The sequence below is a fragment of the Mus musculus genome, chromosome 2 (genome assembly GCF_000001635.26).
Source record: "Mus musculus strain C57BL/6J chromosome 2, GRCm38.p6 C57BL/6J".
Taxonomy (NCBI): Eukaryota; Metazoa; Chordata; class Mammalia; order Rodentia; family Muridae; genus Mus; species Mus musculus.
The window spans coordinates 128786898-128907031 of NC_000068.7; the positions used below are offsets into that span (position 1 = coordinate 128786898).

At 44.3% G+C, this 120134-nt stretch overlaps 3 protein-coding genes across 9 annotated transcripts in view; all 3 read left to right on the forward strand.

Annotated features, from left to right (window-relative positions):
- The window catches only part of Mertk (MER proto-oncogene tyrosine kinase), a 104248-nt gene extending 87983 nt beyond the window's left edge, over nucleotides 1–16265 (forward strand). Inside the window, exons 16-19 of one of the 2 annotated variants that reach the window (NM_008587.2) lie at nucleotides 3320–3429; nucleotides 6049–6208; nucleotides 7545–7681; nucleotides 14257–16110. In NM_008587.2, the coding sequence (NP_032613.1) occupies nucleotides 3320–3429; nucleotides 6049–6208; nucleotides 7545–7681; nucleotides 14257–14770 (921 nt within the window). In that variant the 3' untranslated portion in view covers nucleotides 14771–16110. Of the gene's footprint in view, nucleotides 1–3319; nucleotides 3430–6048; nucleotides 6209–7544; nucleotides 7682–14256 lie in introns of both variants that reach the window. The other variant, XM_006498860.3, reaches the window with a different exon arrangement.
- Nucleotides 16266–31405: 15140 nt separating this feature from the next.
- Tmem87b (transmembrane protein 87B) lies at nucleotides 31406–67364 on the forward strand. Of its 5 annotated transcripts, none has more exons than XM_011239791.2 (20): nucleotides 31437–31494; nucleotides 31550–31606; nucleotides 36186–36246; nucleotides 37519–37613; nucleotides 39360–39491; nucleotides 41509–41559; nucleotides 43613–43703; nucleotides 44301–44362; nucleotides 44553–44736; nucleotides 47218–47317; nucleotides 50405–50498; nucleotides 52251–52322; nucleotides 54338–54446; nucleotides 54528–54586; nucleotides 55699–55802; nucleotides 58564–58637; nucleotides 59832–59902; nucleotides 62108–62160; nucleotides 63407–63437; nucleotides 64387–67361. In XM_011239791.2, exons 3-20 carry the CDS (start codon nucleotides 36216–36218, stop codon nucleotides 64444–64446), a joined length of 1473 nt encoding a protein of 490 aa, XP_011238093.1. In that variant the 5' UTR covers nucleotides 31437–31494; nucleotides 31550–31606; nucleotides 36186–36215; the 3' UTR covers nucleotides 64447–67361. The 5 variants fall into 5 exon arrangements, with proteins under 5 accessions (NP_001342557.1, NP_082524.2, NP_001342558.1 ...); XM_011239790.2 differs by lacking the exon at nucleotides 52251–52322 and adding an exon at nucleotides 53835–53906 and having other exon boundaries at nucleotides 31469–31494; NM_001355628.1 differs by having other exon boundaries at nucleotides 31406–31606; nucleotides 52251–52357; nucleotides 54349–54446; nucleotides 64387–67364.
- A 9603-nt stretch (nucleotides 67365–76967) lies between these two features.
- Fbln7 (fibulin 7) lies at nucleotides 76968–110137 on the forward strand. Of its 2 annotated transcripts, none has more exons than XM_006500157.4 (8): nucleotides 76968–77250; nucleotides 90463–90622; nucleotides 93359–93529; nucleotides 102804–102929; nucleotides 105546–105686; nucleotides 106870–107007; nucleotides 107869–108007; nucleotides 108414–110137. In XM_006500157.4, the coding sequence occupies exons 1-8, from the start codon at nucleotides 77176–77178 to the stop codon at nucleotides 108415–108417; spliced, it is 954 nt and encodes a 317-aa protein (XP_006500220.1). In that variant the 5' UTR covers nucleotides 76968–77175; the 3' UTR covers nucleotides 108418–110137. The 2 variants fall into 2 exon arrangements, with proteins under 2 accessions (XP_006500220.1, NP_077199.2); NM_024237.4 differs by having other exon boundaries at nucleotides 77035–77250; nucleotides 108320–110137.
- The last annotated feature ends 9997 nt before the right edge of the window (nucleotides 110138–120134 follow it).

Sequence of the window (120134 nt, forward strand, 5' to 3'; positions counted from 1 at the left end):
AGCTACAGCAGGGGAGGATGGACAGGGAGGAGCTACAGCAGGGGAGGATGGACAGGGAGGAGCTACAGCAGGGGAGGATGGATGGGGAGGAGCTACAGCGGGGAGGATGAACAGGGAGGAGCTGCAGCAGGGGAGGATGGACAGGGAGGAGCTACAGCAGGGAGGGAGACCATTTAGGAAGTCTGAGTCTTTTAGCCATGTTCATCTTCAAGCCTGTTGAGGATATTCTGAGTTCCCTGGATTTCCATGTGGAATTTTAGAATTAACTTGTTACATTTTACCAAAAAGCAGGATGACACTGGAACAAAGTTTATGTTGAATACAAAAGCTGAGCAGTATTGACATCATAATAACAAGTTTCCTAAGCCATATGTGGAAAATAAATTCTTCTTACATTTGGATTTTTAAAATTTTCGCCAACACAATATATATTTTTTTTCAGAACGTAAGTTGTACACATCTTGTGAAATTTGTTCCTGAATATTTTTATTTTGTCGTAGTTGAGACTGTGTCATTTGTCTCACCTTCAGATTGTTCTCACTAGGGCAGAAAACTCTGTCATGACACCTGTGGTCATCCCAACACATTTAAAAATTGTTCTTTGTAATTATCTTTTAAATAACTTTTAGTCACAGGTTCCAAGAATAATGTAATTATTACAGGAAAAAATATCACAAATTAGTAGTATCTTCTACTTACTAATGACAATAGGAGTTGCTATTTCCTGGACATTAGCACCTGGAAAACTAACTACACAGAGAAGAGACAAAACTTCCAGGTTTTACTTGCTGACCTTTTTCTGTAATTCTGTTACTTAAGGGTGAGGATAATTATGGCATCGTGGTTTTCATTCATAATTGGCAGGTCATAGTTGGGAAACATGTCATTACAGATGTAATGCTCAAGCTTATAGCTGACTGGTAGAGACCTTGTCTGACACAAAGCCCTGAGTTCCATCCCCAGTACCATACGGAAGAACCAAATCCAAATGTAGCCCCCTTGTGAACACCATTTTGCAAACCTCGGAGAATGAACCGTGGCAAATCCAGTGTCATGTGGAGGGGTGATAGTGAGAGAGTAGGTACCATGGACAGACCACTCATGAGTCATGATTGCCAGGAACTTTGTGGTCAGGCTTTCTTCAGTGCCACATCTGCAGTAAGGGATTCAATTATTACTTGAAGATTTCCATTATTCATCATCCCTATAACCAATTCTAAATGCCTGAAAGGCTCTCTCTCTCTGTCTCTCTCTCTCTGTCTGTCTCTCTCTCCCCCCCCCCACTTCCTTCCCTCCCTCCCTCCCTCTCTTCCTCCCTGCCTCTTTCTTATTGTTTTTGTTTGAAGACAGGGTCTTACTTACTTTGTCTCTATCTCTGTCTCTGTCTCTCTCTCCCTCCCTCTGTGTGTGTGTGTGGTGGGGATGATGATGCTGGGGATTAAACCCAGGGTTGCAGGGTTGTGTGTGCTACATGAGTCCTCTCCCATTGAGCTGCACCCCCATCCCACTGATGCTGTGTTTATTCTCTTAGAAGTTTTATCTGATTTTTACAGCACAGAGAAAATATTAAATGGCTGAAATTCTAGAAAGGCTCCAGAGGGGCGGGGATTAGAATTTCAGAGTGCATGCTTGTATTTTAGTTCAAAGATAAGGATGAATGCTAGCCTAATTGTTGCTGTCTAGAAGAAGAAAATTATCTTTCAAAATAGCTCAAAGTAAAATCAGCTGTCTTAGCATGTGTGAGGCCCAGAGATCAATCTGTGTCACACATACCAAAAAGGAGAAAGAGAAGGAGGAGGATAAGGGAAAGAAGAGGAGAGAGGGAGGGAAAGAGAAAAAGAAGGAGAATTAAAAAATGATAGCAAGAATACAGAATTAGGGCTGGAGAGATGGCTCAGCCAGTAAGAGCACTGACTAATCTTCTGAAGGTCCTGAGTTCAAATCCCAGCAACCACGTGGTGGCTCACAACCATCCATAATGAGATCTGATGCCCTCTTCGGGTGTGTCTAAAGACAGCTACAGTATATTTACATATAATAATAAATAAATCTTTAAAAAGAAAAAGAAGAATACAGAATTAAAAACATCTCCTATCGAGTTGGTTTTTTCCCCTCCCAACATCTGCCCCTTTCCTAGAGTATCTCCTCTTCCCTCATTAAAACCCTGGACCCCATGATAGAGAGAACTGACTGTCACAGGTTGACCTCTGACCTCCAAATGTGCATGGTGGCACAGGCAACCCCTCATTCCCTCCTTCCTACATATAAAACAAGTCGGCGGATGCAAAGAGAATGAAAAACAAACAATCATGCACCCTCCCTCATCCTCTCTGCCTGGCCTGGTCCTCTGGCCTAGGGGTCTTGGGATGTGAAGGCTCACCTTTGGCCTCATAAAATGTGGAAAGATACAAAATATTTTTCACCTGAAATAGTTTTAAAAGCAAAGAGAATGTGATATTTTCCAAGAGGTTTTTAGAGTTTCCGCTTATTCCTTTTTTTGAAGCTTTTTTTTTTTTTTTAATTTCTGAGCCCCGTGTGGTGTCTCATGTCTGTCATCCCAGCACTGGGGAAGCTGAGGCAGGAGGATCTTGAGTTGTAGTCTAGTCTGAGCTGTGCAGGAAGATATTGTTCCAAACAAAGTGTCTCTCTCTCTATGTGTGTGTGTGTGTGTGTATATATATATATATATATATATATATATATATATATATATATATATATGAAATAAAAAGGAAAGATCTGTCTCTCTGTGTCACCACTACTACTTAAGAAATAAGAAGGCGTGGTGGCTCACGCCTTTAATCCCAGCACTCGAGAGGCAGAGGCAGGCAGATTTCTGAGTTTGAGGCCAGCCTGGTCTACAAAGTGAGTTCCAGGACAGCCAGGGCTATACAGAGAAACCCTGTCTCAAAAAACGAGAGAGAGAGAGAGAGAGAGAGAGAGAGAGAGAGAGAGAGAGAGAGAGAGAGAGAGAGAGAGAGAGAGAGAGAGAGAGAGAGAGAGAGAGAGAGAGAAGAACACCATTTTCAGGGCTGCAGAGATGGCTCAGCAGTTAGGAGCACTGCCTGTTCTTGCAGAGGACCCAGGTTCGATTCCCACGTGGTGGCTTACAACCATCGGTAATTCTAGGTCCCAGGGTTCTGATACTCTCTTCTGGCCTCCTCAGATGCTAGGCACACACATGGTGTACATACATGCAGGCAAAATGCTTAGACACATAAAATAAAAATAGATATAGCACTGTTTCCCTCTTGGAGAGAGTAGCTTGCCAGCTTTTCCTTCTAAATGATTAATGTCTTTTCTTGTTTCCTCCCCTTAGTACATTCACCTGCAGACACTACTGAAGTTCATGATGGACATTGCCCAGGGAATGGAGTATCTGAGCAACAGGAATTTTCTTCATAGGGATTTGGCAGCTCGAAACTGCATGTAAGAACCTGGGCCATCCTGGGGCGGCAGGGTCATTAGACTTCATAGGGTGGGAAGTGACCTGCTATTAGGTTATGGAGGGCATCTGGCTTGGGAGGGGGCAGAGTACCTTGCTTTGTATGGGGTTTCTATCCCTCTGATTCTACCTTGGGGGTTTTCTGTTTCTGCCTCCAAGAGTCTGGCTAGCATCCAATGCTCTCTCTGTGATTAGTCTCTTTTCTCCTTGTCACTAGGCTAGGGGCACTAGGCGCTTGATCTTTGGGGTCTTTTGCCATCAGCTAGCTTTGGATCCATAATAATATGTAAGTCAGCTAACCATAGTATAACTTGAACAACAGTAATGAAAATTCTAAAGACTGTTTGCCCATGCCTTTGTTAGCACACAGCTCTCTCCTCAAGGAGGGTAAGAAATGGTGTGTTCTAGAGTCAAGTACAAGTGACCATGGCCTGAGAATACAGATTCAACAACCTCAAATGTCATATTCTAAAGTGGTGACTGTTTTCAGGTTTTTATACTAACATAACAAAGAAAATCATAAGTCAACACACTTGCAAATACATTGGTGGGAACATGGGGTAGGCAGGGGTCGGCAGCCTGGGAAAACTTCTGCTATAGGCTCAGGTGCCGGGTGATGACATTCTTGGCTTTGGTTGGTCTGCTAAATTAATACATCCAGAGCGGTTTCCTCTGATGATCACTGGACAGACACAGAGGTGGGCAGAGACTTGGCAGTTAAGTGAGCTAAATATAACTCAAGATAGATTGTAGTTAATCTCTGCCCTGCAACAATCCAACCGCTCCTCCTCGATCATTGAACTTCTAACCAGATAATCGGCCTTCTAGAAGGTTCAATGGGAGGTGTAGTTCCTTTCCAGGAACTTTTGTTCATATCTACCCAACCCTTGTGATAACATTTGGTAACCTTAAATATCTAGAAGCTTCTCTACCACAGCAAGTGATGAATTATAAGGATTTACGTGAGAACTTTGGACTAGAATTTTCTCCGTGTCTTTACCTGTTTTGACAGAACCTCCTGATGTAGATCTGCAAACACCTTAACTGTTCCTTGGTTTTAGCTTGCCGGTTGTGAGAAGAGGGAGTGGCCCCTGTGTGTTTGTCTTAGTCAGAGGTTTGACTATAGACTTGGCTACTCACTCTTATCAACCACAGCCCCTTCCCCCTTTAATTTAGTCTTTAAAACCCCGAGGGAATTGGACTTTATTACTGGTTTTTGAGTGTGGATACAGAGTCATGAAATTTTATTTTTCTTTTAACATTTCCTTCGTGTTTTTCCTACCAGGTAGGAGAACTGCCTGTCTAGTTTGTCCTGAACTAAGAACGTGGGTCTTTTGGGTGTGCATACCTGTATTCCCAGAACTCGAGAGACAGGCAGAAGGGTCCACAGTTCAAAATCATCCTCAGCTGCACAGCAAGTTCCTGGCCACCCTGGGCCACCCTGTCTTAAAAAAGAAAAAGAATGGAAGGAAGGAAGGAAGAAAGAAGGGTTAATGTCAGAAAGATAAGGATACCTCTGACACCTGCCTCTTCTCCCTTCTCCTTTCCTCTCTCCTTTCTCTCTTCTTTCTCTTCCCCTTCCTTCTTGTCTAGGACCCATTTTACCGGTGTGAACTATGATTACCATTTATTTCCCTTTAATTTTCCAGTTCCTTCCTCCACAGCTGCCCACATTAGCCAGCAGTCCTTCAGCACCATCTTTCCACGTGTGCTTCCCATTCCTCTCAGACTTTGCCTCCTCTTCTGCCTCCACACCGCCTTGCTTGGTCCACAGGTCCAGCGCTGCTTCCAGACAGAGGGTGATGGCTTGATGCAATCCATGAAAGGATCAGGAGGAGCGACTTGCTGTTCCTTCTACTCCTGCTCTGCCATATCTCTGTCCTACCCTACCTTCCTGCCTCCAGCCACTGTGCCTGGATGCCTTTGCTGGGCCAGCCCCACACAGGCCAGAGTGATGGAAATACAGTAATATCTTCTCCCGATTATTTGCTATGTCTTTGACCTCAAAGCTGCTTCCTACCCCAAGCTCATGGCTCATGGGGTCCATTTCTCCTGCTCCTCCTCCTGTTCCTCCTCTTCCTCCTCCTCTTCTTTTTCCTCTTCCTCCTTTTTCCTTCTTCCTTCTTCTCCGCTTCCTCCTCCTTCTTTCCCCTTCTCTTCTTCCTCCTCCTCTTCTTTTTCCTCTTCCTCCTTTTTCCTTCTTCCTTCTTCTTCTCCGCTTCCTCCTCCTTCTTTCCCCTTCTCTTCTTCCTCCTCCTTCTTCCTTTCCCTTCTCCTCTTCCTTCCTTTTTCTTCCTTACTCTTTCCCTTCCCCCTCCTCTTCCTATAAAGATGTCCTGTATCCCATGCTGCTCTTGAACTTGACCAGCAGCTGAGGATGACCCTGAACTTCTGCCCTACATGCCCCGCTATTTCCATTTGCGCTGTGCTCGGGAATCTAACCAAGGGCTTTGTGCATACTAGCCCAGCATTTTACCAACTGATTCACATCCAAAATCTCCTCATGTCGTCTTAGTCACGTTTCATCCATTTTGAACCACATCTGGTACAGGCCTGGGATTAAATGCCCTGTTCCGCTGAGGACCAGAATTTACCTTTCACAGGTTGCGGGATGACATGACTGTCTGCGTGGCAGACTTTGGCCTCTCAAAGAAGATTTACAGTGGTGATTATTACCGCCAAGGCCGCATTGCCAAAATGCCTGTGAAGTGGATCGCCATCGAGAGCCTGGCGGACCGAGTCTACACAAGCAAAAGTGACGTGGTATGTGCATAGCTTTGATTTGATAGACAGGGGCACACTGAGAGACATGACTGAGCCTGGGGATGTAGGGAGTTACGCTCTGACTAAACGAGGGTTGGGAGCATGCTCAGAGCACGCTTTTATCTCATTTATTCACTCATTCCTCTGCTTTTTCTTGTTCTGGGGTTGACTCTGGGACCTCACACATGCTATGAGAACACTAGCTACTTTCACAACCTCTTCTTTACTTTTAAGATTGAATTTTATTTTAATGATGTGTGTAGGTATGATATCTGTATGTGGATATGGAAGCAGGTGCTCTCAGAGGCTAGAGGCATCAGACCCCCTGCAGTCTGAGCCAATCACAGCCTGTGAGCCGAAATGGATGCTGGAAACCAAACTTGGGTCTTCTTCAAGAGCAGAAAGTGCCCTTACCCACTGAGCCATTGCTCCAGCCCCTTTTACTTTTTGTTTATTTTTATGTACATGATTGCTTTTCCCACATGTATGTATGTTCACCGTGATGTGCCAATGGAGGCCAGAAGACTGTCAGATCCCCTGGAACTGGAATTAGAGATGGTTGTGAGTGTCCATATGAATGTTAGGAATTGAGCCTGGGTCCTCTAGAAGATCAGTCAGTGTCTTAATCACTGAGCCATTTCTCCAGTCTTCTCTACCTTTTATTTTTGAGGCCAGGTCTATCTGTGTCACCTAGAAAGCCCTTGAGCTCTCAATCCTCCTGCTTTAGCCTCCCCAGTAGCTAGGATCACAAATGTATGCCATTATACCTGGCTTTCATTTTTTTTCCATTAATTAATTTATTTATTCACTTTACATAGCATCTTTAATTCAGGACAACTAGTACGATGTGGTAGCGTACTCACATTTGCTTTGCATGTGACCTTCAGAGATTCCCAGGTTTCTTTGCTACAAATGAGTGACTTATTGCCCATAACTAGGATATTCACATTAAAGTGAATGAGTTCACGCAGTAGCCTTTGGAACCCAGATGCTATATAACAGATGCTGTGTAATTATACCCTTGATCCAAGCTTGGGGAGAGAAAGCACACCACAGTAAGAGCAGAGCAGTGTGCTAAGTAAGCAGTGTTGATATGGGATGAGGCTCCCGTCTGCCTTTGGCCAGGTTTCCCAGAACAGCTTTAGTAAGAACGGTTAACTATGGGGCTTCAACCCCATGTATTGCTGTGTCAGGAGAACAGTGGGCCTCAGACATAATTACCAGCTCTGTGTGCTTCGTCATCGGGGCCTTAAGGAAATGACCTTTCCCCATGAAAAAGTCCATTCAGCCTTTGTGGAAAGACTTTTGTCCTAACTTCTTGTGCCTTTGTTCTCAGTGGGCTTTTGGCGTGACCATGTGGGAAATAACAACACGGGGAATGACTCCCTATCCCGGAGTTCAGAACCATGAGATGTACGACTACCTTCTCCACGGCCACAGGCTGAAGCAGCCTGAGGACTGCTTGGATGAACTGTAAGTGTGCATCCCGGGGTCATTGGGCTTTCTGCATGGGGCAGCTACCTGGCTATGAAACGACCTGAGAAACACAGTGCTGGCTGGTACAAGTGGGGCCTGCTGTTAGCCTAGAGAGCCTGTGCAGAGAATGCCTCTACCAGAAGCCTCAGGCCAGCAGACATTCCTAATGCAGATGGAGGTGTTTGTCCAGCTTCTGTAAGCCTGCTGTGGCTCACTCATCCAAAAGGTCTCAGTCTCCACCAGTGGGCACAGTCAAGGCAAGGTACCAGTGTGTGTTTACAAACAACATGAGCATCACTAGGAAGTAGATGGTGCCAATAAATAGGCTCCCTTTGTAGTATATTAGGTTCTGGGGTCCTTCATCCTTACTCACTTTGAACCCAGTAACCCTTTTTCTCGATAGCATTTCAAATGTTATATAAAAGGACTGATCACACTTATTGGGAAACTTAGGAATCTGCACCAGTGCCTTTGAGGACAAAATGGCTCTGGGGATTGCTTGGGAAGTATTCTGACAAGGCAGTTGCTTATTCCTGTGCCTAGAGGGTGTGGTGGTATTGGTACAAAGTTAGTCTAGAAATTGTGTGTTCCCTGGAAGACTTATGCCCGGCCAGCTGTGGATTCTCCTACCTCCCATCACATCGCACATCCAACCAACACAGCCCTCTCTCAGTCTTCAATGCCAGGCATCAAAGGGAAGAGACCCAGGACTTGTGGTTGATCAGGTCAGGCCCTGTCCAATAATTATCCACATGTGTGACCATGGCAGCTGGCTTGACATTTCTGTATCTCATATCACAAGCCACATTGTATGTGTTCTTGGGAGAACTGTGGTATCTTGACAAAAGCAACTGGAGTGGTGGAGGGTTTATTTCAGCTCCAAGTTCAAGGTGCTTTCCATCATGGCAGGGAAGTCAGGATCATGGGAGCGTGACACAACTGGTCACATCACATCCAAAGTAAAGAAGAAAGAGTAAGGAGTTCTTGCTACCCCTCAGCCCCCTTTCTCATACAGCCAAGGATCCCCTGCCTAGGGAATGGTCCCACACACGATTAACATGACTGTCCCATAGTGTTAAAGTAATCAAGATCATATTTCACACTCATGCTGATAGGCCCATCTCTCTTATGATTATAGATTTTGAGAAGTTGAAAATAGTAACTATCACTGTATATTTGTTGAGGGGCAGGATATGCATGTGTGTCATGTTATTTGTCATGTGTGTTTGTTTATCTGAAGGCTGGAGATTGGTGTCAAGTGTCCTCCTCAATAGATCTCCCTTTTCTGAGACAGGGTTTCTTGCTGAACCCGGACCTCATGGATTTGGCTTGTCTGGTTAGCTAGCTTGCCCCTGAATATCCCCTGTCTTCACATTCTGGTGGCTGGAAACATAGGCCAGCCACTGAAACTACTTGGCTTCTAGATGTCTGCTGAGGATCCAAATTCTGATTCTCACATAGGCAAATGCTTTATCTACTGGGGCATCACCACAGCTTCATCCTTAGTTTGGTCTCCCTAAGTACTTTGCTGAGCTTTTTGATACAATGTTGTGCAGTTCTGTCTTCAATGGTGACTTACACTCTCTTTGGTGAGTCTCCTCCAAGGTTTGGGATATTCTCATCATATTTAACAAGAACATTATAACAACGTAGGCCTGAGCTAGCCCTGTCATGGAACAGCATGAGGGATGCTGGTGTTCTGCAAGACCTTCAGCCCCATCCCAAGCTCTTTCTCTGCTGCCTCATTCAGCACACAGGCCAGGGCACTTTGTACACAACCTCCTAAGCACTTCTATGGCTCAGACTCCAAGCCAAACACAAGGAGGATTGTTTTGTTCCCTGCCACAGCCTGCTTTGTGGTTGAAGATATTCGATACCAAACAGAAACAAAGGCTGCAAATCTCTTGAAAAATATCTTAAGGCCTTGATTAAATTAGTCCTACTGTTTCACAGTCATTTTGAAGAGGGCTGTGTTAATGAAACGTTGGCTTCTGGAAATGAGGAAGCCTGGCTGTGCCGCCACACTGCCCAGGAAGTTTTGTGGTGATTTCTTTCTCCGCTGTTCCCCCTACAGCAGCAGAGACTGACATTTGCAATGGTCAGTGTGGGCCTGAGTGAGTTCCAAGCTGTGTCACATGGTGGTTTTTATGTTTCACGTCGAACTAAAACAAGCCACTGCTGAGCTGGTGTTGTCTGAGAACACTTTTAGCTGGTGGAGTCAGCTACCGCCCTGTGGCTGGGGGCCCAGGTGGTTATAGACAGACTGTCATTCCCCTGTTTCTGATTTCTGACAAACCCTGGGCTGACAGATGTGATGTGGTCAGCAGGCTGCTGGAGCAGGCTTTATTCCTCATGGGAATGCTGACAGGCAACAGCACCCCAAAAGAAACTTCTGTACTTGACACACAAACTCATACACATACTCATATTCATATACACAAACACACACACACAAACACATACTCACACATACTTATACACACAAACACACACTCACACACAGAGTAACACCCAGCACACACTCACAGACACATATACAGACACTAACACATACTTGCACCCACAAATCCACACACATTCAGACACACAAACACACTCACTCGCACACACATACTCTCACACACACAGACACAATCATGAACACAAAATCACAGACACATGCACACTGACTATTCTGAGTGTCTCGGAGTCCAAACATGGCTAGGAAGAGTGCACTCCTTATGGGTGATTCTTTTTGGCTGCTGTAAGCTAACTGTCTGAAATGTGGCAATGTCAGTTGGGAATGTAGCTCAGTAGTGGGAACTTGTCTAGCCTGCACAAAGTTGTATGTTCAGTCTCCACTACTGTAGAGCAAAGGGCTAAGGGAGTGAGGGAAGGACACAGGGAAGGAAGGAGAAACAGAGAAAAGGATACACATATATAAATCACGGAGTTCTACCATGGAGTGACCAGACTGTCAGTCTTGCTTCCTACTGCCCAGGATGCCACCTTCTGTGGTGTATGAATCAACATCTATGGGACATCTCCCTAGCTGAGCTCTTTAAAGTCTCCCTGGCACCCTCAGAATCTTCCCTACCAGCTGTCCACAGTGGTCCTCCATGGCATGAAGAGCCATCCTTCACCCTCTGATAGGGCAGTTTTATTCCCCCACAGGGCCCTGTTGGCCAGCAGGTACTCTCCAGCATTGAGAATTCTTCTCCTCACTGGGCATGATAGCACACACTTCTAATCCCAGCAGAGGCAAGCCAATCTCTGTGAATTTGAGAGATCAGTCTAGTCTATATAGTTAAGTTTTAAGGCAGGTAGGACTACATACCAAGAGTCTATCTAAACAAAACAGAACAAAACAGGGCTGGAGAGATGTCTCAGCAATTGACTGAACATTGACTGCTCTTCCAGGGAACCTGGGTTCAATTCCCAGTATCCACATGGCAGCTCACAACAGTCTATAACTCCAGTTCGGGGGCTCTGATGTCCTCTTCTGATTTATATGGGCAATGTAAACATTTGGCACGCAGGCATATATTCAGACAAAATATCTAATATATATATATATATATATATATATACACACACACACACATATATACACACACACACACATATATACATATACATATATGAAACCCAGAATTTCCATCTTCTTTTCTCATTGCTGATACTGACAGATCACAGAAACCCAGAACTGCATTACCATCATGATGACATCATGACATAAATACTATGTTCTGTGCAGAACCTTCATCTCCCTTCCCCAGGGGTCCTCCTTCATTGCTTAGACAGCAACAAAAATGATTTCTCAAATATTATGATCAGAGCTGAGGTACCTCAGTGGTGGAGAACTTGCCTACCATGCACATGGGCCCTGGTAACACCCTAAGTACCACAGACAGATGATTACCATCATAATCTGGTCATGGATTGTTTCTGGATATCATCTTCTGTGGTTTCCCAGGCTCTTGTGATATCTTTCAAGGCCATATTTAAGATGGGCATAGTGAGGTATGCTTACGCAGGAAGGTCAAAAGTTTGAGGGCAGCCCAGGCTATATAGCAAGGTCCTATCTTATAACACACACACACACACACACAACACACACACACATATTTATATTCTCATAAAGTATTAGAAATGAAAGGATGGTACTACCACTATTCTCTATAAAGATAAGTCACTTAGCACTTTCTTCTAGGATGTGAGGTAAATGAAAGAGAAGTAAACAGCCCGGTGTCTCAACATGAAAATGCGAAGGATGTTATGTTCTTAGGGACTGAATCTCTCAAAGCCCGTTCGAGCAAACAAGCAAGGCTCTGTGCAGAGTTGGAGTCTTGCAGATTGACTGATGTGAGGAAAACCTCTAAAACAGAACCTTTCGTTGTTTGCCCAGTCTAAGCTACTGGCCACTGAGAGTGAGTTAGAGAGACTCAAAGGAGCTCCCAAGGCTAAGATGAAACCCAGGGCTGTGAGGCAGGTGTCAGAGTGGGGTCCTGTGTTGAGGTCCTGTCCCTTTGTATGTGTGTGAGTTTCCAAGTTCCAGAATCAAGTAACAGTCCTGGTTAGGGCTGCAAAAATACATCAATGAAAGGTCGTGAGCATGTCTGCACAGATGAGATCTGTGTGTTGTATATAAGGAATTAGCCCAAGGATCTATAGATTGTGAGAACTGCACATTTTTGTTCCTAAGAAAGCCAGTAATCAGCATGCATCAGATAATTCAGATTCAGCTCGGGTTTATTTGTTTATTTATTTTTGGTTTTTCGAGACAGGGTTTCTCTGTATAGGCCTGGCTGTCCTGGAACTCACTTTGTAGACCAGGCTGGCCTCGAACTCAGAAATCCACCTGCCTCTGGAGGCCCAAGTGCTGGGATTAAAGGCGTGTGCCACCACCGCCCGGCTGGTTTTATATTTTTAAGGGATTATTTATTATGCATTTACATTTTGTCTGCACATACATCTGCACACCAAAAGACGGCATTGGATCCCGTGGTGCTACAGAAATAGTTGTGAGCTGCTATTTTGGGGCTAGGAGTTGAACTCAGCACCTCTGGGAGAACAGCCAGTGTTCTTAACCACTGAGCCATCTCTCCAGCCCCTCACCTTAGTTTTCATATCCAGTGATATTAATATCAATTTCCCAAAGCAGGGAAGGCTCAAAATGAAATGCTGGTGTGAATCCTTCTCAGCCCAGCAATTTCCTGTTGTCATTTCCTTCCCATGGCCCTTAATTGTAGTCTTAGTGATACTAAATACTGGGGATGGAGTTGCTCAGAAGAGAGGCACATACCCCTATAGAACTCAGCAGAATCTCCTGAGGAGCGCTTGTGTATTGGGCTTGCCCAACCCTCACCTCATCCTGATGCTCCAGGTAAGGCCAGGGCATGGACTATAATTTACACGGAGCTGTTGGGAAGCTGGGAAGGGAGCGATACACAGTACTTACCACTCAGTCGCCCTTCATGTCCCACTCTAGCTCTGGGTCTCCCTTACTTAGTCCACTGGTCCAAATAACTCAGCGCTCTTGGTAACAACTCAGTTTAATGGTAGACAAAGGTTAGCAAACTTGTTTGGTAAGTATCTTAGTTACTGTTCTATTGTTGTACAGAGCCACTATGACCAAAACAACTTATGAAAGAAAGCATTTAATCGGGGGCTTGTTTACAGTTTCAGAGATGAGTATATGACCATGCACAAGCATAAATCAGAGAGAGAAAGGCTGAAAAGGGTGTGGGTTTTGAAACCTCCTCTATCAAGGCCACACCTCCTAGTCCTTCTCAAACAGTTTCACCAACTGCAGACTAAGCATTCACATAGATGAGCCTATGGCTTTGAGGGCCCTTTGTAGCAACCACTCAGTGTTACAATATAGCAAAAGCACAGACAGCAAATAGGCATAGCTGTGTTCTAATAAAACTTTATTTACAGAGAAGATGATTGGTTTGATTGCCAAGCCTATATAAGAAAAGGACTTTAAATCCATTTTATTTGCAAAAGTTGATAAAATTGCCAAATGCTTCTTCTATTTTTAGCAACAGAATTTTTTTTTTTGACCAGCGGCTGCTGAGATGGCTTAGTAGGTAAGAGCATTTGCTGAACAAGCATAACAACTGGAATTCAGTCCCCAGCACCCATGTAAAAAGGTTGGCATGGCAGTGATGTACCTCTAACCTCAGTGCTCTTATGGGCAGAGACGTGAGAATTCCTGTGCTTCTTGGCCAGTCAGTCTAGCCAAAACAGCAAGTCCCTGGTTCAGTGAGAGACCCTGTCTCAAAGCAATAAAATGGGCAGGAATAGAACAGTATATCAGATGCCCACCCAAGCCTCTATACACGCATGTACAAGTACATATTACCACACACACACACCTGAAACATTTTAAAACATTTTAAAAGTTGAATAACTATTAGACCATTTCTTCCCACCCACCTCCACCAAAACTCATTCATTTCCATAAAAAGGTGAAGGAAATGCTGATTAAAATGGAGTGACATTAAACATTAGTTGAGGCAGAAGGGATGGCTGCATACAGGTTTTGGGTCTGTGACAGGTAACGCTCACTTGTGTCTTATCATCAGGTATGACATCATGTACTCTTGCTGGAGTGCTGATCCCTTGGATCGACCCACCTTCTCTGTGTTGAGGCTGCAGCTGGAAAAGCTCTCCGAGAGTTTGCCTGATGCGCAGGACAAAGAATCCATCATCTACATCAATACCCAGTTGCTAGAGAGCTGCGAGGGCATAGCCAATGGGCCCTCACTCACGGGGCTAGACATGAACATTGACCCTGACTCCATCATTGCCTCTTGCACACCAGGCGCTGCCGTCAGCGTGGTCACGGCAGAAGTTCACGAGAACAACCTTCGTGAGGAAAGATACATCTTGAATGGGGGCAATGAGGAATGGGAAGATGTGTCCTCCACTCCTTTTGCTGCAGTCACACCTGAAAAGGATGGTGTCTTACCGGAGGACAGACTCACCAAAAATGGCGTCTCCTGGTCTCACCATAGTACACTACCCTTGGGGAGCCCATCACCAGATGAACTTTTATTTGTAGATGACTCCTTGGAAGACTCTGAAGTTCTGATGTGAAGCCAGCTGAGAGGAGGCATGAGAGAACCAAGCAAATACAGCTTCCTGGGATCTGGTGGTCTTAGATACTTTGTTATTGCTCTGATAAAACATCATGACCAAGGCAATCTTCAAGAGAAAGTGTTTAACTAGGTTTACTGTTTCAGGGGGTTAGAGTCTATGATTGCAGAAGGAAGTTATGATGGCAGGAACAGCTGAGTGCTTATATCTTTAAGAGCAAGCAGGAGACAGAGAGCACTCTGGGAAATGGCACCTATCTTTTGAAACCTCAAAGCCTGCTCCCAGTGACAAAAGTCCTTCAACAGGCCATACCTCCTAATCCTTCCCAAACAATTCCACCAACTGGAGACCAAACATTCAAATGTATGCGCGTATTGGGGCCATTCTTAAGCAAACCACTACACTGGTTATACCTGAGGTTTTGGTACTTGTTTTCCTTACCAAGTAGAGTTCATGGCCGGACAGCACCAGGTGAAAGCTGTCAAGTCAGGTTTGCAAATACATAACCAAGGTCTTGAGAGACAACTTTTTATAGAGATTTCTTTTATACAGTTGCCTGCAACTAAATCAGAAGGCTCACAACCACCTGTAACTCCAGTTCTAGAAGACTGATACTCTCTTCTGGCCTCTGAGGGCATCTGCACACACGAGGCATACTCTCACGCAGTCATATGAATCAAAATAAATCTAAAAATAAGTAAATCAATAGCAAGGCTAGGCGTGTGGCTCAGCAACTCTGTGCTTAACCTGTGAACTGTCCTATATTTCATCCCAAGACCCCAAAGCAGTACAGAATAAAAATACAGAGGCGAGGGGAGATAGCTTAGTTGGTAAAGTCCTTGACTTGTAAGTGTCAGGATATGAGTCTGATCCCCAGAGCCAACATAGCACAACTTTGAATGTGATAGCACACACTTGTGATCTCAGTGCTGGGGAGGTGGTCTCAGGTGGATTTCTGAGGCTCACTGGCCAGCTACCCAGGTGAGTTCCAGGCCAAGTAAGGCCTGTCTCAAAAAAAAAAAAAAAAAAAAAGGTGGACAGCACCTGAGGAGTGATATTTGATGCTGTTCTCTGTACACACACACACACACACACACACGAACATGCATTCACAAGAAAAATATAAATAAAATACATAATATATTTATTTAAAGAGAGAATATATATGTATATGGTGGAAAGAGCCAAGGAGATTATATTTTAATAAAAGATGACTTATTTCACTGACCTTGCAGAACTCAAAATGTATCCCTCAGTGTTAACATTTGTACAGAATCAATGTTGCTTTTTAAAAGTTGTTTTCTTTTCCACAGTATTAAATGTAAAAGTGTTTGTTAAGTGAAATGGCAGGTTTGCCTTCATTTTTTGACCTTCACGAGAAGCCTGGCATGTCTCCATCCATGCATCATGTGTGTGGGAGAAATGATTTACTTAATGTCCCAGGTTTTACAACTGATCGACTGAGATGACTTCCTAATAAAATGCAGATGAGGAAGGGTGTGTTCCACATGCTTCAGATTTGGGGAGAGAGCTGTCACCAGCAGCCCTGATAACCTTTCTTTGCAAAGGAGTTTCCTTAATGGCTGGCCCTCCCCACAGTTCCTCTGCCCATTCTTACCACTGCATTGAGGGACCTGGAAAAACAATCCCAGGAGTCCATAGAGGAATGGCTGGCAAGATAGCTCAGCTGGTAAAGGTACTTGTGACCAAGCTCAGTGACCTGAGTTTGATCCCCAGGACTGACATGGTGGAAAGAGGGAACCAACAAAGATGTCCTCTGACCACCACGTGGACAAACATGCACAATAAGTTAGTGGATACGTAAACAATTTGAAAAGAGTTCATGAATGAAAAATAACAATAATAAAGGAGTCAAGATTATATAGGCCCTGAGAAGATGTGGAAGCGGTTGAGCAGTGAGTTCTAGTTCCTCTGCAGAGCTGTCACTCACAGGAGGTAGGCGGGGCAGGCCCAGGGCATAAACTGTGGAGTTCTGCCATCTCAGTTCCTGGCTCAGCCACCACATGTTGATCACTTGCCTTGTTTCCAGCCCTGTATATATCTGCTCCCTTTACTGTGTGTCTTATACTATGGGTGCCAGTGTCATCCTCATGTCTAGGCCAGGAAGCCATTGCTTGGAAAGACTTCATAACCTGCTCCTGACCTGTGTCTAGAGAATGTAAGAGCCAGAATTTAGAACGTTTGAGTAACCACACGGTTTAGAGTCCATGCTAGTATGTTTCACATTACAGGACACCGCTTCGGCAAACGAGAGTTGTGATGGAATTAGAAGTACAACTCTCTTTCTTTTCTTTTTCTTAATTGTGCAGGCTTAGCCCATTAGTAAGCCCCCTGTCACTCACAGGAGGTAGGTGGGGCAATCAAGGCAGAAACCTTTAGCTAAATTTCTTATTTCTATGTAACAGCATTTTCTGAGTCAGCTTGTTATTAACTTGTATCTAACCGGCATTGAAGCTTGTTATCACACTTTCCCCTTCACCACAATGGATGGTGTTCTCAGCCATAGCCTTGAACACTTGAAAATGTAGACAACTAACTCTCCCAAACTCCCATACTGTCTTTTGCATTTACTATAAAGAGCCTTTCTCATTCTCTGTGTATACGCTCAAGTCTGCTTTCAAAGTAAAAAGCCTGAGAGAGGAAATGGGAAGAAACTAGTCAGGTCATTGTGTTCTGCTAGCTTGGAACAGGGCTGGATGCAACCGAGAGGAAGGGAATAAACAAACACCAGAGACACACCGCAGGCTGCTGGGTGAGACCTGCCTGGCGGTGGGGGTGTAGTGGGAGGGGGGAATCTTTTCTTTCTTCTTCCTCTTCTCCTCCTCTTCTTCCTCTCCTTCTTTTCTTCTTCCTTTCTTTTCTTTACTTGTTCTAGCTCTTTCTCCCCCCCCTTTTTTTTTTTTATAAATTTTGTTTGTTTTTTGTTTTGTTTTTTCAAGACAGGGTTTCTCTGTATAGCCCTGACTGTCCTGGAACTCACTTTGTAGACCAGGCTGGCCTCAAACTCAGAAATCCACCTGCCTCTGCCTCCCGAGTGCTGGGATTAAAGGCGTGTGCCACCACGCTGGGCTCTTCCCTTTCTTAATGAGAGATGTAAGGGACTTTGAGGAAAAAATAAAGTACAGACCCAGAAGTAAGGGTTGGATGGAAGCTATTCTTGGGCAAGACACCAGTATCTTCTGTTTTATCGCCCTTCATACGAAGGGGATGAGACAGGCTCTTTGTTTGTTTGTTTTTTTGGTTTTTCAAGACAGGGTTTCTCTGTGTAGCCCTGGCTGTCCTGGCACTCACTTTGTAGACCAGGCTGGCCTCGAACTCAGAAATCCGCCTGCCTCTGCCTCCCGAGTGCTGGGATTAAAGGCGTGCGCCACCACGCCCGGCAGGCTCTTTGAAAGAATGTTGTCCTTGCAAACTTGTTTGAGGTTCTGTCTAATTTGAGGTTTAACTCCCTACGCAGTGCTGACCACCAACATTTGTCATATCAGAAACGTCTCCCCTGACATATGGTCATGTTGCCTTCTAAACACTTATACTTGGGCGCTATGCTTAACCTGGCTCACAGAACTTCTTTTTGCACTGGGCAGCTGTCAACACAGTGGCTTGGAACGGTGAAAGAGCTGAGAGTAACTGTTGGGTGCTCAGTCCTATGTGGGACATTGATATCAGCTACTTCAAGCCTCAGGGAATATCCTAGAAGAAGGGGTAGAGAAATGCAAGAGCTGTGGGGTTGGGGTGGGTGGCTGTCCAGACAGGACATGGCTACATGCACTCCCAATGGGATGGTGATTACGTGCATAGGAGCAAGTCAGTCGTCTTTCCAGCTCTGGTGGGGAGGGGCTCTCGTGGCCCCACCCCTTGCTGAGGAGCCATTGGAGGAGGAGGAGGCACCAGTAGGTTGTCCATGCCCTGATGGATGGCCTCACACCAATGCACACACAGGCAGCACTAACTCGACTCTGTGTGTGTGTGTGTGTGTGTGTGTGTGTGTGTGTGTGTGTGTTTAAAGGAGAGGACAAGAAGGTTGGAAGGGGAGTGGGAGGGAAAAGAGAAGGTATGAGGATGCTATAATGATAGATATACTATATATATATATATATATATATATATATATATATATATATATGCACGCCTTTAATCCCAGCACTTGAGAGGCAGAGGCAGGTGGATTTCTGAGTTCGAGGCCAGCCTGGTCTACAAAGTGAGTTCCAGGACAGTCAGGGCTATACAGAGAAACCCTGTCTCAAAACAAAAACAAAAACAAACAAATATATATATATACATATATATATATATATATATATATGATATATATAGTATATATACATGAAGTTGTTAAAGAGCAAATAAAATATTCTTTAAAAAGAAATAAATATTTTCCTTCTTATGTTAAATTAAGAGAGACGGCAAGAGAGAGGAGGGAGGGCGAAAGGGGGAGAGAGAGAGTCACTGAGGCAGAGATGCATTATGGGGAGAGAATGTCACTAAGGCAGAGAGAGATGCCTTATTGGGAAAGTGCAGAATGAAGAGTGATATTTCTCACTCCTCACCTCAAGCAAACTACTGGATTCTGGAGTCTGCAAGTTGCTGCCTTTGCACAGATTTGGTCCAGGTTAGTCTCTTACCTCGTGAGCCTTGGTGTCCCTTCCCTGTGTGTGGAAGCTTTACCTGTAGAATACAGGGACATGAGATGCATCAGAATGTGAGCCCTGGCCGGGTGTGGTGGCGCACGCCTTTAATCCCAGCATTTGGGAGGCATAGGCAGGAGGATTTCTGAGTTCGAGGCCAGCCTGGTTTACAGAGTGAGTTCCAAGACAGCCAGGGTGATACAGAGAACCCTATCTCGAAAAAATCAAAAAAAAAAAAAAAAAAAAAAAAAAAGAATGTGAGCCCCGTCTCCCCGTACTCCTCTACCTCTAAGTCCACTAGACCAAATAGAAATTCCCCACAGGAAATGGCTCAAGCACCATCCCTGTTCTTAGAATCGAGCCCATCCTGGCTGTCCTCGTTCACAAAGTCTAGAAGCTGTAATGTCTGCATCAACGGCTTAAGCAAGTCAGGACTTCTGCTGACTCGGTGGAAAAACAGCCTCACGGTGAACTTGCTCAACAGCAGCTTCCACTTCTCCAAAGAGCTTTGCTGACTTCAGAGGATAAATGGTAAGTCAGGAAGTCTATGTCACTAACGTCCAGTGCTCCTTCATTTAGACTTCATTTCCTCTCTTTTCAATAAGAAGGGCTGCAAAACTACTCTTCTGTTTAACATAGAGCTTGTCCAATTACTTATTTTACCTACTTAAATGCGATTATTTCTAGAAATCTTAACCCACACACACACCACTACTTTACAAAGCTTTAGTGTACAGCATATTTTGTTAAAATGGGATTTGAGGGACTGGAGGTGACACTCAGTTGGTAGTGTGGTTGCCTAGGATACACAAGGGGATCTTCCATCTCCAACGTTGTATAAAATGAGCAAGGTGCACACACCTGCCGTCAGACACTTGAAGTAGAGACAAAAGGATCAGTGGTTCAGGATCATCCTTGGCTGTTTAGAGTTTGAGTCCAGCCTGAGTTACATGAGACCCTGTTGTTGACGAAGAACGTAGTGGTTAAAATTGTATTTATTAAGTAAATATCATTAAAATAAAATCCTGTTGTATAAAGTGCAAAAAAAACATACAGAAGTCATATGGGTTCTACATATAAATATTTAAAAGAAATTCAAGGATTATTTTAAGTAAGTTTAAGAATTATTCTTGGGCCTAGCAAACATAGAAGTGGATGCTCACAGTGGGCTATTGGATGGATCACATGGCCCCCAATGAAGGAGCTAGAGAAAGTACCCAAGAAGCTAAAGGGATCTGCAACCCTATAGGTGGAACAACATTATGAACTAACCAGTACCCCGGAGCTCTTGACTCTAGCTGCATATGTATCAAAAGATGGCCTAGGCGGCCATCACTGGAAAGAGAGGCCCATTGGACACGCAAACTTTATATGCCCCAGTACAGGGGAACGCCAGGGCCAAAAAAGGGGAGTGGGTGGGTAGGGGAGTGGGGGTGGGTGGCTATGGGGGACTTTTGGTATAGCATTGGAAATGTGAATGAGCTAAATACCTAATAAAAAATGGAAAAAAAATAAAGTAATGAACTTTTAAATGAAAAAAAAAAAAGAATTATTCTTAATAGCCGGGCGTGGTAGCACACGCCTTTAATCCCAGCACTTGGGAGCCAGAGGCAGGCGGATTTCTGAGTTCGAGGCCAGCCTGGTCTACAGAGTGAGTTCAAGGACAGCTAAGGCTACACAGAGAAACCCTGTCTCGAAAAAACCAAAACAAAACAAAACAAAACAAAACAAAAAAGAATTATTCTTAAATTTAAGAATTAACCTTTCAGCTGGGCATGGTGGCACACACCTTTAATCCCAGCACTTGGGAGGCAGAGGAAGGCAAATTTCTGAGTTTGAGGCCAGCCTGGTCTACAGAGTGAGCTCCAGGACAGCCAGGGCTACACAGAGAAACCCTGTCTCGAAAAACCAAAAAAAAAAAAAAAAAAAAAACCAAAAAAAGAAGAAGATTTAATCTTTTTACTCCTTAAAGATATGATTTTTTAGTTGTTTTGTTCAGAGAATACACTTATAAATAAATCTATCCAAGGAAGTGTTCCCCAGGCGGTGTTAATGAGTCCTGTACTGGGAACTCATCTATTCACACATACAGAGGAGGGAGCCCAGCTCTGAGGTCGGGATCTTACAATAACCATCCTGACCTCGTTGTCCAGTAGCCAGGGAAGGTAATGTATTGTCTCTTACAGTCATTTCTTACAGAATATTGCTCAGAACGCTCTACTTTGCATGGTTTGTTGTATCTATCAGAGGTCACAGCAAAGTGGTCAGCTTGAACCTTTGAACTAGAAACAGATAAACTTCCCCCAAAGCAAGCTCTAAGGTCCTGCCCTGTGTGCCTTAGAAGGAAAGGAGCCACACAGCTTCACACCACCAGCAGTCTAAGCAGGTTGGAGGCAGGCCGGCTGCTGCCCACCCCTGCATTTGCTAACTCCTGTTTTAAGGATCAGTTTCTCCTTCCTGCACCCAAATGTCTCTCTAGCTCTCATTCATTCTGTACTTGAAATGGCATCTGTACTGAGCTTCCTTCAACTTACTAGTTTTCTCTTCTGCCAGTTCCTATCTGATGTTAGGCTGTGTGTGTATACATGTGTATAAAGGTGCATCTGTATGTGTATGCAAGTATGCATGGTGGCCAGAGGTCAATACTTTCTTAATCGCTCTCCACTTTAGTTTTTGAGACAGGGTCTTTTGCTGAGACTGGGGCTCATCAGCTGACTAGATTGGCTGGCTGGTGAGCCCCAAGGAGCTGCTTCTGCTGCCCCAGCACAAGGACTGCAGGCACATCATAGGCCTGGCTGCTTGTTTGTTTGCTTGTTTTTATAGGCACCAGGAATCCAAAATGAGGTCTTGATGCTCACACAGGGTGTATTCTATGGACTATGCAGTCTCCATGGCCTTCTGATGAGGTTCTCATTCCAGTCGGTGGACTTCTCCCACTCTGCAACATCCATATGTTTGTTTGTCTGTTGACTGAAACCTATTTTACCAGTTCCTTTCTTCCAAACTGGGTCAGGGACACAGAGGACATTGGTACTACATGCCCAAAGACTTGCTTCTTTCCTCTTTTCTAAAGTCTGTCTGTTTTGTTTTTGTTTTTGTATTTTTGGTTTTTCGAGACAAGGTTTCTCTGTATAGCCCTGGCTATCCTGGAACTCTTTTTGTAGACCAGGCTGGCCCCTATCTCCTGAGTGCTGGGATTAAAGGCGTGTGCCACCACGCCCAGCATGAATTCTATTTATTTATTGATATTCTCCATTATAAATGTAGGTAGGTGTGGTGGCACATACCTATAATCCCAGCATTGGGAAGGTGGAGACAAGATTGCTTCAGGTTCAAAGCCAGCCTACTCTACATAAAAATTCCAGGATAGACAGGGCTACCTAGTGAGATCTTGTGTTAAAACACTAATAAAAGAATAAATAAATAAATTTAAACTTAAAAGTCATTTTCTTTCTCTGAAATTATTTACAAATACATGCCTGCTTATAATAGAGCATTTATCTGATAATTGCCAGTTAGACATCTGTAGGGACAGTTTCTACTGACTGCCTTTTCCTCCTGTGTAGAATAATATCAATTACTTCTGTGTTTTGTATTTTAGCTGAATATTTCTCTCTCTCTCTCTCTCTCTCTCTCTCTCTCTCTCTCTCTCTCTCTCTCTTGGTTTGGTTTTTCAAGACAGGGTTTCTCTGTGTAGCCCTGGCTGTCCTGGAACTCACTTTGTAGACCAGGCTGGCCTCAAACTCAGAAATCTGCCTGCCTCTGCCTCCCAAGTGCTGGGATTAAAGGCGTGCAACACCACACCTGGCTTCTTTCTTTCTTTCTTTCTTTCTTTCTTTCTTTCTTTCTTTCTTTCTTTCTTTCTTTCTTTCTTTCTTTCTTTTTTGTTGTTTTTTGGTTTTTTGCTGAATATTTCTCATCACATTATTATAGAAAATCTGGATTTCAATGTGCCCTTCTATCAAAGATGGAAATTATTGCTATAGGATTTATGACTTTCATGGATTAATTCTTTATATCATATTTTATGGTATATTTTTCCTGCAGTGTGGGACTGATGTCTTAAACCAAAACTTACAATCGCCTTTACTTTTAGGCCTGGCATCCTACAAGGTGTCGCTGGTGCAGCCTAGCTCAGCCCTGAGACGGTGCTTGCTAGGGTGATGTACTTAAATCCTTGACTTGATGTGAGTTCCACAGTTTGCTGATGGATCTGTTTGTGGCATACTGAATGCATTTTCCAAATCCAGAAAGTCTTCAAGCTAGCTCTGTGTTTTCCTCTGTCTGTCTTCCTTCCTTCCTTCCTTCCTCTCTTTCTTTCTTTCTTTCTTTCTTTCTTTCTTTCTTTCTTTCTTTCTTTCTTTCTTTCTTTCCCCTCCCTCCCTCCCTCCCTCCCTCCCTCCCTCCCTCCCTCCCTCCCTCCCTCTCTCTCTCTCTTTCTTTCTTTCTTTCTTTCTTTCTTTCTTTCTTTCTTTCTTTCTTTCTTTCTTCAAATGATGGGTAGTTCACTAATTGTGACCAGATTAAAATATTCTCCTCAAAACATAGAAACTGGATTGGGAATGTGGCTCAGTTGGCAGAGTTACTGTCTAGCATGTACAAAGCCCTGGGTTCAATCCCCAGAACCAAATAAACCAGGTTGGTGGTATATGCCTACTGTTCCAGCACCAGAAGTGGAAGCAAGAAGATCGAAAGTTCGAGACCAGCCTCAGCTACTTACTGAATCTGCAGTCAGTCTCGATTATGAGACCCTGTCTCAAAACAAAACCAAAAAAAGCAAAACGAATAAAGAACCCAACAAAATAAATCCACAGATTGTCAGGCTAAATGAAAAAGGATATGGATCCTGAATATATAAAGAACTCTTACAACTCTACAATAAGAGTACAAATAACTCAGCTTTACACAGAGCAAAGAACTTGAATTCAAATTTCTCTCAATCTGTGCAAACAGCCAATAAGCAAAAGAGGTCCAGCATCATCAGTCATTAGAGAAACAAAAGTGAATACCAGCTCGAGCAAACACTTAAACCCAGATAACCTAAAAGTCAGGCACAAACAGTGTTAGGAGCTGGGTCCAGGAATCTCAGCACTTCTGGACACAGAAGTGGAAGGTTCATGAACTGCAGGCTAGCCTGGGCTACACAGTAAGACTCTATTTCAAAAAATAAACAGCTTCCATTCTGAATGGCTATTTTAACTTCACAGAGGTTCATTGAGTTGTATAGTCTTTGAGCAGTTCATTTTGGTATATGATGTGTGTTTGTGTGTAATTTTTTAAAAATAAAGTTTAACCAGCACTTGGGAGGCAGAGGCAGGCGGATTTCTGACTTCGAGGCCAGCCTGGTCTACAAAGTGAGTTCCAGGACAGCCAGGGCTACACAGAGAAACCCTGTCTTGAAAAACCAAAAAAATAAAAAAATAAAAAAAATAAAGTTTAAAATAAAAGCAATGAAATAAAAACATGTACACAAATGTCCATAGCATTGGCATTCACAAAAGCCAAAAGTAAAAAGAAGAAAAATGTGTGTGTGTGTGTGTGTGTGTGTATGTGTGTCTATCAATAGATGCATGGATACGGGAGGTGGTGGCACATGCCTTTAATCCTAGCACTTGGGAGGCAGAGGCTGGTGGATCTCTGTGAGTTCAAGGCCAGCCTGGTCTACAGAGTGAGTTCCAGAACAGCCAGGGCTACAGGAAGAAAGTCTATCTCAAAAAAACAAAACCAAACAGAACAAAAACCAGATGCATGGATAAATAACATGAGATATATTGGTACTACAAAGCATGATTCACTCTTTAAAAGGAAGGAAATTTTGACACTTGTTATATTATGGGTGAACCATGAAGATGCTGTGCAGAGTAAAGAAGCCACCCTTCCCACAAAGGATAAATATTGTATAACCCCATGGACTCGAGGTTCCTAGAGTAGTCAGACTCAGAGAGGCAGATGAGAAAATGGTGACTGGGCTGGAGAAATATAGTGTCAGTGTTAAATGGATGCAGAATTTCATCTGGCAAAGAAGAGAAGAATCTGCAGCTGAACCGTGGCAGTGGCTGCACAAAATCGTGAATGCTGTCCATGTTATTGAATAGGTCCTTGAAAACAGCTAAAATGGTATCTTTATCCTGTATGTATTGTACCAAAATAAAAAGGTATGGACTTGGGGGCTGGAGAGATGGCTCAGCGGTAAAGAGCACTGACTGCTCTTCCAGAGGCCCTGAGTTTAATTCCCAGCAACCACATGGTGGCTCACAACCATCTATAATGGAATCCGATGCTCTCTTCTGGTGAGTCTGAAGACAGTGGCAGTGTACTCACATATATAAAATAAATACATCTTTTAAAAAAAGTATGGACTTTAATCTCAATTAGTCTATAAAAGTTAATTAAATCATGTTATAACATAAAGAAAAAAATCATGTGATTGTCTCATTAGACGTGGAAAAATTGTAAAACCAACCCTCATTTCCAAAAAAAAAAAAAAATCTCACAAAACTAGATATAGATATTATGATAGAAATTTCCTTCAGCTTCAAGAGGAAACAAAGTAAGTATGCAGGACAGGCACTCTACAGAGCCACACCCCTTAGTTCTTTCCTCTCAACAACTATTTACATAGTATTTACAACACACTAGAGGTTAAAGACCTCTAAGGCAGGCCTGATGGGTCAGAGGGTAAAGGCCCTGACTGCCAAACCTCACTACCTGAGCTTAGTCCCAGTGATCCACAGGGTAGGAGGAGGGAACCGACCCCTGAATGCTGCCTCTCCACGTGTGCACACTCCTTTCACAAAAAACCTAAGTAACAGATAAATGTAACCTTTTTAAAGTGTAAGATAGGCAAAACTGTTCAGGACGAGGTGTGTTGGTTATATGCAAATATCAGGGAAAATGAACATCCATTGTTCTTTTGTTCGGTTGTTTGTTTGATTGGTTTGGTTTGTTTGTTTGGCCCGATCAGAATTCTGAAGGACAAGGACAGTGGTAATTTCTCCATAAGCAGTATTCAGTGTCTCTGCTAAAGATTCAAGGAGGCTCCTGTGGATTTCAGAAAGTCTTTCTCTGTACCACTCTCTCTTTCCCTTGTCTCCTCCTGCATATTCCAGGGTCTTCGGTCACACTGAACTCCCAGCTCAGTCTTCTCAGAGCCTGCCTCTTCTGTCTGGATTCTTCCTTACTGTTTCACAGCCTACAAATCATAGGAGGAACCAGAGGGCTTAATCTCCACTCCCAACCCACTGCCTACTCTCCCTCCCCATTGTGTGTATGTGATGTGATGCATGTGTGTGGTGTGTGTCTGTGTTGTACGTTATATGTGGTGTGTGTAGTGTCTTTGTGTGTGTTGTGTGTTATATATGGTGTGTGTGTGGTGTGGTGTGGTGTGGTGTGGTGTGTGTCTGTGTTGTGTGTTATATATGGTGTGTGTGTATGTGTGGTGTGGTGTGTGTATTCCACTACTTCCTACTCCTTTGGAAAAACTGTCTTTTATCACCCAACGTCCAGTATCTTAAAACCTATGGTTTCATACATTTAATTGTTTTATGTAGGAGTGTAAACTTAGATCCTATTATTACATCCAGCAAAAATCTCCAATGCAACCTTATTACTATTGAAGAGCTAAACGTATATAAATAGGCAGAAGAGTTGCGTGACTGCTCATATATCCATCTCCAGGCTTTAACAAAGGAAAGGAAACCATCAATTCAGGCTTGGAGAGACACAGTTGAGTGTTTAGAAACACTGGCTGCTCTTCTCGAGGTCCCAGGTTCCGTTCCTAGTACCCACATGGAGGCTCATGGCAGCTGTAACTCCAGTTCCAAGGAGTCTGATGCCCTTCTCTGGCCTCTGTGCACACAGTGCAGACATGGCTGCAAGAGAAACACCTATATCCCTAAAAATAAAATAACAACAACAATAATAAACTTAAAAGTTAATTTATAGCTCATCTTATTTTATCCTTGCCCACTCCCAAACAAATCCCAAACACCATGTGAGTTCATCTGCAAGAGTTGCAGTGTGAGTCTCTTCAGGGGTCCTTGTGGAGGTCTTCCTGGCCTTTCCATCCTGTATGTCTGAGCTGACTTGCAGCTGTCATGCTCTGTATTTCTTTCCTTACTTCAAACTTTGGAAAAGCTATTCTGCCCTGCTCGTGGGACTTAACCTGCCCTCCCAGGGACAGCCATGCTCCAAGGCTGAACAGAGTAAGAACCTCTGCTCCTTGACTCTTGATGAGGTTATGTTTTGATACAGCCATCATAAGTAGAAAGCATTTCAAGTCAAACATGCATATCTGTAACCTGAAACTGGAGTGGGAAGCTATTCAAACATGTCACACTAGCTGGGCACAGTGGCACATGCGTGCTATCCCATGAGAGCCAATTATGAGGCAATATGGGAATGTTGGTGCACAACTTTAATCTCAGCACCTGGGAGGCAGAGACAGGTGGATCTCTGTGGAGGCCAGTCTGGTTTACAGAGCAAGTTCCAGGACAGGGAGAGGGGGATGGGGGAAGGAGAAGGGAGGGGGAGGGAAGGAGAGAGAGAGGGGGGGAGGGGGAGGGGGAGGGGGAGAGGGAGAGGGAGAGGGAGAGGGAGAGGCAAGGAGAGGGAGAGGGAGGGAGAGGGAGAGGGAGGGAGAGGGAGAGGGAGAGGGAGAGGGAGAGAGAGAGAGAGAGAGAGAGAGAGAGAGAAGGGGAGAGAGCACTAACAGTCCACAACTCGTCAGGAAGGGCTAGGGCATCATGGACATCTCCTCTATTCATAATGGATGTTGAAGGGACCAATCTGAGAGAATTAATTGGGAAGAAAATGAAGTTTAGAGGGAAAGGAAGGGAGACAACAGTGGGTAACAGGGTGAATACAATCACAACACTGTATATGTGTATGCAGTGGCAACCTTTTTCATTTTATTCTATTGCCAGTAAATAAAACCATTTCCACTATAAAGTGTGTGTGTATGTGGGGGCAGGTATAGTGATGCAGTCCTGTGGTTTTTAGCACGTAAGTGGTGGAAACAGAGGGTTGTGAGTTCAAGGATTGGGGTATATAGTGAGACCCTGTCTCAATAAAGAAGAAAGCAGCATTTTGGCGCATCAGCTGTCAAAGCAGTCACCTTGGTGTCACAGGACACAGCAGAGCTTCCACTTTGCTTGCTGACTTTAGGGTGCCCAGGACCACCAGAAAGCACCACATCAGGCATCTCCAGCCAGGGCAAGATCAAAATTAAGAACAGCCTGTGCTGGGTGTTCAGTTTGCAATACCATAAAGCTGAAAACTGTGAGTCTAACTACCATAAGCTGGGAACCATCCATGCAAACAACGCAGCTTCCTGGTGAGGTGACTTGGGGACATTGCTCACATGCTTTTCCGAAGTCTCTCCGAGATTACATGCCACTTGCCACCGCGGTGGCTGACTGGATAATTACGTTGTCTCTATTGTCCACATTCCACTCACGGTCACATTTACTCACTGTCTGGGCTGATTTGTTAAGATTGGCAAAACAAAGGAACAGAACCTGGGAGGTTTAGAGCGCAGCGTGGAGCTCCTTGCGGTTGTGGGATCAGGAAGTCCAAGATTAAGTTGTTGACACAGATTCCTCTGACTGCCTCTATTGGGGGCTTGTCGCAGCTCCTAGGGTCTACAATGTCCTCCCCAGGCTTCGAATGTGTCTGAGGCTCTTGGATAGAGATACCAATCCTTCCGGATAAGGGCCCACCCTGAAGATCTTATCTCACTCTCTTTCTCTATTCACATTTGATGAGCTGGAGATTAGAACCTTACCGCATGAATTTCAAGAACGCTAACCTATTGCCATTTATGATCCTTTCCTGATGAACTGGAGTCTTACTCCAGAGACTGCTTCTAGAAGCATCTAAATTAAAGAAATCTCTAAAATATAAGGATTAAAAAAAAGCTATAGGCTTTTTAAATTAAAAATATGTTTTAGATTTACTTATTTATGTGTATGAGTATTTGGCCTGTATGTGTTGTGGACCAGTGAGATCAGAAGAGGGCAACAGATGCCCTGGGACTGGAGCAGAGGTTGTGAGTTGCCATATGGGTACTGGGAATGGAACCCGAGTCCTCTGCAGGAGTGGCCAGTGTCTCCAGACTCTTTTATATCTACACCCCAGGATGTGACCAGTGTCCCCTGTTCCATTAGCTCTTTCTGTGGTGCTGATTGAACCAGGGTCAGGGTATATTGGGCAAATACTACATCCACCCCCTGCTGATGGCCCTTTGCTGTGTTAGGTTTGATTGATTTTACCCTGGCCCCTGGCTGAGTGTTGTGGATGGAGGAGATAACAAATACAGCCTAACTAACTCAAGGAAGCAATGCTAGTGCCACTCTTCCTTGGAAATGAAATTACCCTAGAATAAGAAGCATCTAATTAACAAAAGTAATTACTCTTTTTTTTTTTTGTGGCGGCTCGTGCCTTTATTTTATTTTATTTTTTTAAAGATTTATTTATTTATTATATGTAAGTACACTGTAGCTATCTTCAGACACTCCAGAAGAGGGCGTCAGATCTCATTATGGATGGTTGTGAGCCACCATGTGGTTGCTGGGATTTGAACTCTGGACCTTCAGAAGAGCAGTCGGGTGCTCTTAACCACTAAGCCATCTCGCCAGCCCATAATTACTCTTTTAAAATGTTAATTACATTTTACTTATGTATTGAGTGGGAAGTATTTGGGGGTTAAAGAACAACATTCCAGAGTCTGTTTCTGGGACCTTGTGGGTAGTCAGCTTTGGCAGCAAGTGCCTTTAACCTCAGGACCATCTCAATATTCCATTTGCTCTTCAATAAGGTAAACTCCCTGTTTAGTCTATTACTCGGAGATCGATACCTCTGTGAGATATTTAATGAGCCGTAAGATACAGTTCTGAATTGATTACTGGTTTAATGGTCTCTATTAAAGGTACTCCTTGTAGTGTGGAATGTTGCTAGCAGAGGAAGCTGGTGACCAGGGCGATATTAGAACTTTCTAGAGATCCATTCCTCTCGATTTTACTGTGAACTTAAATGTGCTTGAAAAATAGTTAACTATTTTAAAATAAGGAAATTAGAGGTATAAACAGTAACTCCTACTGAATCTAATCGGGACTAAAAAAACACCTTCAGGAAAGATTCAAATTCATATAAAACATCAATTTCCTAGTGCCACCTACTGGTGAGACCTGACTATTGCTCTCGAAACAATTTTTTCCCCTTAGTTGACAAGTATTTTGTTTTGCTTTTAGACAAGCTTGTGCAGCTCACGCTGGTCTCACGCTTGCTATGTGGCTATAGGCTGTCTTTGAATTCCCACGATCCTCCTACCTCCACCTCCCAAGTACTAGGATCTTCATTTCTGCAACTTGTCATTAGAGTGCCCCATTATCCTCGGGGCCCTGCTCTGCAAGCTGACCTTTCAACTGCGTTGCAGCCAGGTCTTTCCTTTCTAGTTTCCCTTAAGGCCCTGCCTCTTTTTCCTCCCCCTCCTCTCCCTGTTCTTTTCCCCGCCTCCATCTTTCTACACACAACCTTCCCCTTAAAGCAGCTTCTAGTTCCGCCCAGGTTCGGCCCTTTTAATCTTGTAGTCCCGCCTCCACACTTTGGTTCCGCCTTCCCTTCTCCCGGGAAGGCCCCGCCTCCCTACCACGCCCCGTGCCCATAGTCCCGCCCCAATTAAGGTCTTGGCCCCGCCTCCACTCCCGGCCCCACCTTCTCAGCCCCGCCTCCACCCGGCCCCACCTCCCAGGCCCCGCCCCCTCCGTGGGCGGGTTTCCCTCTGGACTCTCTTCCCTTCCCTCCACACTTCCTCGGTTCCTTCCAGGCCTGGCCCTGAAGCCCTGCTCCAGGTTTGAGCCTATTTCCTCTAACAGCGCCTATCCGCTTCAGCCCAAGACCCCCTCCGCATTCACGCCCGTGCTCTCGTTCCCCTCGTGGGCACGCCCCTTCAGGGGCGGAGCTGAGCCAGGTGCGGCCCCGGGGCGTGGCCGGGTTCCGGGAGCGCAGGTGCGGCGTCCGCGTCAAGATGGCTGCCGCCTGTCGGTCTGAGGCTGGCCTCCTTCCCAGCCTCCTCTGCCGCCGGCCCGCCGGGGCCCAGCTGCTGCGAGTTGCCCTGTGTCTCCTGTGCTGGGTCCCGGCGGCTGTGGACGCAGTCCCCGAGCTCGGGCTTTGGACGAGGACGGTCAATGACGTAAGTGCTCTGTAGGGACTGAGGCGTGGCGCTTCTTAGGCTCCAGGGCCCTGGCTGGATAGCTCCGCCTGCGGACCAGTCTGGCCTTGGGCACATTCACTAGGGCTCTCTGGGACCAGCGGTGGGTCCTCTGACGCGCTTCTTGAGCCTTTTGTCTAGAGTGGGCTCTGGGAAGGGAGCGTCCCCCTCCTCTGCCTAGGCTTCTGGGAAGAGCGGTCCCACTGTGCTTTCCTAAGACGGCTTCCCTTTCCAAATGTTGTTGCTGCTCGCGAGGCTCTCCACCCGCCTCTCACTGTCCTGACACGGTGTCTCTAGATCTTGCTTTTGTTTCTTCAGTTCAGAGCCCCAATCTCTGCATTCCCAGCGGCATCGCTGGGACCGAATACTTCGGCTAGGTTACTACTACTGGGGCCACATCCACAAGGCCACAAGGTTTGTCTAGCCTTTCTGTTAGAGCATAAATTGAGTGTGCTCTACAGTCGTGCATAAAGTCACCTCGCCTCTCTTATTTTTCTTGAGTTTCTGTATATTCCTTAGTGTTCATGACTTCTGCGCGTGTCTGTGGAACAGGGTGTTTGCTTAAGAGTGTTTAAAGGGCGAGTCTGATGGATGAAAACTTCCGTAACTGGGCAGGCCGTTAGAGAACTTGACGTCCTGTATGGTTAAGAGATGATGTGGGAAGAAGGCAGAGACCAAATTGTGCAAAGTCTTGCAAAAGAGACAGGATATCGGGAAGCGGCCTTGTCTTGAGTCCAGAGTCAGATGACTCGCCCAGATCTGCTTGGGATGTGTGGAAACAGCGTCTAAGTTCTAAAGGTGACATTTATATTTATATTCCTTCAACCAAAAGTAGTATCAGAAGGTGCACATACTTCCAAACACAAAACTGCAGAGGCTCAAGTGTAGGCTTCATTCTGTGGCCCGGCTCAGTGTATTCATTGCGTTTGAGATTCTTCTGAGTAGGTGCCCAGTATTTTTTTTTTTTTTTTTTTTTTTTTTTAGCTGTCATATGCTTTGTTCAGGCTGAGTTTATTTCCTGTGTAGCTCAGGCTGGTAGTGTCAGCAGCCTTTTTTTGCAAAAAGCAGGATGATTATTTTTTTCTTATATCAAGTTGTCAGAAATGTATCTTTTAGAACAGAGAGAATGAAACATGTCTTTGTATACTTACCACGATAGGGCCTGCCCATCTCTATGGCTGTATTTCTCATCAATAAAAAGCAATGTTTGTTGAAGCACACTTTATGGTTTCCTGCTGCTTTTTTAGTGAATGCAGTTAAGCCGGTTTCCAAACTCAAAATAAGAGCATTGTGAATCAGCTCCATGAAAACTGTTGCTTGAGCATGTACCAAAAGATCTTTGTCAAGCGTACTTCAGATAGTAAGAATCCCACTGGGAAGAATGGCAGGTTCTTTTGACAAGCAGAGAAGTGTGTTTTTTGACTGTAGTTATGCTTTGGTCAGACTGAGTTTATTTCCTGTGTAGCTCAAGCCAGCAGTGTCAGCTTTGCAAAAAGCAGGCTGATTATTTTTTTTCTTAGAATAAGTTGTCAGAATTTGTCTTTTAGAACATGGAGAATAAGACTTTCATTTATGCGGGGCAGTGGTGGCGCATGCCTTTAATCCCAGCGCTTGGGAGGCAGAGGCAGGTGGATTTCTGAGTTCGAGGCCAGCCTGGACTACAGAATGTGTTCCAGGACAGCCAGGGCTACACAGAGAAACCCTGTCTTAAAAAAAAAAAAAAAAAAAAAGACTTTCATTTATGAATTCATCAGAAGGAAAAAAAAGGTTCTTTTAGCTATAAAAATTAACAAATAGTTTGAGCATCTCCATATGCCATTTGCTAGATTGATTATTCCTCCTGCAAAGATGAATTTTAGGTACAATCCTTTCTCTCAAGGAGCTCACACAATATCAGGGGTAATATATTTATGAGTAGATACTTATATATACCATATAGCACGCTTGGGATATTATTATTCAAGTACTGATGGAGCTGGCCTGACTCTGATTTGTGGAGATGTATAGCTAGTCTGAAAAGATTAATAGGAATTTTCTTTGTAAGGAGTGGGACAGTAGCAGTGTGGGGAAATCTTGTTGTGTTTGTTGAATCAGGTTCTGGAAGGTGGGGGACTAAGGTCACCATAGGCCTCTCCCACTAGACTTCAGCCTTAAACTCCAGGACTTATAAGGCTGAGACAGATCATGTCAGAAGTGAGCTGAGCTTGGACAGCATGTCTCTCTTGATATTGGTACCTGTTATGTGACTTTCTCTCTGAGACCATTTCTAATAGCTCAGCAACAGATGAAAGTCCTTCGAAGTTCAGCTCAGTGAACCAGTGAGTACATTGGGGTGACTTTTAAGAACAAGGGTGTCCCTGGCATGGGTAAGAACCAAAAGCTATGTCACTGACGTTCTGCCAACAGCTTGTAGGCAGCTACTCCACCACAGTAATTGTTGTCTTGGTTTGTAACTTCAGGGAGGACCCTTGTCAGCCATGTAAGCTTCTTAAGCTTTAGGCTTCCCTCTTCCTCAAGAAGGAAACTTTGAAGCTAGCTCTTTTACAGCTCCTGCCATTTGGCTTCAGGGAAGGAAGCACTATGGTTCCTAGGCACAAAATTGCCAAGTCTCCTTTTAAGAGAAGCTGGAACCAAATGTTTATTATGTCACCTAAACTCAGAATTTTTTATTTTGATTTTGATTTTTTTTTTTATAATGCTTATTATGGCTTTTGGGTTTGAGTATACTCTGTGATCATCAGTTAGTTTTAGGTGCAAATAGCAGAGCGCCATTACAGGGGTTTTGGCAGAATTGCTAATTATTCTGGCTGCCATCTAAGGATAGATTGAAGGTGCAGGTCTGGAGGCAGAAGAACCAGTTCTACCATTGGGGTCAAAGCGAATGTTGAGGGGCTGCAGTACAGCCATATTGGTAGGTGTGGAGAGAGCTACGCGTGGGAAGATGTGCAGTAACTAGGCATGTGCTGGAGCTCGGGATGGAAGGGAAGCTTGGCTGACTGAAGGCTTCAGGGTAAGACTTGGTGGGAGCAGAGAGGAGTGTGCCTGCTACTGCAGTTAGTGTATGTAGTGTGCCGTTGAGCGCATCCACGGGTGTATGCATACGGAGACCAGAGGAGGGATCTGAGCTGCTGAGTTTATATTTCGGAAACTGCAGGGAAGGAGAAAGAGTGGTCTGTCCTGTTGGTGCTCTGTAATGCCTAACTGCTCTTTCACTTAGCATGGTTCCTTCCTGCAGGGTTTTTATTCTTGGGAAGAACTGTTTGACTTCAATCATGGTTAGTGTTGTGAACCACAGTGGCTGCTAGAGACTGCATAAAGGAGGTTTGGGGTCACTGGGGAGCACACCCAGGGCCTGTAGTGTGGTAAACAGACTCTCTAGTAAGCGACATACTCCCAGCCAAGGAAGGAGATTTTGAGCTGGTTCTTGAGGTAAGGGGAAGCTAGGTAGGCGGAGGAAAAGCAAGAGAGGTGTTGCAGCTTTCAGATTGCCGGCTAAGGTCCTAGCAGCAGGAGTTTTGCAGGAGTGAAGCATTGCTGGGAGGTGAGCAGGCTCTGACTGTGTGGGGTCTCCTGGATTTTAGACTGCTGTAAGTACAGTGGTAAACAAAGTCATTCTGGTCTCTAGCTGCATATGTATCAGAAGATGGCCTAGTCGGCCATCAGTGGAAAGAGATTGCTCTTGCAAACTTTATATGCCTAAGTACAGGGGAACGCCAGGGCCAAAAAGTGGGAGTTGGTGGGGGGAGAGTGGGGGGAGGGCATGGGGGACTTTTGGGATAGCATTGGAAATGTAAATGAAGAAAATACCTAATTTTAAAAAAAAGGAAAAAAAAAAAAAAAAGAAAAACAAAACAACAAAACAAAAAACCCAAAGTCATTCTGGGGAGAGATGTTATTTATTGGAAGTACTTTCACTGTGATACCAAGAGAACAGCTTGTGAATGTGCAGTTTGTGTTATGGCCAAGCAGCACTAACCGTAGTGGTCAAACCCCTTCTGTCTTGTGTATCACCAAGCCCCAACTGAGACTTTTGGAGGTCTTTGTATTCCAGACAAAGTTCACTGTGTGACCCAGACTGGCCTTGAATTCATGATCCTTAAAACTTAAAAGCAGGGCCACTACTTCTGATCCTTACATCAACTAGTGAATAGACACAGTGATACAGTTTTAAGCCAGAGATGTGATCAAGTTTATATTTTAAAGATTTTTATTTTTAATTTTTGTACAGGGTAGGAAAGAATGTGTACGTGAGTGAATGCAGGCACTTGTAGAGGTCAGAAGTGGATATCGTCTAGAGCTGGAGTTCTATGCTATGGGCACTGGGAACTGGACTCAGGCTCTCTACAAGGGCAGTAGGCATTCTTAACCACCCAGCCATCTCTCTAGCCCCAGTTTTATGTTTTAAAATGTCTTGACTCAAAGACTAAATATGGGGCTTTACAATAAAATCATCTACTCAGATAGTATCATAAGGACTAGAGTGCTGTATTTAGAAGATAAAACTATGTTTTAAAAAATAGAGAAAGTTTTAATTAAGATTTTCCTATATTTTCCACTTTAGAAATCAGGACCTTTGGTATTCAGGAAAACTATGTTTAACTCTACTGAGATCAAGTTTTCTGGTAAGTATGTTAATATTCAATTTTGATATATTATAAATAAATATATTTAAACAAATGTAAGATACATTAAGCTAATTTTTTTAAAAAAACTGGTTCAAACATTTTAGAATTTTGTTTCATTTAAGACTTAGTTATTTGCAAAAATAGTTTTGTTTTGTTTTGTTTTGTTTTTTTTAATATATTTTTTTTTTAGATTTATTTATTATATGTAAGTACTCTGTAGCTGTCTTCAGACACACCAGAAGAGGGCGTCAGATCTCATTTTGGATGGTTGTGAGCCACCATGTGGTTGCTGGGATTTGAATTCCGGACCTTTGGAAGAGCAGTCGGGTACTCTTACCCACTGAGCCATCTCACCAGCCCGTTTTGTTTTTTTCTAAAATTCTGTCAGCCTTATCTGTGGGCTTGGTTTGGATTACCATCCTTTACGACGATGCTCAGTGATCCTTGCCTTCTGGTACTCATCATCCACCACGGTCGCTCTACAGAGATGCTCTTTCTACAACATCTGAGACCGTTGTAGGAAGATAGTGTGGCTTCTCCGCCCCTTCCCTGCTCTTGCTCTGGGGAAGCCAGCTGTAGTGGCATCAGACACTCCAACAAGAGCTTTCTCTGACGGTGCCTAACCCCTTCAGGCTTAATCACACCACCTAGAACTTAAAGCATTTGGTGGTGCTTTACGGTGTTCAAACTAAAGGTCGGACTGCTTGGTCTGTTTAACTGTATCTAGGCAGTCATCCTTGGTCGGGCTCACACTTAGACAGGCTTCCTGCATCTCTACTCTCCTCTTCACTTGACGAGCTTTTTTTTTTTTTAGGTAACATGCCTTAGTCCTAGATCATGTCAGGTGCCCAGTGCCCCTTGACGCCCTGTTCTCTTAGACTTCTAAAAGCGCCCACTTGTGGACTCCTCACAACAATTTAGTTCATAAAGAGGAACTGTTCTTGTTATCTACTGTGTCCTTTCATGGTACACAGCAGAGGATTCATTCAGTGTGTTTTGGATGTGTGAGTGAGTAAAAGAAGCCGCTGCTTAACAAGCCAGGATGCTTAGTTGATTCCAACATTGGACTTATATTTGAATAATATTGTAGAAAGTCCCCGGTAGCTGTTAAAATTTAATGAATGTATCTCATTTTGCAGTGATTTAGAGAAATTAGGTAATGTTTTATTCATGTTACTATTAAAACAGCCAGTTTCAGACAGCATTCTTGAAGCTTCAAGTTTATACTAGACTGTAATTAATGTACAATAAAACTCTTTGTCTGATTAGTGAAGTCGTTCAGTTGTTCTGGACCTGTGAAGTTTACCATAGAGTGGCATTTGAAGTATCATACCTGTCACAATGATTACCCTGATCTGGAGGAGGTAAGTGAGACAAGTCTTCGTGTGTACAAAGCTGTGAAGGGAAATTATAAATACAAAGACTTAATAGCACCAGCTGAGTAGGCTACAAGTGGAGCTTATGGTTTTAGAAATGCTCTAAATTGATTTTAGAACTTAGACAATAAATGAAAGTGTGTGCTTAAACTTTGTAATCTCCATGTGAGGGATCAGGCTTGTGGGAGACACTGGTAAAGAGCTTTGATAAGTCACCTTCATTTGAGAAGGAAATTGAGCATGGTGGTGGTGGCGCACGCCTTTAATCCCAGCACTCAGGAGGCAGAGGCAGGTGGATTTCTGAGTTCGAGGCCAGCCTGGTCTACAAAGTGAGTTCCAGGACAGCCAGGGCTACACAGAGAAACCCTGTCTCGGGGAAGAGAAGAGAAGGGGAGGGGAGGGGAGGGGAGAAGAGAAGAGAAGGAAATTGAGATTTTACATCATTCAAACTGAGCGGCTAGGAACCCAGAACCTTACGAGGATGAGTAGACTTCATGAGTTCAAGTCAGTCTCCAAGGAGAGAAGAGTGGAGACATCTGAGGAAGAAAGAGGCTGTGTGGAGAATGGATGTGAGAGGCTCCTTGTGGCCTCTGGCAAGGAGCTCTTTGAGGAGTCTCACGATTGCTTAGGAAGCGTCTCTGTTGCATGCTTGACTTCTACCCTGAGTAATGTTGGGTTTCCATTTTATTAGTACTGACTTTTCATTTAGAGCAAAGGTCCCTCAGTTTGACTATCTCTGCTGCTTCACGATCAGATTCCAAGTAGGCACTGCTAGCAGGCATTCCACACAATATTGAGTTGTCCTTTGGTGATGTTAACTTAAACAGTTGATAAAGGATGTATTTGTTGATCTCTCCACTGATGAGTTAACTGTTTTTTGTTGGTGTGTGGAACAGTATTTTTAGGGTTATGTAAATGTCCTGTTTTTTTTCATCAAATATTTATTCATTTAATTTAGCAGCCTTTTATGAATCTTGCTTTATGAGTCAATTGTTATTATAATAACTGCCAAATGATGATTTTACTATTTTCAGTTTCCTTTTATATTTCTTAGCACTTTCCTTTGTGAATGAGCTGCCCTATTCTATCTTTTCTATAATTCTGGCCAACAGTATGAACACATTACTTTTCCTTTGTTTTATAGACTATTATGACTTAATTTGTTGTTGTTGTTGTTTTCATGTTTTTGTTTTTTCAAGACAGGTTTTCTTTGTAGCCTTAGCTGTCCTGGAACTGTCTCTATAAACCAGGCTGGTCTCAAATTTACAGAGATCCACTTGCCTCTGCCTCCCAAGTGCTGGGATTAAAAGAAAGAGCCACTAACCCCAGCTATTGTTTTTTTATTTTTATTTGTTTTTTATTGTACAGAGTCTCTTCATGTCCCAGGCTAGTCTTGAACAGCCATTTCTTGTGCTTTAAGCTCTGGGACTAACATTATACACCGCCTGCTCACCTACAGTAGTAACTTAATCTCTTTCCTCACAGTAAGATCATACTTGTACTTGATCGTGTGTGTGAACACACTGAAACAGCTAACCTGGTATAGTCACCTCGATTATACTTAGAATCACAGTTAATATTTTTTCTCTTTGGTATCTCATTTTACTGCATATTTTCAAATAATTCCGAACTGAATTAATTCTTGGTATTCTTTAGATATGAAGGTTTTTTTTTTAATCACCTAGGAAAAAAGATGTAGGAGTAAATTATAACTTAGAATTTTACCTTGAATAGGAGCTGTCCCAAAGACATGAACTTCATGCTGATCCAGATGTCTGTGCTTACTTCAAAAACATTGACTGTTGGACAACAAAAAGTGAAAACTTGGATTGCAGCAGTGATTCACAGGCATTTCCCTCATTGAATGTGAGTATCTGCCTGGTTAAAATCAATTATGTTAAAACCAGTTTATTTGTAGTGAATAATCAACCAAACTTGAATAATGTTTTGTCAGTATTTTCAGAAAGGGAAGTGCTTGTCTTGGTTTTAGTTTTTGTATATGTGCATTAGGATATAAGAAATAACTTGGTATCCTGTTGCTTTTTATCCTTTTCTTTTTTCCCCCCAGAGACAGTCTCATTATGTAGTCCTGACTGACCTAGAACACTATGTAGAAAGGCTGTCCTTAAACTCAGAGATACACCTTCTTCTGCCTCCAAACGGCTGGGGTTGAAGGTGTGCACCATCATGCCTCTGTTTTTTGTTTTTTTTTTTTCTCTTTTCAGCTTAATAAGAGGTTTTTATGATTGCTCTTTTCCATTTTATCTCTCATTTTCCCCACCATTCTCAGGTTTTTGCTCCCAGCATCCTGTCAAATGAGCTCTAGTCAAGGTTGCCAGTAACCTCTAGGTTGTGAAGCAATGATATATTACCCTTACCAAGGTCTTGCCTTTTCACAGGCATTTAACAATCTAAACACTGCTTCCTGTATGCATGTTCTTTCTTTCAGAAAGTGGTGTTATAAATGTTAGTAAAACAGTCATATCTGATATCCTGGTGTTTTTTGGCTGGGTGGAGAGTCAACTTGACCCAGGCTAGAATTACCTAGGAAGAGGAACTTCAGATGAGAAAATACCTCCATTGTACTGCCTTTGGCAAGTCTGTGTGGCATTTTCTTTATAATAATTAATGTGGGAGGGTCCAGTTCTCCATGGGAACAGTGGCATAGGACCACTGGGCAGGTGGTTGTGGTTTGTATAAGAATGCAGGCTGAGGGCTTGTGAAATGGCTCAATAGGTAAGAGCACTGTCTACTCTTCTGAAGGTCCTGAGTTCAAATCTCAGCAACCACATGGCAGCTCACAACCATCTGTAATGAGATCTGACGCCCTCTTCTGGAGTGTCTAAAGATAACTACAGTGTACTTACATATAATAAATAAATCTTTGGGCCCAAGTGAGCGGGGCCAGAGCAAGCAGAGGTCCTGAGTTTGATTCCCAGCAACCACATTATGGCTCACAACCATCTGTACAGCTACAGTGTACTTATATACATAAAATAAATAAATCTTAAAAAAAAAAAAAAGAATGCAGGCTGAGCAAGCCATGAAAAGCAAGCCGGTAAGCAGTTTTCCCTCCATGACTTCAGCTTCCGTCCTGCCTCTGCATCCCTGCCCTGACTTCCCTTAGTGATAGGGTGTGAACTGAGAGTTGTAAAAATCAAACTCTTTACTCCCCGGCTGCTTCTAGTCATGGCGTTTATCACACCAATAGCCGTCCTAACTAAGTCACATAGATAGGGAGGTTATTATGAATCATTGTAGTTATCTTTTTCCTGAAAATTCTAAAATGAAAATATCTTTAGTAAAATATAAAAGTTTTAAAAAATGTATATGGAAGGATAACACACACACAGAAAATTACACATATGTGCCTCAGTGGTTTTCAGGAACTGTAGACTTTGACCAAGTCCAGAACTTTAGCACCTAACGCCCTGTTTATTTTCTACACTTTCTCCAACAGCACCCACTCTCCAGCATTAGCCACACTTTAAGGTAGCATATTCTAAGAACTCTGTTAATTCATGTTCAGAGTACAGTGAGACCTGACCTCTGATCTCAACTTTTAAACCTGTTTTCTACTAATGCTTTTATCTTATTATTTTTAAAGATTGGTTTTGTTTTGTTTTTTAAGACTTATTTTATTTTATGTATGTGAGTACACTGTCTATCTCTTCAGACCCACCAGGAGAGGGCATCAGATCCCATTACAGATGGTTGTGAACCACCATGTGGTTGCTAGGAATTGAACTCAGGACCTCTAGAAGAGCAGTCAGTGCTCTTAACCTCTGAGCCATCTCTCTAGCCCCTTATCTTAATTATTAAAAGCTACTTTTCTCCATGGAAATGTAGTAATACAGAATTCGACTGTTTTACTCTTTTCCAGAATAAAGAACTAACAGGTATCAGAAACATTTCAAGCCAGGAAGGATCAACGGTAAGCCCTTTGTCTTTAAGTGCAGTAAACACAGATTACAGTAAGACTGGGAAAATCAGTCTGATGTTTACTTGGACAATGAGAGTGACTAAAATTGGGAAAGGAAAAAAAGGAACTATTTAAAACAATGTACTTTCTTTTGTTTCTCTATATATTACAGGCATTATTTCTGCTTTTGTTTAAAAATCTCTCTGAATACTAGCTCTGCAGCTGTTTTTTGTTTTGGTTTTTGTTGTGGTTTTGTTTTGAAATGTCAGTTCTCAGTGCACAAGACAGCATAGCAGTGGGCTCCTTCAGTCTCCACGGCTGTATAGTGAGAAACAGCGCAGCACAGGAAAGGGAGATTGTAGCATTTGGGGGAATTACTGAGAGGCAGAAGTCCGAGTACAAAGTACAGAAGGTTAGGAGGGGTTATGTTTAGGACTGAAATGGACATGTGAGAGCCTAAATTTAGCTTATATAGAGTGACTTTACAATTTTCTTCATCTATTCCAAATAGAAATCTAATAGGAAGACATTGACTGCAGAGGCAGGGACAGACTCCTTACATAAGCTATCTTACGTGGAGGGGTAGAGAGTGAGAGGAGAGAATGCTCATGGGTGTGAGCTGTGCCATGTTGACTTTGCAGGGCCATTGGAAGAGTCATTAGCATCATTGAGGGGAAGTTCTTAGTGGGTTTTTTTTAAATGTGTGTGTGTGTGTGTGTGTGTGTGTGTGTGTGTGTGTGTGCGTGTGTGCGTGTGCGCGTGCTAAAAGAGTATTGCATACAGATCCCTTGGAGAAGGGGTTACAAGCTGTTGTAAGCCACGTGATGTGGGTGCTGGGAACTAAACTCAGGTCCTCTGGAAGAGCATCAAGTGCTTTTAATCTCTGAGCCATCTCTCCAGCACCCACTGGACAGCTTTATTTGTTAGTGGAATAGCTGGTAGCAGAGTGACCTAAGACACTTGAATCATTTTGTCCATGTGATTTGGCCCTCAGCACTTGCAGGTTGTGTTTCCCTGAATACCACATCCATATACACAACCAAATGCAGAAAAGTAATTCTGTATTGAACATAGACAGACATTTTTTATGCCACTCCCTAGACAATCCAATACAATAGCTATTTGTATAGCATTTATATTCTATTAGTATTAGAAATAATGTAGAGATGATTTTAAGCATATAGGAGGATGTGCAGACTATGCAAATGCCTTGGTGTTTAATACAAAGGACTTGAGCATTCAAGGATTTTGTATTTTTGGGGATGGTGCAGGTACCCATCCTTGTAGAGACAGGAACAATTTTGAGGTTATATTTTGTTTTGTGACACTGTATTATTACTGCTGCCCAGACTGGCTCAGACTCAAAGCCTCTGACTGGTCTGACTTATTTTTGACATTATCTCACTTGTCATTCAACTCAATTTTTAAAAACCAATATTTAGTTAAAATTGAATGTTTGGTGGTATTAAGAGGGAATATGAGAATTCCAATATTAGATTTCTTTTTCAAGATAGATGTCACTGGGTAGCCCTGGTTGTCCTGGAACTCTCTTTGTAGAGTAGACCAGGCTGGCCTTCTAGAGGCCTCATGGAGTGCTGGGATTAAAGGCTTGTATCCCTGCCACTGGCAGATATTTTTCAGATAGGATTTTACTTTATGGTCCTGTATAGCCTGGCACTTTATATAGACCAGGCTAGCCTTGAACACACAGAGGTTCACTTGCCTCTGCCTCCTATGTGTTGGGATTAAAGGCATGTGTCACCAAGACCAACCCAGAAAAAAAATTTGAATGATAATATTAAAGGCAGCACAGAATGAGAATGCATGGGGAGCCTGTGGCAGTACAAGTGGTAGAAGACACAGAGGATGAGACCCCTTTGTTCCCCTCTCCTGTGGAGGGGTGGGTAAAAAAGAAAATGGCAGCAGGGTCTTCCTTCTACTGCCTGCCATTCCTTCCCTCTGTTTTATCTGTTCAGTTATTAAAACTGTTTAACTATGAACTGTATAACTGTATCTCATATACTAATCTGTCTCAAAGAACAAAGGCTTACTCTGTCTATTACAGGATGTTGTAGCCAGGACCCAGAAAGATGGCTTCCATATCTTCATTGTTTCTATTAAAACGGAGAAAACAGATGCAGTCTGGGATTTAAATGGTACAGTTAACCTCTAGTCATACATTATCTGTATTCTATAGTTTTTTTTTTCATTAATGTGAATCTATTTCTGTTTAAAACATATCTTTTATTTTTTAAAGATTTATTTATTTTATGTATATGAGTACACACTGTAGTTGTACAGATGGTTGTGAGCCTTCATGTGATTGTTGGGAATTGAACTTAGGACCTCTGCTTGCTCTAGCCAACTCCACTTGCTCTGGCCCAAAGATTTATTTATTATTATAAGTTCACTGTAGCTGTCTTCAGACACACCAAAAGAGAGCATCAGATCTCATTATGGGTGGTTGTGAGCCACCACTTGGTTGCTGGGATTTGAACTTAGTACCTTTGGAAGAGCAGTTGGTGCTCTTACCCAGTGAACCATCTCACCAGCCCAAAACATATCTTCAAGGATAGATTTGTTAGTTATACATTTATTTTGAAGTCCTAAAACTTAATGGTTATCTTAATACTAATACACTTTTTAAATAGATATGGAGAGATGAGCTTATGTTTAAAAATGTTACTAAAAACTTGATTATTAATTAACTCTTGGATTTCTTCCTCCCCATTCCCCTTTGCTGCTGTCACTAGTTTCTCTTTCTATGGTGGGTCCTCATGGGTACATCTCTGCATCAGACTGGCCTCTCATGATTGTGAGTATTTCGCCTCCTCATTTCCAAATTAATTTTTAAGAATTTTAAGAGTTCAGTAGTAACAATTGCTTTGACATGTCCTCTATTTCTGCTTTCAGAGAGACTAAGAAATGAAGGGTGGGAGAATCAAGAGATGTCTGCTTTCTAGAGTTAAAAGGGTCAGAGGCTCACACTGTTTCTCTCCCTGCAGTTTTATATGGTGATGTGTATCGTTTACATATTATATGGTGTCCTCTGGCTGCTGTGGTCTGCCTGTTACTGGAAAGATATATTAAGAATTCAGTTCTGGATTGCAGCTGTTATTTTCCTAGGAATGCTTGAAAAGGCAGTTTTTTATAGTGAATACCAAAACATCAACAGCACTGGACTGTCAAGTAAGTTTTGACTGTTTCTATGAGTTGTATATAGTGTATTTTAGCTAGTGTAAGCATAGCTGGAGGAAGACCTCTTTTGTACATAGGTTTGCAAATATCTGTGTTCCCAGTAAAGAGGACGGAAGCCAACAAGAGAATGTTAGGAGGCTTGGAAGGTGGCTCAGTTTGTAAAGCACTTACTAAGAAAGAAAGCATTCAGTACCCATGTAAGAGCCACATGTGGCTGCACACATACTTACAACTCCAGCCTTGGGGGCGGGGGAGTCCATGGAGCTTGCTAGCTAGCAGTCTAGCTGCAGGGTCAGTAAGAGACTGTCTCAGGGGAATGAGGTGGAGAGCAATAAATCAGGACACCAGTGTCGTCTGGTGCATAAGCATGTGCACTGCACAGAGTGACAGTTTAGAGTAGCACCCTGATCATCCGAGCTAGAACATGTGCTCTCTCCTTTTTTTTCTTTCTAATTTTCCTTTTTGGAAAAAGAAAATTTCCCATTCTCTAATTATATTAAAACAATACCAAGATATGGGTAAGGGCACCTTAAGTGTCGCCAGTGATTTTAATATTTTACTTTTCTGAGTTTTGTTTTTTTCTCTCCTTGGAAAAAAGAAAAGAAAGGCTCTTGAGCCCCAGAGAGTAAGTCTGTGGTATCTGTAGTCTGTGCTCTCCTCTTCTCTTCACCCTGCAAAAGCTTCCTATGATCAAAGGAGGTCCTACCATGGTTTGCACAGTGGGATGCTTGAAGCTGGCTAGGCTGCTGTTTCAGATATGTGCGTTGGCTTGGAGAAGATAGAGACAAACGGGTCACAGGAGTGAGCACTTGGTCTTACCACTGACACTTTGAAGATTTCAAAGGGGTAAAAATGTCCTTTTGAATGCAGTTACAAATGAGTTTGGCATCAATTATTAACAGGCATAGTGATGCTAGCCAACTCTAGGGAAAAAAACTGAATTGAAATATACATGCCACTTTGGACTCATGTTGCTATTTATTGGAGCTGAGTGGTGGATTCATAGTAATTTATCACACTAATTTCTCTCTGTTGAGGAATGTTTGAAATTTCTGAAAAAAGCATATCTACAAAAGACTAAACAAAGGCCAACATGGAGGACTACGTGGTAGAGCTGTTCCTGCTATATATGGCTTGTGTATACATGCACAGAGATGTTTGCATATGTGCTCTAAGTCAGATATCGAAGTGCTGGGGGTGTATCCCAGTGGTGGTAAATTGCCTAGCTTACATAGGCCCTGGACTCCTTCCCAAGTACTGTCAGGGTCAGGGGGAGGTCGTATAAGATGATAAAGCATTAGGGTTGGAACAGGACTGAGTGTCAGAGAAGGTAGCTCATCCCCTTTCTGTTCTGGGAAGGATCTCTTACCTAGAGAGAGCAAGGGTGGTATGGACTGAAGAATAGCAAAACCCAGAGGTCTATGAAGAAATGAAATACCACTTGGGGCCATCAGAGAATCCAAGTCCTTCATCTGAGGTGTCATCAAAGGGGTTAGCAAAGAAACTATGAGTCACTGTCAGTATGTTTGAAGAGTCCTACAAAGCCCATGTACTAAACATTTTTGACTTTGCACACCACATGATCTCTGATGACTCAGCTCTGACCTGAGTAAAACACAGCCACAGACAACAATAAGCAAGTAAGCATGTCTGTGTTATGATAAAACTTGGCTTACAGAAATATGCAAGGACAGATTTCAACATCAAGTCTGGACTCCATAACAGAGTCCCCAGAGCCACGAGTGCTCCTGGTCTCTCTGTTTTATACTCCGACATTGCACTCTACTGCATATACACTGTGCTTTCCTCTCTTTTTGTGCTTCCCAAGGGCTATATTTGCCCTTTTCTTCCTCCACATATATCCACTTAGTCTGTAAATCCTCATTTCCAGACCAGTTATGTGCCCCCCAGATGTGTATTAGGTTGCTCTTTCTCCTAGTCCCAGGGTTACTGTGTCACATGCAGCCCTCCCCGTGCTGAGTTGTGTCTGCTTACATGTCCTAGCCAGAGTTCAAAGTCTATGCAGATAGAGCTCAAGGTGCCTCTCATATATATAGCAGGAGCACAATGAATACTTGCATTTCTTTTTATGGGTTAGAGTTTGAACCCAGCGCCTTGTGCATTCTAGACCAGTACTGTAAGTATACATCTTAAGTGAATAAATGACAAAGGTACTAGAAAAAAGAGAACTTCAGAGGGCATGATGGCTTTCAGATATTTGCTGTACATGAAGAGGGATGTAGCTGGAGGGGAGCTCTGATAGGTTTCAGGTTGACATAAGAAAACTGCCCAATAGAGCTAGCTGATCACACCTGTGGTGAGTCCTCAGGAGGTAGTGTTGCCTTTCACTGAGGCCTGGAATATCAGTTGATGTCAATGTTGATGCACAGTAATTTTTTAGCGTGTGTCAATGTCACTGTACAGGTCTTCAAGAGTACACACAACCAGTTGTTTTCTTTTCTTGTTCCTCAGCTCAAGGTTTACTGATATTTGCAGAGCTGATATCTGCAGTTAAGAGGACATTGGCTCGCCTGCTTGTGATCATTGTGAGCTTGGGTTATGGCATTGTGAAGTAAGTATTGCTGTGATGAACAGCTCTCGACAACTCTCCAGTCTAGTGCTTCAGCTCATGTGTACCAGGACCTCTGTGGAACTGGGGGCTTGTCAGTTGCTACCTGAATCCCCAAGGGGAAACTCTGCGGGAACATGGGTTTAAAAAAAAAACTTGAATGGACTAGCCATTTTATATTGTCTCCAAATGAAGATCCGGAATTGAATCCCTGTAGCCAAGGTGTCCTGAGCATCCTAAGTGTGGAGATTATAAGCATTGCCACCACACCTTAACTTTAGTGGTCTATGTCTTACTGTAAAGGTGCAGCAAATCCAGACCCAGAGTTTGGAACCGTAATAACTAGAGACCACCATTTATTTTCTAGTGGACATTCCATCCTCTTTTGCCCTACAGACCACAAGGCCATGAAGTTCTGGACACCCTGTTCTAACATGAGGTCTACTAAGAGAGCTCCATAAAAGGTCCAGAAACTGAGAGAGTGAAGGCAGGGGGATTGGTCACACCACACTGCATCTTCCCTTCTCAGGACCCCATTTACCTCTGTCTTGATTTCTCTGTTTCAACAAGCTTGCAGAAGAGGCTTGGGGCTGATATAAGAACCACACATTGAATAAGGTGTACCTAGGTATGCAAGAAACATGGGATGGGCCCAACTTGCAGGGATTCCACTGGTAACAGTGATGGTAATAGCAGGAGACCAGTGCTCCTAGCCATCCAGGTGACGATACTGTTACTGTCATAAAGCAATCTGAGGGATGTACCTAGAGATGAACTCAGTGCTTGGGAGGGCTGTATCCCACAGGGACACCTATCCTTCTTTTGTGGGTGACCTCTGGTAGGTGAAGGTAGTCACCATCTGGGTCACTCTAATCTACAGGATTCATTAGTGGGCTGTAGAATTGCCCTGCTCAGGGAACCAGGAGGGGTCATGCACTCCCAGAGTAGTCCTCCCACCTGAGACTAACCATACCACTCAGCAAGGCACAGGCAGCTTGGGAGAGGTGAGAGGAAGGACATTTTGAAGTCAGCTGGTCTCTTTGCACAGTAGTGCGATTGTTTGGCAGGTGCTTTAAGTGCATGTCTAAGGATATTTTCAAGTTAACCTAGGATCACTGGGGAAGCAGCATTGATGTTAGCTAATATAAAAAATACTAGGAGAAATTTAGGAGCTCTAAAGTGTCCACGGCAAGAGCAGAGGTAGAAGAGTGGTACTAAGTGTGGCTGCAAGGATCTGCATTCCTTAGGCCTTCTTTTTGCGTCTCACTGTGTTTGAGAGCACAGCTAGAGCCAAGATGTCAGGCTTCCAGGCTCTTCATGAAGGGGAGACAGGGGAGAAGTGAAAATGAGTGATGGCGTTGGGTCGACTCTGGAATCCAGATGATTTTGATGTAGCTGGTGTTTCATTCACAAGGGCAGTAGAGACTGTTTGGAAATTGCTATCTAAGCCCAGATGCAAACATGGAAACCAAGCTATGTCTTTGAATTACAGATCTTCCTTTATAACTGTCATAATTGTGATCTGCCACTCCCTGTGGTGTAAGGAAGATTCTGGCCCCCATGAGGACTATAAGTTTTATTTCAATTTAAACTCCAATTTCTCACATATTATTGGCTAATTTAACTCATACATGTCTTGGAGTTCTGGTCACTTTTGTAAATGTTTTTTATTCAACTTCATTTCTAATTGAATGTGGCAGGTGCATACAAACAATGCTACAGAGTAAAGATTAGCCAAGTTGCTTACCTCTGAGTGGTGCTGAAAGCCAGCCTGTGATTTTGTTGGCTTTCTGGTAGGGGCTCTTTATTCACAGTTTGCTCTGCCCAGATCTTTCCATTCTAAAGGCAGGAAGGTAGGCAGGATCTGTGCTTCTCAGCAGCTTGGGTTTCCTGGAGGGTTCTGTTACATAGAGCATTCTGAAGGTAATGAGAGTGCTCTTCTCCCTAAATGCGTTGGGTTATTGCTAGCTATAAATGGTTTTTTCCCCTAGTTTTTGACAATAATGGTAAAGCTGCCATAAGTGCTGTCAAACAAGCTTTTAGGTAGACATGTTCTGTTTTTCTTGAAAAAATGTTGTGGAGTAGACTTGTTAGGTCCTAGCTAGGTCTGTCGACACCTGTATTCCTAGCACTTAGGACATGGAGTCCAAAGGATCTCTAGTTCAAGGCCAGCCTGGGCTGCATTCCAAGCCCTTCCTTGCCTGAACCTGAAGGGGGCCACCACCCTGATCTCCTTTTCCACACCCAACACTTAGCTCCTTGCCTTAGATTTTGTTTTAACATGACTTTCTTAGATAGGTTTTCAAAGCCATTTTTTTCCTTCTAATTACTCTGAGAAGTGGGTTTTTAAAGTATTTTAAAATGTATGTGCAATCAATTCTGATTTGTAGATCTCATCTATATTCAGATTGTTAATTGTAAAGGAAAATATATTTTCCCCTACTTATCATTTATAAGACTCAAAACTTTTTTTTTTCTTTTTTTTTTGATTTTTTGAGACAGGGTTTCTCTGTGTAGTCCCGGCTGTCCCTCGAACTCAGAAATCCGCCTGCCTCTGCCTCCCAAGTGCTGGTATTAAAGGCTTGCGCCACCACGCCTGGCCAAAACTATTACTTTTAAGTTTAAAGATTAAAAACCAAATTATGTTATCAGCCCTGCTCTGAGAGGCAGGAAACTAGAGAGAGGGTGCTGGTGTCCTTATGTTCATCCTGCTCTGTGCCGGTCACAAGGAGAGTCGGCCTCTCTAAGGCGGTGCTTTGTGTGGTTTCCAGTTAATAGAAGTTATAACCTCTATCAGCCCCTAGAAGCTGGTAGATCTCTTCCTAGGCTTACCACCCCATTCCTCCATACTAATTTCAAATCCTCTGGCACCTTTGTGGCCAGCCACACAGTTTCTTCACTGGCACCTGTACAGGTTCAGGTCCTAGAGGGCAGACTGGGTGGGTATTCCTGGCTTCTGATTGTGTCCTGTGAAATAGAACTCAAGCACTGCCATTCGACAGATCGGTGTATTGATCCCTTGGATTCTGTGTTCAGATGCACTCTGCTTACGAATGCTCTCTCCCCGCCTCCCCTTCTTGCTTACTCCAGGCCTCGCTTAGGAACAGTGATGCACCGGGTGATTGGACTGGGACTGCTTTACTTGATCTTTGCAGCCATTGAAGGCGTCATGAGAGTCATCGGGGTAAAAACCACATTAACTCACTCACCCCTTTTGTTGCTGTGGAATACTATCATACTTTGTCTCTTCATTTTTCTTTGTTTTTAAAGATAAAAGCATATGGAAAAGTCCAATCTGAGCTTTTTTTAGATGGAATAGGCTGCCTTTTTTTCATACTTTGTAAAGGGTGAGCCCGGCAGAGTACTTCCTAAAAGGGCTGATGGTGAAAGCGCTATTGATGTTGCTTTTGGAGGCAGCTCTATGCACAAGTGTCTGCTCATCAGGGACATATGTCTCTGCCCTTACATCGTTTATGCAGACATATCTTCCTTAATCCTGGGCTTAGAAGCGGATCAGATGAGCAGGATAGAAACGGATTACATAGGCAGGAAGGTATAAACTCTTCACTGGGATGCGCAGCCGGCCTCTTCTCATCACCTCTAACTTCACTCTGACTGTACTTGCTGTCTGGGGAGTCAGCAAGGTCCACTGCTGGAAGAACCAGGAGAAGGTCACGTTCAGGGAAGACTCTGATCATGTGGGCAGCAACACTTGGTCATCTGAGGAAGTGTTGGTATTTTCATCTCTGAAAACCTCTAAGGAAAAAAAAGCAAAGCAAGCCAAAAACTCCATGAAAGGAGTGTGGGTTCTTCTTAGGAATTCCATAGAGGGCCAAGTGCTTAAGGAGCTAGTATATTTGTCTGATCCAAAGAATCTTGCATTTTATCCAAAACATACTTGAATTCAGTGGGAAGGTCAGATCATTGTGCACAGAGCAGTTAATCTGTGTGTTGTCACTAAGTTCACCTCACATAATTTTGTTTGGCTCTTAGAAGAGGACATTTTTCAAAGTATTAAAAAAGCTTTATTCCAGTTGTCTTGATACATTTGCACTGTGTGTTTCCAATCTGTTCTTTAGTTCTCTGAGCATATTTATTCCTTTGCATAATTATGAATCCTTCCTATAATCTCAAATATGTGTGTGTATAATTCATAGGAAATTAATTTTTTCTAAAAAAAACTAGGAAAAATACTACCCCACATATAAACACAGTATTACACATTTTAAAATTTGCATATTCAGCAGTTAGATACTGGCTGTTTTGAAACAAGTGCTTAAATTATAGTTTGTTTCTCCCTTCCCACGGTCTCCCACCTCCACTCTGCTTTTTTTGCACGAGTATGTCCCTTTACCATTAGGGGAGGTCAGGAGCTAGTTTTTCTGATAGTCCCAGTTCTAGGTTTGGTGTAAAAAAGGAGACTGAAATAATAGGTCTGGGTGAGACTGGGGCATGAAGAGCATTGTATTTATTTGCCAATCCATTTATTTCTCTGTAACAGTGAATCATTAATCCACTCTAAGATCCTTTTGAGTGTCCCACTCAAGAACTCTGGATTTTAAACCAAGAATACCAGAGGGGAGTGTGTACTAGCCTTAGGGAAGTTTGGAAGTGCTCAGCCATTGAGCTAGTCAGGGCACATCAAAATTAAGAGCTCTTGAGCAGGTGTAGAGCCTTGTGATCACCTGCCGGGAGCTGAGAGCGGATTAGCGATTCACTGCTAGATTTCTAACATAAAATAAAATTGGTAAGAAATTACATTTATTGTTCCCAAAACAGATGATTTCTATGTGCTGAACACATTCATTCCATAAGGTATAAAACAGTACAAAGTTGGAGGTGATGAAAAGCAAAGCTGTTTTTCTTCATCAGATGATACTTTTATACTGCAGTGAAACTTGTGTAAACTTAGGCTCTCCATACTTTTATCTTTCAGGGTTCTAAACATTTAGCTGTTGTTTTGACTGACATTGTTTTAGCAGTTATTGACTCCATTTTTGTGTGGTTCATATCCTTTACCATGTCCTTCCAAAATAGTTGGTGGTATCATTAAAATCAGATTACTTTTAATTCATAATAATAGTGGAATAAAATATAGTTGTACGTTATGGTTTTCTCAATGTAGGAGTTTAGTTAAAGGCAAGAAAGAGCTAACTCGCCAGACAGGAATGTCTCTATTTTTTTGTTAATTCATGAAGTATGTACACTTAAGTGCGCACCTCACACAGTGAGGCACAAAAAGAGTACTGTCTCTATGTTTGCAGAGTTCACACCTGATAAAGAGACAAGTGTGTGACTTCATTGAAGCAGCATAGATGAAATCGCCATTTTAGAGTGCTGGTGTGAGACTAGAGGCAGGAGGAAAACTCTGGCAGAAAAAGTAAAGATGTCACATGTCCTAGCTTAGGTTTATTGTGTGTAAATGTGGTGAGGAGTCATGGCAGATGAGGTCATAGGGAAGATATAATGGCATGGATGAGTCCTGTGTAGCCTCTGCAGTGGCTTCTCAGAGATACTTGCCTTCCTGTGGTGAATGGACAGGAAGTAGATACCTCTGGAGCTGGAACAGCAGAGCTGCAGTAGAGATGGAGGCAACCCCTCCCTTAGCAGTGCCTCTCTGTCCTGACGGCCTGGCCTCTGCCTTGGTGCATTTACAAAGGAGCCCAAGCTACCTCTTTTCCAAAGTGGTTTGTGCTTGGAACTTTTGAGAAGTCAGGGAATAGATCTTGCATTAAGCAATTGAGCTTTAGACTTCATCCTAAAGAATTTTATAGCCAGTTGTGGTGGTGCACACCTTTAATCCTAGTACTTGGGAGGCAGAGGCAGGTAGATCTCTGAGTTGGAGGCCAACATGAACTATAAAGAGAATTCAGAGACAGTCAGGACTATATAAGGAGACCCTATCTCAAAACAAATAAACAAACAAAATGTGCTGTTTTCTCATGGGAACTTAAAGATAACATTCAGAGATTTCTTCTTAATTATCCACAGAGGGACTTAGTGGGAAGCACTCAGGTTTAGGTAACTGTAGAAGACAAGTCTCCTTTGGACAGCATGGACTTTGTTACTTTCCAGTACATTGGGGTGGGAATGTGAGGAAAGCAAGGTGAAAGGTTTAATTTACTCAGTGGTCATAAAGAAACCCAGAAATTAAAATAGTTCTGGATGGTATTGAGGGTGACCAGAAGTAAGGTACTGTAGTACTCCTTTCCTTTGAACTTGAGTGTGTAAAGTTCCCTCTCAGCTGCTCTTTGGTCATTTTTAGTACTATAAAGTGAGAAATGGGTTTTCTGAATGGTTACAGATGATAAGCAGATAGATACAAGCAAGGGTAGATATAAAATTGATGGGTTTGGATAATGGCTTTGTTGACTTTTATTTCAGTGAACCTAACACAAAAGCAGTTAATCCTGTAAGAATCTAACTTACAGGTTCAGAGTTGGTAGCCTTTCTATGTCTCCCCATGTCCCCGCCCCACCCCCTTTCCTGCTTGGTTATTGTTTTTGCTGTTTTGCTGCAGGCGAATGACTCTGATCTTGTTCTTCTGGCCAGCCTGCCTCTCTCTCTCCTTGACTCGGGCTTGTGCTGGTGGATATCCTTTTCCTACTGCAACAGCATGCTGGGCTGGCTCTCTCCACCTTGTGGAGCCTGTGCGCTTTGTCACTGCTTTCTCTTCTGCAGGGGGTGGCCGTAGGTGACTTAAACTTGACCTAAACAGTGTCCTGGTAAGTGAAGGTTTAGGCAGTTTCAAATTTGCTTCTGTGTTTTTAATCCCTTAGCTTTTAAAGAACACTTTCGGATGATTTAGCAAGAACAGATTTGTTTGTTTATTTGATACGTGTAAGGGGTACAGTGTGTTTGCATTTTTGTAGGCTCTCACAGTAGGTCCTAATTAGCTGGATTGTGTTACTTTAGAAGCTAGTCTTGCCAGGCCTGGTGATGCACACCTTAATCCCAACATCCTACGTTTTCTTTTAACTATACTTTGCCGTTTGCCATGTTTTTCCTTAACTGGTTTTTCACATTTTTATAAGTTTGGCACAGACTATGAAGACTCTAAGGCTAAGAAAGAACACAGTGAAATTTTCATTGTATAGGCATTTTACAAATACACTCATCTTTGCAGTGCTGGGTAAGCCATCTATACCTTTTTCAGAAATAGCCCATTTTAGAATTGTATGTTCTCTCATGGGTGACTTTCTCTGTCTTTCAGCTTCTATAGTGTTTATGGTGTGGACAACAAAGACCTTCAGGATCGCAAAATGCCAATCAGTAAGTAAAGTCTTAAATGTCTTAAGATTTAATTAAATTATTGATTAGATAATTAAAGTGGTTAATTAAATTATTACAGAATTAAAGCATTTAATTAAATTAATTATTTAAGCAGTTGTTTTTATTTATACTGTTTTGTGGAATTTCAATGAGTTTAGTTTGTAAAATAATTTTATTGGGCATTTTAAAAATCTATTTTCTGTAGAGTTTTCAAAACTTGTTTTCTATTTTAAATAACTCTTAAGCTGGAGGTAGATCTCTGTAGAATGCTTGCCTCAAAGCACAAACCGTAGGTTTGACCCCATTGTCACATAAACTGTCAGTAGTACAAACCTTTAATTGCAGCCCTCAGAGGTAGAGGAGGCAGGAGGATCTAAAGTTCAGGGCAAATTTGGGCTATGTTTGACCCTGTCTCACAACACCAAAAGTAAATAACTATTTGAGCAAGTTTCTCTCAAAATTTTTATCCTTTTTTCTGAACTTCTTTTATACATCTTGAAAAATAATTTTGTGCCTTTTTTTCTTTCTTCTTAGCTTTCGGTGATAGAGATAGTACCCAGCTCTTTGCGTATGCTTTGCCTCACTGAGCTATATCCCCAGCCTGGCTTTGTCCCTAGGTGGGACTAAATACCGAAGTCTGGTGTGTTGCTTTGATGTTGCACTCAGCACTGGCTTTGGGGAGATGTCTGGTGCTTACTCTAGCTGGAAGAACACTGTTTCACTTAGCCTGGTTCTTGAGACCATAGGTGTGCTCACTAAGTGCCCGGAAGCCTAAAGCTGCTGCAGTGTAAGAGACAATTGACGGAAAGAAGCTGAACTTCTGGTTTTTCCCCCTCTTTAATATTTTCTGCTTAAAGTTCTAAGTCCCAGTTTTGATTTTTTTCCCTAAATCTTTCTGTTGGTCCTAAAATTTTGTAAAGGGAAATATGCATGCTTTTTAGAAACAATGCTTACAACGTAGGTTTCCTTAGAAGAAAATTATTGCAATTTTATTTACAAGGAAGAGGTTTGCCAGCTGGAGAGGTCTCAGTCCTGCCTGTGTACGGTTTGGGTGGGACACTTGTACCTTATCAGAAGGTTGATGTTCTGTGTTTGGATTATCCTCACCCTAGGACTGGATGGAGCTGTGGGTTGACGATGCGTTTTGGAGCTTCCTCTTTTCAGTCATCCTTATTGTGATAATGTTCTTATGGAGGCCGTCAGCAAATAATCAGAGGTAACCAACATGGGGGTACCGCCTTGGAAGCACTTGCTGGTTGTCTTCTGTGCTGTTGAAAACAGTAGGAGGCACAGCGCACAGAAAGCATTAGAAAATCCAGAATTGGTAAACACGAGACTTTTTTTTAATTCTTCAAAGGAAGAAAATGACTGACACCCATTTACCCAGGAAGCTGCAGTAGATGCTAACAACCTGGTGATGTTTTTGTTATTCTAGTGGAGCCAGTGTTCACTTGAATTCCCCCCAAATCCTGAGCATTGTTTAGGCCCTATAAAAGAGGTCCCATGTACTTTGCATCTTCCATCGATTGAATCTGTCTTTTGTCTGTTATCCTGAACGCTGCTTATTGTAAAAGTTATAGATGCTTTACTACTTTGATGTAGCCATCCCTAAAGCTTTGTTATGATAATTGTCATGTGGAGACTTTTTTCCCCTAAGTTTTACTGTGCTTAAATATGTGAGAAAAATAAACCTTAAGGTCAGACTCTGAAAGTGTTGACCCAGCACCTGCTAAAGTAATCCTGCCCCAAGTCATTCTCCACCTCACACCTCAGGGCAGGGAACTGCTGGCCTTGATAGTTGTAGGGACCCTGACAGAACACACAGACAGAGACTGTCAGGAAGCGCTTTGTTTTTAAGCAGTTGTGTAGTCAAGTGAGACAACCGGCATAACGGATAGAAGACTGTGAGATAGAAGCATTAAGTAAGCAGTCCTGGAGGTAGATGAGGACTCTGTGAAGAGCTGGAATTTACAGTAGAGCTCTAAGATAGAGTTAGCACCTGACAGACTAGGCTAGGAAAGAGTGTGCACTTGGGGGGACGTGTGGAAAAGTCATGGTGCATAGCACCCAGGACGGTGTGCTATTCTGTTAGTGCAGCAGGGGCAGTGCTCTTACCACATACTTAGAAGTGCTTTGGGTTTAGTAGTTTTTCTTCAGAGTTTAGAATATTTGCATAGACTTTACTAGCTAAGTATCTTAATCTGAAATCCAGAATGCTCAGAGTCAGAAAGTTCTAGCGTGCCTGACTGATGCTCAGACAGGTATACAGTTTGGGACTCTAGATAATCAGGCTTTTTTTTTTTTTTTTTTTGGTTTTTCGAGACAGGGTCTGTCTGTATAGCCCTGGCTGTCCTGGAACTCACTCTGTAGACCAGGCCGGCCTCGAACTTGGAAATCCACCTGCCTCTGCCTCTCAAATGCTGGGATTAAAGGCGTGTGCCACCACTACCCGGCTCAGTCTATTTTTTATTTCAGGAAATCTGGGCAGGGAGAGCAGGACTTTATGTCACAGGGCTGAATGTCAGTTCAGAAAGCTGTACTGTAGACTGTAGTGGCCAGCCCACCTTCTCTTTACCTTCTCCAAGGCGTTAACTACTGAGTTTACTGAGTTCCTTATGTATCCCTCTAGGGGAAATGAAATGGGCATTCTAGGACGTGTGTTTCCTTCTGCTTTCAACGAGTAGTCTATTAGGCCAGTAGTAGTTCAGCTGGTGAAGGTCTTGTCCTCAAACTTGTAGACCCGAGTTCACTGCCGGGACCTACATGCTGGAAGTAGAGAGACGGCTCCTGAAAGTTGTCCTTTGACCTCCAGTTGCGTGAGCACATTCATGTACATGTACACACACTACGAAATATAATAAAAATGTTTTAAATGACTGGGCATGTTGGGGCATACCTTTAATCAGACGAGGCAGAAGCAGGTGGGTCTGTGTAAGTTAAAGGCCAGCCTGGGATACATGGCAAGACCTTGTCTTTAAAAGAACTTTTTAAAAAAATAAATACTAAAGATAAAATAGTCATATATATATGTACTGTTCTGTACCTTTCTTTTAAAAATTACTTCTATCTCATACTGTGGATAGATGCATCACAGTAACCAAAGGCTGTTCAGTATTTTGTAATGTGAGTGGATATATATCTATATGTATAAGTATACACACACACACATATATATATATACATACACATATATACATATGTATGTATATTCAAAAATATTAGACATTTTGTTATCAGGAGTGATTTCTGGATTCTTTTGGAGGTACTTTTCTAGTGTGCAAAAAGGACCTTTACTTTGAAAGATATGGCCCAAAAGACCTTAGGAAAGATTGTCTCCTCAACATGCCTCACATGTGATTTATTTAATATATGTTGTATTTAATAATTAAAATACAAAAATGTCTAGAGGATTCTAAGATGTGTTTATTTAAATATAGACTCATTTGGTAATGATGAAATGAAACACCAGCCCTCTAAACACAATGCTCTTTGTTCACCTATAAACCTCTTCTCCTTGAGGGCTGGAGAGATAGCTCAGTGGTTCAGGGCGCTGGCTGTTTACCCTCTTGTGGACGATGCGGGTTTAGCTCTCACTACCCATGTAGTGGCTTACAACCACCTGTAAGTTCAGTTCTAGGGCATCTGATGCCTTTTTTCTGGCCTCTGCAGACACCAGGCATGTAGTGTACTTAAATATATGCAGGTGACACTCATAAATAAACCTTTCAGTTTCTTCCTTGCTATACTGGATACTATGTAGAAATAAATCTTGTCATCAACAGTATTTTTGAGAAAGTATTTGATCTTATCACCTTTAATATCACTAATCAAATTAGCACCCTCTTCTCATGAGGGAAAATGCTAAAATGTGGTGGGCAGGGTTCGTTATCTTAGTGCATAAGAAACTTGGACAATACCGTTTTTTATATGCAGTGACTGACAGTGATTAGGTTTAAAGCGCCTTTGTTTTTATTTAGGTATGCCTTCATGCCCTTGATAGATGACTCTGATGATGAAGTCGAGGAATTCATGGTAACATCTGAAAATTTAAGTGCGTGATATGTGGTTTTTGGTTTTTGGTGGTTTTTTTTTTTTAATGACTATTGTACATATTTTAACAGAAAGAAATTTTTACTTGAGATGCAAGGTCACATACATTTCAAATTTTTTCCTATGAGAACTAGAGAGATGTCTCAGCCTCTAAAGTATTTATTTGCCTTGCAAGCATGAGGACATGAGTTCAGTCCCCAGAACAATTTTAACATTGGTATTTAAAAAAACAAGCAAACAAAAAAGCTGGGCATGGTAGCATGTCTATGTAGTCCCCGTGCTGGGGAAGACAGATCACTGGAGCTCATCATATATGAAGAAAATAATTTCATATCATATATAATAACCATACATTGCCGCTTATATGTCAAGCAAGTAAAACATTTCCAAGATGGATGTGTGTTTGTGTGTGTGTGTGTGTGTGTGTGTGTGTGTTAGAGTGCTAGTGATGAAATCTAGGGCTTCACACATTCTAGGCAAATGTTACCTCTGAGATATATCGCAAGCCCCCAGAGATGTCTTATTTTCAAAATACAGTAAATCGTACACATTTTTAAATCCTTAAACTTTGAAGTAAATCGAATTGGGGGACACGTGTATGCCTGAGCTCTTCCACAGGTACACTTTAGAGCAGCAAGTTGAAACCTGGAGGACACTGCTCAGGTCAGGGGCAGAAAGGCAGATACCACATGTTATTATAGAGAGAGAAGCCAAAACTGTTGATCTCAGGTGCAGAGATAAAAAAAGGTTGAGGCAAGGAGAAAAGCAGGAACAGTAGTAGACAACAGTTGCTTAAAAGAGACAGAATTCTAGCTAGACAAGAGGACAAGGCCTCGTGGTTGTACAATAGGGTGACTATAGTAGCTCATTGCCTTCAAAATAGCTTCAACTCCAGTACAAAGAAATTATCATTTTGAAGTGATATAACACCCTACTGTGCACTGACACACTGTGCATTATGTAGGTCAAAGTACTACTGTACCCGTAAATTGTTGATTGTTGAATCAATTCAGAAGCCTGCCAGCTTTCCCTATGCTGCTTTTTAATTTCTGAAATGGCATATGAAGCTCCTCCTCTGGCCAAAGTGTCTAATCCTAACTTGCTTTTAAAAAATAATCATTTTTCTTATTGGGGTATTAAGTGTGAAGTTATAATTTTCTAATCTTTTATATGTCTCTGATGTTTCTCATTGTAGCTGAGGGAATAAAACTAAGAGCCTCAAAAACGGTTTCAAACGGAACAGCTAAACCTACGTCTGATAATTTTGTGAGTATCTGTATTTAGTAGTCTTTGTCTAACACTCTAGAGTCTGTTTCCATGCCAGAGTCACTGATTGTCAAGGGAGGTTTTGCTGAGGTGTGTTTTTAAATCAGCTGTTTCCACCCGAGGTGCAAGTTGAGGCCATGATGGCAGTGCTTCTCTTGTCTGTCCTCATCTGTCGGGCTGGGCTTGGCCAACAGCCCCAGCTTCCCCAGTGCTGCTGTGTCTGAGTGCATGGCTAGCCAGGGCTCTACCAGGTCCATCCCAGACTGAGGCTTTGTCTTGGTAAAAGAAAGGCAGTGGTGGCTTTTAAGCATATCCAAGCCATCTCTTTTGAAGCCTCCTTAGGTACAGTACAGATGGTTACCTGTTGGGAAAAGGACTTCGTATGTCCCATTCACTTCTTAAAGCCTTGAGAGCATGAGTAAACTGTAGAGTATAGGGCAGGGATGAGTTTATAAGTTATTTTATTTATTCTTATGTATATGTAGTATGTGTACCACATGTGTGCCTGGTGCCCTCTGGTCAGAGTCTGGAACCTCCGGAACCAGTTATGCCTGGTTGTGAGCCACCATTTGGGTAAACCCAGAGCTCACTATACAGATCAGACTTGCTTCAGTCTGTCTGCTTTGCCTCCTGAGTGCTGGGATTAAAGGTCTGCACTGCCACACCTGGCTCAGAGATGAGCCTTAGAACACCTTATAGGTGCAGGCCGTGGCAGAAGTGATGGTGATGGTAGTTAGGCAGGGTGAAGCCTTACACACTCTTACACTCTGCTGCCCTGGAATGTCACTATATAAAAAGGACATGTTGTGTGGGAGTCCCCAGGGCAGGTGCTGAATGACAACACTGCCCTTATGTTTATTTTTGGCTGTCTGTGATGTGTATTCTTTGAGTGGTTTCATGGTAATTTAAAAGCTGTGGTTTTTTTCATCTGGTATTAGTGTGCAGGCAGAGAGCACCCTAATCTGAAAATTCAGAGTCCCCCAATTTGTGAGCACCAGCATGACACCACGAGTGGGAAAACTATTGTGACGCTTGGTTTCATCTTCCTGACTCTCACAAAGACTGTGTACAACTGTCCTTGGCCTCTCACATAAAGTGTCTGGGTTATAAATGAAGTTTATGTTTCACCTTGGCTCCCATCCCTGTGCTGTCTCATCATGCATGTGCAAGTACTCAGAAATACCAGACGTGAGACCTAAAATACTTCTTGCCCGGAGAGTTTTCACTGAGGGATACTTATTGTTGGACTTGTTAGGTATTTTCCTTTTGGTGATATATATCAGTTTATTTAAAGTTCACTAGTCACAAACACATCGGAGAATTTTTACTCACTTTTTTAAACTAAGGGTTGGCTTTTGATCAGAAATTAGAGGTCTTATTTTTCATTACTAATTTCTACCTGGAAACCACTCACAGAAATGGGCTCAATTGTCTTGTCTCAGTCAGCAAAGTGCTTAGTGCTGCAATTAGACCAAACCAGGTAGTCAGGTATACAGGAAAGAAAAATTGCATTTATTTTACACTCTTATTTCTCTTTTCTAAGTATAATAACTAGAAGTCAATTCTTATTAGAAAAGAAAAACATCTGACTACCCCAGCTGATTGGCTTTGGGGGGGGAGGGGGTTTACTTGTTTGTTTGTTTGTTTTTTAAGACCAGGGTTTCTGGCCTCAAACTCACAGAAATCCACCTGCCTCTGCCTCTTGAGTGCTGTAATGAAAGGCATGCACCGCCACTGCCTGACATGATTGCCTCTCTTGTCTCCTGTGGGAATATGAACACAAGCGGAGGTGCTCTGCTCAGTGCTTTACAAGGTTAGAGCATTGCCCAGTATAGTTTTCTGTTGAAAAAAGTATAAACTCAAAAATCATTTTTACAAAGTCGGCATAATGAGGGGTAGAAGCAAGAAAATCAAAATAAACCTTTGCTATTTTCGGTCTTACAAATCAATTCTGCATTTTAATTTTGCTTCTTGGGAAAAGAACAATTATGTTCTTAGCTAAAACCAAGACACAGAAAAATCAGCAATTTTCTGTCTATGTATGAAACATTGCACTTGGTATACGGTGCCTACGCAGGGTTCTAGAGCACATACAACAGACTCTATGCATCTGATGTAAGTACTTAAACTTACAGACATGATGCCAGAAACTACATTCTCAGCTAAGATGTAGCAAAAACTAAATATAAATATTTATTTCTCCAGGATGAAGATTTGAAGTGGGTGGAAGAAAACATTCCCTCTTCGTTCACAGATGTGTAAATATCCTCTGTTCAAATCTAGAATTCAGGCTCTGGCTTAAGGGGATTTCACTCAGTGTATCTTAGGGCGGGTGCGTGAGTGTGTTTGTGTGTGTGTGCACATGTGTGAGTGTATATGAACAAGTATTCATGTGTGTGTATATATGTATGTATATGTGTATATGAATAGATGGATATAGGACCCCATCACTACTTCTCAGAGAGCGGAACATGGCCTTGACCCCTTTCTCTGCCTTTCCATTGTACAGCCATTTCAAGTCACCATTTTGGTGGCATACTTAACCACTGAGCTGTTTCACCAGCCTGGGCTTTGAAGGCTTCAGAAGGAGGCTGCAGTTGTAATATCCATCCCTGTGTGTTATGTGGGCTGTGTTTTATGTGGCAGTTTTATTTGTTTATGTATTTGTTTTATCTTTCCCCTAGCTTCAAGGTTCTTTATAATTCATCCCTAAATGTTGGGAAATTTAGGTGTGTTTATGTCTGCCATAACAGGTAAAGGCGCCTGCTGCCAAGCCTGCCAACCGGAGTTCAATTGCAGGGACTCACAGGGGTGAAAGGCAGGAACCAGCTCCTGTGTAGCCCTCTGACTTCCACACCCGTGGTCCAGGCACACACACCTACTCATACAAACAATAAACCAACACATCTCTAAACAGATATTCTCCATAAAAAAGAAATACTACCTTTGAATAACGTGGTACTCTCCTCATTTTCATAAGAGCACAAAATGTGAGTTTTCTAGTTAAATAGCAGATCATCACTCAGATACCAGTAGCAAAGGGTTAAGAAATAAACGGGGTGGGGTGGGAGTGTGTGGAATACTTGTGAGTTTGTAGGCAGCTGCCCCATATGCAGGAGAACTGCACCTGTACTAGCTTGTTTCTATTTAAAGTTGAGATTTTTAAAATAGTTCTGTTAACTTTAGACTGAACATTTTTAAAGGAATACACATTCTGGAAAATACACATCCTAGGTAGATGCCAGTGAGGTTTTTAAATAAGAGCCTTTATGTAATCGAAAGGTAGAACACTGCCGGTATTCCAAACTCTGGACCCTCCCAGATGCCCTGCTGCCCCACAGCTCTGACTGTAGAGTCTGAAGGATTTTAAGTGGCTCATCTGATGCTTCTAGAGAACTCACAGTAGTGAGCCTGGGTGCTCCATTCTTGGCCATTATCCCAGTAGGTTTTCATTGACTCTCAGGCCTTGTATGAGTGACACTGTCCTTGTCTCTTTTGTTTCAGAGCTCTCCCAGTGTTAGTGGACTCAGATGAGGTAAACATTCTGTTGCTTATTTTCCTAGAGCTGTTGCTGTTTTCACAATGTATTTTAGAAGCTAATTCTAAAAATAACTTTTTGAAGAAATGACCAGCTGAGCAAGTGGCAGGAGGTAGAGCCGGCTGAGGTCGGAAGGGTTGTGGGCAAAGCCTCACTGCAGGCAAAGAAACAGGCTCAAAGCTGCTGGGTGTAATGAAGGGAAGAGGCATTTCATGAGATTTTGTTCGAAAGTCTTTTTTAAGGCTTTATGTGTCCGTTGTTTAGCTTTTGAAAATGTGTAGATAATTTATTGGAATAGTTTCTTTCCAGCTTTACTTACTAAGCATGAAATTTAAATAAAGGTTTTGGAAGGAAAAGTTAATTATGTGTCATCTGGACATTGCAGAGTAGCCCAGGGTAGGGCACACCTGCAGTGTATGGACTAAAAGATAAATGACAGAGCATTGGCTTGGTCAGAGCGGGAGCAGCTGTTAGCAGGTGGGGCACAGCACGTTGGCTGGAGAGTGGCCGTACCGAGAGGGAAGTGGTCCTGAAGCAGTGCTGTGTTCTCTTGTAGCAGGGTGGGCAGCAGGGTGGAGGATCTGTGACCTGCAGGGATGTGTGGAAGGCCAGTTAGTGGTGCACTTGCATTGGTTTGATAATAACTACGGATGCAGTAGCATGAGACAAGTTTGTCACATGAGGTCCCTGTTAGCTGCAGTTCTGCCTCTCACAGAGAACCTAAACTCATTTGCTAGGTAGAAGGAAGCTGACCTTTCCAGTCTCTGCTAATAATTGACCTACTGTATTAGTGGGGTGCAGGGGCTGGGGAGTGGCAGCATGGTTTTTATCTAATACTTCCCTAAATTTAGGTCTATTAAAAAGATTAAATAGTGACTTGTTAGAACATTTTTGTAGGTTCTAGAGCTAACACCAGCATTTGACACCTGTCTTATTTTTTTTCCAGGAAATTATGACCAGATCTGAAATAGCTGAAAAAATGTTCTCTTCAGAAAAGATAATGTGATCAGGGCCCCAGTGGGTCCGGTGTGTGCAGGAGCACAGTCAGGTGATGGGAAAAGCCTGGCTCTCATCAAAACTGACAGCTTCACTATGATACGTGTTTCCCTTTGTTGTCTTGGAGATCTGTGTATGCAGATGAAGAATTCAGGAGTGGGAGGGTCTGCCACCCTCAGAAAGCCATCTTTAAAACTAACTTAGACAGTCAGTTTCATGGCCATTAAGTTGCCTGATTTGGAAACAATTTAAGAAGTTAACAACATGTGCTCAGATGCCTCTTAGGCGGCAGCCACAGGCATGCCATGTTGTGTGTCTCAGTTTTCTCTGGACAAACGAATCTGTAGCTGGGCTGGCGGCACACTACTGGTAAATTCAAAACCACGCCTGGTCTACATAGTTCTGGGACAACCAGAGAGAGCTACATAGTGAGACCCTGCCTCAAAAAAAACAAAAACCAAAAAGGAAAAGGAAAGAGAAGAATCTATGAGCATTCCTTCCCTCGCCTTCGAGATAACGTGATTCTCCTGAATGCTAACACAGCACTGTTCATCTTTTGTAATGATAATTTTATTTGATTTTTTTATACTGAAGTGACAATATTGGAACTCGAGCATGTTCATATATTTAATCTTGTCCCTTTCATTGGTGTACACAAAGCTCTTGTTTGTAAATACCACCATGCACTACACATCACGGAGTCTGAGCTCGGGAACACGTATGGGCAAAGAGAGACGTCTTGAGGGTATGTCCAAAGACTTGCAGGCCACAGGTACACGTGCTGCTGCTACTTCTGCTGTGAACCTGGCCATGTGACTCCCCTACAGCACTTTATCTCAGCCCCGGTGCACTGTTTCTTGTGAGCCTTGTGGAGACTTGTGAGATATACAAACATCTAACCTTACCATGCATCAACATGTACTTAACCAGCTCTCAACCATATCTTACACCTTGTTGTTAAATTATGTTTATAATGTATGATTGAAAGTTTCTATTCTAATATTTTTTGAATATAGAATGTTCTAGACTTGAAAGGCACTTGAATGTAGAGTGATGAAAATGTGAACGTTTTGCCACGTTCGTGACCAAAGATACCAGGCTGTTGGACATGTAATGTGGTAATGACAGGCAGGGTCTTGTATGCCTTCTCTGGAGGACTTCTGCCCTGTGAGTTAGAATAACTTGGGATAATTGAGAAAACATGAAAATGACAAGGAAGAGCACTATCCATAGCCTATGATGATTTTTTCACTGTGGCACCACAAAACAAAAGGTTTTCTTTCAAATGCCTACTTTCTGAGTTTATTTCCTGCGTACTCGTTTCAAAAGGGTTGGTAGTGACATATTTCTATAGTTGCGTGTCCGTTTTAGGTTTGTCATAGTCCACCTTGTAACCCAGCTCTGTGAAAACTGGGGATGTCTTGCACGGGGAGGAGCATTGCAGGGTGTCACTGTATAGCTCTGGCTGAGGATGGGCTTGCGAACCTCTTGCTAAGACTCTAGGCATGCACTACCATGGCCTGCTTCACGTTTTTAGTACCCTGTCCTCACAGCATGAAGTAGCTGACTCTCAACCCACAGGTCTGCACTTGAGTATTTCTGCTTAGAGCCAGCAGGAGCTACACATTGAGCAGGGTGAGTCTGCAGTTGATGGCTGGGGAAATGCTTCTGACACCACCTCAATGGGATTTCTAAAAAGCAGGGAAGACAAATGATGCTGCCTCTGGTGTAGCTCCAGACTGAAATGACTCTCTGTCCAGAGAAAGTGGACTTCCATCTTAACCTCCTTACAAGTGTTTTTGCAAGCATGTGTGTGGTGTCTGTTGCATTTACTGATAACTGCCAGGTGCTAATGTTCAGTGCCCTAAAGTGAGTGTTTCTCGGGGCCCTTCTTAGCCCCAGCATGTGTCCCTGTGCTGCCACTGTAGCTGACAAGGACGGGAGGTGCACCCAGGACCTCCGTGCAGCTCCTCAGGCTCCTTCCCCGTCTGCCCCAAGTCTGCAGACCACACTGGGACCTCACAGGTGCTCAGCTCAGCCTCCGTTCAGGATGCTGCTGTAGGATGGCTCTGGTAATTGAGAACACTAAGGATCAGGCTCCAGTTGTATTCAAGACTTCTTGTTATACAGTTCATGTTAGATTTGGAGGCATATGAAGTTTGCTTGAGACATTTTTTTCGTGCTTTGAATTAGGTTAATATTTAAAAATCTGCCTTTGGGGGTATTTATTACATTTCAGTAAGAAACAGGAGGTGGAAATTGTAAGCTTGGGAGTTGGTAGGATACTCCCATGCATTTCCTGTTTTTTGTTTGTTTGTTTGCTTTTTTGGGTTTTGTTTTTAATCTGTCCTGTGCAGAGTGCCACCTGTATCACGGTACATCATGTTTATACTACTATGTCAAGATTAAGCTTAAAGTATACATACAGAGTTGATTTTTATACCCTCTTGAAGGTTTGGAGCTATTGCCCTGGCTGTATATGACTGAAGCTGAGAGAGATCATGCTACGTTTTGTCTCTCGTTCTGATATTTGTGTCTTTGTATGGTTGACAGCATGCAGTAAGCAATATAAAACACCAAGCCTTACGTCTATCAGAAAGAAGTTTAATATATAAAATTCTGAACATATAAATATATTTAAGTGACAATACTAGAGTTTTAAGGAAGTGTGTACTCCAGGACGGGGACTCCAGGGCGGGGACTCAATACTGTACTTAGAAGCTTCTTCAGAATTAGGGAAACATTCATTTCCTTGGGGAGAAAGTTTAGAGGTTAAAAATAGATTCTCTATTTTAAAAAGTTAAATTATAATTTGGAAGAAATTTCTTTGACTATAGAACACAGCAATTTAAAGGAATTTTGTTTGAAATTTTGTATTTTTGTGCCTTAATATTTGGTTTTTTAATAAATTGCTTTCTGACATTTGGAGATTGTTTCCTGGGATTATCTGTTAGTGCTGCCTCATGAAAATCCATAGGGGATGTGGACTCAGGAGATGGCACGAGATAGAGTTCTTTAAAGGAGAGGTGTAGCTCAAAGTCAGAAAGAAGTCCAGCCTCAGGTGTGGTACAGTAGAACGTGTCATTTACAACCCAGGCTAGCCTAAACGTGGCCTCCTGACTGTTTTTGTATGTATTAGTGTGTGTCTGTGTGTGTCTCTGTCTGTCTGTCTGTCTGTCAGCTCTCAGTGATGAAATGAGAGCATCATTCATGGTGACACCATTGACTCAGTCTTTGTGAAAAGTCCGACTATGTTTAGGACTGTTGATAATGCCAGCTCTCTCAATGTTTTTAAAGATCTTTCAAAATACAGAGCAAGGTTTCTGCACACACACACACTAAAACTAGAAACAGCGAGTGAATGGCCGCACCAGACAAGAAGAATGAGTGAGTTGTGGCTTGTCCGCTTCTTATGCAATGGTTGCCGCTTTTGAGTTAAAGTGAAGAATTTGTGACACCAGGAAAGAACATATATGAAGCCTGAAGAGGGGCACGTGTGAGACTTTGTACACCTATGGGAAGCAAAACAGGACTGAACAGCAAATTGTTGAATGGCCCACAGCCTGGGCTACCATTGAGGTTCAGCTACCATGTGATCACAGCCAGGTCCAGCCCTTCAGAAAAATATCCATGGGCTGGAAAGATGCTCAGCAGTTGAGAGCACTTACTCTTGCAGAGGATCTGGGTTTTTTCCAACACCCACGTGGCAGCTCACAACTGTCCTTAACTCTAATCCCAAGGGATCAAATGCTTTCCTCTGCCGTTAGAGCACTATATACCCTGTGCATGCAATGCACCTATGTGCAAGCAAAACATTCATATAATATGTAGATCTTTTTAAAAATCAGATTTTAGCCGGGCATGCCTTTAATCCCAGCACTCAGGAGGCAGAAGCAGGCAGATTTCAAAACAAAACAAAAAATCAGATTTTAAAAAGTTATCTGAGCTAGGCATAGTGGCACATACCTTTAATTCCAGCATTCTGGATACAGAGGAAGGGGGATATCTGTGAGTTTGGATCCAGCCTGGTCTACTGAGTGAGTTCAAGGACAGCCAGGGCTACACAGAGAAACCCTGTCTTGAAAAACAAAAACAAAACAAAAAGGCCAACAGTTGTAGGTGGGTGAGGTAGGAAGAGCAGCCCTGCCTGCTCTGTATGGCTCTGAGGACCCCACAGTTTATTTCCATTTCCAGCCACCCAAAGGGCTGGCAGCTTCAGAGGCTGACTCCAGAAATGGGGAACCTGGCTTCTGAGTATAGTGTCTTGTAGTCATATGGCCACACCAGTCTGTCTGCCAGTTAGTCTAGGAAGTGACATGTCATGGGCCTACCACTGTTCCAGTTCTGTAGAACACAACTAATACTAGGTTATTTAGGTTAGTAGACTATGGGCAACTTGAAGCTCTGTCCCTACTTCTCTGTGTTTTCCTACAGTTTTTTTTAAAAGGGAAGTACATTAAAAATAAATTCATAAAACATGACAGCACCTTAAGTGTGTGTGTGTGTGTGTATAAATAAAATCTGGGTGTGGTGGAGCATGTCTTTAATCTCAGCAGTCCTAAGGCAGAGGCACGTGGATCTCAGTGAGTTTAAGGACAACTTGTTCTAAAGATTTATTTATTATTTTATGTAAATACACTGTAGCCGTCTTCAGACACTCCAGAAGAGGGCATCAGATTCTATTACAGATGGTTATGAGCCACCATGTGGTTGCTTGAATTTGAAATCAGGACCTTCGGAAGAACAGTCGGTGCTCTTAACCACTGAGCCATCTCACCAGCCCTTTTTATTTTATTTTAAAGATTTATTATTTATTAGACAACTTGTTCTAAATAGAGAGTTGTAACTAGCCAGAATGACATAGTTGAGACCCCATCTCAAAAACAAAACAAAACTACAGCCAAGAAAACCCATGATACCAGAAACATGAAGAGCCAGCGTGGCCTTAGGGCACCAGGCCTAAAGTGCGTCATCTGTAAGCAGGTGCAATGTGACTGCTTCATAGCCAGCCTGGAGCTGTCGTGGGGGGACATGGAAACCTCAGAGGGAAGCACATTATTATAACTTCCCCCTGGAATAAAGATGAGAGTCATAGAGATTAACCAGCTTGCTGAGAGTCACCCTCCTGGCAGAGTGAAGAGGCTAGTATCATAGGAGCAGGCGTTGCCTGTGAAGGGTTGTCCTCAGAGTCCTGGGACGAGGGGGAGCTGTGTTTACTTGCTAGTCAGATGTAAAGATAATACAAAAGGGGCCTGGTGTGCAGCCTGTATAAAGCAGCTGAAGCTGATGTGCCGGGCACATCTGAGACTGGGCCATGGGGAAGCCACAGATTTGGCTGAGACCAGTTCCACCTGAAACATCCGAAGGCTGATGTACTCATAGAGAAAGGAAGTTACCCCAGGCAAATGACCATGGATTCACTGTCAAGGTTCTACCAAAGCCTGGCTGAGCATGAATTCAGGTGAGAATAATCTTGACAGTAGTTCCTCAAAATCAGTTTATACCCAGGCAAACATACCCAAATTACTCAGCAGATGGTGCCAAATACCAGCTCTGAAGAATTGTTTCCTTGCCTTTAACCAACTAATAAATGCAGTTTTTACTTACTAAATGTCCTTCTGCCAATTTGAAGATGAAGGAAAAGACCTTAAAGAAATTAAGCATGCTACATTTAAAAAGTGTTTATTTACTTTTGTAGACAGGTTCTCTTTACATAGCCCTGACTGCAATGGAACTCACTCTGTAGACCAGGCCGGCCTTGAACTCAGACACCCTCCAGCCTCTGCTTCCAGAGTGCTAGGATCAAAGGTGTGTGCCACCACACCTGGCCTATGCTATGGACTTAAACGTTGAACTTTTAAAATCTGTTTAAGAATAGGCATGAATCCCTAGATACAATCCCCAGTACCACAAAATAATGGAGGAAGGAGCTCTACAGAGCAGGGTAGCTGGACATAGGTGTGGGAGAGAAATGGGAAAAGGAGGTACAGGGGGAATTGACAGGGAAAGTGGTGAGAGAGGCCAATATGAAGGGAGAACAGGGAGGAAGGATAAACAGCATTAAGGGTGTTTGGAAAGCCTTAGGGAAGCATTGTTTTATATTAACTTAAAAATACATTGTGTCTACACATATTAGATGATAGATAATAGAAGATAGACAGACAGGTAGATGATAGAGTTTGAATGAAGTAATGGCACTTAGAGTGTCAGTTCTCTTCCCCAAGAACTAACAAAAACCTTACTATCCAGCCTAGGAATTCTCCCTTCAAATTGCTGGTTAGTGGAAATCTAGAAGACTCCCAAAACAATATAGGCCATTGCTACTGCCCTTTGCTCTCTTACAGAACTTAAAGATGAGACCCTATTGCCGAACACACCTGTGATGGTTTGTATATGCTTGGCCCAGGGAGTGGCACTATTAGAAGGTATGGCCTTGTTGGAGTAGGTGTGTCACTGTGGGTGTGAGCTTTAAGACTTTCATCCTAGCTGGAAGTCAGTCTTTCACTAGCAGCCTTCAGGTGAAGATGTAGAACTCTCAGCTCCTTCTGCACCATGCCTGCCTGGATGCTCTTGCCTTGATGATAACGGACTGAACCTCTGAACCTGTAAGCCAGCTCTAATTAAATGTCGTCCTTATAAGAGTTGCCTGGGAGAATAATCAGTGTTCCTGACCACTGAGCCATCTCTTTAACCCCCGGTTTAATTTGTAGTTTCATTTAAGTATTCACTCTTATACCAACAGGTAAATGTAATCCTTACCTCCCATCGAAGAAACTTCTTTTGCAGTAGATAGAGACCATTCAGAAACCCACAGCCGGTCTGAGTTCAGAGAACACCTGACAAAATGGTGCCCAGCCTTAACTTGTACAGCTACATCAGAACCCTACATCTAAAACTCAGAGAACATTGCCAAAGAAGGTGCAGAAAGACTGCAAGAGCCAGAGGTCCAGGGCATCTGCTATAGTGTCTCCTATATATGACCCATGACATCTCAACAATGTGAACACCTAAACAAGCCCTGCACAATAACACCACCAGTTGACATGCTGATGTAGATGGGGAAATTCTCACAAGACTCTACCATTAGATAAAGGACTACAGGCAAGTAATGGCTACTGAGAGAAGGGAAATCAGTCTCCTCCAAGGATGAGACTCTGGAGAGGGTATCCAGTCCCAAACAGCCTTAAACACGTGTACATACACGCAACACTAAATGGACCAAGCAGGTTGTGTTTGTGTGTATATATAAATATACATAAAAGTAATAAAAAAGAGATCATAAATTTGAAAAGGGTTGGGGGCACAGGAGGAGTTGGAAGTCGGGGAATGTAGAATAGAAATGATGTAAGTACAGTATCATATATGGAATTCTCAAAATAATATTAAATGATCTGCATACTAGGATAAGTGTGGCTGGAAGTTTATTGTGGTGTTTAAATGAGAACAGCTCTCATCAGCTCCTATGTTTGAGCCAGTTAGTGGAACTGTTTGGGAAGGACTAGGAGGCTTGATCTTCTTGGAAGAAGTATCGCTGGGGCTGAGCTAGGAGGTTTCAAAAGCCTCAGGTCATTGCCAGCATCCTCTCTCTGCCTGTGGTTGATAAGTTGCCTTGGTCATGGTGTTTTATCACCGCAATACAAACGTAACTAAGACACTACTTTTTTAAAAAAGTTAAAAGCCTTTAACTTTTTTAAAACTTAGGCTATTAACCAGGGCTATAACAGCCAAACTACCCAAAGATATTTACTCCAGAAAAATAACTGTCAGTAAGAAGAGGAAGCAGATGGTGATGGGGCTTGCCCAGCCCCCCTTGCTCTGCCCTCAGCTCTGTCGAAGCCTTGATCTTGTCAGGCTTATGGTTATGGTTGTGGTTTGTGTGTTGTAGCTGGATAGAACTATTGGATGCTTTCCCCACTTGACAGCACGCATGGCTCTAGCCAATGCTATGAGGACTAGTCCTGAGGGAAGGGTTCCAGGTCAGTTTCAACGGCATTTCTTTAAACTCTTTGTCCACGGCATGTGGTGTTTTCAGCAGTAGGTTCTTTTGGGGGAAGGCACCAAGGACAATGGCAAGAAACTATATTGTTTTGTGAGTCTCGTAGACTCTCCTGACCAACAGCTCAAAAAGGAATAAGTGTCCCATACCAGGCACTGGGGTTTTTGTTAAATACTCTATGATTTTTTTTTTTAATTTGTAGGAAGGGAATATTAGCGCCTCAAGTAAACTCTATGTACATATGTTATATATAACTTTAAGTAAACACAAAATAATTTCCTAGAGCTTCTTGAAACATCCTTAGGGTTATTTATCCTTCACTCCTTCACGTCTGGCTCTTTATTATTTAGGATGTCTTATTGGCTCTGATAAACGTTTTTATTTTCATATAAATGAGAAATGAAAAGAGGTGGAGAGCCACAAGCCCCTATTGGTACCTACTCAGGCGAGGTTTAGCTCAGCCATGTCTGACTCCAAGAATTACATCATCCACCAACTGAGCCCACTACTCTGCCCCTTCCACGTGCATTTAGACTTTACTGTAGAAAGGCATTTGTGGGTTTTCAAAGCCTCTCTTCCCTTGGCAGACACCGAATGATGTTTGTTCTGTAATTATGACACAATGAGGTCTAGTTCTTGTTTGTCTTTTTTAAACAGGCATTTGTTTTGTAAGATTGGAAGTGGCCCTCAGGGTATGGTCAGTGGTTTCTTTGGTTTGTCCTGATGTTGTACACAGCCAGACAATGTCCTCAATGTTATACACAACTGCATGGCTTGCTGACCGATATAATGTGTGAGCATAATGTAGCACCTGGCTCAGGGCCAGGCCTGGAGTTGGCACTTGATAAATATTTGTATAATGAAGGAATTGGATGAAATCATGGCTCTCCTGCTGAGTGATCCCCTCCCTCCTCTCGCCATATTATCCCTGGTCAGACTAGCATGCTAGGCTTTGTCCCTGAGACCTTCGGAATAGCTTCTTAGAGGATGATGACATTTAGAGTCATGGGCAGATGCAGACCTGTGAATGTGTCGACAGCAAGACTGGTTCATGCATGGATCAGGAGAGAACCATGATGTGGGCACCCTAAGGGACCATGAAGGCTCCATAGGACAGCCCTTTTCATTGTTTGCTGCCAGTAGACAGGTGGTCAACACAGACTTCTACAACAAATCTTTCTCTCTTAGCCAGGAGTGATGGGGTTTCTGTAATCATAGTAAGAGCCTATCAGATAAATAAATAAACGATTAAATAAATGAATAAATAAATAAATGCCAAGAAGTTGGTTCATTGAGTAAAATGCTTACCTTATAAGCATCAGGACCTGAGATTGAGCCCCAGAACCCATGTATAAAAAGCCAAGCCCTGGTAGGGTATACCTCTAATCCCAGTGTTGGTGAGGCAGAGACAGGAGGATCCTGGGGCCAACCAGCCTAGCCTATTTGGCAAGTCCCAGACCAATGAGAGCTCCTGTGTCCAAAGAAAAAGGTGTCCAGTACTTTAATAATGACACAGGAGTATGTCTCTGATCTACATGGATAGAATATTAGTAAAAATTAAGATTCAACTTTCTTCTTCTTCCTTTGCAGTCTTGCTTTCACCTCCCAAGTAATGTTACTATAGGTGAGTGCTTCCAGTGGCTTATGCAGTGCTGAAGATCCAATTCAAGTTTCACTAACATCAATCAAGGATTCTACCAACTGCGCTACACCCTCGGTTCCTAGAACAGTTTCTTTCATTAAAAAAACTGTGTTTGTCCTTGCCCCCAGAGGAGCAGGTGTGGAAGAAGGGCTTCTCTGGGTTCATGGATTGAGTCCAGCATGGTGGAGAAGACTTGGAGCTCATCTGGCTTCTGCTTTCCCACCTCTTCCTCAGTCCAGGCCCCCAGCCAAGGGGATGGTGCCACCCACATTCAAAAACTGTCATCTCGGGGAACGCCAGGGCCAAAGGGGGGGAGTGGGTGGGTAGGGGAGTGGGGGTGGGTGGGTAAGGGGGACTTTTGGTATAGCATTGGAAATGTAAATGAGCTAAATACCTAATAAAAAATGGAAAAAAAAAAAAAAAAACAAAAACTGTCATCTCTCCTAATTAAAACTCTCTGGGCACACTCTCTTTGCCAAGCCTAGGAGGTGTGTCTCCTACGTGATTTCAAACCCAGTCAAGCTGACAAAGGAGATTAGCTCCCACATTGTTTCATTCTCTTCCTCTTAGAAATCTGGTGTGTCTCAGCTTTATGATTGGGGAAGGGGTAAAAGGAGAAAAAAGAGGGCTTGCTCACATCCGCCCAGCCTCTAGTGTCCACTATGGAACCAGAACCGCTAAGAGTGCTTGGAAGTTGCCATGTAAATACGGGGTAGATTAAAAGTCAAAATAAATAGCCGCTCCGAATAGAATGAAAGCTTTCATTCACAGGAGAGGCAAGCCCAGCCAGGAAACGGGTGGCTCTCTCATAGCCAGCAGACACATTGGAGACTGACACAGAAACCCACCATCTCTAAGGGCTACCCTGGTTTGGCAGCTGTCCTTTCCTCTCTACCTGGACAGTGACATGCAGTGTTCTGACTGGGTCTCTCAGCAAGACTTTCAAAGCACAAGGACATGGACTTTGCTCGATGCAATGGATGGGAGGAAACAGCTCCGTGGTATTTGTTGGATAGCCAATCCTTGGGTGGCCGGTAGGTCCCATGCCCAGTGCCCAGTGCTCCATGCTTTCCAGGGAACTGGCTATGGTCATATTTTAAACTCCTTCCTCAGTATGGTAGTGTGATGAGATGTCACCTTAGGATATTTCTGAATTAGATAACTATAGTGTCCTTACAAAAGAGACCTCATGCTGCTGCTGGTGGCACATGTCTTTAATCCTATCACTTGGGAGGCAGAAGCAGGAGGATCTCTGAATTCAAGGGCAGCCGGTCTACAGACCAAGTTCCAGTACAGCCAGAGCTACATAAAGAAACCCTGTCTCCCCCACCACCACCACCACCACCACCCCACGCCGGAATCCTTATCGATCTCCTGTCTGTTCCCACAAGTGAGGATGAAGTAAACTTTACGGACATCAGTTCTGCCTGTGGATGCCTTGATCTTGAACCTAGCTTGCAGAGCCTCGCGGCACACATTGTATTGTTTGTACACTGCCTAGTCTGGAGTACTTTGTTATAGCATCTCTAACAGGCCAAGAGAGGACTCTCGGCTTGCCTTCTGCTTTCCATCTAAAGCAGCTCAGAACCATTCCATACAGAAGAGTGAGCTTCACAAAATGTCCTTGCAGGGAGAACTAAATTACGTTTTCCAGGAGTAGAGAGGTCCGAGACATCTGGTTCACTCATAGCCTGAGTACAGGAACCTCAATTCCATGCCTGTCACAGGGCTGTTACCTAACTAGACCCCAGGCGTGTTCTGTAGCTGGGCCTTTACTTTAAACCCTTGGGAAACAGACGGAAAACTAGAAGGAAGGCTGTAGACTCTTCGTCACGGAGCATGTGCCCTACTTAGTCACTGAGCATGCGCCCTCCTAACCTAGTCACTGAGCATGCGCCCTCTTAACTTAGTCACTGAGCACGCGCCTTCCAAAAGCCCTAGGGAGAATTGATTTAAAAACTGGCAGAGTTGTCCAAAGGGTGACTTAGTCTAACTCAGAGCCCTTTAAACTTCTTGCTCTCAGTCTCTTTTCACTGAGAAATATTTCTGCAACCTTAGGAATTCAGGCACATGAAGAAGTGTACAGATCAAACACGTACTGGTAATAAATCATAAATTTATTTTAAAGTAATTATTTGCTATAAATATAATTTTATCCTTTATTAAAATTAAAGGAAATTTGATATGCTTTATTAATTTTTACATGAAGAATTAAATCTTGGCTGAATATTTGATATTGAAGAATAAGAAGCAGTTTTGACTTTTTTCCCCCCCTAAATTGATTGTTTGGTTATAAAATTGTCACACGGAGCACACCACCTCATATAAGTAAGTAGTACAAAGTAGCAAAAAACTTAGCGTGTACAGTAAAACCACTTCATTTCGTAACATAAGTTAGTCTGAGATCTGAGCCAAGTGTCCTAGGTGTGTGTGTGTGTGTGTGTGTGTGTGTGTGTGCGTGTGTGATCATTCCCGTGGTGCCCCTGGACATCTGACCAGTAGCAGTTATGGAGACCAAGGATACCTTGGATTCATTATATTTGATTTTGAATTAATTTTTGGTTTCGTGCCTCACCATTTGCTAAAATCAGTAACTCAGCTCCCATTTTTTTCGGCCCACGGTTTAAGAAGAGACGGTCTAACCTGGTCCAATTTATGAAGGCCATCTTTCTGCCATACTAACCCTGTTCTCTGTTGTCCTAGAGGAAGATGTCCTTATGTGGGCTTTGAAGTGGGACAGTCCTAAATTTGGCTCATCAATCAGCCGCGTGTAGTTGGCAGGGGCCTAGGTCTCTCCCGGCGGGCAGTGGGGACTGCGGACAGTGGGGCAGCCCAGGGTGGACACTGGCCACCCTTGGTCGCGAGGCGTCGCACCCGTTCTTTTCCCAGAGCAGAGGATTGGGCGAGCTCCCAGGCGCATTCCAGGCTCCACAGCTCCTCCTCTCTCGCCTCCGCCACAGGGCTGGCGCCTCCCCGCGTCGTCGGGACAGTCCCGTGCAGGCGGCTGCGGACTAGTGGCCTTGGAAGCTGCAAGGGACCCGCGCACTGCGGCCAGAGAACAGCGACCTGCCTTCCCCAGCAGCAAGGCTGTGAGTGGCAAGATGGGACCGGGCTCACAGCGCGCGCTTTTCCTCCTCTTGCTGCTCCTCGCCAGCCCCGGAGCGCGGGCTTTCCAGGTCAGTGTCCCCCGCAGTGCGTCTTGGAGTCCCGCTTCCCAAGGAGGTAGCGCCGAGGCCAGGGCATGCCATGCTCCACTCCTGTGCTGGAGTTGGGACTTGGAGCGGAGTCTAGGGCTGGGGTTTGGTTGATGGAGAGAGGAGCGGGGTCCTCCATCTGTCATTGCAGGCGACCTGGGCTGCTGCAGCCCAACGGGAGAAGGTGGCTCCGCGTGGGAATCGCCAGCCCGGGAAAGTTACCCAAGGATTTCTGAGACACTGGTCTTTTGTGGGTCTTGGTGAGAACACCTGGCCGCCCAATTCTGTTAGAGAATGTTCGTGCTCTCCAAACCCAACATTTACGTTTCTAACTGAAATATTCTTGCTGCCACCACACCCTAACCACTCTCAGAAATTCTTACCAGTGGCCTGATGGATCCTCAGGTGGTCCTATCCTGAGCACCCGAAGCCTCAGAGTTGCAATTATATTTTCTTACACACCCATATGAACAGCAGGGTCTTTTCTTTTCTTTTCTTTCCCTTTCCCTTTCTCTCTTTCTCTCCTTCTCTCCTTCTCTCCTTCTTTCTCTCTCTCTCTCTCTCTCTCTCTCTCTCTCTCTCTCTCTCTCCCTCGCTCCCCCTCCCTCCCTCCCTTCCTTCCTTCTTTCCTTCCTTTCTTTCTTTCTCTTTTTTTTTTGACATTTACGTCTCCAAATCCCACTGGATTTATTTGCTTGGCTAGATTTTATAACAATAACAACAACAACAACAATAAGTATTATTATTATTATTTTATTAACCATTGGAAACTGACTTTTAAAATTGAGACTGTAAATAAAAATGTATTTGAGAGACTTTGTATTGTCAGGTTCAGGTCAGCTTCCATCAAACGCGTGTCAGCAGACAGAGGTCCCTCAACGAGAGTCCTGAAGCAGCTTCTTCAACCATGCCAACAGCAGCATAAACAGCTGCAGGATGTGCAGGGAGGCTGGGTGCCTGCTGAGTGTCCAGATCCTTCTTTAAGACCACCCAGTCAGGAAGAAGTGGTATAAATTCCCTCTCTGACTGGACTCTGACCTGATCTTTGTCCATGCTCCATGTTCTGGGGCTAAATTGCTGTGCACTGGCAAGTTTCCCCGGGGATACTGAGAAGTCCCCTGGGGTGCAGCAAGGCTTTCCGAGCCTGGAGAATTTGGTTTAGATCAGACCTGCTCCTGTTAGTGCGGAAGGTAATGAGTGGGAGTCACAGGAAGTTGCTCAACAGCCAAATGGCCAGGACCCAGCCTGGGGCTACTGTGAGCCCACCCACCAGAGCAATGGGATCTCCCTAGTTTTGCAGATTACAAAGCCAAACCAAACCTTCACCCCATGCCCAGTGCCAGAAGCACAGAAGATACATCTCCACTGGGCTCCCCCATCCCAGGCTGCAAAGGGGCAGGGCATGAGAAGAGTAGACGTTCCGGAGACCAATCATCTCGTGATAGTGGGTGGGCATCTGTCCCACGGGGCGAGGTGGGAAATAGTGAGATTAGGGCAACTGGTAATCTGGTGCAGAGGCAGCACTGAGCTTGCCTCACTTTGAACATGCTCTTGCGACACTAAGATCCAATCCCTGCCGTGCCCTGGCCAGGCTTTCTCAGCCCCTCGACGCCAAGCATAGCCTTCTTTATCTGCAAAACATTTGTAGGTGAAACCAGAGGAGGCTAAAGGACCAGACACCCATGTTTGCTCTAGTTAAACTGACCTTCAGCGAATGGTTGGGGCTCCCCCATCCTTCCAGCTCCAGGCTGGGAAGCAGAGGAACGAAGCACATTGGAAGCCTGTGTTACCTTCTTCCTTGTCATCCTTCAGAGCTCTGCTCTGAGAATAACATCTTCCCAGAACCGTGCTGACCTCCTGCTCACATAGCTTTTCACTCTGCCTCTGTTTTCCTGCTATGGACCCCTGAAGGGCAGATCAGCACTGGCCAGTGTCAGACAGTCTCTAGGCAGATCTTGGCTATGCATGACAACCCAAGGAACTTCTAGAAATTCTGATGCCAGTTTTACCTCCAATGACTCTGGTTCGGTTAGTCCAGGCTGCACCTCAGGTAGGGCTAATCTCTCTAGAAAAGACACCTGAGACCCAGAGCAATCCCAACTCTCAGAGTCACAAAGTGGAGTCAGTTACAGCCCAAGAAAAGTTTGGGGTCAGAGGAATTCTCAGTGGACACAGTATGGAACTCACAAGGACCTCAAGTAACGTGGTGTACCTGGAGTCTACCAGACAGTATAGACCCCAAGGTTCTCAGATCCATCTGAGATGAGACCTGCTGGCAAGCAGTAAGGATGGAAATTACCCTCCAGATCATCTCTTTTATTTAGGAGATGGGCTAGGATGGGCAAGGGACTTCATTGGCAGAGGCCAGTGGGCCTCCAAGTGGAGCCAGTGTGAGCTGCCCCGGAGAAGCCCTGTCTGGGGTTCCTCTCTGTCTCTAAATGTTCCCACTTTGCTGACTTTTGTGGCACCTAAGAGTGACATTATAGGTGTGTGTCTGTGTGTGTGAGTCTATGCATGCATGTGTCTGTGGATTCACAATTGCCTTGTGTGTGATGAAGGTGAGTGTGCATATATGCGTATGTCATGGTATGTGAGGGAATGTGTGTTAGTATGTGTGTGTGTGTGTGTGTGTGTGTGTGCTAGTGTGTGTATGTGTGTGTTATTTCATGTGTATATGAATGCATGGTTTTGTCTGTGTGTGTTATTTCATTTGTATATGAATGCATGGTTGTGCGTGCACCCATGCCCATGTGTCAAAGTATTTGAGTACTACAGGGTAAGTATGGATGTGCTAGTGAGTGTATCTCTATGTACATATGTCAGAGGACATAACTGTGTTTTCATGTGTACATGTGGGTGGAAGCATGTTTGTAATGGTGGTGCTCTAGTTGACATCTAGTGCTGTGACAAAACACTGAGCAAAACCAGCTTGTTGTTTTTGTATTGCCAAATACTATCTAATGTAGGGACAAGCACACTTTATCAGTTCACCTATAGAACAACGCCTTAGTGTCATTTCTAGAGTTTGCCTATCATGAGCAAACTCTATAAATCATCATGGATCAGAGAAGGGAGCTGGCCAGTAGAGAGAAGCATTTGCTACACAGAGCTGATGCTCTGAGCTTGATCGTTAGAGCACACATAAAAATCTGGATGAGCTACACCACACACACACACACACACACACTTTTTTAAAAGAGCTTTGCATAGATTTTTGCATAATATAAATTTCTTTTCTCCAGTATGAATATGTAGGCGAGGGATTGCTGAATCAAATGGAAAATGAATGTTTAATATTGCAAGGAATTTTCAAACTCGATTTTATAGCTGCTATGCCCCACCAGCTACCTAAGGAGAGACTCAGCTGCTCTGCTTCCTTGCCAATAGTAACATTACTAGGGTTTCACCCCCAAATCATTGCAACAGGTGTCTAGTGCAATCTCTGTAAGACTTGCGTTTGTTTCCCTAACGACTGGCAAATGCTATGGGGTCTTTTCTTGGGTGCTGGTGGCCACATGAATAGTTGAGTCAATCACCTATTCAAGCCATCCTCCTTTTGCTTTTGTTTGTGAGATGGAGGTCACATGTTCAATTTGTAGGTTCCCTTCCCTCCCCAGTAGCCCGGATATAGTCATGGGCTGCCAAGGCCACTTGCCCAATGGATTTGTCTTTATTCTTGTTCAGTTTGGAGCTTTTATTTTTTTTTTTTCAGATTCTAAATACAAGCGAATTAAAAATCTGTTCTCAGTTTGTAGCTTCTTTGAACTGCTTTTTTCTTTTCTTTCAAAGACAATGATCTCATGTAGCCCAGGCTGGCTTCCGGCTAAGACTGGACTTGAAATCCTAAGCCTGACTGTCTCTACCTCTCATGTGCTGTAGTCAGGTGTGCACAGCCACTCCCCACTGGGTGTCTTCTGTAGAGAAAAGTTCAATGAAGTCCTATTCATTGGCCAGAATTTTAGTAATTAAATTTGAGAACCTTTGGCTTAATCCCAAAGACAAAACATTTTCCTTCTGTTTTCCTCTAAAATGTTCATAGCTTTCTACTTTTTACTATGATCCATTTTGAACTTCCTTTAATAGTATGATATTTAAGTGGAAGATCACAGCTTTGCATGGTGATATTCAAATATTCTAATGGTATTTATGGAAACGCTACTAAATTATCATTGAGTTGCCTTAGCAAAGCCTAGCCTCTTATGAACGTGAGATTTTTTTTTCTGCATCAACAGTATACTATCTTTTTTCAAAAACGTCTTTATTCACTTCCGTGTGTGTGTGTGTGTGTGTGTGTGTGTGTGTGTGTGTGCACATGCACACTCATGCATATACTATTAGATATTTACTGAAGGGGAAAGTGAGGTTTTCATCTTTATTATTACTTTTCAAAATTGTTTTGCCTCTTTTAGGTTCTTTGTTTTTTTTTTTCATTAACAGTTTTAGAGTGAGGGCTGTTAGATGCTCAGCAGTTGGCTGCCAAGCCTGACAGTGTGACTTTGATTGGTACCCAAACAGGAGAAGGAGAGAACTGACTCCTAAACCTTGGCCTCTGAGCTCAGCCACACATTGGTGGCACGTGTATGAAAATGCACATGTGCACAAACACACACACAGAGTATATAAACAAATATAACAGAAATTTTAAAACTTTCAGAATAAGCTCTTCTTTATATATAAAAACTCTACTACAATTTGATTGGTATTGTATTATATTTGTAGATCAATTTTGGGACAGTGGGCCTTCAAATCTGTGAATACAGTATACCTTCCCATTTACTTAGATATTAATTGATTTTTCCATCAGCATTTTTTTAGACAGGGTTTCTCTGTGTAGTTCTGGTTGTCCTGGAACTCACTTTGTAGACCAGGCCTGCCTCTGCCTCCCAAGTGCTGGGATTAAGGCATGTGCCACCACTGCCCGTCCATCAGCATATTTTTAAACAGAAACTTGTTTTTGTTCGAGTTTTATCTAATTATTTTAATTTGGGGTCATTTAAAATGCTTTTAGTTGGGTTAGAGAGATGGCTCAGTGGGTAGTGACAACAAGAAAGTCCCTAAATCCCCATAAATATGGCAGGGGTGGTAGCCTTCTGGTGGCCTCCGCACATGAGAGGCAGTCTGACATTTAAATATAGAACTGCCACAGCTAGTTCACAAGAGAGCAGACATCTCAGTCAGGGTCCAGAAAGCATTGTGCTTCCCAGCACCTTGAAATACCCAGGAGGCCACTCTGTATGTCTAAGACCCTCTGTCTCCACAGGTGGGCACTTTCTTCTGTGGGTTGCCACAGGGCCAGGGGGTCTGCTGTGGCTAACTTCCTGTCTTGCTAACTTTCCGAGTTTGCTGGTCTGTTACCCTGCTGCTGAGTCTGTTATGGACGTTATGTTACCATGACTACTTCCTTTTGCTCTTTCCAATTAGCCATTCAGCCAGGACATCTCTTTGGAGGATTGTGCATCCTGGCCCTCTACTTTGGCTGGGCTTGTGGTCCTGCCTGCTGACCCGGGGACTTGGAAACAGGGCCTCTCTGCTCTCATAAACGCTCTGAGGTCCTGCTCATGCTCCTCCATGGTTCACCAAGTCAAAACATCTCTGACATCACTTCCTGCCTGACATGCTTGCTTGGACCTGTCTGCTGGCCATTTGCCCCACTGAGCATGTCATTGCCAACACACACACTTTAAAACTATGAGATGGGGTTTTGTGGCCCATGCTAGTTTCGAACTTGTAGCCATCCTGTCTCAGACTTCTTTATGCTGGGTTTATGATCTGTAAGTATAAAGGGGCAGCCTGTGCAGCCCCAGAGTTCGGAGAACAGAGGCAGATACTGAGTGAATAGAACTTTCATATCCTCTTCCAGAACCTATGCTCTCAGTAACCTCCTAGGACTTAAAATAAGGACAAGAAACATACATACATACATACATACATACATACATACATCTTATTATCTAACCCTTGTCAGGCCTAGACAAGCCTCTAACTAGAAGCAATCCTCTTTCCTTTGCCTCCTGAGTGCTGGGATTATAGGTATGCTCAACTGGATATATTTTATTAAGGAAAAATAGCACCCATAATTTGACAGCACTCAAAACCACCAGTTTCAGAAAATGGGCTGTACATACCATGGGTATCACCATTTGTAAGAATATATTCATCCAGAGGGAGCTCCTGGGCATGAGACTCGAGATACCTGTCTTAGGCTAAGGGTGAGCAAGGCAGGCAGGCAGGGATGGGTGGATGGAGGGAGAGAACAGGCAGGCAGGCAGGCAGGCAGGCAGGCAGGCAGGCAGGCAGGCAGGCAGGCAGAGAAGGGTGAATGGATGGAGGGAACAGACAAGCAGGCAGAGATGGATGGATGGGGGGAGGGAGAGAGGAAGGGGAGGAGAGAGGAAGGACAAAAGATTGGTTGTAGAGAAGTAGAGTCATTTAGAATGTAGTGTAAAAGCATATTAATATGTTGGTTACCTGACTGTGCCAGTATTGCCCTAGAGCATCTGTCCCTGACTTCATGAAAAGAATACACATTGCTAACCACAGCCTGGCTTGGCTTGTCACCAGCATAGGCATTGTCCCAAAAGGCAGCAGGGCCCAGGTAGTATATATAGACCATGCTGTCCTGATCAGCTTTTCTCCTGGCTGGGTAATTTGGGTATGTCTCTGTTCCTGTCAGTCAGTTTCCTTCTCTTAATAGCTATGACAGCAGATGTTCCTATGTCATGGTGCATGGTCAGGAGAAAATGCATAGAAGAGAAGCCATGTGACGTGTGTTTAGCACACGTCACAGAGAGGAAGGGATAGCATGGCTCACAGCTTGCTAAGCGGTGAGAGAGGAACAAGAGACACCACTGTTACTGTTTCCATGACTGTTTGAGAAAACAAAAAGGGTTTGGTATGAATATAAAATCACCAACAGCCAGCAAGGAACAAATTAAAACTGTAGGCTGTGTGCGTGGCTCGGCTCGGTGGTAGACAACTGCCACCAGTGTGTGGATTCCATCCCTGCTAACACATACACACACACACACACACACACACACACACACACACACACACACACACACACACACACAATATGTACCAAGGCTGGAGACTTGGCTCAGTGTTAAGAGCACTAGCTGCTCTTTCAGAAGACCTGCGTTCGGTGCCTAGTACCTACATAGTGTCTCACAAACACCTGTAGCTCACACAGCGGCTTACAAACATCTGTAATTCCCGTTCCAAGGGATGCAGCTTCCTCTTCTGGCCTCCACAGGCACTGCATACTTTTTGGTGTGCAACATACATATGGGCAAAACACCTACACACATCAAATTTAAAAAATAAACCAATCTTAACAATATAAATATGATATATATCAAATATGCATGTTGTATCTTACATATTAAACACATCCTAGTATATTAACTATGTTTAATTCCTGCTTATTTCCTGTTAGCTGTGCTTTTTCGGAGAACCCTGACTAATGCAGGGGTTGTGGGCAGCTCTTGGGATGACTTCTCGAACTTTCTCTGCTCCTGCAAGTGTGTGCTCAGTGGAGGAGTCACAGCCCTAGACTTAATCTAAGAGTGAAGCTCTAGAGAAAATGCACACAGTTTCCCCATGACTCAATGGTGAGGGCCTCGAGCCTTGGCTTAGCAAGCCCGAGTTGGCAAGTGCACTCTGTCCTCTCTGAGACCTAAAGGCATCAAAACATCTGTGTTTCCATTAAGAATATGCTGACGCGGCACATAGCTGTGGCTGAGGAGGAAGCAGGGTGAGAGGCAGTCCCTTCCAGTCAAAGGGGTCATCTGTGGCCGCCTGAGCACTCAAGGTTCTATCAGCAAGGTAACTGTTGTGGTTGCTACCCTGCTAAGACACGGTGAAGAAGTCCCCTCAGCTGCGTCCATCAAAGCCTCAAGGACCGTCCAGCCCTCACCTGACACATCTTGCCTGTGGGAGTCTTGACAGTACTGGTTTTGACTTCACTTATAAATTCAGCCCAACAGCAAGGAGGCTGGATGGGGTGGGAAAAGCTAGGACTACTAAATTCTGGGATGGAGGACAGGTAATCTTGGAGTCACACACCATCCTTAGCTGTGGGCCCCTCAGTCAGCTGGTGGGATCTGTGTATAAAGTGTGCTTGCGGACTCCTCTCTCTTGGTTGGTTCTCAAAGAAAGGTGAGCATGACAAGCCCTGAGGGGCTTTGAGCAAATACTGTGAGAGAGGCAATGACAAAGGGGTGAACAAGGGCTTCCCTGAGGAGGATGGGGCGGAAGTGGGGGTTGGGGGCGGCTAGGGAGTGTGCGCATGCGCATGTGCGCGCTTGCTCCTGGAGTCAGGTGTCCTGATCCCAAACACTCTGTCAGTGAACCTAGAGGCGGGCTGGGCCCTCGCTCACACAGGAGAGCCTTCTGCCTGCCATTTCCACAACATCAGATTGCAGATGCACTCTCCCATGCCTGGCTTTTTACCTAAGGGCTAGACAACCAACCATTCTCACCCACTGAGCCATCTCTCTAGGCCGCGGATAAGAGTGTTCTCATCACTCTCTAGAGCCTCTGGCGCCTCTGCCCAGTGCTCGGCAGTGACGTCATGTTCTAGAACCATCCATGCCTGGGAAGAGCTGACTGTGTGACCCCACTCTTCACTGAAGTCTTCATATCGGTCACTTCTGATGTCCGAGTTTGAATTAGGTGACATGTTGTCTCTTTCAAGAGTGGGATAACAAGAACGATAAACCCAAAGCCAGGCATGGTGGCTCATGCCTTTAATCCCACTGTTTGAGAGGCAGAGGCAGGTGGATCTCTGTGGGTTTAAGGCTAGCCTGGACTACAGAGTGAGTTCTATCAGAGGCAGGGCTACACAGAGAAACCCTGTCTCTAAAAAAAGGGGAAAAAAAGGAAAGAAGACAAAGATAAACTCAGGTCTTTTTATTCTCTCAGAAATGAAAATTTTCCCTATCTTGGTTTTACTTTAAATGTTATTAAAATAAATAGAGGCAATTTTTCTACAGCTTCTTGTCAGTGGCATAATCCAATTGTGTAGCCAGAGATTTTTGCTTTGTTTTGGTTTTCATTTTTGTTTCTGTGGTGATTGAACTAATGACCTTGAGCTTGCTGGTTAAGAGCTGCACCACCATCCTGCTGTTCCTGCCTCAAAATCCCAGTGACAGATTCTTACTTCAACAGAGGGGAATCTCTTCAAAAGAAAATAATAAAAACCAACCCCCAAAAAAACGAAGCCCTGAGGGTCCCGTGAGAACCTGTGAGATCCAGAGCCCAGACAGAGTGGGTTCCTTTGTCCTTCTTGGGGTGGGGAGGGCCTCCTACAGCCCTGACTGGGGCTGACCTATGCCTAGTCACAGCCTCGCTGAATTTCTCTCCAGAATGGGAGGTCTGTTGCAGAGGGTTGTGGGGAGCCTAGGGTCACCTTGTACAGATGGAGTCTGGGATCTTCCAATGAAGACTGGCCCCTTCTCACTGCCTCAGACTTTCGCTGCCCCACAGCAGCTCTTTGGGCGACCTGAGCAGAGGCTATATTTGAGAAGTAGGAAATGGTCTGTTTCCACGCCTCAGGTGTTCATGATCTGAGCAGGCAGTGGTGGTGGTGGGTAGGAGACCATAGTGATGGGGGAAGGACGCCCCCCTCCAGGCTAAAAAATTACACAGAGGGAGGGAAGCGAAGTTGAGAACAGAATTAGACACATGCTGTGTCCACTGATGTGAAAGTAACAGTGGAAGAGGGACAGACAGACAGACAGCCGTGTGGCCATCTAGCCTGTCCAGATGGCAGTGAAGATGCACATTTGTGGATGACTCAGGAAGTAACATGGAGCAGGGAGTTAACGTTGGCGCCTCTTTGTTTGGATTAGTTTTGTGTTTTGAATTGTCTTTCAAGGTGGATGCTTTCCCGGCCAAGTAAGATGATAGATACTATTTCCTTTTGAAAATGGGGAACATTCCAGCATGGCCCATTTGTCCTCAAAACTCATGTCTCTTAGCACTTGCCCTGGCTGAACAGGGGTTTCAGTCTCATCACCCCACTGTCAGGTGGGCTTAATTCTGGACTAGGGCAGGAGATTGTGAGCCTGGCTCTCACCAGCTCCATGTCCAATACTTCTGGACCAGAGAGCTGCCCAGTTAGCGGCTAGGGTCACCTTGTACAGATGGAGTCTGGGATCTTCCAATGAAGACTGGCCCCTTCTCACTGCCTCAGACTTTCGCTGCCCCACAGCCTTGCCTCTTGCCTTCAGCAGCTCCTCGGGCAACCTGAGCAGAGGCTATATTGCGGCCAGGAGCCTCAGACATCCCGTGGAAGGCATTCCTTAGCTAGCTCTGGTCTCTCTTTGATCCAGCAGAATAGCATGGAGATCTTCCTTGCACTACCTGAGGCAGGTCAGGCAGGGATGGGTCAGAGAGAGCCTTTCGGCCTTCCTCATCAAGTTATCACAAACCTTCTTCACGGACTCCCTTTTTCCTGTGTCAATACAACCTGAGACTTAGGTTTCACCCCAGTGACAGTTGAAGGGATAAAGCCTCTGGTGTCGGTTGTCCTTAGGGCCAGCACTGAGGTTAGAGAAACCTGGCTGCCCCAGTGGTCACATACAGGTTCTTTCCCCCCTCACTCTCCTCTTGTCTTACTTCCTGGGGTTCCGGGGCTCCACTCCAGGTTCTGATGTGTTCACCCTTCCCAGCACAGCCTTTGGAATGGAGAACTCTTGACTCAACACTGAGCCCTGGCGCATGGAGCTTTCTCCCAGGTGTTGTGAGCCGACATCTGTGTGATGAGGGTTACCTCCCCCACTTCCTGTTTTTATTGTCCATTGTCCAACTTTTTAGGAGTTAAAAAGTCCACTCCAGAGGTGTTAATTCCTAGTATAAATTCCCGAAAAAGGCCCCACCATATGGGGTTATGTGGGAGCAGGTGAGGAAGCTCCTTGGAGAAGGTTGGAAGGCACTGATGCCCAGACTCTACCACTCCAGGCTACATGATCTGGGTCAAATCACTTGCCTTTCAGCCTCCGTGTGACATGGGGACCAACATAATCCCAATCCTAATCACAAATAGAGGCTGCCTTCTCCACACGTGGCCGCCAGCCCGCTGCTGAAGCAGGGAAGCAACAGCGTCGGAGGAAGAGAACTTGGTCTTTGTAAGCCGAAGCACATCCCAAATGGAACTGCCACAAGCCGCAAAGACATCCGGTTCCTTTTTAGCACAGGAAGATAGGTGTGGGAGCCCAGGTCTGGAGGGGTTGGCCACGCAATGCTAGGCAGGTAAGAACAGGCCACGGCCTGGGCGCCCGGGACTTTGTGAGGAAAGGATGGCCAACCGTGGGTGAGGAAGTAGAAAAAACAAACTTCCCTTTCCAGAAGCTGCCTTTGGGGCTGTGCCTCATGGAGCCCCGGTTATGGTGGAGGCCAAGGAGCCCCTGTGGGGTCACGAATTCCAGGGGCAACTGGGAACTCAATTTTGTCAAAAGCATCCATTGAATCTAGCCCATGCATGAGTCATGTGTTTGGTGAAAACTCCAAGGTGCCGCTGCCTGGCAGTCTCTCCGGGAGAGTGGCCCATTGTGGTCACAGCAGCTCCACTGAGAGATTGGACACGGCCCAGGCTGCGGAGGCCACAGACCTCAGCTGCCCAGCTGCCCCACTGCCTTTCACACGTTTCTTTTACTTATAAAACCTACTCTTGGGGTTGGGGACCTAGGAAGACATAAACATCAACCTCTGGCCTCTACATATGTTCATGTGCACACACGTGGCCACATACATGAACATGTGCACACTACCATGCACACAACTGTTGCTCAGTGAAAAATAAAAACAAACTAAACCGTGATCCACATCCTTAAGGATGCGTGCGTCATCACAGTGTTGATGTATTTATTGCCTCCCCACCTCCCCCTTGCGTGGAATACAAGCCAGGTCAGACAGATTATGCTTTGTGACACATAGTTCCCAAATGAAGGAGAATACCTTAGCCCAGAATCAATCAGTTACCCAAGGCCTGTCTCCTCCCTGGATAGTCCTTGTCTTTGCTCCACCCCCACCCTAGCTCTTTTCTCCTTAAGATTTCTATTTCAACTTTGTGTGTGTGTGTTTGTGCGTGCGCGTATTAGTGGGGTGGGGTGCGCAGTACGTGAATATGTAAGTGAAGATGACCTCAGAATACAGAAGAGGACATCAGGTCCTCTGGGGCTTACAAGCAGTTGCAAGCTGCTCCTTATGGGTCTTGGGAATTAAACGTGGGTCCTCTGCAAGAGCAGAAAGCGCTCTTAACCACTGAGCCATCTCTCCCTGATGTCCGACTCTTAAAGCAATAGAGACAAAAGGAAGCCTTGTAACTTTTATCATCCAGCGTGATGCTTGAGTTGCTTTAAGTCAGATGGTCTTTGCCTATGTTAAGTACAATCACGATTCCCTTTTCTTAAAAAGCCCAGCAACTGGCATTGACTGTTGAACACTTCTTTTTTCTATCTTTCCCTCATTTTACTTTTTACATTTTTAAAAGCCCAGGAAGCATCATGCCTCCCTGCCTGTTCTCTGGGTCCCACTCTTCTCTTGTTTTCTGAAGTGTCCGATGGAGAAAGAAAGGAAAATTTCACCCAGCCCGGAACTCAGTGTCTTAACTTAGAGTAAGGAGGCCAGAGTTAGAGTGACAGGGCAGTCATTATAAGAAATGTTGGCTTCAAATGGTTGCTTAGCCACTCAGTCATTTAGTCACCAAGTCTGCCCTTGTTTTGTTGTGCCTAAAGGTGAAGTGGGGGTATGATGTGTGTACCTGGGCTGTCACCTAGCAACTTCACTGAGCAGATGCTGTTGTCCAGGTAGAGCAGTGGTCCTCACCCTTCCTAATGCTGCGACCCCTTAATACAGTTCTTCATGGTGTGGTGACTCCCAATCATAAAAGTAATTTTGTTGCTACTTCATAACTTTAATTTTGCTACTGCTATAAATGCAAATATTGGATATGCAGATGGCCTTAGGCAACCCCTGTGAAAGGGTTGTTCAACCCCCAAAGGGACCAAGATGCATCGGTTGAGAACCACTGAGGTAGAGTATCCAGAAGTGAGGGGTGCCTTGGAATGGCTGATCTACCAAGGTGTTTTACAGGGCACCAGGGAGTCTGAAGCCCATGGTTCAGACTTCTGCAAGCCCAGATCATGATGGTAGGATGTCACCAGCTGCAATGGCCTCTTCTCTCCCCAGAGCTGTCTCAACAAACAGCAGCTCCTCACCACCATCCGCCAGCTGCAGCAGCTGCTGAAAGGCCAGGAGACCCGCTTCACCGAAGGCATCCGAAACATGAAGAGCCGGCTGGCTGCACTGCAAAACACGGTTAACAAAATGACCCCGGATGCACCACCAGGTGGGTCCCAAAACGTCAGGTGAGGGCCAAGAACAACACCTAAGAACCTTTCCCAAAACTCTCCCCCACCAGTTTATCCTTCACGTGTGCACACAAGTGTGTGTGTGTGTATGTGTGTGCGTATTTATTATGTATATGAGAGATAAAGAGTATGAGTGAGTGAGTGCTTGTGTGTTTGAGAGAGTGTATATGCGTGTGTGAGAGTGTGTGTGTGTGTGTGTGTGTGTATGAGAGTGTATGTATGAGAGTGTGTGTATTTGTGTGTGTGTGTGTGTGTGTGTGTGTATGAGAGTGTATGTATGAAAGTGTGTGTATTTGTGTGTGAAGGAATGTGTGTGTGTGTGTGTGTATGAGAGTGTATGTATGAAAGTGTGTGTATTTGTGTGTGAAGGAATGTGTGTGTGTGTGTATGAGAGTGTATGTATGAGAGTGTGTGTATTTGTGTGTGAAGGAATGTGTGTGTGTGTGTGTGAGAGTGTATGTATGAAAGTGTGTGTATTTGTGTGTGAAGGAATGTGTGTGTGTGTGTGTGTATGAGAGTGTATGTATGAGAGTGTGTGTATTTGTGTGTGAAGGAATGTGTGTGTGTGTGTGTGTGTGTGTGTGTGTGTATGAGAGTGTATGTATGAAAGTGTGTGTTTTTGTGTGTGAAGGAATGTGTGTGTGTGTGTGTGTGTATGAGAGTATATGTATGAGAGTGTATTTGTGTGTGAAGGAATGTGTGTGTGTGTGTGTGTGTGTGTATGAGAGTGTATGTATGAAAGTGTGTGTATTTGTGTGTGAAGGAATGTGTGTGTGTGTGTGTGTATGAGAGTGTATGTATGAGAGTGTGTGTATTTGTGTGTGAAGGAATGTGTGTGTGTGTGTGTGTGTGTGTGTGTGTGTATGAGAGTGTATGTATGAGAGTGTGTGTATTTGTGTGTGAAGGGATGTGTGTGTGTGTGTGTATGAGAGTGTATGTATGAGAGTGTGTGTATTTGTGTGTGTGTGTGTGTGTGTGTTAAGGTTATTCCTCTTTCCTATATTTGACAGGCACCTATTTGCAGGGTTTTTTTTTTTTTAAATGATTTCTTTATGAGTGTTTGTACGTATGCATATGTGTGTACATGTGCCAAGGAGGCCAGAAGAGGGCACTGGATCACTGGACTTCTGCAAGAGCCGCAAGCACTCTTAACCCCTGAACCATCCCCACAGCCCTCTTGTTCCATTTTTTACCATATGTAGCTCAAGGTGCTATATAACTTGGCTTCAAACTTGCTGTGCACCCAAGGATACTCTTGAGCTCCTAATCCTCCTGCCTCTGTCTCCCGACTGCTGGGATTATGGTTTGCATCCCTAGGCCTAGTTTTGGTTTTTGATGTTTCAAGATAGGCCCTCAATACTTAGCTCAGGCTGACTTGGAACTCAAAACCCTCCCACAACTGGCTCCCAACAGCTATGGTTTGTCACCACACCCAGCCCATTTCCTCTTGTACCTTTTATTCTAGGCTTAATAGCTACATAGGTAGCAACCTACGATCCCACAAAATTGTCAAAAACACCCCTCTGCAAGCAAAGGTGCTTTCAGCTCCCTGTCCTCCGCAGAGGGCAGAGTCAACCCTGATTTTGCTTTTGGTCCTGTTTTTATTTTTAGTGCAGCAACCTATCTTTCAGACTGGTTTAAGTTCACAGCCTGGAAGGCTAGATGCTTCCCACATCTGCCCTCCACGCAGGCACACCCTTCCACCCTGACCTACCAAGCACGCTGCACTTACAGCGTTTGTTATTTTCCATAAACAAGTATGGCTATTGCTTTTCGTTCCCGAAAGTTCATTCTTCAGTGACTCCACCCAGTTCGGGTGGGAAGAAGGGCTTCAAGGGCAAGTCCTGCTTATCTGGGGTACAATGGGGCACCCCGGTTTCCCTCCACTAAGGGAGAGCTCTAACACTGGTGCATGTCTTCCTGGTGACATCTTTCACCTTCTAGGCTTAGAGGTGAGTTTCCCCTGGTCTAGGGGCTCAAGGGACAGGAGATGGAGTCTGTGGGATGTCTGACATCACTGGTTCCTATACCATAGCTTCATTTCTCTCCTTTGCTGTGTGAGGTACCATTTCCAGAGAAAGCTTTCATCAGAGGTTCAGTAAATCCCATTTTTCCAAGGCTCGTTTATAAAACATACTCTGTGTGCCAAGCTTGGCTGGGGCTGAGGCTACAGAAAGACCACAGGCCAGATTTCACTCAGGCAGAGAACACTGATAATGAATGTGAAGACCCACCCAGGTAGTCATAAAGGCTAAGAAAGCAAGGGGGTTGGGGATAGAGAAGCGCTAGCCAAGGCTTCATCTGCGAAGTGGTGGCATCTGAATGAAAACCTGAAGAGCAGGGAGAGCCGGCCTGGAGGTAGGCTGAGCCTGTCAGGAGACTTTGGACACCCAGTAGGCTGGAGATAAGAGAAAATAAAGATGGTTAAGTGAACATCTCACCAATCTGACACTCTGCTCCACACTTCAAGGCCCTGCACACACGACCCTCCAAGTCTCTGAGCCCCAGTCTCCTCAGTTGTCACTAGGCCAACAGCGTGTTCTCCTCTTCATCAACACTGGGAGGTTTCATGAGATGGGGCATCTAGAAAGTCCAGGGCCATGGTCAGCCTGCAGCAGTCATTCAACACAGAGAGAGGTCTTACGCATGATATCCATGCTTTCACACCTGCAGCCCAGGCCGGCAGTTCCTAATCCCCGCTCTTCTCCTTACAGTTTCCTGCCCAGCTCTGGAGGCCCCTCCGGATGGCAAGAAGTTTGGAAGCAAGTACTTAGTGGACCATGAAGTCTATTTTACCTGCAACCCTGGGTTCCAGCTGGTTGGGCCCAGCAGCGTGGTGTGTCTTGCTAATGGTAGCTGGACAGGAGAGCAGCCCCGCTGCAGAGGTATGGCTATTCTGTCCCGTCTACACATACCACTTGAGGATGCTGGTCAAAAAGGGTCATCTCAGAGACACTGATTCTTTCTCTTTCCAGCTGTGTGTGTGTGTCTCTCCGTGTGTGTGTGTGTCTGTGTCTGTGTGTCTGTGTGTGTGTGGGTCTGTGTGTGTGGGTCTGTGTGAGTACATGCACATGTGTTTCTTGTGTTTGAGTTAAATACACGCCACAGTGGCCAAGGATCACCTTAGATGTCAGTGCTCACCCTCAGTATATTTGAGACAAGATCTTTTCTTATTTGCCTCTGCATATGCCAGGCTACTTTGTTTGTTATTTGCCACTGTGTATGCCAGGCTAGCTGACCAGCAAACGTCCAGGGATTCTCTCTGCTTCTGACCTCATGATAAGCGAGCTAGGCTTACAGACGCCTGCTGCCATGGTCTATGGGAAGTTCTGCAGATCCAAACTCAGAGTTTCACACTTAAGTGACAAACATGACACCCACGGAGCCATGTCCCCATCCCCACGGCTCTTCAGTCATTCCTCAGCCACACCAGGGGAACATGTCAGCCTCTATGACAGGCCTGACTGGTCTCCATCATCACGAGCAGCATTTTCTCTCTTTGCTATTTTGGCGTTTTTGAGACAGGGTCTCTCTTCAGAGCCCCGGCTGTACTAGAATGATTAAAGGCATGTGCCATCCCTGCCTGGCTTGATTTTGTTATTTTTTTGTTTTGTTTTTGTTGTTGTTTGTTTGTTTGTTCTTTTTTTTAGATAAGGTCTTATAAAGCCCAGGCTGGCCTTGAACTCACTATACAGCTGGGGACAGCCTTGAAAGCCTGATGTTCCTGCCTCTACCTCTACCTTCCAAAGCCCATGGATCATATCAAGATTGGCTCTTAGAAGCCCGGTGTGGTGTTGCGCCCCTTTTAAATTATTTATTTATTTTATTGTATATGTATGGGTGTTTTGCCTGCATGTACCTCTGTGCAGCATGTACATGCAGTGCCTTCAGAATCCAGAAGAGGGCATCAGATCCCTTGGAGCTGGAGTTTCAGACAGTTGTTAGCACTCGTGTGATGCTGGGAATGTTTTGTTTGTTTGTTTGTTTGTTTGTTTTTTGTTTTTGTTTTTGTTTTTTCCGAGACAGGGTTTCTCTGTATAGCCCTGGCTGTCCTGGAACTCACTCTGTAGACCAGGCTGGCTTCAAACTCAGAAATTCGCCTGCCTCTGCCTCCCAAGTGCTGGGATTAAAGGCATGATGCTGGGAATAGAACCCCGGTCCTCTGGAGGAGCAACCAGTGCACTCTTAACACCGAGCCAGCTCTCCAGCCCCAGAAAGTGTAAACTTTTTTTTTTTTTTTTAAATTGTTTCTTGGTTATTTGAAAGAGGGTTCCTGTGTGTATCCCTGGTTGTCCTGGAACTTGCTCTGTAGACCAGGCTGGCCTTGAACTCACAGAGATCCTGCTACCTCTGCCTCCTAAATGCTGAGATTCCAGATGTGCAGCCGGGCAGTGCTGGCACACACCTTTAATCCCAGCACTCAGGAGGCAGAGGCAGGCGGATGTCTGAGTTAGAGACCAATCTATACTACTGAGTTCGTTCCAGGAGAGCCAGGACCACACACACAAAACCTGTCTTGAACAAAGATCAGCTCTAAGCTGAGTTTATTAACTCCAACTATAATCCTGGCACTTAAGAAGCTGAGCTGGGTGGGCTGCCTAGATTATCCTAGACTACAGAGAAGATCCTGCTTCAAAAACTTAAATTTAAAATAATTGAACCTTATTAACAATATCAGGTCCTGGGTTTGCCTCAGCTAGGACAAGGAACTAGAAGAGGGAACAGCTGCTCAGCCCTGGAGCTGCAGTCTGTTTGTGGGGCTCCTGGTAGAGTCTGCAGAAGAAAGTCCCCAACTGTCCTTTAGGTCTAGGCTGGGGTTCGGTGTGGACAGCTCCAGGAATGGTCGGCATGGGAATAAAAGGTTTCTCTGTGCTGGGCTTGAGAACGGAACTGTTTGACATAGAGAAAAGTGAGGCTTGGCACATGTAATTTATTGCTTTTCAAAAGCCTTTACAACACAGTTTTTAAAAAATCATGACTATCAGTCATTTGTGGGCATCCATGGAACATCTTTTGAGGCAAAATGCCCATGATTTTAGCCAGGGCTAAAAGGAGCATAAATCTCACACAAATGCAAGAGCAATGTGGAGAGAGGACCTGGGGTGTGAGCTCATTTGAGCTAGGGCCTCTCTATATTTATTGCCCAGGCTGGTCTCAAATCCTCAGTGGGTACTAGAAATCTAATCAGTGGCCTCATGAATGCTAGACCAGAGCTCTGCCACTATGCTATAATTTCTAGCCCTGAGTACTTAGATCTTGAAAACTGAGACCTCAGAAAGCATGGTACCTCTCAAGAAGACTGACAGGAGGAGCCAAGACACGCAGCAGCGTCCAAGGGCCCAGCATCTTTCCAGTCTCCTGAAAGGAATGATGATGGCTCAAGGGTTGATCACAGGTGTGAGCTCTCAGACCTCACCAGGAACCATCTAAGCAATAGAGCTGAGCCATGCAAACACAGGGAAATGCCAGTGCCTGGTCCTCACCCTGACTCTGAAGGACCTCCATCCAGTTAAACACCTCATGGGTGATAAAAATGCCATCGGAGGTGTAAACACGAGGAATTTCTTTCCATTGCTTTGGGCATCTATAGTCTTAACTTCCAGGCTTAGTTGCAGACCCCTGGTGGGTTTTTTTCTGTGTCCACTCTGCACCTTCAGGCCCTTTTCACATGGCTGCCTGTGACCTGATCTGCCTGCCTGTGCTCTGTAGCCCGGACCTTCACACCTACCTGTCTCTTGCCCTGCCATGGTGTCTTTGTGGTCCACCATGACAGGGCTGATATGGTCTTCCCCTTTTCCCACCTTGTCCCTGGACTGGGTGTCTGTGTATCTGTGGTGGAAGTCAGCACTTCTGACTGGAGACCTGAGTTCAGTCCCTTGAACCTACATGGTAGACGGAGAGAACCAACAATGCTTTCCTCTGACCTTCACAAGCATACTGTGGCGTGTGTGTGTGTGTGTGTGTGTGTACACATGAATACTTATACACATGCAGTTTCTCGAGTGCACACACGCACACACACATACGATAGATAGATAGATAGATAGATAGATAGATAGATAGATAGATGTTTGTTTTCTGAGAGGCTGGCGAGAAGGCCCAGCAGTCAAGAGCTCTCGCTTCCTGCTCTTGCAGAAGACCTGGGTTTGGTTCTCAGATCCCCCAGTTACTAAGTTCGGATCCCCAGCATCCACATAAAAGTCATGTGCAGAGATATATCCAGTAACCCCAGCACGGGAGAAGGAAGGGACAGGTTTCAGGAGATCCAACACCCTTTTCTGGCCTCCATGGGCACTGCACACACATGTTACACAGACACACACTCAGGCACACACATACTCACATACACATAAGTGAATATTTTCAAACTTCCTCCAAAATATTAGGTGATTAAAAAAAAAGACACACAGAATGAAAGCAAATAGACACATGAGCCACAAGATAGTGTGGAGCTTTTTTTACTCTGGTCAACTCTGTCATATGTATGTATGTATGTATGTATATATGCATGTATGTTTTACATGGTGGATAAGTGAATTCAAATTTCTTGATATTGAAGTAGCTAGAATCATTAAATAAATTAATTAATAGACAAAGTAATTGATAGTGAAGGTGTAGGAGCCCAAGCGAAACTCCATGTCTAACTGTGTAGACCTTCACTGAGGTGGACAGAGCCGGGGCGAGGCCGGTGTCTGAGTGGCTGCCTTAAGCTAGCTGTGCTATGCCTTATTTGTGAGTTGGTTAGAATAAAGTGATTGTATTTTTAAAAAATGTTCAAAATGGGATCTTGGATATTTTCCATCTCATTAAGTGTAAATTGGGCCTGGATGCTAACCCTGTGCTGATGGAACAGAATATTTGTATGTCACAACCCTCTGGACCGACATGCTGCTAGGCTCAGCCTCTCCCAGGTTGGCATGCCGTGCCTGTACTGGCACCCATGGATGTTGTGTTCAGCCAGAGCCCCACAGCAATGCCAGGGAGCTGCTATTGAATCTTCTCAGGGGACAGTGACAGTCCTGATGATATGAATGAGACTCAGCGTTGCTGAGCTTCAGTCTTTCCCGGGAAGATGGTGTGACAAGTTGTCAGCCTGTGTGAACCCGTGCGTCTAGGGAGATGACTTAGCAGGTCAAGTGTTTGCTATGCAAGCATAGGTCCTGAGCTCGGAGCCCCACCTAAAAGCAGGGTGTGATGGTGTGCGCTACGTAAGCCTAGCACTGGGGAGTAGAGGGACAGGTGGGCCACCAGAACCTGCTGGTCAGCTAGTCTAGCTAAATGACAAACTCTGAGTTTTCAAAACCTAAGATGAAGGGACTGGAAAGATTGCTCAAGGGATCACTTGCTGCTCTTCTAGAAGACCTGGCTTGATACCCAGCACCCACATGGTGGCTCACAACTGTCTATAACTCCAGATCCAGGGGACCCAATGCTCTATTCTAGACTCCATGGGCACCATACACACACATGTCATACAGACAAAACGTGCAGACAAAACACCATCCACATGAAGTAAACTAATCATGGATGCAGTAGAGAATACATTCAGTGATGACCTCTGGTCTCCACTCTGGTACACAACACCCTCCTCCAACATACACACATTAACATATATACATGTATCACACACACACACACACACACACACACACACCAGAGGACTACCTGCACTCTCTTCCTGGAAGACAAGTTCCTCCTCTGGCTGTCACCAGAGGAGCCTTTTCCTTTTCCCCTAGGATGAAATTCCTGGGAGAATTCGTTATTGATGTCCATTGTCTCAGTACTATGAGAGCCAAGGGGTGAGGGCGATTACAGATGTCTTCAGAACATCTCTCCTGCCAAGACAGTTCCATTAGCCCGGAGCTCGGCAATCTCATGACCGCCCCAACATCTGCTGAGTGTGCCCAGTTTAATGTCCACATCAGCAGTTCTGTAGCTGTGTGTTGTGACCACGGGGGACAATAATGTTAATTACAGCTGTTTACTTCAAGACACAAAATGTCAGTGCCAATGAAACTCTTGGCAACATTGTAATAACTGGCCAGTACCCACTGTGCAGTCAAATAACTGGAAAGAGGGTGATGAACCCTGCTTGGCAGAGAAGGAAATTATACATAATGATTCTGTTAAGGATGCAGTGGGCAGAGGCGCTCCATTAGGCTGTGGAAAGTAGCCACTTGGCTTCCTGAGTTTCCTTTTTCTCTCTGTGAAGGACGTGAGTTTTGTTTGTTTGTTTGTTTTTTTGCTTTGTGTTGTTGTTCCTTCTGAGACAGAGCCTCATGGAACCCAGGCTGGCCTTGAACTCAGTAAGTAGCCAAGGATGACCTTGAACTTCTCACTCTCTGTGATGAGCCAGACAAGCACTCCATCAACTGAGTGGCTCCAGCCCACCGACATGTATTTCAGGGTGTGCAGCTTTCTGAGCTTGGAGAAGCCATAGCCCTTCCTCTTGATCTGTTGGCCCCAGGGGCAACCAAAGGAAGTGTTTGAGCAGTAAAACCCTTTGTAGTTTACCACCATCTTGAGGCACTTCCCTACAGGGGCTATTCAGTTGCTTCACTAGGTGATCTTTCTCCTGTTGTCACAGTCAGAAAAATGCCAATCATTTTAAACATTTTTTTTTTCATTAAGAAAAAAATTCAGGCCAGGTGTGGTAGTATACACCATTAATCCTAGTACTCAGGAGGCAGAGACAGACAGATCTTTATGAGGGCAGCCTGGTCTACATAGTGAGTGCCAGGACAGCCAGAAGTACATAATAGAGAGACCTTGTCTCAGAGAAGAAGAAGAAGAAGAAGAAGAAGAAGAAGAGGAAGAGGAAGAGGAAGAGGAAGAGGAAGAGGAAGAGGAAGAGGAAGAGGAAGACAGCAGCAGCAAGACTCCTCCTCAGTGTGGGAAAGGTGGCTCAAAGGTTGCTGCTCTGGCTGCTCTGGGTTCAGATCCCAGCACCTATAGGGAGGCTCACAACCATCTGTAATTCCAGCTTCAGGAGATCCAGACGCTGCACACATGTGGTGCACACACACACACACACACACACACACACACACACACACAGAGAGAGAGAGAGAGAGGCAAAACATCCATACACATAAAACAAAAATAAACTTTACAAGAATTCAACAGGAGTTGGAGAAATGGCTCAGTGGTTAAGAGCATTGGCTGCTCTTCCAGAGGTCCTGAGTTCAAATCCCAGCAACCACATGGTGGCTCACAACCATCTGTAATGGGATCCGATGCCCTCTTCTGGTGTGTCTGAAGACAGCTACAGCATACTTATAATAAATAAATAAATAAATAAATCTTTGAAAAAAGTTTAAATTAATAAAAATAGAATTCAACATATAAAAATATAGAAGAAAGATAACCCAAAACTCCTGTAATTTTCACAAAGTAAATTTCTTAATGTCATAAAATATCTAATTGAAATTAAAATTTCCCTATTCTCTTACATATTTTTAACACTGTTTGCCTTGGAGCCCAGATCATCACCAGGACATCACCTGGCTGTCCTGTCGTTTACATCTTGGGGAATGTCACTTGTCCTCCTACTGAGGTTCTTTGGTTGACTGTTCAAGAAAAATACAGGGCCAGTTCTCTGAGCTCACACATTGTTGAAACAATCTGTTAGAGGGCAGCTTGATCGGGTATGATATGCCCATCTCCCCTTTAACTCCCCTGACTCCCTTAGATGCTATGCATCTGTTTACAGATGTGGACTACCACACCCAGTCATATGCAGTGCTGAGGACCAAGCCCAGATCCTGATGCACGCTAGGCCAGCATTCTACCAACTAAGCCATGCCCCCAGCCAGGACCTCCAATAGGAAACCTTACATATACGTATACGTATATGTATATATATATATATATACACATGCATACATATATGAATGCATACATCATTTTTAAAAAGAAAAAAGACTGTCCATCTAACCATTCACTTCCATATAGCAGTAAATACTCATGCAATAGGAGATGGAAAGATGAAAGATGGCAGTGCCCAGGCCTTGGTTTGCCAGCCTTTCTCATCATCACTGCCACTATCCTCTTCAAGTCAAAACTGAATGCCACAGCCTGGGACGCACATGAATGTGATGATAGCTATCCTTCAGTTAGGATATAGCACTTGCCAGCCTGGGCGCCAGGCCCTTGAATACCTCTGACTGCTTGTCAAGATAAGAAGTGCAGAATGCCTGTCTGGAGCCTGTGAAGAAATGGATATGCCGCGCACCTTTCGCATCTCTAGCAAGCCGATGTCACACTAGCCCCTCCCGAAGGGTCCAGGTGTAAGACCGCTCAGTGTAACCCAAGGACCAATAATGGCTGTAGGCATGCTGAGACCAAGCTGAGGGATCTAAATGCTCACACTTCTGGCTTCTTCCCCATGTCTTCAGGGCTTATTGATCTGCCCACTTTCAGAATGGGCCAGTAGGCAAAGATAGGGTTGGACCTTGAAAGACCTTGGACCACTGACTTCAGGGAGCCATTTGTGTGTGATGCAGTCTCAGACACATTCCTGGAAATTGATCACCCGAAAACAGGCTGGCTGTGGAAGCAAGTCACTGGACTGAAGTTACAGAGAAAGGGAAACGGCTCCTTCCCTGGCATTCACAGTGTTTGGACAGCCTGAATCCTTCCAGATGAAATAGAAACATTGAAAAAGTTGCAAGCAGCCTTAAGGGAAGCAAATGTCCCTTCCAACTGGCCCAGAATGAGGCCATAGTTCTCACCGGAAGCAAAGCACCTGCTTCACCCTCTTGGTAGACACAGGAAGGTTGCTGTTAGGCCAGAAAGGGGTGCGGGGGTGGGGGTGGGGCGGTGTTCTCAGGTTTCCCTCCCAGGCATTGCAGTTAAATCAGATCTACAACAAAGCTCCTCCTGGGTGGGAATGGCCTGTGTATGCATGAGTTTAAATGGAGTGAAGGTTTTACAAAATTATCTTTTCCAAAGTGAGACATCTTATAAATACTTGTTGTAGGGAGGGGACAAATACGAAAAGCATAAATGAGGAACAAGCGGACAAACAAAACATCCATGAGCCAAACAGAGAAAAGCCAAAACTCAACTCAATGGTTTCTTTGTGGGGGCAGTACTGAGGATTTGAACCCGGGGCTTCAAGGCTTCAAGTGCTCACCTGCCGAGCTACCCAGTGCTGAGAAAAATCTACTGAGCTTTATAACATTCTCTCTCTCTCTCTCTCTCTCTCTCTCTCTCACACACACACACACACACACACACACACACATCTTCTCTCCTCTCCACAGAAAGCTGGGTGTGCGCCTGGGAACTACTCCCTCTAACAGCACCATGGAACTCCCAATAGATCCCCTATGGACGGAGCCCAGGGGAGCTGAGTATAAACTTGGAGAATTAATTTTCCCCATCTCTGAATATTCCAGTGGGCCATCCTTTCTCTCCTTTTTAATTTCTTGGAATTTACCACCTGTTTAAAAGATGATCCAAGGCCAGGGACCTGGCTCAGTTGGTAAAATAAGCTTAGCATGCCTGAGGCTCAAGGTTCCAGATCTAGCATGGAAGAAAAGCTGGCATAGTGATACACACCTGTTAATCCTAGCCCTCGGGAGGTGAAAGCAGGAAGGTCCTAAGTTCAATGTCATCTTTGTCTGTATGGAGAGGGAGTTCAAGGCCAGCCTGGGGTCCACCTTGGAAGAGTTGAAGAGTAGGAGGGCTGCACTCACAGGCAGATGCCAACACCTGGCCACAACTGTGCATATCACAGCCTCATAAATTATAGCATCATCTTTATTCATGGAGCATGGCGGTCTACTGCTAGTTTCTGCACACAGAGCCTGGATGGACACAGTGTGAGGCAGATACTAGAAAAGCAATGGTCTGTGTGTCGGCCCATCGGTCCCCTTGAAGATCCCACAGGTAGAGACGGTGGGAAGTGGGAAGATTGAAAACTGGGGTGGTGACGGTGTGGTGGTACGTGTCTATACCCAGGAGACTGAGGCAGGAGGATCACAAACTAGGGTGCCAACCTGAGCATCATAATGAGACCTTGTCTCACAACCAAACCAGAACCAAGCCAGACAGGAAGCCGGAGTGGCCCTACAATGTAAGGAAAACCTCGTTGTTAGTTTTTGTTTGATTTAGCACTAGAATCTACAACCATGCGTTGGCATCCTTTCCTAGATATCAGTGAATGCTCCAGCCAGCCTTGTCACAATGGAGGGACGTGTGTGGAAGGCATCAACCACTACAGATGCATCTGTCCTCCAGGAAAAACTGGGAACCGCTGTCAGCATCAGACCCAGGCTGGTATGTAGCCACTGTGGGACTTGTTGGGGATGCTCCCTTGGGGCTGGTGAGGATACTGGTCATAGTCACCAAAGGTAGATGTGGCGGGAACTCTGTGCCTCTCATAGGCTCAAGCTTTTCCTCTCTGGTTCCCGCCCACAGGCTGGTCCCTCTAGGACCCTAAAGCTTTTTTTTTTTTTTTTTTTTTTTTAATAACTAGAGTTTTGAACCTTCTTTTGGAGAGACTGACTCCAACTTAACATTCTGCAGATTAGGGGGATGGCCAGGGAAGATGTACTGGGGTACCTTTGTCTGGTTGGTGCCTCGTCTGCCAGGATAATCACTTTTCCTTCCAATGTTCCCATTGCACCCTGCAAAGTCAGCAGTATGAGGTGTTTTAAGATACGAATGAGCAGACATTTGATTAGTGAGTCCCAGCACGTGGCAAGAAAACCCTGTGAGAAGAAACTTATGAAGGGTGGGTTGGGGGCTTCCCACTATTCCCCGGCCAAGAAATTCAACCCTAATGATGCCTGGCTATCTTTATTTCTGGGTAGACTCTTTGTGGGGGAAGGACGTTGGTGGATAGTGTAAGATCCAGGGAGTAAGAGCTGACACGCTCTTGGGGCTGGAGATGTAGCTCACTTTGTAGGTGCTTACCTCCCATGTAGGAAGCCGTGCATCTGGTTTCTAGCATTACATAATGTTGGGCATAATGATGTGCATCTATGATCCCAGCACCTGGGAAGGAGAATCGGATATTTAAGGGCATCCTTGGCTTCATAGCAGAGTCTGAACCCCAGCCAGGAACACAAGAGACCCTGCCCCAAATAAAATAAAACAAAACCTCTTTACAGCCTCTGTAGCAGTCAGCCCCAGGTCAGGTGCACCCGCAATCTTGCTGTTCACTGTGTCTTGACAAAGTGGGACTGGCTTGCCAAATCCTTTCTCACAAGGAAACTGCCCCCAAAGGCTCCCTACAGCTCTGCTGTCTGGAGTTACCTTCTGTTTAAACAGTACGGAGGCAGGGCTTTCCTGGAAGCCCCCTGTGGCTTCCACAGGTACTGCAGTGGGACCTTTGGGTCATTGCTCCTTGGGTCCTGGGATCATTTTATGAAGTATACCCAAGACTGGAGTCTTCTCTAGGAATGGAAGTAAGGAGTGAACAGGTACGCACTAAGAAATGTCCCAGCCGGCTTACCTAGAACCTTTTTCCCCATTAGCTGGATAATGCCTCTCTCCCAGTATCCTGTAAGCCTCTTCCAATATTTTTTTCTAATTGTGTGTGTGTGTGTGTGTGTGTGTGTGTGTATTTGTGCACTTGACTGCAGTACCTGTGGAAGCCACAAGGGGGCTTCTGATCCCCTGGAAGTGGAGTTATAGGCATTTATGAGCATCTGGATGTTGGTGCTCAGACTCAAATTCAAGTCCTTTGAAACAGTAGTTCTGGCTCTTAACCACTGAGCTGCCTCTTCAGTCCTCACTATTATTATTTTAAGACTGAGGCTGGCTTTGCTGCCTCAGGCTGGCCTTGAACTGGATTCAAGTGATCCTGCCTTGGCCTTGAGAATCACTACAAGAATTATTATTATTATTTTTTTAATCCATTAACCAGAGCTGGAGAGATGCTCAGAGGTTAAGAGCACTTACTGTTCTTGCAGAGGTAGGCAAGGGTTCCCAGCAACCACAAGGTCGCTCAAGGTCACCTTTAACTCTCCAGTTCCAGGGAGACAAAGAAATCCTCTCTTGGCCTCCAAGGGCATCAGGCTATACATATACATCAGGCTATACATATACATACATACATACATACATACATACATACATACATACATATATTCAGGCACACACAAAACCTTTTTAAAAACCCATCAGGCTGTGGTGGTGTACACCTTTAAACCCAGCACTTAGGAGGCAGAGGCAGGTGGATCCCCAAGTTCCAGGCCAGCCTGGTCTACAGAGTGAGTTCCAGGCCAGCCCAAGGCTACACACAGAAACCCTGTCTCATAAAAAAATAATAATAAAAATAAATAAATAAATAAAATAAAAATATTCTTTAATCCCAGCACTCGGAAAGCAAAGTAAGGTAGAGGCCCATCTGGTTGTCTGGTCTACACAGTGAGTTCCAGGATAGCCAGGATTATGATTTTGTTTGTTTGTTTGCTTTTAATCCGTTTACCTTATTTTTACTGTGTTTGGGAAACTAATTTCTGGTTTTGCAAAGACATAAAAACTGTAATAACAACTACCTTGAAGACATTGAAGCTTGTATACACACACACACACACACACACACACACACACACACACACACACACACACAAGCACGTGCTTGCATCCCGAATCGAAAAAGTGGAGGCTCAGAGTTTTAAACTCTAATGCTCACTGCATTGTGGGCGTTGTACAAGATTCTCAAAATGAACCTCAGACTTGACACTGCAATATGCCTGACTGTTCTGCCTTTACATTCCAATCTCATGGATCCGGTCCCGGTCGCAGTCGCTCGGTGTAAGTTAATCACTTGACATTCCTTCCCTGCTGTAGAGTACGCCCTGGGAGATAGGGTTTCGCGGGTTGTGGGGCGCACGGCAGGTGCCAGGGGTCGGGTGCTGAGGCGAGCCTGTCCTCTTCCCGCAGCGGCCCCAGATGGCGGCGAGGCCGGTGACCCCGCCTTCAGCCGCGCACCCCGCTGCGCGCAGGTGGAGCGGGAACAGCATTGCAGCTGCGAGGCGGGATTCCACCTGAGCAGCACCACGGGCGGCCACAGCGTCTGCCAGGGTAGGCTCGGGCTACGGGGGGGGGGGGGGGGGGGGAGCGGGACCACACCCGTGGGAGGAGACCCCAGTCCTGGGACAGAGCGCGAGGTTGGGACAAAAGGGCCTTTCTGGGCGTGGTCTCAGTGAGACCTGTGATTTGCCTTTTAGGTAAGGGTTACCCGGATGATCGAAATGAACAGGTAGACTTCAGAGGTGTTCTGGAGAAAAAAGTATCTATCTGTTCGACCATCTTCCTACAGTTGGGCTCTTGTAAGGTGCACCAGGGCCTTCTCTGAGACGTTATAGACAACACATGGAGTGTTGAGGGTATGCATCCAGTCTCTAGCATGCACATTAGTCCAATCCCATCATCGTTTAAACCTGGAGTGATATGGATGTAATCCCAACAACACTTGGGAGATGAAGACAGGAGGATCAGGAATTCAAGGTCATCGTCTGCTACTCATGGGGGAGGGTGAGAAGAAAGCAGCCAGGGCGACAGGCTTGTCTTCTGACATAGCTTGGAGCTACTATGCCCAAGAGGAGCCTTTTGCCCTGTCATGTGCACACACACACACACACACACACACACACACACCATACCTCTGGCAAAAACCCTATGAGCTGGTGGCAAGAGAGGGGCTCAGATCATTTATGGCAGCCAGGGCCATGGATATGGGCACAGCCTCCTTCTCTCAGTTTAGCTGACTACAGAGCAGTTCCATCCTGAGATCTGGCCAGTTGGTGCTAAGAAGTTCATTTCACAGCATCAGAAATAAAAACACTCCCCACCCCCTTTTAAAGAGGCATCTCAATATACAGGCCAGGCTGGCCTCAGGTGGAGATCCCTGCTTCGGCCTCTTAAGTGCTGAGATCACAGGTCTGCAGCGCCCCATAGGCTGCAGGGCTCTCTCACTGTTTCTCCATTGCTGAAGATGAGGAGAGCTAAGATGGGGGTCTGAATCTGGTTCTAGTCTCTGAGCCGGGTACCAGACTCACTAACCTTTGTAGAGTTTCCCCATTTACACCGAGAATCCCCTCTGGGGTTTTCCATGTCAGCTCCTCCTTTTAGCCCTCTTGGTCCTAGACTGGGTAGAGGGGTCCTCTGCTCATTGCTGTGTCCAGCCACTCAGTCACAGCTGCCAATGAGTCTGGTTGACAAAGGCTGTGTAGCCTCCTGGAATCATGGGCGCTTTTGTCCCCAGATGTGAATGAGTGTGAGATCTATGGGCAGAAAGGACGCCCCCGGCTCTGCATGCATGCCTGTGTGAACACCCCTGGTTCCTACCGATGTACCTGCCCGAGTGGATACCGGATCCTGGCTGATGGGAAGAGCTGTGAGGGTGAGTGAGACTAGGTAGAGGCAGGTGACCATGAGGCTAGAGGTCACCCTCCACACCTGGTCACCTGCTGCCGCTGTGACCCCTGCTCTCATCCCCGGTCCCCATTCAAGAATGATGAGGTTAAGAGAATCAAAGATCTGAGGACACATTTGATCCTAAAAAGGAAATTAACAAACAGGTCTTCCGAAGACCAGGCTACATATTCTACACAAACAGGTTGGTTGATCACTCAGTGCCTTCTGACCTCATGTGAGTGACGCTTCCTATTCTTCAGCAATGCCTTCAGCCAGACCTGAACCCACAGACCAAGGAGCTAGCCAGACTCCACTTTATTAGAATCTGAAGGAACCTAGGAGGTTTCATGGCCCTGTGTGTCCACGATCTAGTGTCCTTTGATGGGAAAGTTACCTTACAGGCTCTGCCGCCATGACCATGTGTGGTGGCTGTTTGAGGACACCAGAGAAGCAGAGCCACCAGGCTCACGGCTCATAAGGGCCTGACTAGTTGTGACTGGAAGGGTTCATTTACCCACTGAACTGCACCCAGGCTAAAAAGAGAGACCACTGTTCTATTTGCCAAACTCTAGTAAATGCCAGAGTCCTGCAAACAAGAGGGCCTGGGAGCCTGGGCAGATAGTCCAGACCAGTCGATCTTCCAGGAGTGGACTGGAGGGTGGGTTGTTGGTAAAAAAAGAAAAAGAAAGAAAGCACCTGGCTCAGGTTCTACCTCAGTGCTACAAATCCGTGTGGCTCCTGGAACACAGGACTGAAATCTATCTCTTTCTTGTCATGGTGCTAATAGGCACCATTATCAGCAAAGTGAGGAAGAGTCACAGCCTTCGTTGTATCTCCCGCAATACAGATGTTGATGAGTGTGCAGGCCCACAGCACATGTGCCCCCGGGGGACCACATGCATCAACACTGGAGGAGGCTTCCAGTGTGTCAACCCTGAGTGTCCTGAGGGCAGCGGCAATATAAGCTACGTGAAGACATCTCCCTTGTGAGTATATCCAGGGCTGCTCAGCTGGGCGAGCGTGGCACTTACTCAGTGTGGCTGGGCTAGATTCTTCTGATAGGTTCATGGGGGTGGGGGTGGGGAGATAATCACATCATATACAGGAAATATGAAAGACAGAGATGTTTCTCTGGGCTCTCATTTCCCCTATAACCACCAACTCACATGAAATACAGACATTTTGTTCTCCAAAAGAGATACTAGCGTCTATGGGAGCATGGCCTCTTCAGAGAATAGGTAGGGCAGCCCCTCTTGAGTTTTCCCAAGTCTAACTCTCTCCATTTGCCTCTGCTCCAGTCAGTGCGAGCGAAACCCTTGTCCCATGGACAGCAGGCCATGCCGCCACCTGCCCAAGACCATCTCCTTCCATTACCTCTCTCTCCCTTCCAAGTTGAAGACACCCATCACGCTCTTCCGCATGGCCACAGCCTCAATTCCTGGCCATCCTGGGCCCAACAGCCTGCGCTTTGGGATCGTGGGTGGGAACAGCCGTGGCCACTTCGTAATGCAGCGCTCAGACCGGCAGACAGGAGAGCTCATCCTTACACAGACCCTGGAGGGGCCTCAGACTCTGGAGGTTGACGTAGACATGTCGGAATACCTGGAGCGCTCCTTCCAGGCCAACCATGTATCCAAGGTCACCATCTTTGTTTCTCGCTATGACTTCTGAGGATGCCATGGCAGTCGGGAGGCTGGGGTTTGAGATCTGGGCTGATTTCACTTCCCCAAGGACACATTGTGGGCAAGAGCTGTGGTGGTCATTCTTTTCTTGGTCATGTTCTTACCTACTCTGCTTGTTCATTCAGGCTTCTAGATCAATGCTGTGTTCTGACCCAGGGGCTGCCACAGAAGGGAAGCCACAAACAAATGCTGTTTCTACCATCACATTACTTGTTTTTTGTTTTTGTTTTTGTTTTTTTGTTTTTTTGTTTTCTTTCTGCTTTAAGCCCCACTCCTACCCTGTTAGGAGACAGCACAGAATTTCAAAATACTATGTGAGTGACCATGTGAGTTTGAACCAGCTGAGGTGGGGGAGAAGCTCACGGTGTGTACTTGAGACAATGGCCAACGGTTCTGCATTGAGGCTGCCAAGGCTTTTCTGGCTGAGCGTGTTCTAGCTCTGCAGATGCTCTAATGGCCCTGTGAGCTACCTACCAGGGTACTTTACCCTGTGACATTCCAGCCAACCTTTTCGTCAGCAAGCTGTAAGGGAGCCTAGCAACCCCGAGTGGATCCTTCTAGACCAAGGTGTCAACATTAAATCATGGATTTTGTCAGAGTTTCTTCACTTGAGAGAAAACATGTCTCAAAAACATGACCTGGCTTTATGGCTGTGGAAACAGACTCTGTATTCTCTGCCCATCTGACTTCTCCCTGGGTGTGAGAGCACCTTCTAGGAAGGGATAGTCCTCTTCCTGCCCAGGTTGGACTTGGAGGATGGAGAGGTGATGTGTGAGATAGCTCCAATAGTTTCAATATGGATTGGTCACATGGGAGCCCAGTAAGGATGGCATCTGGCCATGGGATGTTTAGGAGAATACTCAAATTGTCTTCCATTCCATGGTTTCTTCTTTAGTTGAAAGAACTAAAGAAGAGTTGACGCCTTCCACATGAATGAATCAGGAACACTCCATTGAGCACTGAGAGCTTGCTGGGACCATCGAGTTAGAACTTAAAAGCTGGATGGGGTGAGTTGAGAGGAGTTTCGATGTCCAAATGATAATCTATGGCGAGCGTTGCTTCATACACATTTTATCTTAAAAATTATTTCTAGAGGATGGGACAGGCTGACTGAGTTTGAGGGCAGTATGGATGACATAGTAAGACTGTTTCCAACAAAATAAGACAAGAAGAGGACTAGAGCTGTAGCTTAGTAGAAGAGTTATTGTCCAGCATGCATAAAGCCCCAAGGTCATTTCCTTGCACTGCATAAAACTGGGTGCAGTTGTCCGTTTCTCTGCTATATAGCCAGTTTGAGAGTTTGTACATGGCTTCTTTTGTGAGACAAAGACCGGGGGTCCTCCCATGGCTTCAGCTGCAGTTTCTAACAACAATAAGGGCCTGAGGATTTGCTTTTCCAGGTTGTTACATGACTCATTAAAACAATGTTCAGAACCTTGTGTTTCTAGATCAGCAGTTCTCAACCTGTATGTCCATACCCCTTTGTGGTGATTGAATGACCGTTTCATCGGGATCACCTAAGACCATCGAAAAACACAGATATTTACATTATGATTCATAATAGTAGCAAAATTACAGTCATCAAGTAGCAATGAAAATAATTTTATGGTTGGGGGGGGTGGTCACCACAACATGAGGAACTGTATTAAAGACTCACAGCATTGGGAAGGATGAGAACCCCTGTTCTGGAGGGTACTATGGCCTATGACAGTGATGCTGGTGTCAAACAGGCCCTATGGTAAGTAGTAGTTTTCTCCACCAAGATCTTTCAACATTAAACCTGCCTCCCACTTAGCAAACCACTCATCTTCAGTCCCTATGGTACCAAAGTAGGAGTTCCTGGTTGCTTCAGATTCCTGTGGACTGTACTTAGGAGCCTCCTCCTGGTCTCTCTACTGTGCTAGTAGGCTTTCTGTTACTGTAGCAAAATAGCTGTGACCATCCACCCACTCATGAAGAGAAAAGGTTTATTTTATTCTCACAGATAACAGCCCATGATCCAGCGGCTCTCTTATTTTAGGGCTGTGCTGAGTGATTGGCAGGAAGCACAGTAAAGCTCACCTCGTGGCGGGGAGTAAAGAGCCCAGAAGACATAGTCAGCTTCAAGGATACACCCTCAAAGTCCAAAGATCTCCCATTAGGCCCTGCTGCTCCCCAGTGCTTCCAAATACATGGGCTTTGAGGGAGACGTTCTGGATCCAAACCACGGCAATGCTGTGTTTGCCTTCCCCTATGGACAGCCACTGCTGGATCTTCTTAAGGCTGCAGTCTATGTTAAGTCAATCTGACAAGTTGTCAACATGTATTAGTTTACACATCTTTCTGGGTAACATGGATCCAAGTACTGCAAATGTACGAACTGGAATAGCATAAGGAACCCCTTGCGTCATCATAAGCTCCAACCATCAACACCTGCCAATCACCTACTCCCACTCCACCACATGAGGACTTTGAAGGAGGTCCTAGACATGATATCATTCCATCTGTATTTTATCACGTGTTTCTAAAGCACTTCTCTAAGGCATGACCTTAACATTATCCACATTCAATATTATCTAGAACTTTACCAGCAGGGCCTGCGGGATGGCTCAGCGGGTGAATGATGGTTACTGAGACTAACAACCTGACTTCAATCCCCAAGAACTACATGGTTGGAGGAAGGGAATCAACTCCCATGGTTGTCCACCGGCCCCCACATGTGTGCTGTGGTACACTCTCATCCATGTAATACACATATGAATAAATAAACAAGTAGATAATATAATTAAAAACAACTTTAATGACAATCCCTCACTACCTCCAGCCATAAAAATCATTGTTTAAATTTATCTGAGGGACTTTTTCTTTGCTTGAATTAGGTCCATGTGGTATAATCTATGGATAAGTTTTAATATGTAGCAGGGATCTTCACATTTCAGCATATATCAGATGACCTCAAGGTTTATTAGAGGGTAGAATATTGGATTTTTTTGTTGTTGTTGTTGTTTTTGGAGACAGTGTTTCAGTGTTTCCCTGCATCTCCCAAAACTAGCTCTGTAGACCAGGCCGGCCTCAAACTCAGAGAACCATGTGCCTCTGTCTCCTGAGTTCTGGATTTAAAGGAGTGAGCCATCACTGACTGCCTTTGGATTGTTTATTCTTGTAGAATTTCTCACACTCTGGGTTTTTTATATAACCTTTGATGTGCTCCTCTGTCCCTTCTCTCTCATATATGACTGTGGATCTATTCAGAGATTTAATGAGATTTGGATTGGCTTTATTCTGAAGACTACTTTATTGGTAGTGATGGGTATCTAAATGGAAGTCACACAGTATCTGTCTCTTTAAAAAAAATTTTTTTTTCATTTTATTTGAGGCTGGAGATACGGCTCAGCAGTTAGGAACACTTGTTGCTTTTGCAGAGGACCTGGGCTCAGTTCCTAGAACCCGCAAAGCAGCTTGGAACTTCTGCAATTCTAGTTCCAAGGGATCCAATTCCCTCTTCTAATTCCTCAGGCACCAGGCATACATGTTGTTCACACACTTGCATGCAGGCCACACACATACACCACACACACACACACACACACACACACACACACACACACACACAATGTAAAACGCTTTAAAAAAAAAAGTTATTTAGGTCGGGTGTAGTCCCAGCACTCAGGAGGCAATGGCAGGCAGATTCCTATGAGTTTGAGGCCATCCTGGTCTACACAGCAAGTTCTTGGCTAGCCAAAGATACAGAGTGAGACTCTCTCTTAAAACAAAACAATATTAATTTTACATCTTGGAAAATATCTCTCGGAAAAACATCACCAGTCCTGCTAGTTACAATCATTCTTTCATGGTTTGTTTTTGTTTGTTTGTTTGTTTGTTGTTTCTTTTGCCCTTAAGTTTGTTGTCATCAAACACGGAGTGTGCTGTCGTCTGTTTGCCGTTTCAGACCACTTAAAATAACTCTTTGAGGCTGTGGCTCAGACTACAGTCGGAACAGTTATAATTCATTTTGCTAACATTTTAAAAATAGTTTTCACTTATTTGTTTGCTTGTGAGGGGGTGGTGTGTGCCACAGCATACCAGTGGAGGACACCTTGTGGGACTCAGTTAGATCCTCCAACTATATAGTGGTTCCAGGTGTCAAACTCAGGTCACCAACTTTGGCAGCAAGTGCTTTTGCCCACTGAGATGTACCATTAGCCCAAAACCTTTAGCAATTGTTTGTTTTTTAATTTAATTAAATTTAATATGTGTGTGCCCAGTGCCCACAGGGGCCCTATCTCTCTCCCTCTTAAAAGCCATTCTTTTTCCTTTTATCTTTCTACTTAATATAGTGGGGCTGGAGAGATGGCGCCATAGTTTTGAGCACTGACTGCTTTAAGGAGAACCTGGGTTAGATTTCCAGCAACACCCACACGGTGGCTCACAACTGTCTATTCTACAGTTCCAGGAGATCCAACACCCTTTTCTGTGGTACACAGACATATAGATACAACATACATATACACAAAATAAAACAATACAACTATATTATTAATATTAATATGAATAAAATTTAAAGTAGAATAATATAATGTAATGATAGATGATAGCATGATATTCAATGCATCCTTTGATCTTTTATTAAAAATAACATTGGCTATCCCTCTGCATAGCCATATCCCATGTCAGTTCTCTACTGTGAGAATTTCCCATGGTTTATTCATAGACCCTTGGGGTTGACAGCTAGGGCATACTCAGTCCTTTGTCACTGAAACTGTTACACATCAGTGTGTAGCATATATCTGACTTCATGTCTTAGGTGCCAACGTTTCCTCTGCAAGACATAGTCAACCTTCCATCCCTCCCCCGCAAAAGGCAATGCATGGAAGGCCCTGTTTCTGAACGAAGGTGGGTCCCAGAACACTGTTTCCACATTGCTCACTGTGTAGATCCTGCTTTGGAAGCAAAGGCAGGCTCGAGTGGAGGGCTGTCCTACAGCCAGCCCATCTGTCTGTCTTGGACCTCTGAATAGCAGTCAGCAGCCACCAGGAAGACAGGAGCAGCCAGCCAGATCATGAGCTGTTGAGCAATGGAAAATTAAGTAGAAGTTTGGATGCGATTTTTTTTAAACTCACTTTATTTTTAAATTGTAACATGTCCAACAGTAGCAAACAAAAAAGGAAACTATGCCAAATCCCAAAATGCCATCCCTGGGTCATCACAGTCAACCTGACAGGTTTATAGTCTGAGGCCACACTGGAATGTGTAGCTTTCCATCAGCCACTGTCCCGGCTTTGCCAAGCCCTCACTGCAGGGCTAGGAAGATGAACCCTCTGACTCTGGACCTGTTCATAAGAGCATTGCTAAGTGTCATCAATCATCTAGAATCTACATAGAGAGCCTGCATAGCCACCAAGGACTGGGTCCTGTTCGGTTTACTGAAGACGCAATGGATGATGAGACCACTGGATTCTGACCTACTGAAGCTTATAATTAGCAGAGGGGATTACAATGCATGTGAAGACAAGAAAAGTATGTGATCAAAGAGGGATGGGGGCCGCAAAAATTAAAAGCCATACAAGGTGGCTCACACCTTTAATCCCAGCTCCTGGGAAGCTAGAAGGAACGTCACAAGTTCAAGGCCAGCCTGGCTTGTATAAGTGAGTGCTAGGTTAGCCTGGACCACATATGAGACTCTGTCAAAAACAAAACAAAACAAAACAAAACAAAACAAAACAAAAAACAAAAAATACAACCAAGAATAACAATTACCAAAAAAAAGGTGTCAGAATATATTACCTTTCAGTAAATCTGCTTCAGCCTTGACTATTCCAATAAACTGAAACCAAGCTTTCTATAAATAAGTAAAATTAAAACAGTAAAGGAGGGCTGTGAGCATTCAGTAAATGTATGTGTGCTATATGTAAATACTGCATATCATGCATGCAACGCAAATGCTGTAGACATAGATCATACGTGGTGACAGTTGGATCACACATCCAAGGTGTTTGGGATAATGGCTCAGAATCTCTTGCAGGCACCAATCAAGATGTAAACCCAGGCCTGTGTGATCACATTGAGTCCATATGCACCAAAGAAAGACCTCTTGTCTGGATATAAAAACCAATGATGCTAACAAAGGAAGGGGGGTGGGGGGAGATGGACTATGCAAGCTTTGTCACTATGAGTTCAAGGCCAGCCTGGTCAACAGAACAAGTGCCAGGTCAGTCAGGGCTACACAGAGAAACCCTGTCTCAAAAAGTAAACAAAAAGCCTCCATTAGATCAGTCTGTAGGCAAGCCTTATGGCATTTTCTTAATTAGTGATTGATTACCAGCCCATTGTGCGTGGTGCCATCCCTGGGCTGGTGGTCCTGAGTTCCATAAGAAAGCAGGCTGAGCAAGCCATGAGGAGCAAGTCAATACGAAGCACCCCCCCTATGGCTTCTGCATCATCTCCTGCCTCCAGGTCTCTGCCCTGCCTTATTCCTGTCGTGGCTTCCTTCAGTGATGAATTACTCTGTGGAGGTATAAGCTGAATAAACCCTTCCTCCTCATGTTTTTGGTTATGATCTTTCATTGTAGCAGTAGTCACCCTAACAAGGACATAGAAGTTTATAAAATTGACATACAAATCAAACATATACTAACAAATCATAAAGAAACATTTAAAAGCAACTACTTGATGTCCATGTAATTTACCATCTATTAAAAATTAAAGCAAAAAAAAAATTAAAGCAAGTTTGCATAGTAATGAGATGATGTGCTGATAATCCAATATTGCAAAAAAAAATAAAATTAAATAAAGCATCTTCAATGTTTTTCAGAGTTGACTGCTATTTTAATTTTGTAAGCATCAACACTGAGAGCTCCACTTCATGCAAATACATAGTACAGGATGACGGACGAGTATATTTAGGGCCATTTCAGAAACTATTGGCAGTGCTATTCTAACCCCAAGTCAGATTTTACTTAATACTTTTAAAAACAAAACTCAAGTTAGTAATTCAAGCAAGTTTTAAAATAAAAATTCCGAGGCTGAGGAGAGGGTTCACCCAGGTCTTAGCAGCAGGCAAGACAACCTGAATTTATATCCCCAGAAACCCACATAAATACCAGGAGCCATGACAACATATCTATGACTCTGGCCTCGGAAGACATAGCTGGCTAGCAAATCCGGGGTTCTAGTTTCTTCCTTATGTTAATCCAAAGTCATTGAGGAAGGAGAAGATTTATTTGGCTTTTATTTCTAGCTCAAGACCCATCACTGAGAGAAGTCAGAGCAGGAACTCAAGTGGGGACTTGACCCAGAAACCTTGGAAGAACTCTACTCACTGGTAATTTTGGCTCGTGCTTAGCTAGCTCTCTTATACAGCCCAGGGCTACCTGACCAGCTGCCATCCATCATAGCCTAAGCCCTCCCCCATCGATTAACAATGAAGACAGTCGCACACACACACGCTCACAGGCCCCTCTGGTGTGAGCAATCCTTCAAATGACTCTAGACTGTGTCACGTTGACACATGAAGCTAAGTAGAACTATTAGTCATATTGGGCTTGACTGAAAGTCCCTGCCTTAACGAGTAAGGCAGAAGATCAATCAAGGATGACTTCCAACATCAATCTTGGGCCTCTACATACACACATACATGGACACATATATCCAAAAATGTGTACACAGATATATACCACACACGTGAAAAATGAAAAGGGGGGAATATAAAAATAATAAAATCAAGCATTTTAACACAATACAATTTAAAGATATACTAAGTTGTTTTTTTATGCTAAGAAACCAGGGTAGGAAAATATTACAAGACTTTCTTTCCATAATTAAATCATTATGTTTCTGTGAAGGCAGAAAAGCTGTAAAATGACTTGCAGTTCATAACATCACATACAACTGGTCTCAAATTTGTGCCATGTCGTTCCGGGCAGCAACCAATGGTGTTTTGTGGTTTGCCTCCATGTGCAGTGCAAAGCATGCCCAGTGCATGGATAAGTCCTGCAAGAAACACCTCAGAGTCATTAGCTGTAAGAGCACATGGGGACAGCACCCAGTTGATGAAGCTGAGAGCATTGGAATACGTGTCCACCTGGGGAAACTCTGTGCCCAAGGCTCTGGCTGCCTAAGGGTTAGCTGGTTGCTCTTGGGGTTGGTTTGACTCAGTTAAGTCAAAGGCAGACCAACGGAGGTCTACCCTTGAGGCTTCCATGTGATTTAGCCCTCTCAGAGCATGGTGGCCTCAGGGTAATTGGCCTTCAGACACTATGACTCAGAAGGGACATTTCCTGGAAGGGTCACAGAGAGTTCATGGAGAAGTTGGCCTTGAAATGGTTCTTTTTAGAGTAAATATGATGAGAAACACAGGCCAAGTCCTTCTGATATAAGGATTTCTGACAACAGCCAGCGTTAGCAGTCATGGGAATGGAAGCTGACTCACAAACATGAGAGCCTGGTTGATGCCGAGTAGGTTTGGGCTAACAAGTCTGACCCTCTCTTAACGAAAACTAAGATCTTGGCCATCCAGATCCTCATCTCAAGGAAATTTCCCAGAGACCCTATTGGAGAAAGGTGGCTCTATCATATGCCAGAACTCACAGCCACCATGGCTACACTTGTATAATAAATAGCTTCCCTTTCTGTCTCTCTATTCATGGGACTCACACTCCATGTTCAACAAGGATCGTTATGTCTTCCCATAAGCAGTGAAATCTTGGAGTGATCCCCCAGATTCTTGCACTGATTAGTGCCCCAGCCCCTGCTGATCTTCTGGCCTCAGACTGCCCATTGTTCTTGATGATGTTCATGTGCCCCTGACTCTGGCAAGCACCTTCCTGTTGCTAGGCCTTTGTATCTGCTGCTTCTCCCTTCAGATCTCCACTGGACTGAGGCTCAAAGTCTACTCAGAGAAGCCTCCCCAGCCACTCCCATCAAGTCTTCCCACCCTTCCAGGCTTTCTTGATCACTGTATTCTCCTTTTTCTTTTAAGGAAGAAAAATTTAAGGTTAAGGATGCAGCTCAGAGGCAGGGTGTAGGCATAAATATTTTACAGCCTACTTTAATGAGGGTTCAACCCTTCCTCTAGACCACCACTCACCAGAGGTAGTGGAAGAGAAAGGTTATTAGGATGTGGGGGAAATGAACCTGCTTAGAAATAGTTCTTTTTGGTGACTCCAATCTTCGTTGTACTCAGTCCAGTCCACTAGCAAACACTAAACACGAATCAGCAGCTATAGTCCAGTCTACTCAGCAGACACCACATATGAACCAGGAAGGGCACAGTTCAATCCAGAAGAAACCTCAAAGCTTGCTAATTACCTGAGTCCATGGAAGTGGCAAGAAGCCACAGGAATCTCACAGGAAGTTCTTTGGCAAGTTTCTCTCTATGAAGTCACCACAAGTGAAGCTCAGCGACACAATGTAAGGCGAACCAATACATATGGGTTGTTAGCATAAAATAGTGAGGTGGAGCAAAGTGAACCAATGCTTGAGCTCTACTGTCTGTGGTTCATATTTATATTCTTTCTAAACATCACACATCCTTTTATGTGTCTGCTATAGCAAAACATCTTTTCACCTTTGTCTACTTCAGCAAAACATTCTTTCACATGTCTGCTTTAGCAAAACATCCTTTTACCTATGTGCCTCAGCAAAACATCATTTGACATAACTGATTTCCAAAGAAATCAGAAGTTTCTACTTCAACAGAGTACTGTCCTACACACACAGAGAGACCCCGGAATTCAATCCCCACATGAGGGAAAAAAGGGCCAGTCGACGAAATGTAACTGGGCATGGTAGTCCACATCTGTAATTCCAGCACTTAGGAATGAGTTGCCATGAGTTTGAAGCCAGCCTGGATTATAAAATGAGTTCTGGGTCATCCTGGGCTACAGAATGAGTCCTTTTCTCCAAGAAAACCCAACCAACCCAACAAACCCCAAAGCACTTTTCTCTACTTGAAATTATCATAATCAAACCCTTCTCTACTTCCTGGGCCCAACCTGGGGGCTGTCCATCCAGTATTCATTTTCCTTTTCTACACTCTTTATTATTATTATTATTATTATTATTATTATTATTATTATTATTATTATCATCATCATCATCATCATCATCATCATCATCATCATCAGGTATTTATTTCATTTACATTTCCAATGCTATCCCAAAGGCCCCCACATCCTCCCACACCCACTCCCCCACCCACCCACTCCCACCTCTTGGCCCTGGCGTTCCCCTGTACTGAGGCATATAAGGTCTGCACGACCAATGGGCCACTCTTTCCGCTGATGGCCGACCAGGCTAGAGACACGAGCTCTGGGGGTTACTGGATAGTTCATATTGTTGTCCCACTTATAGGGTTACAGATCCCCCCCAGCTCCCTGGGTACGTCCTCCAGCTCCTCCATTGGGGGCCCTGTGATCCATACAATAGCTGACTGTGAGCATCCACTTCTGTGTTTGCTAGGCCCCCTTTTCTACACTCTTAAAAGAAGTGTTTGGCTCACACCATCTTCCTTCCTTGTTCTGGGCTAAACTGTGTGTTAGTTGCCCCTCCACCAAACCATATGCTGAAGTTGTAATCCTCAGTACAGCAGAATGTGATTTTATGGTGGGATGGTGTCTTAAGTCACTCGAGAGGGCATTAATCTAATAACCTGCTGTCCATGTCAGAGACTAGGACTTGAACACACCCTCCAGGAGACTGTATACAGATCTAATGAGTAGGCAGCCAGATGTAAGCCAAAGAGAGGCCTCACAAAAAAATCACCTGTAGAGATAGCCTAATTTCACACTTCTGGGCTCCAGGCCTATAAAAGAATAACTTTTGGGTTCATCATTATTATCATTATCATTATTAATTATAAGACAAGGTCTCACTGCATAGCTCTAGCTATCCTGGAACACACTCTATAGAGCAGATTGACCTCAAACCCACTACCTCCCAAGTGCTGGGATTCAAGGTGTACATCAACATGCCTGGCTCAGGGTTTTGTTTTGTTTTGTTTTGTTTTGTTTTGTTTTGTTTTGTTTTTTAAAAGATTTGTGGGGCAGAAGAGATGACTCAGCAGTTAAAACCACTGACTACCTTTCTAGGGGTCCTGAGTTCAATTCCCAGCAACCACATGGTGGCTCACAACCAACTGTAATGGGATCTGATTCCCTCTTCTGGTGTCCCTGAAGACAGCTACAGTGAACTCACATATATAAAATAAGTAAATCTTTAAAAAAAAAAAAAGCTGTGTGTGTTTGCATGCACCTGTGAAATCAGAAGATTCGTCAGATCCCCTAGGGGTGGAGTACCAGATCATCGTGAGCTGTTGGACATGGATGCTGGGAACTGAATTCCAATCTTCTGAAAGAGCACTAAATGATCTCTCTTGGGCTGGAGAGATGGCTCAGTGGTTAGGAGCACTGACTGCTCTTCCACAGGTCCTGAGTTCAATTCCTAGCAACCACAT

What these genes read in the sequence shown, in the direction of transcription:
- Tmem87b (NM_001355628.1), top strand. Translation starts at nt 31,442, where the DNA reads ATGGCTGCCGCCTGTCGGTCTGAGGCTGGCCTCCTTCCCAGCCTCCTC. An exon ending in TACTGAGATCAAGTTTTCTG is followed by an intron (nt 36,247 to 37,518) that starts GTAAGTATGTTA and finishes TTGTCTGATTAG; the next exon opens with TGAAGTCGTTCAGTTGTTCT. An exon ending in CCGTCAGCAAATAATCAGAG is followed by an intron (nt 55,803 to 58,563) that starts GTAACCAACATG and finishes GTTTTTATTTAG; the next exon opens with GTATGCCTTCATGCCCTTGA.
- Fbln7 (NM_024237.4), top strand. Translation starts at nt 77,176, where the DNA reads ATGGGACCGGGCTCACAGCGCGCGCTTTTCCTCCTCTTGCTGCTCCTC. An exon ending in CCGGAGCGCGGGCTTTCCAG is followed by an intron (nt 77,251 to 90,462) that starts GTCAGTGTCCCC and finishes TTCTCTCCCCAG; the next exon opens with AGCTGTCTCAACAAACAGCA. An exon ending in AGAGCAGCCCCGCTGCAGAG is followed by an intron (nt 93,530 to 102,803) that starts GTATGGCTATTC and finishes ATCCTTTCCTAG; the next exon opens with ATATCAGTGAATGCTCCAGC.